The sequence below is a fragment of the Camelus dromedarius genome, chromosome 2, assembly GCF_036321535.1.
Source record: "Camelus dromedarius isolate mCamDro1 chromosome 2, mCamDro1.pat, whole genome shotgun sequence".
In the NCBI taxonomy this organism is placed as follows: Eukaryota; Metazoa; Chordata; class Mammalia; order Artiodactyla; family Camelidae; genus Camelus; species Camelus dromedarius.
Genome location: NC_087437.1, coordinates 53,763,648 through 53,907,826, shown reverse-complemented (window position 1 = coordinate 53,907,826; position 144,179 = coordinate 53,763,648). Strand labels below are relative to the sequence as shown.

The 144,179-nt window shown below is 42.9% G+C and overlaps 2 protein-coding genes across 4 annotated transcripts; one reads left to right on the top strand and one right to left on the bottom strand.

Annotated features, from left to right (window-relative positions):
• Positions 1-10,794: 10,794 nt before the first annotated feature.
• On the bottom strand, positions 10,795-19,812 carry RTP4 (receptor transporter protein 4). Its single transcript, XM_010976125.3, has 2 exons — positions 19,591-19,812; positions 10,795-15,956 (listed from the first exon to the last, which is right to left on the bottom strand). Exons 1-2 carry the CDS (start codon positions 19,770-19,772, stop codon positions 14,402-14,404), a joined length of 1,737 nt encoding a protein of 578 aa, XP_010974427.3. The 5' UTR covers positions 19,773-19,812; the 3' UTR covers positions 10,795-14,401.
• A 60,623-nt stretch (positions 19,813-80,435) lies between these two features.
• MASP1 (MBL associated serine protease 1) lies at positions 80,436-143,890 on the top strand. Of its 3 annotated transcripts, XM_064493675.1 has the most exons (16): positions 80,436-80,797; positions 88,337-88,568; positions 108,191-108,368; positions 110,003-110,134; positions 112,249-112,445; positions 113,882-114,029; positions 115,338-115,456; positions 116,394-116,472; positions 122,711-122,848; positions 123,639-123,713; positions 134,235-134,372; positions 137,528-137,641; positions 138,509-138,694; positions 140,421-140,488; positions 142,883-142,982; positions 143,431-143,890. In XM_064493675.1, the coding sequence occupies exons 1-16, from the start codon at positions 80,793-80,795 to the stop codon at positions 143,619-143,621; spliced, it is 2,100 nt and encodes a 699-aa protein (XP_064349745.1). In that variant the 5' UTR covers positions 80,436-80,792; the 3' UTR covers positions 143,622-143,890. The 3 variants fall into 3 exon arrangements, with proteins under 3 accessions (XP_064349745.1, XP_010974430.1, XP_010974432.1); XM_010976128.3 differs by lacking the exons at positions 134,235-134,372; positions 137,528-137,641; positions 138,509-138,694; ... (1 more) ...; positions 142,883-142,982; positions 143,431-143,890 and adding an exon at positions 127,749-130,211; XM_010976130.3 differs by lacking the exons at positions 122,711-122,848; positions 123,639-123,713; positions 134,235-134,372; ... (3 more) ...; positions 142,883-142,982; positions 143,431-143,890 and adding an exon at positions 118,960-119,449.
• Positions 143,891-144,179: the final 289 nt, after the last annotated feature.

The window sequence follows — 144,179 nt, the reverse complement described above, 5'->3', positions numbered from 1 at the left end:
CAGGAGCCTCTTACTTGACTCCTGTCTCTTTGCCAGCTTTCAGCACACAGAATGTCAATTTTGGCAGACTCAGGTTTGAACTCTGGCTCTGTCATTTATCATCAGTGTAACATCATGGGGCAAATAATTTGTCTTCTTTAAGCTTTAATTCTGTACACATAAATCGGGACTAATAATTCATATCTCCTTGGTCAGTGATGAGGATTATATGAGGCTGTTTCAATTATCTATTGATGCATAACAAATTACCCCAAACTTAATGGATAAAAACAACCATTATATTATGTCTAATGACCCTGTGGGTCAGAAATTCCAGAAGGTCTTATTTGGGTAGTCTGTGTCTGATCCACATAGTATCAGCAGGGCAACTGGGACTGGAGGATCTACGTCCAAGTGGCTTCTTCACTCCCAAGTCTGGTACCCCCATAATCCTTGTTTTCTCTTTCCACATGCCATCTTATCTGTAGGGACCTCTCCATGAGGTTTAAGCTTCTCACAACATAATGTTCTCAGGTAGTTTCTCTTCTTACATGTTGGCTGGCCTTCACAGGCAGGACATCAAAGCTGCCAAGCGAGTTGAGGCCCTACCTGGTATGGCACAGCATCACTCCCACTCTATGTTATTGGTCAAACAGACACGTGGCCCACCCACTCAGACACAAGTAGGCACCATCTCTCGGTGTCAGTGGAATAAGAAGGTCACATTTTTATCAGAACGTGTGGGTTGGGAAACACCCACATATTTATGGACTTATTTGGAAAATACAATCTACCACAGAGTCAGTGACCACATAGTGCAGACATTGGCACTTTTACTGTAGGGGCCAAATAGTAAATATTTTAGACTTTACAAACCATGTGGTCTGTCATGATTACTCAACTCTGCTGTGCAACTCTGCTGTGCAAAGATAGTCATAGATAATACCTAAGTGAAGAGTTGTAGCTGTTTTCTAATTAACATTTATTTACAAATCAGAAGGCCATCATTTGTGACCTTGGATGTAATGCATGATATGCAGTAAGTGCTCAGTAATAGTATAAACTATTATTGACATTGTTATTACAAGGCTTTGGAAATCACCCAATTTGCTTCTATTTACAAATGTAACCTGACTTAGCCAACATTCACAGTTTGGTGCTGCTGACTCCCTAGATGCTCCCTCTTTTCACTTTGCTCTGTAACTTGCACCTACACTTTAGTCAGTACCACCCATCAACCTCTCCCACTCTTACTGCTAGAGGACTGGAGGTTTGGTAGGGCCTGAAGCCTGTAAAATATAGTCAGGCCCTCTTTAAACAAAAGAAAACAAAATTAGGAGAGAAAGTATTTATTTAGAATGAAAAAAGAAATCATAACAAATAACAAATTTTAAAATAACAGAAACCACAAAATCCAGAAAAATGACATAACCTGATATCTCTATAATACTTTTCCTTAAAATTTGATCAGATTTTTACTTGATTTTGTTATATCATTTACCTTGAGAGAATTGAAAGATAATATAGTTTCCTCCTAATAACATGGTTAATCAAATTTTTCAAAAATTACTGATAGTTTAGGGTGTTCCTTTCTGCTTTATAATCTTTTATTAATAACACCATGAAGAATTTTAGAATTGTTGTCAAATAAGAGAAAACTTTTATCGAGTTTCTTTCCTGTAGGAGCAGGAAGTTTTCAGGGCATTTCAGGTTTCTTTATACAGTGACTCATCTTAAATGCTCTGCGTCAAGCCACTCATTAATGAGTTTGTAGCTGATGTCCTTGTTGTAGTGTATATCAGCAGTTTTATATTATCTTTCATTGATATTATCATTCCAGGTAAAGTCTACAGAATATTTTAAAATTTCCCAATGTGTTTATACGATTCACTTTACTTTGTTAATTGGATTGGCAAACAATACAAGAGCCTATTCACTAGTTTGATTGGAAAGTTATCTCTTCCTCTTAATGAATTACTTCCCTTGGTAATTTTTGTTTTTGTTACAATTTGCTTCCCAATATCAGAAAATTTCTGTCAGTTTCCTTGCTCGTCTTAATCACTGTTGATCTGTGTTCCATTAATTTTTTAAAGTCCCTGAATTTTTATTATGAAAACTTCCAAACAATCAAAAAAAGTTGAAAAAATAGTATGATAAACATCTACTAATTTTTATCTGAATTTTCCTTCAATTCTTCAATAAATAACTTTTTAAAGGATAAAACAAGGAATCCTTCATGTATGTTCAAATGCATAGTCAGTAAATTCTCACTCAATTTACTGAAATGTTCTAATTTTTTTTTCAGATTGCAATTAAAGTAGTGTATTTAAATGTTACCAATTCTCTGCATAAAAATTCAGAGATGTGAAATACATTGATGTGGTCCATTCAATACAGGCTAAATGTATCTCCAATTCACCTTCCTCATAGCTGGACTTCCAAAAAGCCTACAGCCTATCTGATGCCATCTGATAAACTAATAAACTCGAGATGAAGGCAGATTCAGAGTGGGGAAAGATTGTGCTCTTAACTCTGTGTAATTAAGATACTTTAATTAGAAAATTTGTTGAGAATAACTGAATACATTGCTATCTTCTATCACCATGCCCAGTTTGGGTTTTGGGTTTTTTTCTTTTTTTAAGAGAGAGAGCAGGAAAGACAGACAATGTAATACGGCAAAAATTGTGGGCTGCCGATCAGCAATCTCTTCCACTAACTGTACTGTGAGATCCACTGTAAATCTCTTTACCTCTCTGAGCGTGGCTCTGTGTCTCCAGCTCAGTAAGAATTTACCTTAGCTCAGTTAAGAGTGTAAAGATAACAAAGATTGAAGAGGAATACAATACTCATGCCAAAATTATGAGAAACATTTGATTGAAGTGGTTTCTTTGGGTTTTCATTCTTTGGGATTATTTTTCTCAAACTTCATCTTTCTTCAAACAAAGGACCAGAATATTTTTATGAAGTCTTCGTTTTCTATATCATAAATATAATCAAAACATAGTCTTTAGCTAGAAATATATTATCCCAGAGGCAAAAAAAAAAAAAAAAATTCAGTTTCCTACACAATGACTCCAGAGAACCTTTTGCAGAAGACAATTGATTTCCACCAGCATACTCATTAATTTTCATGACACCCTCCCTAAGTTTTAGAAACAAATGAACTTATTAATATTTGAAGACACTGGGCAGTATTTTCTGGGCCACCTCATTAAAAAGGCTCTACTGTCAACTAAAGACAAGGAAGGGGGAGTCTAGACCCAAAGTCTAACATTAGAGCAGGTCCAATGAGAAGCCAGGGGCTCTGCCACTGTGAAGGGAAATTGGAATTTAGAAACACTGAAGGCATCATACTGGTTTTCAAAATTGACGTTTCTCAATCCCTGATTGAAGGGTGGTTGGGATTTGGGCTGAGACAAGAAAGAGAATTCCAGGAGTCACAATAAGCCGATATCCAACAGATCAGTTACTCAACACACAGCACCAGAAATAATGCCCCAGATTCTCAGGAATCTCTTTAAGTTTTGCCTTAGACTCTCAATTCCCTGCCTCCTCCTGTGTGATGCTATCTTTGTTCCTCTCCCATTGCTCATTGCTTCACAGCATATTCTGCTACCTTATCTTTTAGATAATGTTTCCATTGGACTATCTTCCTGACTCAGTCTTCATCCCTGGATTCCATGTGGCTTAAACATATGGGAAATTTATTCACGTCTATAACAAGGCCAGCAGTAAGGTAAACCCTAGGGTTCACATAGGCCTGTGGCCCTGGCTCTGCCTTCCTCTGAGGTTTCATCTTCAGCCTACTAGCGAGACAGCTGTGGACTTTCCAGACTTCAAACTCAGGAATGGATTGTCCAGAGAATAGAGAAGGGTCACTTTTTGGAAATTCTGCTTGGAAAGTGAGAAAGGATTTCCCAGAAGCCCTCTGCAAACTCCTCTTTATATCCCATTGACCAACTTTGTGTCAGATGGTCATTTATGAATCAATCACTGGCAAGGGAATGTGATTTCTTTTGGATAAATCAGGCCTTTCTTTGGAGCTGGAGGTGAAACATGTGAGCTTTGTGAGAGAAAGGTAGATCCCTGAAAAAAATTGATGATTTTTAAGGGAACATGAAAAATGAACACTGAGCAGGCAACCCACAATGTCCAGGAAGTCAGATATTTAGGTCTCTCTTGGCTCTAAACTCAATGGCTTCATTCCCTTGCCTGTCTCAGATTTTCTGATCCCAGATTGGGTCCAATGAAAATGGCCCTCACTTGTCTAGAAGTGACATTAAGTCACCAGAGACGGAAGCAGAAAGAGGGAAGACATGATTTTGAGAAGATGGCATTGATTGTGGGATACTACAAAATTCAGTTCTGAAGAGCAGAGTTCAGGAGTAAGACTTACAGCTCTGTTGTCACCAGCTGTGGCATCTGGGGTATTCAATCTCAGTACCCAGTGAGCCTCAGTTTCCCTATTTATTAAATGAGGATAACAGTACTGGCCTCAGTGTTGTTGTGAAGATTAACTGAGGTATTAGAAATAGAGTGCTCTGACCTTGGCACTTCTAATGGATGTTCAATAAGAATGGTCATTTTTAAAATATGTCTGAGGAGAAGTGAGAAGACAGTCCATGGGGAAAATGTTGGGGAGTGTGGTTGGCAGGAATGATGGTAGGTCCTGGAAGCCTTGAGGGCAAAATCTTGGGAGTGAAGAGGGAAAGTTTTGATTTGAGAAGAAAAGAAATGGACTGAAATCACTCATTCCTGTCCCTGTTTGGTTTTATAGCTCAAGTTTCAGGGAAATAAGTCTCACAAGTGGGATAGTTCAGTAGACAGAGTGCTAGCTCTCAATTATTAGAGTTTTGTTCCTCCTACATTATCTTCAATAAATCACAAAAACATGCACCTCGACAGAGTTGTGTGAACTTGGGCAAATTATGTTCCTTCTCTGAGTCTTTATTTCTCAACCTATAAAATGCAGATCTCTCATATTCCCTGGGCCCTAACATACTGTGAGTTAAACAACAAAATTAGAATTTTGGCACAGCGCTTCCAGAAGGTTTCTATTTCCTTCTCAGACTTGTGGTGTAAGCAGTATATTATGATGGTTTTCAACTTGACTAGTGTTAAAAAACAAAATTGAACTGAGTAAATTTTGAAGATCTTATTGGCTTTATTCAATGAATCATTAATTGAGCAGATCCCATCTAGCAGATAGAAAGGAGCTCTGAAGACCTGTACAAAATGAAAAACTTTTAAAGACAGAAGGGAGCAGGACGTGGAAATTACACTAGCAAAGAATGGATTGGTTGTGGTAAGGTCACCTTCCTTTAGGGGACAGCAGGGGACTATCAGGCAGATTATGGCACTAGTGCTGACCAGGTAACTCCATATTGACTGATTTAAGATTCCATTCCTGGGAGAGGCTGAAACTGTAATTGTTAGGTATTAAGTCCTGGTTTTATGATATGGGGCTTAGCACAAGTGACTCTTTTCTAGGCTCCATTTCTCTCTCTCTCTCTCTCTCTCAACCCTAGCCACAAAGAAATTCCTCCTTCTTAGACATTTTCTCTTCTTTTTATCTAGAAGATAAAAAGAATGCAAACGCAAGCCTCAGAATCAGGGCCTGGGGCTAGACGATTCATTCCCATGCTGTTATCTTTTGAAGGGTTAATAGCTACCCCTGCACTATCCCCATTTCTTACCTACCTGAATTCTATTTCAGACAAACAAAGTGATTATGAAAAAGGCAATCTTCCAGAGACACTGGCAAGTCTGATTAACTCTGGTAATGAAATTATTCCAAGCTCTGCCACCCACAAAGATCTGGCAAGAACAAAAGGATGGGTGTTTGTACACATGCCTTGTCATACATAGTTAGTGAGCAACTCAGTGTCACTTGTCTCAGGCTTCCAAATCTCTTGGCAAATAGTAACTCGCTTATCCTCAGAGCCCTCCCAGAAGGAAGGTCATTAGTATTCACTCTAATGAAAAGCCAAGAAATTAGAGTTTTCCTAAAGCCAAAAAATCAATGCCAGCTTTGCAAATCCAGTTGAGGCTTCCTAGGTTCTACATGAAGTTCTTACTCCCATACTGGGGAGTAAACTATTACAGAATCCTTGAATTTAAGAAGTGGAAGAACCTTCATGGATACCTATGCCAACCAAGCACATCCAGTCTTAAACCCTTTAGTTAACATCTCCACCAAGATGTCTTCTAGCCTTACTGGAACACATCTAATGAAGGTTCCTATAGAGAATATGCAGGAAAGGAGCCTAGAGACTGTCAGTATGAGGACTGTGTTTGTGGGTAGGCGGGTGGGAGAGGGTGATTAAGGAATTCTGTAGAGCACTGGAGGGAAGGAGGAGAGAACTGAGATCATACCTGGGGTTTGGGAAATATGAGAACAAAAACCCAGTCTGGGCTTCCCCACTGGTCAGTGTTTCATAAGCAATACCTTAAGGGAGTGGATGGGCTGGGCAGACCAGAGTAGGGAATACACCACTTCCTTAAGCAGCCCTTACTTCCATTCATCATTTGGCTCTTGTACATCTTGATCTTTCTGAATTCTGTGGCAAGGACCATAATATTGGGCTGAGCATAATGAGACTTCAGTATCATCCTACATCTGCTAGCAATTACCAGTGTTATCTTGGACAAGTTTTTAAAAACTTGTCTGAAACTTAGAAATAGGCAAGATAAATTATTGGGTGTTCTTTTAGTGTGGATTTGACTTTCTATATATTGGATGATTTTACTTCACTATAAGGCAAAGGCTTATTTGGAAAATTTTGTCCAGTAAAGATGCAGATAATTTCTTCCCAGTGGAAACAGTAGTCTGAAAGTTTATGGTTTATGATCCTGTTAAACATGAACCAGTTTTTGTATAGCTTTGAACCCAGCAAGCCTTTAAATTGCCTATACATATCTAGCTTCTCAAATGTTCTTTGGGCTGGTTTTAAATCTTAATGCTTTTCTCATTAATTAATGAGCTCAATAAAATTTTTAAAACCTATTCATTTAACATCTGTATGAGAGACATTATTTGTACCTTTTTGAAAATTATGCTTTAACAGGCAATTCACTTCTGCCTCTGAAGATTTGGTTTTCTTGTCTGTTAAAAAATGCATTAGGACTAGAGGATCTCTAAGAGCTCATTCTAAGGTATCTGAGCCCCTAAGCCACCTGGGCCCCTATTTCCCAGCTTCCCAGGGTCTCTGGAGAAAGGGCCACTCTCCAGAGCTGAGAATTAGTGCCTGCCAGCACCATTCCCTGCCATCCAGTCCCAGAGAGAGGTGGTCATTTCACACCAGAACACTGCTTGTTTGGAAGTTCCCAGGAGCAAGACCATGTTGTTTCACCTGATTTATTCCCATTCCCCCACCTTTACCTCTCCCAACCATTCCCTACTTCCCAATATATAAACCTCAGAAATTCCTAGTTTCACACCCCAAGCTTTTAGGTTAATTCACCCCTGAGTGTTCACCTCTTTGACATCTTTAAATGGAAATTGGTGACATTTGGCCTCCACTGAGGCAGCAGGGGTCAGTTTCTCCCCTCACTCCCACTGCTGCAAAGGGCTGGGTCAGGATTCCTCTCTAAACCTGCTTCCAGCTCTGACAGCTGATGAATCTGTCCTTCCAAATCTCCAGAGTCTTCTCTTCCTCTGATTTACTGGCCTGAGGATGTTCAGACATCATACTTAAACTGAAAGTGCCTTGAGTTAGCCAGGGGTGAAGATGTAAAGGATAGATGGAAGCATGGAACAAGAAAGGCAGGTCAAGAAATGTCAGTGGATGCATTCAGCATTCCTTGAAATCCATAGCTCTTGGCCCTGGACTATAATTAATGACCAATATTTAGAAAAACTTTTCCATTTCTAGAGATGACTGATTTTGTTAACAGTTTTTTGCTGAGCCTTCCCGGGTCAGATCTCTGTTTGCTGAGAATTACATCAGTGCTTACAGTGTTCATAAAATAAATATTTTTCTGTTTCTGTTCCTGGCTTGGCTGCCTGGACTGTCTGATAGATAATACTTCCCCATGGCTTGATGAGCTGCTGCTGAATTTCTCTTCATTTCTTTCTTCCCTCCAGTAACATCCCAGTCGGTTATTCGTAATTTAATTACCCAGCATGGGGATGGAGTAATGTTTGCTAGGCTGCCTAGGGGTCAAAAGATTTTCCCTTCCTTCCTTCTAGGTTTTTTGTCTGGCCTAATAATTAAATTATAAGACAGATTAACAGGAGAAAGTCAAACAAAATTTAATAACATGTATACCTCCTGTATACATGGGAGAAACCCAGGGAAACTGAGTAACTCCCCAAGATGATCAGAGTCATCATGTTAAATACCATCTTCAGCTAAAGACAAAAGAAGATATTGAGGGTGGGGAATCAGTTATAGGAGGTGACCAAGAAAAGCACAGGAAATAGTGTAAGGTTGTCACGCAGACTTAAGTCCTTGCCTTCTCCATTGGTAAGAGTGTAAGAGTTTCTCGAGATTTAGAGTCACTCTTCTCTTCCTGGTACAGAGAAGGAGACATCCTCACACAGAGATTTCCCTTATAAATGTAAATATTGTTTACAAAAGGGTAACTTCTACTCAGTTCTCAGAGCTTTTCCGCTGTCTGCTGTTTCTTAAAAGTAATTGGCCTAAAATAATCCTTTTGCCAAAGAGGCATACGTTAGGATGACAGATTCTGCTCCCCTTCAGTCCTGCCTTTGAAACTTCCACCAAGAAGTTTCACAATCCAGAAGCTAAGCTGATAGATTGCTCCATATCTCATTAAATCTGTCTCAGTCTTGAGAATAGGTCAGTTCAGTTGAATAGTTGTGTCTCATTTCAGGAGGTGGTCTTGTATGTGGGCTCCCCAAATTAGACCTATATAATGTGAGAAATCAGGTATTTAATAAGGTTTCTGTGGAAACAAAAGAAAAACAAAGGTTAATGATTACAGCAGACTGAAAACCCAGTCTGAGTTCTGAGGACAGACTGTCGAGAAGATTTCTAGATGGGGTCAAAGCATCTTTTGTAGTTTGAATGTCTCTGATGATGTCATCACACGTTCGGGTAAACTTTCTGAGTGGCCCACACAACGACAAACACAAAAATTGTCTAAACATAAGCTGTTATGTTGATTGCTCTGAAGCTTGTATCAAGTCATTCACATTTAGGTTGCAGGGTTTCAGGGAAAGGGGCAGCTTATGTTCGTAGTGATTTCAAGTCAAAAGGGTAAAAGAATTGGAAATATTAGTTTGGAGAGGTATAGCCAGATATTGGAGGAAACTAGAAGAATTCAGGATTCAGTCCAGTTTACAGGTAAATAACAAAACCTCACTATATCTGGTTTTGTTTTTTGTTTTTTGTTTTTCCCGTAGCAGAGGCACTGGGTATTAAACCCAGGACCTCCTGCACGCCAAGCATGCACTCTACCACTGAGCTATACCCCTCACCCTTCGCACTGGAATCTCATATACACAAAAGTGTCTTACTGAAATACAATTTTTCTCTCTAAAATCACCCTCATTTCTACCAAAGACAGTCAAATTAAGTCTAATTTCTTTGCAAAATACATCTAGTTCCAAAAAAATTTGATTATTTATTCAAGTATAGCAAGAATAGCAATTGATCAGAGAGGCTCATTTAAATCTGTTTTGCTGAAACTTTGTTTTTTGTTTTTGGTGGGGAAGGTAATTAGGTTTATTTATTATTTAGTTATTCTTAGAGGACGTACTGGGGGTTGAACCCAGGACTCCATGTGTGCTAAGCATGCAGTCTACCACTTGAGCTATACCCTCCCCACTGGAACTTTTCTTAAAAAACAAACAAACCAAAAAAACAGGTTGAACTTTAAAACCTATTGAGGCCAGGAAACCAAGTTAAGGACTTGCCATCAGATATATCCTGCTATATTAATAGATTTCGATGAATTCCTCTTTTCAAGTCCTGAGCTTCCTGTACCTGCCAGGAAGTGACTTCCCTTATTCACTTGGTTAGGCTGCTAGGAATTCTGTAAACAAAGGCAAGCCAATATTTCCAAGGGATTTTATTGGCTTCATAAAGTCAGCCTTAGTTCCTTAAAGCTATCTGGTCATATCTGAGTCTATACACAGTCTCAAATCTGACATCTTAGTCAAAGCCTTGATAATATAGTCAGTGTTTCCAATAGTGTCCTCTTACAAGAACAGATTTTTATTGAACTTATGCAAATAAATATATGACTATGAAAGTAAGAATACTCATTGAGAGTTTCCAAATTCTGGGGGAACTGGGAAGGGAGAAAAAGATAAATGTGTCATCTTTGTTGGTAGCTTAAGATAAAAGGGGGAAAGTTTTCCTCAAATCTGGAAAAACTAAAACTTTTTTAAAAATTGGTGATGTTTCAAATAAAAAATCATAGCAATTGTAATCATCCTCATTGGTTTATTCTGTCCCACGTTATTAATTCTTATTCTGCTGGAATCCAGTTTGTCCCTTAGTTCTGGAAATCCCTACTCAGTTCAGTTTTATGACCTTGATATTATCAGAAATATGTGTTCTAGAGTACTTGTTTGAGTCCTTTCCATGAATCTCTCTGAAGATTACATGTATTTGCAAAAGCATCAAAGTAAAAGAGTAACTCTGTAAATGACCAAGGCTTTAAAATGGCCATGGCTAAAGATCTCATGAAACTTCATTATAATGCAGTTGACAAGGAAATTTTCTTATTTCTGTGACACTTCAAGGCAATAACCAGAATTAAAAGTGATAACATACCAGGACATATCAGATTGCATATAATTTCTGGAACACTTATATTAATAACAGCCACATAAATATAATCTAAGGAGGTTTAGTATCATTTATTTGGCAATGCTTCCTATGTAATCCAACATATCAAACAAACCTAATTAATTCAGCATCTCTCCTTGTAGAGGAGACATTCTTTTGAGACATTCCAGAGGCCCTCTGGGAAGTCCCAAAGTTAGTCTGAGGTCAAAAGACTACATTTAGATTTTAATTTTGGGAAATTTGTCAAAAATATCAACAGGTTTGGACTCGACTAAATAAGATTACAGATCATTATGAAACAATACTTAAATCATCTATTTGACAAAGTGATAAAGTATTTCAAAAGCAAATGCAGAAGGTTACATAGTTGTTAACAAAACTTTACTCTTAGCACTGAGAAGATTCAGTTATCAAAGATCTTATTGAGACTACATGAAGCACAGGAAATTATTTTGATAGAACATAGAACTTCTGTTTTTTAGCCAGATTACTTAATAGGTAAAGAAAAACTTTTCACAATCTCTTATCAGGAGCATACCAACAATCCAGTAAAACTTTGTCCTTTCAGTAGATTAAAAAAGAAATTCAAGATTTAGTTTTATTTTAAAAACCCTTTTAATAATTCAATTTTAGCCAACTTGATTAGACAAGATAAAATCCTTCTCTCTCTCTTTCTCTAATATATATATGTGTATATATACCCTTAATTTGTCCTCTGCTTCTCTATTTTCCTCATTTCATTCTAAAATAGCCAGTTTTACTTTAGGACAAATTTACTTTCTTTTCTGTTAACAAAAAAGCACCTCCATATCTCATACCTTTTCTTAGCCAAAATCACATCCTACTTTCCTTACGCACATAATTGTTCCCCTTATTATTTCTAATAGTTTATATATAGTTGACCCTTGAACAACATGGATTTGAACTGCATGAGTCCACTAACATGCAGATTTTTTCAATAAATATGTGCTACAGTACTACATGATCTGAGTTGGTAATTCCATTGGACAGACCCCCTTCCCCCATTTCAGTATGTGGGTTTTTTTTTTTTTTTCTGTTGAGCTGATCAGTTTTCCCAATGAGGAACTGTCCATTATCCGTGTATTTGAGGGGACGATGGGTAGGATATAATGCTGCCTTCTAAGTTTGGTAGCGGGCTAAGGGAGTGCATCTATTCAGTATGTAAACTTTCACTGTCTTTCTGATTGCTAGGTGGTACTCCCTCCCTTAACTATGCCTGAGTCCCTGAGCCCAGAGTCCCTTTGGGTCAATGTCTTCAGAGAATAAACCTCCACTGTTCATCCTGGAGTAAGTTAAGAGTAGTTACCAGGCTGCATAGGAGTGGGGAAAAGGAAATTTATATAGAGGCTTTCAACCAATCCTCCCACTTCAGGCTTCCTAATACCCACATTCAGAGCTACTTATTGCCTACAGTTTTTTAGTTTTTCTGAAATTGTACCACATCATTTGCCTTGCACCTCAGTTTTCCCTTGCCTAACTTCTATTCCAGATTTCTCTACTCTGCTAAGTCATTTCCCTATCACTAGTCCATCAGTTTTCTAGCTTCTAGCCATTCTCTTTGCCCTTGTGTATTGATGCCCTTTTCCCCCTTTTACATCACACAGTAGGATTGCAAGCGTGATCAGAAGGAAATGCATATGTTCAATCCACCATGTTTAATTAGAAGTTATTAACCTATTATAGAGATGGAGAAGCTGAGGCTCAGGGAAGGATGATGACTTACCCCAGGTCATATTACACAACCAAGCTAGAAATAAAATCTCTAGTCTCCAGGTGAATGTTCTTTGTGAAAGAACCAAAAAGGTATGAAAACAAGAGGAATGCACACATTTAGTAGCGTGCTTTGGGGATGTGGGAATATATAAAAGCAGAGTACTGATGAGAGTGGCCTGAGAGGAAATGAAAAGAGGTGGTTAGGAAAAAAGGAAAGGTTTTCATCCGTGGGTTTTCCTGCATCTTGTGTTTCACTGTCTTCAAATTCCTTCAAGATATTTATTATCTATAAGAACCTTTCTATGTGTTTACCACTCTTCTTTTTCAAGCCAGACTCCTCACTGTTTCTATCCTATACTCTATTATTTCCCAGAAATATATGGTGTTTTCAAAATATGATTCTACTCAGATTGCCCATAGTCTCAGATGTTTGCAATGACTCCCCATTACGTATGAGGTAAAATCCAAATCCCCTCATTATTTCAATAATTCAAATTCCTGAACTGTTTGAGGAGAAGGGTTTATAGGGGAACAGTGGATAAGGAATAACTTGACAGAAGAAGGGACAATAAGCACTGGTGACAAGGAGGAGACATTAAATATGACTGAGGTAAGCTTGGATGACTAGGGCAAATTAGAACAGGAAAGTCAGAGACGTTGATGAGCGTGGTTTTGAATGTGAGGATGTAGATACGGCGATATGAGAACCATGTGGAAATGTCTAGCAGACATATGGAAATAGGTAGTGAAAGGTGTAGCCATGTGTCACAAGATCTCAGGACTGGCAAGTTCTTACATGCTTCCCACTCCAGTGCTGGAAGGAGTGAAAGAATATGATAACTCCTATGGTCACCAAACTACTTAAGCCCACCCAAATATCTCCATCCTAAACAGGTTTCCTTTGATTTGATGACTCTTTAGAAAATCTCTTTAGGATTGGGATATTTGGGTGGGTTTAAGTAGGAGAGGAAAAAGAATAAGAGGGGATAGGTATATTAATATTTCTAATCAATAAAACACTCTTTTGTTGTTGTTAAAACTGAAGCATACCTAAAACATAATTGCCTGATATCTGCAGTGATATTGATAACTGTATTAGTTTCCTGTTGCTACTGTAACAAATTATCATAAATTCAGTGCCTTAAAGCAACACAAACTTACTATCTTATAGTTCTGGAGGTTAGAAATCTAAAATCAGTCTCACTGGGCTAACGTCATGTGTCAGCAGAGCTGGTTCCTTCTGAGGCTGTAGGGGAGAATCTATTTCTTTGCCTTTATGAGCTTCTAAATGCTGCCTGTATACCTTGACTCATGGCCTCTTCCTCTATCTTCAGAGCTCATCACTTCAATCTCTGATTGTATCCTTAAAATTTTTTTTCTGACTTTAACCCTCGTATAAGGACCCTTGTGATTACATTGGTCCATTTGGATAATCCAGGATAATCTCCTTGTTTCAAGATCCTTAAATTAATTACATCTGAAAAGTCCCTTTAGCCACGTAAAGTATTATATACTTTATATATTACAAACATATTACAGGTTCTGGAGATTAGGACATGGATATCTTCGGGGAACCATTATTCAGTCTACTACAATAACTTTCTGGTAACACTCAGAACCCTTAGTTCTTGTCAGCCTATGGTCTACATATATATTGATATCAATGAATGAGTGAATGAATGAGCCAAAACCTTCGAATGATTTAACAAATATTCATTATTGGGTCCATTATCTGATAGGTCATGTTTCGAACTATCTGCAAAGGAGGTCCAGAAACCAGTGCTTATTCTATAAACTTGATCCTGCATTGGTCTCAGAGCAAATTCTCTGTCAATATTAAAATGGCAGCCAATTCACTGATTACTATGGAATTAAGACAAGAGAAGAGAAGTCTTCATTTTTGGTTTCATCATAACGTTTCTTTGTTATAAGTATCTGGATACAAGAAAGGTAAACAGAGCAACAACACAGACATAGCCCAATCTGAACAACTGCTCTTGGCCAAGGGAATCATTTGGTAGCCTTGAGGGAGAGACTCTGCAAATGCTGTCTGAAGCAGCCCCTCTGGGTGAGCACCCCTCCTGCCTGCCCCAGGCAGCTTGGGTTCCGCTGTAGGTCCCAGGCCCACATTTGTGGCCTGCCTTCAGTGTCTGCTGTGAGTTTGACCCTAGTGTTGGGGTGCCTGCCCTCCCTGTAGCCTGAGTGCCTGATGCTGCTGTGGCCTTTGGGATTGCCCCCTGTGTGGGCTGTGAGTTTGACCCTGGTGTTGGGGTGCCTGCCCTCCCTGTAGCCTGAGTGCCTGATGCTGCTGTGGCCTGTGGGATTGCCCCCTGTGTGGGCTGTGAGTTTGACCCTGGTGTTGGGGTGCCTGCCCTCCCTGTAGCCTGACTGCCTAACCCTGCTGTGGCCTTTGGGATTGCCCCCTGTGTGGGCTGTGAGTTTGACCCTGGTGTTGGGGTGCCTGCCCTCCCTGTAACCTGAGTGCCTGACGCTGCTGTGGCCTTTGGGATTGCCCCCTGTGTGTGCTGTGGGTTTGACCCTAGTGTTGGGGTGCCTGCCTTCCCTGTAGCCTGAGTGTCTGATCCTGATGTGGCCCTTGGGATTGTCCCCTTCGTGGGCTGTGGGTGTGTCACCCTTGTGGCCTGAAGACCTGCCCCTTGTGTGGCTTGTTCCTCCTGTGCCGACTGTTGGCTTTTCATCCTTACAGCCTGAGAATATGTCTTCCATGGGGCCTTTGGTCCTGTCCCCAGTGTGGACTGTGAATGTCCCCACCCTGCAGGTAGTGGGCCTCCTTCTTGTATGGGCTGTGGGTCTGTCCACTCTGAGGGAAGTAATCTTGCTACTCGAATGGACTGGGGGCCTGTTCCCCGTGTGGCTTGCCGGTCTGCCCCTGGTGTGAGCAGTTGGCCTGTGTCCCCTTTGGGCTGAGGATCTGCCCCAGGCACTTGGGTCCTTGCAGCAGCATGGCTAGGCCTTGAGCCCTTATGAGCACAGGAATACCCACTCCCCTGAGTCTCCTTTGCCTCTGCTGACCGGTTCCTGGGTAGGTTTTGGCCACACACATCACCAATGCAATCAGAGGAACTCCTAATCTCCATGTGGGATAGAGGGGATTTGGATGGCTCTGTCATGCAGTTTTGTAAGTTCTTCATACAGAAGCCCAGGGTGCATGCCTCACAATTGGCTGTGTCATGGGACCCATCCAAAGGCACCTCCAGTTTCACTGGTATCTCTGAAACCTTGACGCCATTTCTGTAGAATTTTTCTAGAATATGCTGTACCAGGTTGTTCAGAATCCTCTGGGTGCTATCCAGGGAGAACTCAGGCTTCTCAAATTGAGACCGGGAACACTTCCGGCACCTCTGAGCAAAAGTCCTCATAAGCACCTGCCCCTGGGACTTCCGGGGCTCCAATTTCATGTGACATAGAATCTGCACTTGGGCAGAAGCCCACCTTCGTTGGCATGAGGAACACTGGAACCTGCAAACAGAAGGAAGAAGATTATTGTTCCCTCAACTGATTGTTGACCTGAGGGAAATGGGCCAGGCTTCAGTCTCTAAGAACCCTTTCAATTTGAGAAAGTGCATGTGATAATTGACAATTGGACGAGAATGAGAGGGATTGCATTTCTAATCAAGCTTTTTCCTGTGACCCACTGAACTTCCACCCATATGTGGCCCCATGTCTACTTCTTTGCCAGTAAAACATCTCTGCATGTCTTAGAGAGAAAAACATTTCTGTCATTTTTCCAGTGAAATTTGGTCTTCACAAGGTCATAGAAAACTCTTATAAAGTACCCATTTTGAGGCAAGCACTGCACTTGGTGCTTTACAGTGTTGCCCCATTTCATCTTTAAAGCACCCCCTGAGGTTGGCATTATTGAGCCCAATATCCACATAAGGAAACTGAGTCATAAATGATATACAACTTGCCTAAGGACACACAAAGTAAGTAGAGCCATATTTCCAATCCCAAAGCCATTTGAAACCAACCTGGTTTTATCTACCTACTATAGCACATAACCTCTATTGAAGAACATGGCTAGTTTTGCACCTGACTTGGGACCTGAAGCCATAAACCCAAGTCCATAGTTTACATCAGGAGGAACTTTGGGAAAAGCACTTCCCTTCTCTAAGCCTCAATTTTTACATCCATAAAAAGAAAAATATTCAAGTGTTATACTGTCCACATTAAATGAGATATTATAAGTGAAAACATTTTGTAAACTACAAAGTGCTTTTCAAAAGCTGGTCAATAGTTTTCTAAAACTTTGCTGGTAGGTTGCTTTTTCTTCATTTCAGAATGACTGTCAGGTCAATTTATCTGAACAAGAGAAGCACCTTCCCATTTTGGGGAGTGCATAACTGATAAAAGATATCATGAGTCCCTCAAAGAGCGCTGGCTGGTGCGGAGAGAGACTCTTACCCAGTTCACTGGGTTCCAGGCATAACAAAATGACTGCTATGCAGGCTCTGGTGAATGGCTTGAAAACTGTGTTCTGCAGGACCCCAGGAGACTTCATGTAAACAATGGGTTCCACAGCAAAAACAATTATATATAAATATATATGTTCTATGATATGTAATATATGAATATATGTTATTTATAAATGTACTATATGGAGAAAAGACAGCCTCTTCAGCAAGTGGTGTTGGGATAACTGGTCAGCTACATGTAACTCAATGAAGTTAGAACCCTCCCTCACACCACACACAAAAATAAACTCAAAATGGCTTATAGAGTTAAATATAAGACACTAAAAACCTCCTAGAAGAAAACATAGGCAAAACATTCTCTGACAGAAATCTTAGCAATGTTCTCCTAGGACAGTCTATCAAGGCAATAGAAATAAAAGCAAAAAAACCCAAATGGGACCTAATTAAACTTACAAGTTTTTGCACAGCAAAGCAAGCTATAAATAAAATGAAAACCAACCTACAGAATGGGAGAAAATGTTTGCAAATGAGGCAACTGACAAGGGCTTAATTTCCAGAACATACAAACAGATCATACAACTCAATAACAAGTAAGTAAATAAATAAATAACCCAATCAAAAAATGGGCAGAAGATCTAAACAAACATTTCTCCAATGAAGACATACAAATGCCCAATAGGTATGTGAAAAAACAGTCAATATCATTAATTATCAGAGAAATGGGAATCAAAATTACCATGAGGTATCACCTCACATCAGCCAGAGTGGCCATCATTAGAAAGTCCACAAACAATAAATGCTGGAGAGGGTGTGGAGAAAAGGGAACCCTTCTACACCGTTGGGAATGTAGTTTGGTGCAGCCATTATGGAAAATAGTATGGAGATTCCTTTAAAAACTAAAAATAGACTTACCATATGATCATCAATCCTACTCCTAGACATATATCTCGAGGAAACTCTAATTTGAAAAAATACATGCACCCCAGTGTTCATAGCAGCACTGTTTACAATAGCCAAGACTTGGAAGCAACCTAAATGTCCATTGACAGATGACTTGATAAAGAAGTTGTGGTATATATACATGTGTATACACACACACACACACACACACACACACACACACACACACACACACACACACACACAATGGAATACTATTCAGCCATAAAAAGAATAAAATAATGCCATTTACAGCAACATGGATAGACCTTGGAGATTGTCATACTAAGTGAAGTAAGCCAGAAAGATAAAGAAAAATACCATATGATATTACTTATATATGGAATCTAAAAAAAAATGATACAAATGAACTCGTCTACAAAACAGAAACAGACTCACAGACATAGAAGACAAACTTATGGTTACCAGAGGGGAATGGGGAGTAGAGGGATAAATTGGGTGTTTGGGATTTGCAGATACTAACTACTATATATAAAATAGATGAACAACAAGGTCCTGCTGTATAGCACAGGGAACTATATTCAATACCTTGTAATGGCCTATAGTGAAAAAGAATTGAAAATGAATATATATATATGTGTACACACACACACACACACACACACACACACGAATCACTATGCTGTGTACCAGAAATTAACACAACCTTGTAAACTGACCATACTTCAATTTAAAAAAAAGAAAAACATTTTTAATAGCTACTAAAAATAAATGAACAAATGTATTATAAATAAATGACAGAGATCATACATATATATATATATATATAGAGAGAGAGAGAGAGAGAGAGAGAGAGAGAGAGAGAGAGAGAGAGATTGAATTAACTTATGGGACTGGAGAAGGAACACTTACTCTGCCTAGGGAGATCAGGACACTTGAGTTGGTCCTTGAGGGATGAGTAGGGAGGGAGGGAGATAAGGGCCTGCTGAACAGGCAGAACTTCATGGACAAGGGTACAGAAGTCTAAAAATGTATGGCATGGCTAATAATCCATAATGAATGGAACAGAGGGAGGCAGGTAACAGGTGAAGTGGAAAGTGAAGGTCCCTTTGTGCCATATAAAAAGAGAAGACTTGATTGTCCAGATGAGCAGTTCTCACCTTCCTGATATTGGCAAGGAAGCTGGCTCCTGCAGCTGGAGGCTTACTGGAAGTTAAAGAGGAAGATAGTCAATAAGGAAGGGGCACTACTTAGGGACTCCAAGAACTAGGTTTTAATTTCTTTCTTATAGCATCATTCCCTCCTGTTATCCTCAGGTCTTTGGTAAAGTGATGTTCAAAGCCATTGCTTGGCCTTAGTCAATTCTTGAGGCTTTAAAGGAAGGTCCCAGTCCTAGGCTGGTACTGAACAGGACTAGGGCTCAGAGGGCTGTGGCAGCCTGGGGAAGCCAGCAGGACTGATGAGGGAGACAGCAGAAGTCTGTAGAAAGAGGCAGTCTGCAACAAGTGAGGTGGTGAGAGAACAGGAGAACAGATTCATGGCATTCCCTAGGATTTCCAGAAATATTTAGGGAGGAAACCTAAAAAAGAAGAAACTTCCTGCTGTTAAGAAAAATGGAAGGTTAGAATCTTACCTTTTCCATCCTAAAGAAGTGTGATTACAAAAGGATGAAGAGCCTGGTGACACTTATTCTTTTAACAAGCTCTGAAAAGAACTGATCAATGCTCAGCTGAGCCTCTTGGCCCAGAAAGGCCCATGGCGGACAGACTCTCACCTACCTGCCAAATCCTCTCTGCCGATATTGCTTCCACCCTGGGGCCACACAGTCTGGCTTCAGGTTCCCATCCAACTTCAGCGTCCATCTGGCCCGGGGTTTCTCCTGCCAGATCAGTTCTTGAAATATCTGCTCCCACGTCCTGACATCCAAAGCCATTGTCTTGCTCTGAGGCTTGGAGTCCATGTTTATTGAGTAACTTTCAGTTTCCAGCAAGAGGCAAAAACAGTTTCGGTTTCCTAGCTTACACATGTTAGCTGCTGTTTTGACTTTCATTTCAGACTGAGTACACAGAGCAAACCTTCGTTCCAAAGACAGAGGGCAGCAGGGATTTGCTAATTTGTGAGCAGGCTTTACTAAGGGACGTATGAGTACAAAACTCTGGTCTGGATTCTGGGGCACCTATAAGTTAGCTTTTATTTTATTTTTCTTATATTTTTACACTGGGCAAAGCACTATGCTTGGCACTGGGACAGGTAACATCGACTAAGTAAAGCAGTTTCTACCCTCAGAGAAGCTCATGTTCTCATATAGCCACTGGAGGGTGGATGTAGGGGAGCATGTGTCCCACACTCCTTTTATGCACCTGATGTCCTCACCACAGTCCTCTGAGGGGGATTATTCCTGGTATTTTTCAGGTGAGTGGCACAGAGAGCTGGGGTACCTTGTTCAAAGCTGATAAGCAGTATAAGTGAGACTTGAACCTAGTCCTCTGTGACTCTAAAACCTGCGACATCTCCAACCACCTCCCTCCCCGAGGAGAAGCTCAGGACGGAGTTTTGGGTTTTATGTTGGCACTCTGGAGTCCGTGGGAGGAACCATCTTGAAACCCTGACCTAGTGATTTGTTCTGGTGAGATTTCCTAAGTTGTGAGGCAGGACACTAAGCCACATGAAAGGACTATTTCACTCCACCTTTCACTGTGTAAATTATGCAGAGCAGTATACAAGCAGGTGTGGAGGCCACCTTTGGAAGGCAGGATAGAGAGAGTTCCCATTCCTGGGACGAGGAGTTGGGACGAGATGACCTTAAAAGCCACTTCTAACTCAAAGAGTCAGAGATTCTAGAAAGTAAGCTCTGTCCCTCTAGGGTTTAAATTCAAGACAAGCAGGACACTTATGTGATAAGGATTGAGGGGGTGGGACTGAAAGAGGAGGTGGAGGCCCTGTTTATGGCAATAATCCACTTGATAATTTATTTCAATAATTCCTCTAGCTTGGGAGTGGATGAGGATGGAGGGATTGGCTTAGTTAAAGGAGAGAAACAAGAAATGTGGTCCTTATGGAGCAATAATTTTACTCACATTTTAAACATCTCTTTAACTTGTTAGCATAAACACTGTAGGTATACACAGAACAGATGCAAAAAAAATTTATGGTGATTGATCTGGGGAACACTGAGGCTGGATGATTCCTAACCTAAATCCATTTCTCCTACCTCAGAGCTTCAGAGAATGGAGAAGAGACTTCTGGACTAGGAGTCCCTGCTGTGTTGGTGATGCCATACAAATATCACCTCCTGGACCCTGGGATGACCTGCCCAATAAGTGGCAGAGCCAGGACTCAGATTTCTCTGATGCCACACTAATTCTCATGAAAGGATGGGCATATCTAAAGAAAGAATGGGTTGCAATAGTAGAAGAACAGATAGAAGGCACGGGGAGCTGTTTTGGGGCATCTGAGTGGGGGTCTTCGTGCTGCTCCACTAAGGACTGTGCTCACTGAGCTGAGGCCCCTGGGCATGTGCTAGTTAGGACAACTTCTCAGCAAAAGGTCAGCCTGGAGAGGGAGGGAGGTGTTGAACTCACATCATCCTAGAATGTAATGGAAGGAGCTGGTTCTCCTCCTCATTACTGACCCCACTGCACATTACAGATAGTCACAAACACAACAGGGAACAAGTGAAGTTAAGGAAAAGCAGAATTGGACAGCCGCCTTAAAAAGATTCATTAACACATTTATCAAATATGTATAACCTGCTAGTCCTTATTCTCAGGCAGGATGCAGCCCAGCAGGAAGAGCCAAGTATATAAAAGAGCATCTAGTTTTCCTTCGCCATGTCTCATTTTTCTCAACTTATCGTTTTGGTTAAGAGCATAGATCTGGAGCCAGCGGGCCTGGATTGAATCCTAGTTTCACTGTTTACACCTTGGTGGCCTTGGACAAGTCCCTTTAACTTCTCTGTGCCTCAGGTTCTCCATCAAAAAAGTAAGGATAATTACATTATCTACTTTGCCAGTCTGTTGTGAGGATTCAATGAGCTTGAAAATAGTTATTGGCACTTAGTAAGCAAATAAAAGTGTTTGCTGTTTTTCTGCTGTTGCTATGTTGCATGTTTCTTTGTAAGTTTCCATACAGTCTTTCTTAAACATATTGGGGATACAACAAAATAAAATTAAATATAAGTAATTGTATATAATTTATTTTAAAAATTATGATACATATATGTGTATATAAATATTAATTTATATATATATGTAATAGTACAAGGTGAAAAAACTACAAATAAGCACGTATATAAGGACTCCGAGAGCACAGTAGTCACTTAGGAATCCAGACGGACCGCTAAATATTCCTATCACGCCTTGTTATCTGTCCCCAAGCCACTCTGTTCTGTGCACCTCCCTGGCGAGGCCAGCGCTCCCCTAGGACTCACATCCAGCGCCTGTCTGGACAGTCCGCTCCTCTGTAGAAGGTGAAGTAAGACGTGAAAGGAGCAGGCAGTCCACAGCAGCTGCCGCTCAGGCCCAGCGCTAGGCCTCCTGAGAACACCACTCCAGACAGCAAAAATCACACTCAAAGGACAATAAAATAAACCTTTTAGAAAGAACCAGAAGAAATATGTAAAATCAAAAGAACTAAAACAAAAACTCACAAGTTTTCAAAGGAGCAATTTTTTTCACAGTTTCTGTGAAAACCTGTTTAGTGTCAGGCCTCTCACAGTTCATCTGGGAGGCTGGGGTCTGCCTTGATAGACAACCATTTGGATATTTGGGGATAGAAAGACCTTCTGTGAGCTTGAAGAAAGCTGGGCCTCAGAGAGGAAGGCGGCCAATCCCAGGCTGCCCAGTCTACAAACAGAGCCTCCACTCCCGTTCCTGACAGCCACCTTCTCTTTTTTACATAGGTGGTTTTAAAACCAGAGCCAGAGCTATCTGGGCTCTGATCCAAGGCTGTGGTGAAGACGTGATAAAGCAGAGTCTTTAGGCAACCCTCTCCACCCACCGCAGGCCAAGCCAGGAAACCAGCAGGTGGAAGCTACACCTGTTCCTTGGCTTTTCTTTCGTCCCTGATTCACTTTACCCAGTTCCTCACTCCTGCCCCCAGGGATGTCCTGCATATTAACAACCTGCACCAAGTTTTTGTCTCAGGCTGTGCTTCTAGAAGAACTCCAGCCAAGACAAAGAGCAACTGAATTTTTCTTCACTTCCTGCCCATGTGTAAAAAAGCATCTTCCAGTTTGACATGGATGGAGCCTAGAGGTCATCACTCCCTCACAACAAGAAAAAAGCCAAACAAACTCAAAATCAACAACTAGCTTAGATTCCTGGGAGAATTAGGGTCACAGGGGAAACTGCTGCCCTGACAACTGGAAGGACAGATGCGGGAGAGAGAGGATCCAGCTTACCATAGTCAAATGCTCTGGTGCAGAAGCCGCTGGGGGAACCAGTACCAGCAGGAACACTTTATACTGTCATTGGCCACTTGCTGGAAGGTCAGTGGACAGCCTGAGAGTTTAAAAATCCAGGGGGTCCATTCTTGGGGGGGGGGTTCCCACCCTTTCATGAAAAACTCAGGAAAAACTCACTGCGAACATGGGGAAAAATCTTCCTGTGCTTCTGGCAGAAGGAAGAGAAAAATAACCATTTTTTAAAACACCCAGAACTCTCCGTTCTTAAAGTCTACCTTTAAGGAAACGATTTCACTGGAGCATGACACATTTGGGTTTTACAAAAGCCTAACTGACCCAGGGGAAGGGAGATAACCAAGGCTAGTCTCTTCTGGCCTTCAACGTGGAGGATGGGAATGACCCCACTCCTTCCCGTGTATGATTTCTTCTCTGCCCAGTAATGAGGACAAAGCCCACCAAACCTGAAGTAACGAGAGTGCAAAGTTGGGCATATGCTCAAGGGGGCAGGTCTACCCTTGTCCTGCTTTCTGGGAGAGGAACCAGGTCCCACACAGGTCAAACTAATTCTCTACTCATCTTATAACATCTGGAGGAGAAATAAAGAATTCAGCTATCAAGATTTCTAAATATACAACTAGAATCATTAAACCACCAAGCCATGGAAAACATTTGAAAGGCCCTCTAAGTCCCATTCTTTACTTGCTTGCTTTGTAATGGTTAGCATTTGAATTAGTAAAATTTGGATACTATTTCTAGAGTGACTTAGGGAGAAAAGCATTAGACTTAAAACTAGAGGACGAGGGTATCTGTTCCCCGTACCACACTGAGTTATCTAAGCTCTTTGAACCTTAATGTCCTTATCCATCGAACTGAAATAATAATATTAGATCCCATCCCATTAGATTTAATGATATATGTACTGATATGATATAGACATGAACCATAACTACAAAATATCAGATAGGATTATTTCAAGAAAGAATATGTAGAGGCTTGAAACAGTAGCACTTGGGTGGAATAGAGCACTTAAACTGATCATTTAACTGGTAAAGTAGAGATAAAGACCCACATATGGAAAGGAGAGAGAGATTTAAGACCTAGAACCCACTGTCTGTGTCTGTATGTTGTGAAGAGGGAAAGCAGAAAGTAAAATAAATAACTAAATTTTAGGGCTCTTTATCTCTGAGTTACATTAATCCCCATATCTGTGTTGTCCCTACAATAGCCCAGTGGCTTATGACTCTTAAGGGATGTTTCAGAACAGATGCCTCTAAGGGAGCTTTGTAAAATACAGATGTCCAGTCTCTCCTCCAGAAATTTTGATTCCGCATGTCTAGGGTTGGGGAGGCCATGTATTTTTTGAAAGCTCCAAGAATGATACCAAAATACTCTCCTGCGTAAAAATCACTATAAATTAAAAATCTGAGGCTGAGAAAGCTTGAGCAAATTGCTAAGATACAACATTTGAGTGGCAGAGATAGATGGTGAATCCAGGTTCTTTAAATCCCACTTGTGTGTTTTTCTCCGTCATGCAGTTCTGGAAGGCAAGGTCAGCCTTCATTAGTCTAGTCATTATGGCTGAGTTGAGCTGGCACCAGAAAGCAGCTTGCTCTCTGATGGATGGAGGCCAGGAGACAGCCACAGTCATAATGTACGAATTTAATTACCAGCAGTGCACACTGAAATCCATGGAGGAGAGCAATGAGAAATGAAGGCAGATTATCCAGGGCCACGACACTGCAAAGCTGGGAGACGCTGCACAGCCTGCTGCTGCTCATACCAACAAGCTGAACTTGGCTCTTTACCTCTGTAGCTTCAGTGTAGCCATAAGGGTGCAGCTCAGGCCTCGGTGAGATTGCCTGGGCCCCCTCTGACATCAATGAGAATTTTAAACCTGTGCAAAGAGCAGCCATGACCCCAAGCCAGTAGCAGGAAACAGCCTCAAAGCCACAGGCCCACCAGGGGTGGTTTGGTGAGTGCATTAAAAGACTCCTGATCTTGACCTCAAGTAGGTGTTTTGCAAAGATTCAGGATTGCCCCCCTAAAGTATAGTTCACAATCAAACTCGAGTTTCTCACTGAAGTTACTGATTTCTCCCAACATCACTCTGACAGGACATTGTGACAGCCTGTTTTGTGTCTCTCTGTTGGGTACTCTTCCTTCTCAGTCACAAGATTGAAAATTAGGCTTTCCATTGTTGTGGAAAGAGGTCAATTCTATCTCTCTCCCTGCCAACTCTTTAGAGATTTTTTTCCCATTTCATTTTAAAAAATCCAAATACATTATAACCCTGATTCAATGAGAAGGAGCCTGTCTGGCCCTGGGATCACCTTTAATTACTAGGTATCAGTTTGCATGTGTCAGGTCTGCAAAGGAGAGATTGGTGAGGGCTACTGCTTCAGAACAGAACCTGCTGTGCACAGGACCTGCTCGTAAGACAGAGAGGCTGTGAGATTATAGGTGATGAATGTTGCCTGAGGCACCAGCGCTACTGCATGATTTTCTCTCCTTGTTCTTCCCTTACAGCCCCACGATTTATAATGCTCTGTCGTGTCCAATTTTGGTCACAGCCTGATGGATGTCATAAGGCTGTAAAAACCCTGAGGTTTTGCTTTTTTGTGTGTTTTCTCCCACTTTGTATTTGTTATAATCCATGTCACCCAATAACGGATTAATTTTTTGATCCATTTTTTTGTTCTTGTTAAGCCTCTGAGGTTTGGGAAATGAATATTCAGAGTGCTAGTGTGTGGGACTGAGCTGAAAAATTATTCTGGCATAGGTATTTAGGAAGAAGAAAATGAGGTACTGTTCCAGGGAATTTGATATACATAAAGAGGGTCAGATTAGGGATGAGAGGCTCTGGATTTGAATCCAGGCTGTGCCACTAGCTGATTGCCATGATCTGGACACGTTGCCTCGCCTCCCTGCCTCAGTTTCCCTTTCTGCCTAAAAAAGCACTGGACTAGATGGTGTCTGGGTTCAGTCCCAGTTCTGGCACTCTGTGGATAGATCAGGACTCTGGTCTATGTTAGGAATGCAGAAGAGTCCTTCCACGTCCCACGTTAGTGCTCTTGATACCATCAAGTGGTCTAAGTGTTTCCAGTGCATAGTAAAGTAGTGAACTTCAGTGCTGTTCCCCAGAAAATCGTACCTCCTGATAGACTTTTCCCTCAGAGAAACTGGAGAGTATGTGAGCTAAGGAGGAGACCTAGAAAGCACTTGTTGGAAGAGGAGAAAGATGGTGCATATGTGTAAGTCTGTGTCTGAGAAGAGGGAAGAGTAGGGAAGTAAGTGGGGCTACTTACCTTGAGGAAGGGAAGATGCACTAGACAGATAGATGGCTACCTGGACCTACAGAGGTGTTTCATGTACAAGGGGAAGCAACCCTCAAGTCAATGAGCACATCATGGTCCATAATCATTTGTAGGTCTGTTTCCGTTCTTCTCTGCATGATTTCCTTAAGTGCAAGTACCAGAGAGATTTGAAGTCTAACAGGTACTATTGAGTCTAGATTTATAGATAAAACCCAAATGAGAATCAAAAGCAAAACAAGACATTACTTAGAATCTGCACTTACCCTGAGAGGCCTGTCTACTTTTATTCTGTGAAGACAAGTCAGCTTCAATGAAGAAATTCCATCTTAAATTCCCGACCCCATTCATTTTCAATGACTTTCACCTCCATTTATTTAAGTCACCCAGTCCCACGGTCACATACATGACCTTGTCATGTTCAAATCTGCTTTCTTCTCTTCCACTCTGCTATACCCATTTCAGGCTGTGTCCACTCTCTACAGAATTCTAACCCTGCTATTTCACTAGGTCATGCTCAGGAGATGGCCATCCCGGGGAAATCTGAAATCTTTAAATGAGAATTTCCTCAATTTTCTGCCACAAAAATTGTAAATTCTTTTTTGTCTGCACCCATTCTTCTGTCCTTCACTACTGCTTTGACAGCAGAGATATCCTTCAACCTAAGTTAAACAATGACTTCAGTCTTTCCCCAAAACCTTGACAATTTCCTCTTTTCTGTATCTCTAATCTTCTTTTTGTCCACTGGCCCCTTCCACTCAGCATTTAAATGTATAGAAATCTTTCTTGTCTCAAAAAGCCTCCATCTGGACCCACATCCCCTTCCAGCTACCACTGATCTCTTTCCTCCCTGTCATAGACACATTCTCATGAGTCAGTCACTGCCTCCACTTTCGTACCTCCCACTTACTCCTCAACTCCCTACATCTGACTTCTGTCCCCAACACACCACTGAAACTGATCTCACCCTGGTCTCCTTCAAACTCCTTGCTGCAAAATCCATTGGGTAATTCTCAGTTTCATATTATTTGATCTCTGTGCAGAAATGTATACTACTGACCTCTTTGAAACAATCTTCCTTTGACTTCTAAGATACACAGTCCTGGTTTGTGTTATTTTGTTTTTGTCCTCAACTTTCTGGCTACTCTCTTAGTCTCCTTTGCAAATTCTCTTTTCTATGCTTTTAGTGTCCCTCAGAGTAGTTATCTTCTCATCTCAAGCCACACTCTCCTTAGGTTATCCCAGGAATTCCCATATAGAGCTGTCTTATATATGATGATGCCCATTTAGTTTCAGTCTCTCCTGAGTTTCATAATTTTATCTTCAGTTATCCCCTGAATGTCTCCACTTTGACCTCCATAGGACTTCCAATGCATCTAGAATATAATTTATTATTTTCTTTCCCAAACCAACTCCTCTACCTTTGTTTCTTATTTCAGTCAATGGCATTACCACCATCCAGCTGCTAGCACAAGTTGGAAGTCTAGATGCCAACCTGCCCTTCATTCTCCATCTCTTCCTGAGCTCTGAATCAAACAAATCACCATACCCTGCCAATTCTTCCTTCTAAGTTAGCATCTCTCAAAACTCTCCATTTCTTCTCCTATCATCCTAACTGGACTATCATTATCTCTGTCTTCCCTATCTCTCCAATCCATTTTCACCAAAAGTGATCTATTGAAAACTCAGATCTCACCATGCCAACCTCCCACCAAATACTATGTTTCCATACTACTTTTAAGAGGAGCCTTCCTCTTGATTTGACCCCATAACCCTTATGACCTTAACACTGCTTGCCTCTTTAGGCTAGGATTTCCCAACCTCAGCACTGTTGACATTTGGAGATAAATAATTCTTTGTTGAGGGAAGTTATCCTATGAATTCTAGAATATTTCACAGCATTCCTGGTCTCTACTCACTAGATGTTAGTCATACCACCTCCCCAGTTGTGATGACCAGAAGTGCCTCCTGACAAAGCTGAATGTCCCTTAGAGGGCAAAATCAACCCTGGTGGAGAACCACTGCTTGAGACTAATCTCTCAGTATACTTTGTGCCCTCTATGTTTGAATTTCTAGCCATATTAGCTTTTTTAAATTCCTCTAATGAACCATCTTAAATTTATTTTATATTTGTAGCAGCTTTATTGAGATATAATTCACATGGCACACAATTTACCCAAAGTGTACCAATTGAAAGGTTTTTAGTGTATTTACAGAGATGTGTAACTATCACCACAATCAATTTCAGGACATTTTCATCACCTAAAATAAACTTATATTCCTAGGTAGTCAATTCCCATTTTCTCCCAACCCACCAAGCCCTAGGCAGTCACCAGTCCACTTTCTGTCTCTATAGAGTTGCTTTTATGTACATTTCACATTAATGGAGTCATGCAATTTTATGGTCTTTTACGACTTAGCATGATATTTTCACTTAGCATAATGTTTTCAAGGTTTATCCATGTTGTAGCTTATATCAGTACTTCATTCCTTTTTATTGCTGAATAGTATTCTATATGATTATATTTCTGAGGTTTGTTCATATTTTATGGATACTCTGCATTTTTCTGTCTCTTTCAGACACTATCCTTAACTTCATTACAAGATTCTGTCCATGCACAGTCCAACTCGTGGTCTCTACCCTAAGTTCTAGGAATTGTCATGTTATGGTGTGGACTGACAGGCCACTCTGGACGTCATCTTGCTCTGACCTTATATTAATAATTGAGTTTCTCTTCAGTGAAGACTTTCTTAATCCTTTTTCTCTGTCCTGCCCCCTTCCTTTGCCTCTCCCCTCATCCTTACAACTGGGCTTGGTAAGGTCAGAACTTCGGTATTGTTATCATAGTGCCCTGAGCATGTTTTTTCAAAGTGCTACATTATTTACTGTCTACTCTCTCACCATTCTCACTAATTTAAACCTTTTGAAGGCAAAGACAATATATTATTATTAATACTTCCAGCACCTGGCATGTTGTCTGGCACATGTTAAGCATTTTAATATTTTGTTGTTGTTGAATGAATGAAAGAATGAATCACTACTTTGATAACCTGCCTGGCATTGTGGTTTCTCTGGATCTGGGCCTGGCTTAGTCCTGGATGGGCTTCCCAGAGATAGAGTCTTGCCTCTGCATGGGGTCTGGAAGCATTGACAAGCACCTGCTGTCAGTCTCTCAGACAGTCTTCCTGGATGGCTGACTGTGCTTTGCCCCATCTTCCCCTTCCCAGTACACAACCATTTCTCCTGTATCCCTTGTTGACCCTCTTCACCTTGACTTGCTGACCTAGCTGCCATCTCCTGCTTTCACTGTTCTCTTGTGATCTTGTGCTGTAACCTGATTCTTGAGTGCGCCAAGGGTTTCGTCCAGGGAAGGACTGAGCCAACAGCCTTGTTCAGGCAGTTGGACCCGCTACTGTGGAGCTTAGAGAATAAGCATGGCTCTCTTAAACAGGAGACACCAAAAAGCAACTTCTTTCTTACTCATTGTTGCCTGATGCAGAGCGGAAAGATGTGTTTTATGGTTTGTGTAAGATTTGTGTTGTCTCTTGTGTAACAAATGAAGCACTGTTCTAAATGCTTTACAAATATTAACCTGCTCAGTCTTCATAATGTTAAGAGATAGCTCCCATTCTCAGCCATTTCACAGATGGAAACACAAAGAACTTAACCTGTCCACTGTCACATGGATGCTGAGTGGCAGAGCCCGGAATCAAAACCAGGTACTCCAGCTCTAGAACTGCTCTGCTGCATCTCTACGTCCTGCCCCTCTGGCTAGAAGGCTCCTTTATCACCTCTTCACCTGTCCAGGTGCTACCCATCTGTTAGTTTTTAGCTCAGATGGCTTTTCCCCATAATAAGTAAGCTTTGACTGCTTCTCCAAACCTGGATTTGGCACTTGCCCTGTATGCTCCCAGAGGAGCTCCCTGGTGTTTCTCCTTTTATTTCATACTTATAAACCTATTGACTTTGCTATCTTCTCTTCTATGACTTGAGCTCTTTAAGAGCAGGAATATTTCCTAGCTGGTATACCGCTGTACTCCCACATTTAAGAATGAAATACCTGGCAAGTAGTAAGTGCTCAAAAATATTTCTTACATAAATAAATGAATCCAAATGTCTCTATCTAATGTCAAAATTTAGTGTTATTTTATGAGATTCTGCTAGTCCGTCTTCCTTGCTCCTCTTCTCATTGATTTTTGGATTGACAGAGTATCAAAATGAAATGAAATGAAATAACAGCTAATAGGCTTTCCCAAACTCTCACTCTCAAAAGTGGATTACATGATTTTAATACAGTAGGTAATTAATATAATAGGCTCACATAGCTAATAAATCTGCATTGTTTAGACCACTTCTAGAATTTATCTCCAACTCTGAGAACACACTAAACACACTAAAAGGAATATTAACAATCTTAATATATTATGGAAGACTCCTCACCACCCATTTCACAGAGAAGGGAAGGCAAAAGAAACTCAGCCCTTGACAACATCACTGAGCTGTGGAAAGCAGAACAAAACAAAACCTTGTAGAGTTCACCTTATCTCAGTTAACTGAGCACAACGTTCCCCTTTACTATCTGGAGCTATTTGAATTAGATTTTCTGGTCCTTGTGACATAAAGGTATCCTGGTACTTGGAGCACGTCCAAGGACCTGTTAGCCGTGTGCCATGGGGCCCCAAATGTGGGCAGATGAGGCCACTGCCCCAGCTAACTCCCAGATCACGCAAAACTAAAGAAAGGGAAGGAGCCTTCAGGAATGCAAAGATCCTGACCATCACTGCCCCTGGAACTCTGTCTCCATTCCCCAGGCTTCAGGAATTCAGAACTACGTTCTGTGAATCTAACCTTCTCCAGTCTCTCCTTTGTTGACAGATCCAGGCTCAACATCTGATGTTGAGTAAGCACAGACTTCTGGAACCAGAGCATCATCTTTCTATTAAATAAAATTGCTAGGGAAAGAAAGAGAGGATATTTAATTTGTATTATGAGAACATTTAACTAAATATATATTTCTTCCAACAATGTCTTACAGTTTTATAAAGGAAGGACTGACACAAAGAATAACACCAATAAAATACAAACAACAGGGGATTGGATACCAAGGAAAACTAAAGCAGGAGAGAGAACGTTTTCAAAAATGTCTCCACAAATCCTAGGAAAGGGGAACAATTGAAGAAAAATAAAGACATAGGGAACAACTTTAAAAGATCCCATTTAGGTATATAAAACCTGGAGGAGAAAAGTGCAAATTGAGGAGAAATAATAAAAGAAATTTCTTAAGTCAAAGAAAGACTTAATGTTTTAGTTTGAAATGATTTCATAAAGAGCAATCTAATTAATTAAGAGTCCTAAATTGACATATTGTAACTGACTGTACTTCAATTAAAAAAAAGGAGTCCTACAGGACTCTTTTAATTAATTAAGAGTGGGAGGAAATGGCTTACCTACAAAGAAACAAAAATGAGGCTGGCGTCAGATAATTTCTCATTAACATTAAATTTCAAAAGAAAAGAAGCAACATTTGCAGAGTTTAAAGGGAAAATATTCAAGACTGAAAAATCTATCTAGTCAAGTTATTTTCACTTGCAGGGGATTGGGGGAAGATACTCTTGACAAGTAAGAACCTAGTATAGACATCTGCTCTTTCCAGATCTTATTAAAATTGTGTCCTGAAAAGTGAATAAAAATCCTAGGATGGGAATGTCTTTAATGCTTCAATATTTAATATAAATTTTGCTGTTAGTATCTAACAGATACTTTTTAACATATTTAGGATAGGCTCATATTCTTACTATTTTGCATGGAGTTTTAGTAACTAATATGTAACTTCTGCAAGGCATGAAGTCATGCCCATTTTTTTTCACTCCTCTATCCAATGACTAGAAAAGTGTTTAGCACATAGTTGGTGTTTAAGAAATACTTGTTGGAGAAATGACTCAATTAACCAGAAATAGATGCTGTATCAAGTCCAGTGCCTTTCCCTCACATGGTTTTTCTTTTTTAATAATTAATGTTCTGGTTTGCATTCATGGACTTCTTAATACTGAACCATCCTTACACTCCTGGAATAAATTCTTCTTACTGACTATATACTATTCCTTTAATATACAGCTGCATTTGATTTGCTAAGATTTTTACAAGTAATCTTACATTAGATATTGTTGTTTTATATTTTTTGTTTGTTATGTATGTGTTTGTCTTTTTTTTTTTTTTTTTCCTATCCTGAATCCATTCTCCCTTCTCTTAGTAAGAGGTTCAGTTTTCCTTTGGAGAATTACTGCTTTCTCCCTCACAGCCCATGAGGATCAGATCAGGCTAACTCTACCTCTGCTCTAGGAGTGGACACATAATCCACTTTTGGCCAGCTGGAGCACCAGATCTCCTGGCCACAATGGACAGTTTGGTGATGGGCACTGGAGCCAAGCCAGACCAATGATACCTCTTCTCAGGACTTGTACTGTAATTGTCAGTAGAGATGCTCTTATCCTGCTGGAGTTCCAAGCTGGTAGAATGTCAGCTTGTACCTGCTGGTAAATACCTTGCCGCAGCCAGGTGGAAGTATGCTTGGAGAGTGAAACCAGCACAAAGGGAAACTTTAAGTACTTGTTCCAGCATGCCAAAGAACATACTTCCATATTTTTGGGTAACATGAACATAAACATAAGCTCCTCTTTCCTCTTAAGTCAGTTGACAAAATTAATATAACATTCATAAGTTAGAATTGTCTATATTTTTATTTTTTATGCTCTCTTTATGTTTTGGTATCAGGTCTATGTTGGCCTCATAAAAAGATATGGGAAAATTTTATTTCATTTACACTCTAAAATATCTTGGAAAGCTAATTATTATACCTCCTTCTGTTCATATTCAGAATGAAAAATAAACACTGGGCTTTAGAGAGGATGAAATACAGTATACCCTGTATTACTGGGAAGGCTGGACTGAAGAACATAGTGAGCTGTGTTGTCCAGATAAGGTCCCCCTGGACTGAACTTCCCAGTCAGTTCCCAGTACTGGAAGGTACTAGGGAGCAAAGGCCTCTTCCGCTGATGTCCCTGTGCCCACATGTACAAGGTGGGGAGGGCCAGAGTGCCCTGTTGGAAGTCAATTTTAATTATTTCAACTTTCTTAAAGAATTCTGTGTTTCACTGTGCTTCTTTATGTGGTTATACTTTTCTCATTCCTAATGCTTTATATTTTTACTTTCTTCATTTCTTTAAAGCCCACATTCCTAGGGACTTACTTTATTTTATTTGTCTTGAAGGGAAAGCTTGGTTGTTATTTTTGGCCTTTTTTGATTAATAGTAAAAGCACTTAAATCTATGAGTAGTCCTGTAAGTACTGGTTAGCACCGGCCCACAGTTTTTCTATGTACCATTCATTTTTGTTGATTTTTAGCTGATCTCAGAGTATAGTTTTGATTTCTTTTACAGTTTCTTAAAGAAAATTGTGGGATATTTTCTGTTTGGTTTCTGGCTTTGTTTTGATCTGCCTTTTATGTGGATCTAGTTCAATTGTGTGATAGTCCCAGGTTGTAGTCAGTAAGATTTTTACATTTTGAAGTGTATTATTCAAGATTTTCTTTGTGACTAAATACATCATGAATTTCTTCAACTCTGGAGGCATGTAAGAATATATATTCTCTATAAGGTATCAAGTACCAGATTATCTAGTAAGTTTATCCTACTAATTATGTGATTAAAGTCATTTATATCCTTTTCATATTTTTTGCCTATTTGGTCAATCAAATGCTAAGACAGATATGTTTAAAAAACTCTTTAATTATGTTTTTATTAAATTTTATTTTCTGAAAGTTGTGCTTTGTATATTTTGCTATGTATTGTTTAGGGTACATGAAAGTTTGTGACATATGTATAGTCCTGATGTTTTTAATCAAGTGGAAAATATTCTCTTTTCTCCAGTTTTACACTTGGTCTCAGATTTTACTTTATCTGATATTAACACTGCCAGTTTTGGGTGGTCTTTTTTTGCATTTTAAGGATATACATTAAATTTTCATTATGAAATATACAGAAAAAGATGCAGAGAACATAAATTATGACAAAGAATCACTCATCTGACCACTACCCAGTTCAAGTATCCAAATGTAGAATATTGACAGAAACCTAAAAGCCAACATTTCTGCCCAATCGTCCCCTTGAATGTTACCATTATCCTGATTTGTAGGAATTGCCTCCTTTCTCTTCATATTTTAACCACTGAAGTGTATATTCAGTACTCTATCACTTGGATTTGCCTATTTCTGAAATGTACATAAATAAAATTATTCATACACTCTTATGTCTTACTTCTTTTGCTCAATATTATATTTTAAAGATTCATTCACCTTGTTCTATGTAGTTACAGCTTTTGGTTGCTGTTGATGATGCTGTGTAGTATTTCATTGTATAAATACAGAGTGATTTATTTTTCTCTTCCACTGTTGTCTGACATTTGGGTTATTTCTAGTTTGGGCTGTTTTATAATGCTTCTATGAACATTCTTGAGCAAGTTTCTTGCACACACATTTCCATTGGCTATATAACAATAAGTAGAATCGTTGGGTCATGGTGAGTTCAAATTTAGTAGGGATTGCCGAACTTATACAAAGGGATTGTGCCTATTTATAACTCCCACACATATGAGTTTCTATTGCTTCATATTCTCACTGTTAAAAGATATAATTAGTCTTTTTAATTATAATCATTCTGGTGAATGTATAGTGATATCTTCCGGTGGTTTTAATTTTGTAACTCTGAGGTTACTATTGAAAGTGGGTGCTTTTTCATATGTTAATTTTCTACAGGCTTTCATCTTTTGTGACTGCCTGTTCAAGACTCTTGCTAATTCTTGGATTATCTGCCATTTTCTTATTGATTTGTTTTTTAGTTTTATTTTGGATATGAACCCCTTGAAAAAATATTCTTCCACTCTATAGCTTGCATTTTTACTCTCTCAACGGTGTCTTTTGATGAATGTAATTCCTTCATTTTAATATCAGATTTTTCATGTTTTTTTTATAATTTGTACTTCATATCTTTTTAAAAAAGAAAAAGATAAAGAAATTGTTGTATAAAGAAATTTGTTGTATAAAGAAATTTGTGTAATTTGTATAAAGAAATTTGCCTATTTTATCTTGTAAAATATTTGTCTTTCAAATTTAGATCTCAGATCTTCTTGGAATTAATTTTTGCATATTTTGTGAGATATGGGTCAAGCTAATACCATTTACTGAAAAAACTGTTCTTTCTCTACTGCTCTTCATTATCACCTATATCACATATCAAGCATCCGTGTATGTTGGAGTCTGCCTCTGGACTCTCTGTTCTAGTCCATTGGGCCATATGCTTGTGCTAACATTACACTGTTTTAATTACTGTAACCTTATAATAAGTCTTTACATTTTGTATAACATGTCTTCCTACCTTGGTTTCTTTTTCAAAAGAAGTACCTTGGCTATGCTTGACTTCATATTTCCATATATATTTTATAATCAGCATATCAAGACAAGCATTAAGATTATCATAATCAGAAACACAATCTTAATCCTTTAAGATTTTGACTGGAACTGTATTGAATATTTAGATCAACTTAGAAAAAATGTCATATTTACAAAATGCCTTCTATTCTAGTCCATGAGTATATTATAACTCTCTGTTTAGTTTGGTCTTCCTAAATGTCTCAACAATTCTACACTTGCCTTAAACATCTGTTGCTAAATTCTATCCTAGATATTTCATATTGTTATGCCCTTATAAATGATATACTTTGAGAATTTTATGTTTTAATGGCTTATTGCAGGTATATATGAATACTTTTGATTTTTGTACGTTGTATATGCTTATAGTTCCTGAAGAAGAGACTCTTAGAATGCTTTCCCTCACTCTATCCTCTTTCTGCCTGTTAAAATAACCAGGATTTTTACTTTGAGTTTTTAAAATATTTATTCAGTATTCTATTTTAAGAAACTTGATTTATACTTGAAGATGAGATTTACTGGAGTCATTGAAAAATCAGTATTTTTCTTATATATTTTATCTTCCCCAATCTGATTTTTTTCCTAATTACATTTTAATGTTGAAGGCATATTTCTTCAAGTCTTTTGTAAGAAGTCCATAGCCACATACTTTTTGAGTCCTTGCAGTTTTTGGTTGGAAAACCAAGGAATCACATCCTTTTCCATTGATATTCTTTGAATATTTCTCAACATCTTCTAGCTTCCAGTGTTGCAAATAAGAACTCTAATGTTAAAATAATTCTCTTGTCCTTGTAAGTAACCTGTTGTCTCTTCTTAAAAACTTGTAATATGTGCTTGTTCCTGGAAGTTAACATTTTTCACCAGAAAATGTCTATTTGTATTATTTTTGTTAATTGTGTGTATAATTCTGTGACTTTTAACCCGAAAATGTAGGTCTTTTTTTTCAACTCCAGATAGTTTTTATTTTCTATTTTTTATTATTGTTTCTTCATTCTTTCCTTTTTTCCTCCAGAGCCGCTTGTCTTTGTCAATTATATATCCTGCATTTCTGCACCATTTTTCTCTTATTTTCACTAGTAATTTTCATTGATTTGTCTTTTTTGCTCTATATTCTGGAGTGTATTTTTAAGTCTGTTTTTTGGAGCATTAATTCAGTTTTCAGTCCCTCCATATATTTTCACTCCTATGTATATAGTCTTTTAATTTCAGAAATTGTTTTTAAAATTGTTTTTCCTGACTTTTGAGTTTTCTTATTATCAGCTTTCTCGTTTGTAAAATCTTCTTGAATCTCATTGAAAATTTGTATCAGAGTGTTCTCCTTCTTGCTCTCTTGCCTCTATTCTATTTAAACAGGCTCTATTTTGATTTGTCAATGTTATAGCTCTCCCTTTAGGCTTCTCATTCTCTCAAATTTCCAGTATTTATTTCTTCTCCTCCTTTTCCTCCTCTTTCTCCTCCTTCTTCTTCTTTTGTTATGTGTGTATTTTTATTTCTTACAAAGACAGGCCTAGACCTACCAGCACTATCAGCGAGTGTAGATTCTTTCAACACTGTTAAATCAGGCTGTTGAGGACTTGAAGGCATTGACTGGAACCTTTCCAGATAGATCAACAGCAAAGGGTAGATAGGTTAGGAGTCCTGAATTCAAGAAGGAGAAAGGCCATCAGGTTCATGAACTTGATCAGGTTCATGAGAAGAAAAAGGGGGGCACTGAAAAAGAGAGTGACCCTCAGCAGGACTAGCCCACCCAGGAAAGCTGGTGCCTACAGGGCCTACTCCCCCTGGGGCTGTGAAGAGCATACTAATTGGAAAGCTGGCTGTTCCTGGGCTTTGCTCCATGCCCTCTGAGGTGAAAGCCATCGCTCACTGCAAGCGAAACCCGGGAGGTTGCCTGAATCACCTCCTTGGAAACTGAGGCTGCAGTCAGGCAGGTGAGACCTCCACCAGGCTTCTTTGCTTCCCCAAACTTTGGCCACAGGGTGACACCATCTCAAAGGAGTACTGAGACAGGGAGGAAGTTCAAAACACAGTTAGAGTGTTTCTTTTTCCCTCTACATTTTCAGAAAATATACTCCATTGTTTAAAAGTTGAAGGTAAAAATAACTGTTATGTTATTAAAAGGGAACTCATGGCACAGTGGAATCACCTCATGTGTGGAGTCAGAGGCCCTGCACAAGACCCAGGGCCAGGCTCTCTTCCTCATCAGTGAAGGAAGGGCAAGGGAACGAACGCACTCAAGCCTCTTCTCAACAACTTCGTGGAAATCAAACATTATGAATGTAAAGATACTTTCTTGGAAGTTGGTTACCACGAAAATGCAAGCTGATGTTACTATTAACATCAGTAAGAATTTGAGTTATAATAAACAAGAAATGGGCTGTCTCATACAGCAGTAAAACTCCCTGTCACTGGAGGCATTCACAGGAAGTTGCACAGCTCTCACATAGAGACATTTGGGGAGATGGATGCATTGGACATTAGAATCGTTAATCTACAAGACCCTTTTCAATTTTCTAAAAGTCCGTGATTCATCCAGTACTTGGAAATATCATAGGCCTGGGAACCACAATTTCCCTGAAGTTAAACTTAACTTTATAAATATGAAATCAAGTAAAATCAAATACGCATTCCAAATTGGGATAAAGTATGGCCTCGATATGTGGCTAATGCACACAGACTTCTCTCTCACTTATAATAACAGAAAAAAATTACAATGGGAATTCTCTGGTAAAATGACTAGCTGCAGTCCATTGTCATCATCCTGGCAGGCTGAGGGAGAGATGGATCCCAGGCTTAATTAACAAAAGTTGACAAATTCTCTCTTGAGCCCTAGGCTCCAAGCCCACCTGCTCCTGCTGCCTCCTAGGCATAGAATTTCAAGTCTCCAGTCTGTGCCTCTATGTGGTATAAATGGATGAGTTCGTAGGATGCAAGCCATCAAGAAAAACCATCCACTTATACTCAAATGAAACCTGACCAAGTCGCATCTCTGTCAGTTATCCTATCTAGTGTATTCTGGAAGCTAATGAGCCTTGTTCAGCTTCCACTGGAAAGTGACAGCAGAGCCCCATCCCCATGAAACCGAGTATCACAATGCAAAGTGAAAGGGAAAATCAAACCTGGCTGTTGAGGCTCTTCTTGATTTACTGAATTCGGTAATTCAACCAACACTCACCAAGATTCCTTTATGCGCTGAGACACTTGTCTCAGCATCATGGAGGGAATCCAGAAAAGAACTGGTGACATGTTCTGTCCCTAAAATATTTGTAATATTAGATGCCAACAAACTATGACAAAGTAGGAAATAACCCTGATAAGCAGAAGTAGAGAAAAGTTAAAGGGTGAGTGGGACATAGAAGGTTATTTCTTACCAAGAGGCTCAGGGAATTCTTCCTGGACAATCAGTATTTGAACCCAATCATGAGGAACAGGAAGAATACAAATGGACAAGGATGAAGTGAGCCAAGGCCCAGAGGCAGGAAGTATGAGGAATGTTCATGGGCAAGGAACTAATAATGGGATTTATCAAGTGTGTACTGTATGCCAGGTGCTACACAAAACTCTTTAAAACACATTATTTCATTAGATGGAGAAAACTGAGCCACAGAGAGGTTGAGTAGCTTCTTTAAAGTCACACAGCTTAAAAATGATAGAATTGATACAATGTCTGATGGTGGTTATTGAGGATATGTAAAAGCCACTGATGCTAGATCAAGAGAATGCTGGATGCCAAGCTTAGGAGACCAATGTGTCCAGCTCTTGATATATTCTTCTCAGATGTTGTTATTGAATACATTCAACACATCTGTTATTGACTTAATTTTCCACTCATTGTAATGATTTGGGAAATCTCAAAAAACCTAGACTTCTTTGACAGAGTGAAAATGGTCAACTCCTATTACCTCCTTCGCCATATGGTTCTTAGCCCTGAGTTCAGCAGAACTCTGAGATACTCTAAGGACAGGCTTACAGTGAGTTGGAACCACTTGTCTCTGGCCGAGGAGGAGTTAGGAGCGTTGGGAAAGTCTCTTCATGAGATAGGCAACTGAGTAGTATAGAATGGAGTCCCATCACTCCCTTCAGACTGAATTAAAAAGTCCTATTATGTGGAGAATAGACAGAATAGACTGAAACAAGAGTCCACAACCTGGGATCAGCAAACCAAACTCAGCTTGCCACCTGTTCTTGTAAATAAGGTCTTACTGAAACAAAGCTGCTCGTTCATTCAAGTATTGCTACTGTCATGCAACAGTGGCAGTGCCGAGTAGCTGCAACAGAGACTGTGTGCTGTGCAGGCCCCAAAATATCTTACCTTTTACATAAAAAGTTTGCTGACCTCTAAAATAGAAATTCTATCACATTCATGTTGGAAGGAAGAATAGAGATCATTTAATCCATTCTCTTCTCCCCTGCCCACTGTTCCCCACACTCCTCCCCAAACACACAGATAAAGATGCTAAGCCCCACAGAGAGAAAGAGATTTACCTAAAATCACAGAAGTGGTAAGGGACCATAGTTGGGTCACTAACCATTAGACTCATGTTTCTTCTACCACACCAATCCTGAAAGACTAAAGTAACTTGTTTTCTAGACAGCCACTCAATAACTAGGTGCCCAGCACCATGCTTTCTTGGAGTTCTCTGGGGGATGAGAGTGGGAGAAGGTCTGGGGCCTTTCCATCCTGTGGTCCTCACTAGCAGTGGTGATAGACCCTGTAGAGGGGAGTTGTACTTCAACACCCTCTAAAATTGGTATATGAGGGAATATCAAACAGCACCAGAATTTCTCTTTAAAACTTCCTCGTGAGGGCCCCACAACAGAAAATGACTTACTGTCTCTCATTAGGTCCAATGCCACCAGTCAGGCTTTTAGAGCTAGAACTGATTTCTAGTTTCTGGTGATGCCTCAGCTGCAGTAACTGGCTTGTGTTCAACAGCCGTATAATTCCAGATGCCTTACAAGTCTGAGCAGCACACAGGGAATGAGACACGGTGAGGATGTGGCAGGCCCTCACCTCCCACTGCGCCTCAGCTTGGCCGGGGGCCTCTGCTTATTGAGTGGAAGACCAGGAGGCATCCCCATGTTATTCAAGTTATTTTCCCGCTCTCCTCCCTCTCCAGCTTTTATAGTTGAGTAAGTGTAAAATGTGCCTTCAGCACATTTTGAAGCAATTTGAGGCAGTGCATGGTCAAGTGTCTAGTAGAGATTGTCCATGTCAGGGGTGTATATGGAGAGTGTGTGTATGTGCATGTAGAGGATTCGGACACAAATGTGCAGAGAGGTGAGAGATTTTCCCAAACAGGAAAGTCTGTGGAAATAGCAAAGCTTAATGTGGTTTTTGTATCAGAGATTTACAGAATCTTAGAATTAGAGTATCATTTGAGAGCTAAAAACTCCCATACTGTGCCCAGTACAGGAATTGCCCCTGTGGCATCTTGGACAGACAGCCTCTGCCAGAATCCTTTAGGTGACATATTATTTCCTGGGGGAGCCCACCTTGTATCCAAACAACTTCAACTGTCGATTATCTATTCTGAATATTAAAATGAACTGAATGGTTTCTAGTCCTATCTTCCAAGCCACATAGAACGAGTCTCTTCTCCTTTTCCTCATCATGGTTCTTAGGGTGCTTGCCCAAGGCAATCAGATCCGCTTCCTGCCATGGTTTCTGTCCTCCTGATCATGGAGCAGCATGGATGGATGGAGTGTGTGTGTGTGTTGGGATGTGTAAAGGAGGGAGGAGAGAAGAAAATTACAGCAGTTCTCAATTTAAAACCATGTGAAAGACGAGGTTGAAAAATAGGCAGGTCATACTGCACAGGGCACAATGTGCCAAACAAAAAATGTTGGGAGAGTCACACAGCCTGATTGGCAATTTAGAAAGATTCCTATATTGCAGCAGAGACATTTGCAGGACCAGGACAGGAAGGCCCATTAAGAAAATACTGTAGGATCCAAATGAAAGATGATGAGGTCTGATCAAATCAGAGGCACAAAGATGGAAAGACAAAGACATTCAAGAAATGTTCTGGAGAGAACTGAAGACTTGGTAAGGGATGTAGACTTTAAGGTGGGAGGGAACAGGGATGATGCCAAGGGGTGATGGGACAGGAAGCAGCTGGAACATCTCCAAAGGCCTGCCACTACCAGAAATGTTCATTCTGGGGCCTCGGAGCCCTCCCAGAGGAGTCTGCAGAGAGAGAAACGATACATTAACTGTGGGAGTTGGCAAGAAGCAAGGAATAGGAAACACTAATTACAGGCCAAGATAATTAACCAGCAAGTCTGAGATCAGCTGCATGTAACCTCAGCTCATCTGCTCCTGAAAATGGCCACGGGAGGATGTGAGGGAAAGAGTATGGGCAGGACATTTTGCAAATACTAAGGGAGCAGCTGAGCGCAGACCTTGGTGACATGAGTTTGATGTGCTTGGCACTTTGGCGCCGGTTTCTGGAGCCCTTGGGGTGCCAAATGCACTGCAGCCAGCTGGCCAGTTGTCCAAACGTCACTTCTGCCTCAAGGCCTCTAATTACCAGGCTCCCCTTTGGCCTTATAGCTTTACTCCATTAGGGGCCTGCTGGCCACACACACAGGAAATGGATTAGAGGCCATTAGACCATCCAGGTTGAGAAAGGTCAGGTCTTGCCTCCTGGGAGAAAAGCCTAAACTCCAGCTTCATATTAGGGTGCTTGGAGCAGGACAAAGATCTGGAGACTAGGAAAGGGAAATATGTTCCTGGCCCAGCCCAGCTATATGGCCTTGAGCAAGCAAATTGTTTCACTTCGCACAGCGTCTCTTTGCTTTTCTGTAACCCGGAGCATAAATAATCCCTCCCTGAGAAGATCGGGTGATATGAGAGGCAGGGGTGTCTGCATTTCTAGAGCTGTGGCTCCTGCTGTTGGTGTTAATTGCTCACCTGAACCTATGAGTTGTGGACTGGGAGTGAAGAAGCCAAGGTTTTAGCCTGTTTCTACTAGTGTGTTGTAGGACCTTGGGCAAGTCACCTCTCTATAGGCCTCAGTTTCTTCATCTGAAAACTAAAGGCTTTAGTCTAGCTCAGCGATTCTTAACCAGAAATATAGACTAGAGTTGCCTGCAGAGCTTCTTAAAAATACAGGTGCTCTCACCCAACCCTGATAAGTTGAAGTAGATTCTCAGGGGGTATTAGAATCTCACGTCCACTGAGAACCACTGGAACAGACAGTCAGGCCCTGCCTGCTTCCTGTCTCTGCGTACCTGCTCCTCCCACACCTGGAACTACTTGGTTCTCACCCTCAGAATAAGCCTGCCCACAGCCTCCAACACTGATACTGTCCTCAAGCCAAAGCTCTGGACCTCAGCATGAAGTCCCCCTGGTACTGTACTGGCTCCAACCTCCTGTTTCAGTCTCACCTCTGAGCCCCGAGCTATTGAGATGTGGCATCGCCTTGTTCTCTGAGGGAGCTGCATTGCTGAGCTCATCCAGCACTGACTGGCAGGGCATTGTGTTACTTTTCTCATGATCTGGGTGCCATCCCCGAACTCCAGGCTAACAGGAGAAGACCTGCTATTGGCTGAAAGATTGCCTTGCTCTCCACCATCTGCTGGGATCATCGAAATATCCCTTGCTGTTGGACCCCTCCTACGGTCATGCCACACCACGTCTCCAACTGCCTCACAAAGAGTCCCACTCTCATCCAAGATTCGTGTTGGACACTGGGATGTGGCTTCCTTCCCAGGACCACAGGTGGCCTGTTGCCCAACCAAGCAGGTGGCGTTTTCTGCCTGTAGCCTGCCTTAGACCTATGGCTTCATTCCTTTCCTGCTTCAGCCTGATTTGTGCTCTGTCCAGCTGCAGCCACAATTATTTCATCAAGTTCTGTCCCATCATGTGATTTCAGTGGTTTCTGATATCCCTCCTGGCAGAAAAGTCAGAACCAGGATGGTTGCTTTGGACCTGAGGAAAAGCACTGGTCCTTCTGGGACTGGGTTCGCTCATCTGTGAAATAGGAGTGCCAGCATCTGCCTTGTAGAAACACCATCTCTTACTCGAATGCTTCTCCCCATCAATTAACTGAACTAAGTCCTATTTGTCCTTGGATCTTAGACATTGCTTCGTAAAGAAGGCCTCCCTTACCAGCGTTGCCCTGCCACTGTTAACATGCTCTGATTGCAACCTGTACTTTTCCTTTTCAACTCATGTAATTGGTTTTTGGGTTTTGGGGGTGTTTTTGTTTTTGTTTTTAGTGAGACTAACTTGTAACATTCCTTTTTTTAATTGAAGTTTTTTTAAAATTGAATGATAGTCAATTTACAATGTTGTGTTAGTTTCTGACATATCATAGTGATTCAGTTATATATATATATACACACACACATATATGTATTCCTTTTCATATGCTTTTTCATTATAGGTTATTACAAGAAATTGAATATAGCTCCCTGTGCTATACAGTAGGACCTTGTTGTTTACCTATTTTGTATATAGTAGTGCTCATGTAATTGTTAATTACTAGCTTAAAGTCTGTCTCTCCTACTAGATCATAAGATCTGTGAGGGCAGAAACTGCCTTGCTCACCAACATTAAACCCCCTATGCCTGGCGCACAGAAAGCAGGAGACGTGTCTAATGACTGACAGATAAGACGTTGGTTGTGTCTGTCACAGAGCACATTATTCCCTCTTCTCTGAGCCTAGAGAATACCACTGAGCCAGTCCCAAGGTGAAAGCCCCCACCCAGTACAGGGGAGCACCAGGGCAGGGCTGAGCTGGTTCTTGAGGTCCATGCTGGTCTTTCCTTCTAACCCCTGTGCAACCTGCCATGCTGTCAGGAGCCACAAGCAACAAAAACTCTGGTGAAAATAATGCCCATATCACCAGTTACCAAGCTGAAATTCTCATCATTGAAAGAATCCCACTTGAAGATCTTTTTAAAAATACCTGTGCCCACACCCAACCATAAAGACTTTTGTTTTAATTCATCTGGAATGTGGCCTGGGCTTTGGTATTGCTCAGTAATTCCCTTGGGTGGCCCCTGTGTGCAGACATGGATGAGAATGATTGATCAGGTCCCTTCACCATTTTTCAGAGCTGAAGGTGAACACAGGAGGGAAAGGAATTAGCCCAAGAACACACAGTAGCCATGGCAGAGCTGGAGGGAGCTAGAACTCAGAAGACCTAACTTGCCACCCACGGCTCCTCCCGCACCGAGTAACAAATTGAAATCCCCTTTATCAATCGCAGAGGCGGGTTTCCTGGCATCAGACAAGGCTGGGGGCAGAGAGCTTGTTTTTTCTACCCCGGAAAATCTGTTATTAAAAGCCTGTTTATGCAAGAAGGATATAATTAAACGTGAATGAGTGTAATTCCTTTATCACAATGAATATTAATTAGAGGTAAACACAGCATCAATATTCATTTAGAGGAAGAAGGAGGCTGAAAAGCAGACTGCTCATACCAAGGTTGTCAGTCACATCAGAAAGTAGCAGGATGACAGGACCACAATAGCAAAATGGTGCTCTCTTTTCCTCAGATCCTCTCGGATTTAGAAGTTAGCCAAAATGCAAATCTGTTGTCAGGTTGGGCTCCATGGCCAGGCACATCTTCATGAGCACAAGTCTGCCCTGCTCAGGGCATAGCCCTCAGAAAGTTTTAAGCTATAAAGACTCCTCATGTAGGGTCAGCATCCTGGAGGGGTAACTGGCCTCTTCAGCCCTCTGGGAGAGGGAGGAGCCAAACTGACCCATGCCCAGCCATGTTGTTCTGGACTGTGAGCACTGGGAGAATGGCAAAAGCACATCATTTCCCAAGGAAGAACTCCCAAAGCCACAGCAGTTTCCTAGATCTTACAAATCAGACTCAACTGAGGAGGTTTATTGGGAATGCAGATTGTCAGGTCTCACCCTGGTCCTACTGAATCAAAATCATTTTGGAACGAAGCTTGAGAATCAGCATTTTAACAAACTTTAGTGTTAATTCTGATTTCTAGCCAAGCTGAAGATCTTTCTTTTGCCAGGTCAGTTAGGATCTTAAATCATTTCATTCCTTGATTCATCCATTCATCTGATCAATATTTATTAATCTCTAGGCACTGTGCTAGCCATGGGCAAAGACTGAGACCAGTACTCTGTTTTCTAGTTCCTTCTGGTCTAGCAAGAAAAACTACACATTAGAAATGTAATTATAACACACAGACTGAATATAGGGGCATAGACACAGGTGAACTCAGCTCTGAATGAGGAATCCAGGAACACTTCACAGATAACATTAGTGGAGAACTCATGTGAGTAGCACATTCTTACAGCAGTGGTGGTGTGGAGCCTTGGAGACACGGTTGGAGAATGGATTTAAGTGGAAGGCAGAGAGTGTGGGTGTTTCATGAGGTGGACAAGTACTAGGTCATGAAGAGTGTGAATGCCAGACAAAGACGTTTGGATTTCAGGGGGAAAGAGATTCAGAAGACTGAGCTACCCATTGGTGGGTAATGGTGGGAATGCACTCAGACACTGCAGACTTAAATGCCTCTTCATTGAATTGGACTTAGGATCAAACAAGCATTTGGAGGATTTTAAGAAGAAATGCCAAATAGGAGGTTAACATCAACTTAGGAGCCAAGACAGTGAGTGTTTGCCACGAGTTGAGAGAAAGAAGCCATATGTCCCTAGAGATGCCGGGTGTGTCCTGAATAGAATGGGAGGAGAGAGAAGGTATTTCAGGCTGGTCAAGACTTGGCACTGGGATCAGCAGCAGTGCTCAGCAAGGACCCTGACCACTGCAATAGATTTTGATAGACTTTTTCACCTGTGGCTGTGGGCAAGCTCCCAACAAGCAGGGGGTCATGTTTGGCCACAGCAGTGCAAACAGAGTGATAATGTGGATGCCAACTCTGATGACCAGGGGTAGGGGAGCAGTGAGCTCTGTACTCACCCTGGTCCCATGGGGTACATTTTAGAAGGGAGTAAGCTCATTCTCTTCTCTCTGAGACAGGTTTTATAGAATCAGAGGTCCTCAGCTCTAGCAGGGCCCACAGAACTGCTGTGTACCAACTCTTACAGCTCCGAGAATGTCTGAGGGGACAAGGACCCTCCCCCAGTCACTCTGCCATCTAATCCCACCTGAAGTGTGACGTTTTCCTTAGAAGTACCCTCCTCTACCCTGGTTAGAAAACTAACTGCATATTGGAATAAACTAGGAATTTTAAAAATGATTGATGCTTGGTTCCCACCCCAAGAGATTCTGACTTAATTAGTGTAGAGCAGGGCCTGGGTGTTGAGAGTCATAAACACTACCCAGGAGATTCTTATGTGCAGCAAAACTTGAGAGTCACAGCTCCATTCTCACTCTTAGTTAAACATTCAACCAATAGGTATTAGAAGGAAATAAGGAGTTACTCAGTAATGGAGGTGTTAGCTTAGAATGCTGTTCTCATTTTGATGAAGAATTCTTTTTTCCCTTTTATACATATCCTGCTGATTTTCCTTTAAAACTCTGAAAGCAAGCCACATTTATTGCTTCAGTCCAAACAATACAATAAGTATATTTTTCTGTAATCTAAGACTAAACCATATTTATATTTCCCCCTGTTTGTAACAACAAAAATGGTAACCTCCTCCTCCACCACATTATATATAGGGATCATTTTGGATTTGGAATCAGGCGTAATATTGTTTTTTTTTTATAGTCAACAATTATTAAGATTTAATTAAAATTGTCTTTGTTTCTGCAATGATTTTTCTTTTGTATTCCTTTTTCATTTTGCTGGACTGTAGCTTTTAGAAATTCTTAGAGTGAGAGTTGTTGTACAGACTTTATATGACTTAAATGCTTTTATTTTGACCTTGCTTTTTTAAAAAAACTTTTTAATTGAAGTATAGTCAGTTTACAATGTGTTAATTTCTGGTGTACAGCAGTGATTCAGTTATATATATATATATACACACACACATATATATTCCTCTTCATATTCTTTTTCATTAAAAACTGGCAGAATTGCTCAGCTCCATCTTAACAACACACTCATTTTCTCTTCAGTTACGTCCAGTGTGCTCTACACCTTATTTATTCACTTTTTCTCTCAAACAAGCATTTTTTTTCATTTCTGAAATCTCTAATCAATACTATTTCATAACATCTTGTTCCATAAATGTAGATATTAATTACATTTTTTCATTTTTATTGATTATACTTTCTCTTTCCTAAGATACTAATTTTTCTGTTTCTTTTTCCTTTCTTGTACAATGTTTGCTTTCCTTAAATCTTTAGCAATTCTTAGTAACATGCTCAACTTTTATTAGAGATTGTCTTTAAGGCCACCTGAGAATGCTTTTTATTTACCAAAATCTGACTCTAGCCCCATGATAGAGGGGTGGGATATGCTGTAGACAATGAGTTGTGCCGGTGGCCAGACTTCTGTGTCGGGGAGCTCGCAGTTACTCCTGGATGCCGCAGGCACCACCTTTCCTTGCAACCCCTGCACTCAGACACACCGTCCTGATCTAAAGGCACTCACCCATGTAGCTTGCTGTTGGCTCACTGAAGGGAGGAGGTGAGGACGGACAGCAGGTGTGTCTTGAAAACAACTGGACCTGGAAAGTATACTGCTGATGCTCATATAAAATAGAGTGTGTCTCTCTTTGAATTTTATTAAAACTGGGCTCAGAGACAGATGAGGAATATATAGACACAGCCAGAACTCAACTCCAAGTCAAAATGACCTTAAACACTTCACTATATTGCTTCTCCTTATTCTAAGAATTATCTATATCTGTATATAGATAGATATCTATCTAGAGACATATAGATATAGATAGATATATAGGTATATGCTATGTCTACAAACTCATAGATGTCTATATGTACTATATATAAATCGAGATATATATTTAAATACATAAAGTGTTTTTACATAAGACTTTACCCTCAATAAATGAGAGTTACTATAAAGAAACACCATTGGCACATTGTATTACTGCCACCAAAAGTCATACACTCTTGCTTAGTTTCTGTCTCCACTTTTTCTTTAAAATCAGATTTGAAGTTGGAATTGGTCTCAGAAGCCACTTACTTCAACCCCTTCATTTTTACTTTTTTAAAGGTTAATAAATACATTAACATTTTAAGTTTCGTTAAAACCCTTAATGTAGAAAATATGGAAAGTATAGAAAGAGTTAGGTAATTTAAAGAAAAAAAAATTATCCATAAGCCCATCATAATTAACAACATCAGCTACATAATTCATGAACTGTGACCCAGGGAGGAGAAATGGTCAGCCTACAATCAGTCAACAGGCCACTGGCCAAGTGTCCACCATACCAGTCCTCCGTCCTTCACTCTGAAACAGGAAGACTGGGCTTTATTCTGTTGGCTAGAGGAACACACGACTGACTACAAGATTGGTTAGAGTTCCTGTCTCGTACAAGAAGCCCAGATGAGCCCTCAGTTCTGCCTGCGATCACGTTGGTCACAGCAATGTCTGTCTCTTGAATTCCGTGATCTCTCGGAGCTGAAAAAAGTCATTTTGTTCTTCGCTTGTCTTAAACTATTAGTGCAGCATGTGTTTTGTCATTACAGGTGTGGGGGTCATGCTAAGACCAGTCTGAGGGAGAGGAGTGGAGAGAGCTGGGGTGAGGAGGGGTGTGCAATTATTCCCCTGCACTGCCTGGAAAACTTCTCTAAGAAGCTTCAGTGTCACCTCCGACTTGAAGTCTTCCTTCCTCTGCCCAAGCAATTGGTCAGTCCCAGCTCTCTGCTCCTTAGCAGTTAATACATTTCTCCCAACAGCAGTTATAGGGTATTTATTTATTTATTTATAGGTCTGTATCCTTTGATAGATTATGAATTTCCTAAAGACAAGGGTCTAACATCTAACACAATTTCAGACTCATAGCAAGGGCTCAGTAAAAGTTTGATGAATGAATGACTGAATGTTTGAGTGAATAAACTTTACTGAGGAGCTTTACCAAATATTTCAGAAGCAGTTTTGTTGATATACAGAGAATGCCCCAAGAACAAATAAAACAGCTTCACCTACCATACTAAACGTATTAACAATAGTGCACCATAACCAAACTATTTAACTAGCCTTTCTTCTATTAACATGGACATTTATTCCCTGACTCACCCCAGAGTCAAATGTAGAAATTGTGAGTGATCATGTACTTTAACACCACAGTTATTGCTTGAATTTATTCTACAGAATCTCAGAGGAGTGCTAATCTAAGTTCCTAAACTTCTCCAGTGTCAGGAATACACCTGCCTTCCAGTTGACCCTATTTATAAATCAGAAAAATAATAGTTTTTAAAGAAAGTATCTTAGGAAATAGGAAGAGAATTGAATTTAAAATGGAAGCCCGGGTTCTACTATTAACTGGCTGTTTGTTGCATACATCTCTTTGCTGTTCCAAGCGTCGTTCCCTTATGTTGAAAATAAGAATAATAAAAACTGCCAGAGTGGGGTGGCTGTGGCCACAAAGTGTGAAAACCAATATAAAAGTATTTTGTGAACAGTAAGACAGTGTATATATTTAAGGGAGGAGAGGAAGGGAGGGTGGGGGCGGGGTGAATAGGAGACAGATATCTGTCTTAAATAAAAGAGACTGTCTGTCGGAACAAGAGAATAGATACTTCTCCAAAGAGGAGGAAATGTTTGGAATCGGGGTTTGTTGTGTGACAAGGGAAAGAAATACCACGCTTACAGTTGTGTGGAGGCAGTGGAGAGAGTGACTGCTGATGCCTCGTCCTTCCTGCCTCCTTCCTCCCATTTTCTAGTCTTGTCTCTAAGAACCCAGGCTCTGAGCCACACTGCCTGGGTTTGGGCTCTGATTCTGCCACTGACTGAACTCCCAAAAGTACTTCACTCCTCTATCCATCACTTCCTTCATCTGTGAAATCGGAGTAATCATATACTCTATCTCCATGTAAAGTCCTCTGTTCCCTGTTATCCAGTTTTATTTCCAGTCTGTCATTACAGCTTCCTTGTACTCACTCTCAGCTCCCTTGCTGCTCCTTGTCTTCTGGGTGCTGTGGTCACTTTGCAAAAATCACACCCTAGTGAATCATAACTCCCCACACTCTCTAGTTGCTGCTTGTGCAGCTGAGTTGACTCAGAGAAATTCAGTGCCACTCCCACTGCCCTGCTTTAGACACAGGACCGAGGACGACAGGTGTGCCCTCAAGACTAAGCCAGCTGCCACACTGGATTCCCTTAGAACACGCACTCTCCCACCCTGGAAGAAACAGCCTCACAACGCCCCCCTCCTCAGTCTGCCTTCCCCGCACTCTCAGCTAATGGCCTCGTTTTCCCATCACTGAGAAAATACAAGCAATCAGAAGAGCGTGTCCATGGACTCCCACAAATCTATCTGCAAACCTGCCAGCATTTCCAAACAGGTGTTCTACCCTCCTTCTGTTACTAAAGATAAATTGTCCACCTCCTATCAAAAGCTATTGTGGTTGAATTGTGCCGTCCAAAAGTTTATATTGAAATCTTAACCCTCAGCACCTCGGAATGTGACCTTATTTAGAAATAGGGTCATTGCAGATATAATTAGTTCAGATGAGGTCATGCAGAAGTTGAGTGAGCCTCTAACTCAATACCACTGGTGTCCTTCTACAAAGGAGAAATTTGTTCACAGACACATACAGGAAGAATCCAGGTGAACAAGAAGGTAAGACCAGGGTGATGTGCCTACAAGCCAAGAAGTGACAAAGATTTCCAGCAAACCACCAAAAGCTAGGGGAGAGATCAGGGACAGATTCTCCCCCACAGATCTCAGAAGGAACCAACCCTGCCGACACCCTAACCTTGGGCTTCTAGCCTCCAGGACTGTGAGACAATTAATTTCAGGTGTTGAAGCCACTCAGCTTGTAATGCTTTGTTATGGCGGCCCTAGAAAACTGCCAACCCTTTGGACACTGAAAATGACTAGATTCTACCCTGCTGAGGCTACCCAGAGACACTGGTCCAGCACCATTAGTTTTTTCCTCTCTACTGTATCATTCTCATCAGCTCCACACAGGCTGTTATTTGTCCCATCTTACAAAAACATGTAACTTTTCAGTTTTTTTTTAAGTATAGTCAGTTTACAATGTTGTGTTAATTTCTGATCTACAGCACAGTGATTCAGTTATATGTATACATGTATATATTCTTTTTCATTATAGGTTATTACATAGTTCCCTGTGCTGTACAGTGGGGACTTGTTGATTTATTTTATATGTAGTGGTTAGTAACTGCAAATCCCAAACTCCCAATTTATCCCTTCACCCTCGCTCCCCACCCCAGAAATCGTAAGTTTGTCTTCTATGTCTGTGAGTCTGTTTCTGTTTTGTAAATAAGTTCATTTGTGTCACTTAATTTTTAACTTCCCTTGAGCCTGCTTTCCCTGCCTTCTGCCTCCTCTCTTTGCAGCAGAAATTCTTATGCTCATGTATTCACTGTCTCCGATTCCTTTCCTTCTGTTTTTTTTTCTAACACTGAAACTAGTCTTTCATGCCCTTTCCTGCACAAATAGTGTTCTTGTCAAGGTCACCAAGGACTTCCACACTGCGCTGCCCAATTCTCAGTCCTGCTCCTCTCTGAGCCACCAGTGACATCTGACACAGAAGATCAGTGCTGCCCCCTCGAGACACTTCCTTCCCTTGGTTTCTGGGAGGACCCTGTCTGGGCTCTGTCCTTCCTTTTTGAGTGTTCCTGCTCAATCTCCCTGGATGGTTCCTCATCTTCTCCCAGACTCAGGATGTGGGAGACCCCAGGGCCCTGTCCTTGGTCCTCCTCTCTGTTCATACATCCTTTCAAGGAGCTCATCCAAGTTCAAGGTTTAATTACCATCTATGTGCCAAAGACTTCCAAATTTATACTTCCAGCCAAGCTACTCCCCTGAACTCCAGCCTTACATATCCATCTGCTCACTCCCATAGATAACACAAATGTAACATGTCCCAAACTGAACTCCTGACCTTCTTGCAAAAGCCTGTTCACAGCGTTCTTCTCCATCTCAGCTGAGGGTAACTCCATGCTTCCAGGTGCTCAGGCCAAAACCTGGTATTCATTTTTAACTCCTCACTTTCTCTCATGCCACAGATTCAAGTAGTCCTACTGAATCTGTGTCCCTCTTTTTTGGGGAGAGGGGAGAGAGGTAGTTAGGTTTATCTGTTATTTTTAGAGGAGGTACTGGGGATTGAACCACGGACCTCCTGCATGTTAAGCATGTGTTCTACTACTTGAGCTATTTCCTCTTTTCCCTACTGAGTCTACATTTAAAATATATCTGGAATCTAAACTATTCTCATCCCCTCTACTGAGCTTTTGTCATCTCTTACCAAGTTTATTGCAATAGCCACCTAACTGGTCTCCCTACTTCTTCCCTGGTACCCTGTATGCTATTCTCAACTCAGCAGTCAGAGAGATCTTGTAAAACATGTCACCACAGGTCAGTCCTCCAGTGACTTCCCACTTGGTTAAAGAGAAAGCTGGGCCCTTACAGTGCCTCCTAGTTCCTTCATGGCCTCTGCCCACCCTTATGTCTCTAACATCACCCGCCTCCCTCAACTCCAGCCACAGGGATCCTTGCTGGTCCTAGAGCATCCAGGTTGCTCTCACTGCAGGGTCTTTGCACTGGAACACTGGTCCCGCTCACATGGATAACTTCATTACCACCTCCACCTCCATGCGAATGTCACTTCCTCAATGAGGCTTACCTGGACCAACTATAAAATCATGATCCCTGCTCTCAAATACGCCCTTTCCCTTCAGCTGCCCCATTATTCTGTATAAACAATATAACCTTTTCATTCCGGTTATCATACATTTCCTGGCTCCCTGTGCCAAAATGTAAGCTCTGGAGGGCAGGGATTTATTTTTCTGTTTTGTTAATTTATATATGGATTAAGTGCCCAATAAAGTATTTGTTGAATGAGTGAATAAATGAATGGATGAACGTGAAGTGTTTAGAATAGTGTCTGGCACAAAAGAAGTGCGTAATAATGATTAGCCATCATCAATATTACCTCCCATTATTCAAATCAGATTTTGCAGCAGGGAGATCTAGGAACTTGGCTGGCAGAGTGCCCCTCAAAGGAAAGGCGTTGGGTGAGGGGGGAAACTCGCCAGTTAATGAGGCTTATCCCAGGTTCCTTTATTTCCAGTTGACTTTGCATGGGCTCTGTCAGTTTTCCTCCAACTGCTCTCCTGTGCCAGCCTTGCATGGGTCCCTTGGATCTTACCCTGGCAGGGCCCTGCTAAAATCACCGCTCTGTGCTTCTCAGGAGATCTTAGGCCCAATTTAGCTAGCGGGGAACAAAAATTAATAACCTCAAAGAAATCGCAGCCTATTTCTGCTGTTACCTCATTTCCAGGATTTTTCAGTCTTTAAGAGGCTGTGGGAGAATTAGATCCAAACCCAAGAGCTGGTGGTACTTAATGCTATCCAACAAAGGCCATGCAGATTCTGCACAGCCTGTCAGACATTCCAAAAATCAGTAGAGAATACAAATGGTTTATAATTTTTTTCTGATGGAAAGTTTGCAAGGGAACTGATTGAATGTGACTTTGGTGTTACAGGACCTCCCTGGCTGTAATTTTTTTTAAACAGAGGGTAGAGAGCAAAGGGGAAAGTAGGGAGAGTGATTAGGAGGCTGTTGGAATAACCCTGCTGAGAGCTCAGGTCACAGCAGTAGCAGTAGGAGAAGCAAGAAATGGCTGGATTCTAGATACGTTTGAGAGTAAAGAAAATAGGATTTCCTGACTGTTTGGATCTGTGGCACAAGAGAGAGGAGTCAACGAGACAGCACAGTTTTGGGGCTGAGCACCTGGAAAAACTGGAGCCTTCACAGCACCTCACATGCCTGCAGGACACTCTTGGTATTCTGAAAATGTGTGTGGGTGGGTCAGAGAGGCAGAAGAAGGGTTGCATTAACTAAATTGTTTTGTACACAAACATTGCACATATGTCTTTAAAGTAGACAGACAAATGTTCTTCAATTTTTCTTAGAAACAACATAGTTTGTCCTTATCCTCAGAATTCGTAATAATAAGTTTCTCCTTTCTTCGTTTTTTTTTAAACTCTGTCCAGGAAAATTTGTTTTCTGAATAATTTGCACAGAACAGAATAGCTCAAGCCTAACATATTGTTTAATAAAAATGCAACTTTAATGATGTGCACACACTCACATCGCTTCCTGAGTGAACTCAGACCCTCCACATGCAGGTCTGTCTGAAAGCCTCAGCATTGATTTTTTTTTTTCCTTGAACTTTCAAAATTTATTTTAAGGGCCCACTTTTAATTATTATTATTTTTTAATTGAAGTATAGTCAGTTACAATGTGTCAATTTCTGGTGTACAGCATGTTTCAATCATACATATACATACATATATTCATTTTCATATTCTTTTTCATTATAGGTTACTACAAGATACTGAATACAGTTTCCTATGCTATACAGAAGAAATTTATTTTTTATCTATTTTTATATATGGTAGTTAATATTTGCAAATCTCAAACTCTCAGTTTATCCCTTCCCACCCCCCCAGTAACCATAAGATTGTTTACTATGTTTGTGAATCTGTTTCCGTTTTGTAGGTGCGTTCATTAGTGTCTTTCTTTATTTTTTCTTTTTTTAGATTCCACATATGAGTGATATGATATGGTATTTTTCTTTCTCTTTCTGGCTTACTTCACTTAGAATGAAAATCTCCAGGTCCATCCATGTTGCTGCAAATGATATTATTTTATTATTTTTTATGGCTGAGTAATATTCCATTGTATAAATATACCACAGCTTCTTTATCCCATCATCTGTCAATAGACATTTAGGTTGTTTCTACGTCCTGGCTATTGTATATAACACTACTATGAACACTGGGGTGCATATATCTTTTCAAAGTAGAATTCCCTCCGGATATAGGCCCAGGAGTGGTATTGCTGGATCATAAGTCTATTTTTAGTTTTTAAGGAATTTCCATACTGTTTTCCATAATGGCTTCACCAAACTGCACTCCCAACAATAGTGTAGGGTTCCCTTTTCTCCACACCCTCTCCAGCATTTATCATTTGTGTATTTCTTAATGATGGCCATTCTGACTGGTGTGAGGTGATACCTCATTGCCAGTGTTGATTTAAAGCCCACCCAGTAAGAGTGGTGGGTATTCAAATGACTGTGGGGGCTACTAGGGAGAGAGAGGGGCTGTGCTTTACATTTCTAAGCACTGGGGGTGAGGAGGAGCCCCATTTTCTGGTCCAGAGTCCTCTGGGCTGTCAAACTGACAGCATCTCACCTAGATGGAGACTGACCTGGAGGAAGGGCATTGTTGGAGATACGAAGGGTATCAGAGTGGGAAATGGGGATCAAGGGTCTCCCAGCTCCCCCTTATTAATATTAAATTATTTTGTATACGTAGCCTATGGTTTGGGAATTGGGAACCACATGAAGCAGTAAGACCAAACAGAAACCTTCAACTGGCTGTTTTAGGAATCAATTTGCCTGGAGGCTCAGGGAACCATGGGGAAGAACCCGTATGATGTAAAAGCATGGCTGTTGCCAGTCCCCATGGCACCCAAAATGGTTTAGTTATGACCAGGAGGGAGCCTGGGGCTCTACCCTGTGACCCTGAGAGAGCCTACACGTGTCCACGGGTCTCAGGTGCAGTGCTGTGGCTGTGCTCAGAAGCAGCTGCATTGAAGACTTTTCCAGTGATTCACTGCTGTCTAAATCAAGGTGCAGTTGAGGCTGTTCCTTTCATAATGTCACCCTCATCCTCGTCCCACTTGCCTTCTTAACGGAGCAAAAGAAGTAGAATCCCAGCTTGCAGCTGGGAGTTTTTGTAACCCTGGGGAGGTCCACAGGGACAAAGCTAGCAAGTGGGCCTCATAGGTCATCTGTGTGGAATCTTTATAAAGGTTAGGAGCAGCTGTGTCTGGATGTAGGGACTGGCCTCTCAGACCAGGAAGAGCCTGGTTTATCTCCAAGCAGAGCCAGGAGATGCAGAGGAAGGGTAAACTGAGTGCTGCGGAAGCTGCTGTTTTCTTGGAGGGGTCCCTGGAACTGGACCATCACACACCAGTCACCTTTGACATCTGGGGAGAGACTTACGAACTTTCGAAATGCTTCTCAGTGAAAGCAGAGAATAGACATTTGTTACCAGAAAATCTAGTGGGAGATGGACACTTTAGAATGTGAGATGGGAATGAGTTACTCTGACCAGGTAGCAGATTTCCAGTGTAGGGCAAGAGCCTCAAACACAAAGTGTAAAGATTTTGTTTCCAGTCTTGGGGCTGAGTGGGGCTGCCACTGAGTCTTTGGATGAGGACAAGTCACTTTCTATCTCTAGGCCTCAATTTCCTTATCTGTGAAATGGACAAGATAATCCTTATGGCCTCTTCAGGTAATAATCCTGTTCAGTCCAATAATAACATGAGATCACTCTGCCGACAGGGTATCCCCTGGAGGCCAGGAGATGAGTTACCATTGAGGTGCCGATGAATTACCATTACCATAACCTAAGAAAGACATGAAGATGGTCTGAGCAGCACAATTGTATCAACTAGGTACTGCTGAGTAACAAGTCACACTAACATTTACCATCTACTATTTTTCAGAAATCTACAGCTCACTTGGAGGTTCTGCTGATCTGAGCCAACTCATGTGTCTGTGGTTGGTCAGTTGGCAGGTTGCCTGGGGACTCTCTGGTTGGCTCTCCTCCATGTGTCTGTGACACTTCACCAGCAGCCTGGCTCAAGCATATTCTCATGGCAGTGACAGAGGTCCAAGAGAGAAATCAAGAACTTTTTAAAAAGCCTCTGCTTGCATCAAGTTTGCCACTATTCCATTTTCCAAAGTAAGTGTCTCAGCTGAGCCAAAATTCCATTTAAGAGACACACCCAGAGGGCACAGATAGAGGGAGACATAGAAATTGATGCTGTCAATCTTCTATAGTGGTGGGCTAAGGAAAAAGGACAGACACAAGAAATACCTGGGGAAAAGGCAGAAGGTGGCTTTAATCAGCTGTGACCTCAATGCATCTCAAATACTTGGGGTTTGAGCGAAGGAAAGGCTTAGTGTCAGGTCATTTGGAGTTTGTCCTTGGATAGGGTCGGGGTTACCGCAAGCCTGAGTGACCAGGAAACAAGATGGCACCTGGAAACCACGTGGTACAGAGTCAGTACAGGGACTCGTGTGGAAGACGCTAGGCCAGCTGGGGCCCCACAGAAGGAGACGGGTGCTGAGGAGCAAATATTCCTGAAGAAGAGAATTCACAGCTCCCTGCTACAGCCTCTCCTGTGCAAAACCCTGTCCTCCAATAACATGTCTCATTTTGTACATCTTACCATTTTCTTTTTTCATTTCCTCTCATTTTTAAACAGATTCTTTCGCAATGCCATATTGAATCAATTATTCTAAAAATAATAATAATAAAAAATAAAAACAAGAGGCAAAGGTTTGGGATGGGGGAGGGCATGAAGCCGGGCACCCAGCACCAGATACGGGGATGGGGGAGCAGAATCAGACAGAGAAACCCGGGAGGGGTGTGAGACTTGGAGGTGTCCTGGGCGCTGCCCTGGCTAGCAACATCCCGCCCACATTCTCTCCAAGATCAAGCTTCTCTGCCCAAAGCTCAGAGGAGGACTTTGTGTTTTGTTTGAATAATAGAGGCCCCAGTCCCATCCACTTACCTTCCAAGAGGAAGCCTACCACGAAGGAACGAGGACAGACACAGCCAGCCCCTCTGCACTTTCCCACCGAGCAGGACTGAGGTCTGTCGACTCTGCTTGGAGGTAACTTCCCTATGTTTGTGATGCTCGTAACCTTGAGTCTGTGTCTCCTGCCACAACAGGCCGCAAAACCATTCAAAAACAGTGGGATGACTGCACGTCAGCAGAGCACTTTGTAGTTAAAGGGAGGTGTTCAGATATATTTTCTGATTTGATTCGCAAACTAGCCTAGACTGTCAGCTTCATCAGGACGGAGAAACCATATCTGTCTCACTCTTTGTATCCACAGTGTTAGGAGCTGCGAGTAGCACATAACAAGCTCTCCGTGCATATTTGTCAAATAAATGAACCCTGAGAGGCAAGAAAAGGAGTCATTATCCCCATTATATATTTGAGGCCCAGAGACTCACAGTTAATAAATGGCAGAGCCAGGACCAGGTAGAGACTCCCACCTCAAATTCATTGGCGGTTATGTAGTCCTATGATGCTTCTAGGTCACTAGCCTCAGGAAGCAAAGAACCCCAAAGTCATGAGTGTATGGGGCAGCTGTGTAGTGCACAGAAAGGCAGGTAGCATCCCTGGAGTTTTCTAGCACAAAGACATACAGGGAAAACCCAAGACTGAGATGTGGACACATAGCTGGCCAAAATTCCACGTCCTCCCTGTGCAGCAGAGGTGCGTTCCCAGCAGGCTGGCCCTGGCTGGAAACGTGCAGATCTTCAGCCTCCCCTGGAGCAAAGCTTCAGAATGCAGCCTTTCTGCAGGGCTGAAGTGCTAACAGGAAAACCCAGATCCAAACACATCACAGTGACATCTAACTGACCCTTCGTGGTCCGATGTTTAGATATTAGCCATGCTAAGACTCAGGACTCATCACTCCTGCTGCTGCTTCTCTAGGGAAAATAACCAAGTTTAGTCTTACCACAAATTAGAAAGCTAATGTGTATAGCTGGCCACCCAGAGTAAATACATGGCATTAAGTTCTTAAGGCTGAAAGGAACTCTGAGTAGCCCATTGCCTGGGGTCCCTAGGCACAAGGCCTGCGAAGCTGCTGAAATAACGTGTATATCGTGAATCTCCCAAAGGACAGGATTCATGTCTTCCATCAGATCCTCACGGGGCTCTCTGATTCAGATATGGCCACATGAATATCTGGAATTACCTCCTCAGCCTTTTAACTGCCCATTGTTGCTCAAAGCCCCAGGGATGGGACATAGGTCCCTTGCAAGGCAGGCAGCCATTTCCTGTGATCAATGCTGCCTAATTACAGCATTGAGGGGTGGGCAGGTTGTCCCACTAGGACCCAAACAGAACACCTCCCCTCTATGTGTCCAGCACATGGGATCAGAACCAGAGCTGTAGCATACCAATGCCAGGAAGTCCTCCAAAGTGTATCAGCAGGCATCAAAGGGGCTGCTCTTCAAATGTGTATATTTGAAGACAACTAATGATTAGTTCCCCTAAAGGTTTTTCTTTTTTTTAATGAGAATTGCTGTTCATGTATCTCAGAAGAGCCTCTTATATACACGCCAGCTGTGGAGATGGTGGCGTCCATCAGCCCCTAATTCAGTGGGCCACCCACAGGATGAGGCTTCAGTGATGGAGGCAAAGTCCTATTTATTCTGAAAGAGATCCTCTACTGCCATCTGGTGGCTAAAACTATTAATGCATGTTTCACAGCATGAATTTGTACCCAGTTCTTATCGGTGATCTTTCCAAGGATTTCAGAACTGAACTCAGTTCAAACTTCTCTCTTTACTTACATAACATTCTGGCTCAGCGATTGTATAAGCAATGCATCATGCAGCTTATCAGTGGCAGAACCAAGATTGAGGCTTAGGCCTTCACATTCTCCTCCCAGAATGCTTTCCCATCAGTGTTCCACACTTAACCTTTCCTACTGCTTTGCCCTTTTCCTAGGACAGAAACTTCCCATCTGGAACCAATGTCTGGGCTGACTGTCCTCCTCCATGCTCCCACAGCTCCCCACACTCCCCTCTGTAACAGTATTCTCTACCCAAGTTATTCCCCATGCCTGTTCTGTGTCTTTCACTCAACGAGAGACCCTTGAGAGCAGAGATCATTCACGCTCTGAACCCAGGGCCCAGCCTGGAGCCAGGCACACGTGAATGGATGAGAACAGTCACCCACTACCCAGCTGAGCAACACAGCCTGCGTCTGGGCCTGAGTGGATGATTGTTGGGACAACTTAGTCTATACTCTGCTTTCTACATCTTTTTGAAGTCACTCATTTGCACATCTTGATATTTTAGCTATAATTGGAAACCAGTTTTTTGTGTTCTAGCTAAGTATTCAGACCCATTGGACTGTGCCTTTGGTGAATATTGACGCTATGGCTAATTATGGTCTGCTAATGGCATTTGTTGGGATTGCATATGAAAATACTGGAAGACTTGCTTAGATTTCTAAACTCCTTTTCTTAAAAAAAGTTTAGTTTTCAATATAAATCTTATCACTATGTGTCTATTCTTTCTAGTCTTTTCAAATGACTAGTATTTATGAGTGATATTCTATGTGCAATGATGCCATGGATGTTATGAGAGAGACTAATGAAGCAGTAAGAGGTGGTTTGGAACTAACTCATCATGCTCAAAGAACACAACACAAATGAGTACGTCATTTATCATCTTTATCCTTTAGCTTTAATTTTATTAGTTGCCATGTCTCTTTGAGTTATAATTTGCATCCCATAAAATTCATCCATTATAAGTGTATAAGTTTGATGATTTGCAGCGAATTTATATGGCTGTGCAACCATCACCACAGTTTCAGAACACTGCTGTCATCCCACAAAGCTCCCCCACACTGGTTAGCAGCCCTGTATCCCAAGTAAACCTCTGATCTGCTTTGTGTCTTGAATATTTTGCCTTTTCTAGAAATTTCATGTAAATGGAAACACAAAATATTTAGTCTCTCATGTTTGTCTTCTTTCACTCGACATAATGTTTGTGAGGACCACCCTTGTTGTTAACAAGGTCGTATAGTTGACTCCTTACTTTTAGCTCTTACGTGCCAATCTACGATCCTTTTTTTGTTGTTGTTCATTTGTGTGTATCATGTGACATAAGAGTGTAAAGGTATGTATGCATGTAAGTGTGTGTTTTTGCATACGGATATCCATGTGTGCCATTATTATCCAGAAGGGCTCTCTTTCCCCATTAAACTGCCTTGGCACCTTGGTTGGAACTCACTTGACCATAAAGGTGTAGGTTTGTTTCTGGATTCTCTGCTGTTTCATTGATCTGCATGTCTATCCTCGTAGGAAGGGAAAGAACTGATTTGTGAAAACTTTGTTTCAATTATATATACTAGGTTCTTTGTGTAAAAGGTATTTCTTACTGAGGATTGTGGTAAAAACATTTTATTGAAAAATATTTACCTAGGCATTGCCAGATAATCTTCACAATAAGACACCCAAAAGAACAGTCCTAGAATAGTCTGTGGGGACCCATAAGGATGGTGGAGCAGAGTGCAGCCTGATATTACACAGAAGGGGAAACTGAGGCGGGGAGGTGGGGAGGAAGTAACTTGCCCCAGGTTATGCTGGAAGGCAAACCCAGGCCCTTCCTGGATGCCCCTGCCCCCACCCCTCTTCCCGATGCACCAGCTATCTGTTCCTCCCTGTTCTTTGCCAACTCCTTGAGCTGTTTCCACCTCCCTCCTCCGCTGAGGCCGTGCTGGTAGCAGCTGGCAGAGCCCACGTGGGCACACAGCTGGGCCAGAGTCCGGGGGCAGCAGTCCCTGTGCTCTGTCTCCCTAATTCCTTGGCCTCCCCTCTGAGACTCACTGAAAACAGTCTCCCCAGACACCGTGTTGCCAGTGGGACAGCCCCAGATGACCATTCCCTGTGCTCCAGCCCCTCTCTCTTCAGGGACAGTGGAGTTGGGTTTTTTCAGGGACTCTTTTCAGAATGGAAAAAAGAAAGCCACACCATCGACGTCAAAAGGTTCTTACACAACAGCAGCATCTTGCTGGGAATCGTGTAAATAACTCGGGAACATATGAATCGAATTTCCCTTGACTTGCCCAGGAATGTAATAAGTCATGACCATGGAGGAAGGCTGCCACTTGGCCCTGGCACTCAGGACACTTCAAAGAAGCATCTCCCCTCCCCAGGGACCTCTCAGCCTGGAGCTCTCCCATCCATCTGAGTTCCAAGGGCTCCTGCCCTCAGCGAGGCTCAGAGGGGGCTGGGTCATGGTGGCAGTGTCCCTGCAAGTCCCCGCAAGTCCCCGCCACCTTCCTTCAGAGGGAGACTGTGCTCTAACCATGCAAACTGGGCAGAGTGTCTGCTCACTAGTTCATTCATCCATCCCTCCATTCAACTGGTATTTATTGAGCACTGTGTTGGGAGTGAGGGCAGGGCAAGGAAGGGGGGAGTAGGAATAGCACAGTGAGCAAGAAAGCACAGCCCTGCTCTCATGTCCAGTGAAAGAACTTTCTAGCACTCCAAGGTAGCAAAGCTTGGGAATAGGGGTGAGTTCCCAGCGGAGGTTGGTAGAGACTCAAGCACCAGATGAAGGATTGGCTGGCTGACCTTCAAGATTCCTCCCAAGTGCAAGGTTTTGTGAGGTGCTAAGCTCCCGGCACACTGCCACTGCTCCTTGCTGCCTGCTGCCTGCTGCCTGTGCAGGTCCCCTTGGCTGGCACTGCAGCTGCTTAGACCCGCAGGCTTTTGTTGGAAGGCATGGGCACTCCCTCGAGAAGCAACCGCAGGTCCAGGAAGAGCAGATGCCCATCTTTCCTGCTAAGAAAACCCTTTCCACTCTTACTTCTTTTTCATTTGTTCTGCCTTCTCCGTCTCCTTGAACCTGAAGAGTAAATCAAAAACACACAAACCTGAAAGTTCTAGGTCAGTTTTTTCTGTTGGGGAAAACTCCATAAAGGATGTATAGGAATGCTCTGTATTATTTTTTATAATTGAATGGAAATCGACAATTACCTCAAAATTTGAAGTTTAAGTAACACCCCCCCCACACAAAAGTTCCTGATAACTATACTATGACAATGTAAGATGTCACCTTTAGGGGGAAGCACAGTGAGGGATGTAAAGAAATCTTCACTTTTTCTCCAACTTTTCTGTACATCCAAAATTACTTCAAATTAAAAGTTTAAAAACAGTTTTAAATTTGTAAGAAAAAGTTAAAATGCTCATTGATAGGGTGGAGAACAGAGCCCCTGGGTTAGGAATTAGTCAACACTGACTTTCTGTGTGATCTTTCAAGTCCTTTCTCCGGGCCCTCAGTTCCCGTCTATACATAGTTCCCAGGTGTCCCTCCAGATGTCCTACCCATCTATAGGCCTATATTTGTGGTCCTATATCTGTATCACTCTCACCTTATTCTCTTCGCACTTTTCCCAGCCTGACCTCTCAGAGTCCCCATCTGTAACACAGTAGTAAATAACATTTACTTTTTTAAAAAATGTTAAATTGAAAATGAAAGGAAACAGTGGATGCCAAGTACCTGCCCAGTAGCAAGTACTCAGTAAATGTGGGATTCCTGCCCCTTTGCCCCTTCCTTTCCCACAGAGCAGGGCTCAGCCTCTGAGCTCCTCCTGCCCTCCTCCCCTCTCCCTAGCTGAGTCTCCCTCCCTCTCCTCACCCTTTCTCCATCCTCCTCCCCACCACCTGTTCCTATAGAGAGCACAGAGCTTTTAACAACTTGAGAGGTTCTCAGCTTGCAGAATGCTCAGGCCCTCAGCTTCCTTTTGCATTGTTTCCCTAGGACAGTGATTTTCACACTTTAGTTGCATCCGGAATTCCCTGGGAAGTTTCTTAAAACACAGACTGCTGGGCTCCACCCGGAGTTCTTGTTCAGTAGGCCTGGTGCAGGAATGTCTCCAGCAAGTTCTCAGGTGATGCTGCTGCTAGCATGGGTTCTCTGCAAACCCAGAGGCCAGCTACAGGCCCCATGTTCCAGAGGAAAAGTGCACTTGCCAGGGAGCTTGGCCCCGAGGGCTGGAGCTAAGGAGGAGAAGGAGGTGTAGGCCTCTGGGAAGGGGTCAGATGGGACATCAGAGCAGGGCCAAACCCCCAAGAGAAGAGTTACTCCGGCTTTTCCTCTTTCTTCTCCCTTCCCACCTGAAATGCAGCCCTCACTCCCATTCTTGGGAAAGCTGCAGAGCCAGGTGAGAATGGGCCCAGGCTGACGGGCCAACTGCCAGGGCAGAGGAAGGGAAAGGGAGCAGGTAAAAATCTCCAAAACCCAGGACACACAAGCTGCGAGGTGGGTGAAACTGAGTCCATTGAGACTGGTTTATTGCAGGCATGTTCCTGCTGTTTGGAGTATTGTGTAAAAGTGGGAGCTCGCCTGTGACAAATGCTGAGCCCTGAGCTAAGCACATTTCGTCTCCATGAACGTAGGCATTGTCCCCATTCTCACATAGTAACTGTCCCCGAATTATGCAGCAGGTACCCACCCGGGCTGACGCTGACTTCAGACCGTGCTCTCAGCACTGGTTCGTACTGCCTCATGACCTCCCGAGCCTTGCACCCCCTACAAGCAGTGAGACTTTGACCAAATCAATCTTTCTGAGCTTCAGTGTCTCTGCCAGTAAAAAAAAAAAAAAAAAAATCAATATTTCGTCCCTGAGTGTTCCCAAAAGGATTTTGAAACACAGATAAAACAGTAAAACGGCCAGGTGAAACTATGAGGTAAATGCAGGTAGCTGTGCCGTGTGTGTCGCAGACATCCACCTAAGGTTTAATGGCAATGACCTTGGCCTCTGCCATTCACAGGGGGAGCCACTTAGAGGTCTAACATTTGGTCCTGGGCATCACAGGGTTAACATTTCATCCTGTTTTAAATAAAATCGTTACTCAACCAGTGTAACTAATGTTTTATTATTACTAATTCCAAAACCATTGCACCACGGAGCTAGAGTTTAAAAAGAGTTTAACTGAAGACCAAAACATGCCTAGTAGCAATACTTGTTTTATAAATAATTTCTGTTCCAAAATCTAACTTGGTGCAGCTTTTTTGGTATATGTCATGTGTGTGATATACAATGTTTTCATTGTATCCCTGAGTCCTGAAACATTCAGAAAAATAACAAGAACAATAATAATCCTCATTTTTACAGCACCAAATGGTAGACTGAATGATCACTCGCGTCCTTGCATTATAGATGAGGCCCAAGCAGTTTACATGGGATGCTCAAGTTGTTAGAGCTGTGGCCATCCACCCAGGTAGCATGGGGGCAGACCCAGTGCTCTTTGCTTCGTCCATACTGTTCCCACAGAGCACTTCAGAAAAGAGCATGCCACCCCACCCAGCGCCATCACTGCAGCGTGTGTAGCCATCCACTGGGAGATGCCCCCTGAGAACCAAGACCCATCCCAACCCCCAGCAGCTGATTTTTACAGAGTCCTTTCTGCGTTGTGGTGCTTCTTTGGTTGGATTCTCTGTTAGCATGTCTCTGAGGAGCTGTTTGGTTTCACAGGGCTCCAGGAGTTTCCTGTTAATACCATTGTCCTGGAAAGAGTCTGGAATGACTCTAAAGTGACTTAATTTTTTTTTCTCAAAAATATTAGCATGAGGCATTTCCTGGAGTGTGTACTCACATGTCCTCTATTTTCTTGACAGCAGAATGTTGTGGTTTAGATTAGAGACTCTTAGAGTCATGTGAATGTCACTTTGTCACTTACTGGGTGTATGACATTGGACAAATTACTTAATTTTTCTGGGCCTCAGTCTCCAAATCTGTGTAATGCAAATAATAATAATGCTTAATTCAGAAGATTGTTGAGATATAGTAAGTGCTTGATATATGTGAACTGTCATTTTAATTATGTCTTTCTTCACACTTAAAATAATACAGACTCTTTTGCTTCTGTGAAAATATCTTTTAGGCAAAGTAAAGACTTTTCCAGATATATCAAGTTTCAAAGAATTCATCACCAGCAGACCCACACAAAAAGAAATTTTAAAGGAAGTCCTTCAGACAGGAGGAAAATAATACCAAATGGAAAAATGGATCTACACAAAGAAATGAAGAGGACCAGATGTGGAAACTACCTGGGTAGATACAGAATATTTTTTTCTAATTGTTTAATTCTATTTTAGAGATAATTGTCTGTTTAAATAATACCAGTGTACCAAGGGGTTTAAAACATAGTTATAAGGAGAATTAATGACAGCAATCATATGGTGACATGAAGGGGAAGGTGGAAGTATGTTATTTAAGGTTCTTACAATACACATGAAGTTGTATAATATCATTGGAAAGTAGACTGTGAAAAATTAAACCCTCAAGCAATGGTAAAATAACAAAACAAAGAATTATAGCTAGTAAGACAACAAAGTAGATAAAATAAAATACTAACAAATACACTAATTCTAGTCTAACTGAATCTGAAAGGGAAAACAAAGAACAGATGGGACAAACAGAATACAAAGACCTATATGATATATTCAAACTTAACCATATAATATTCACATTAAATGTAAATAATCTAAACACAAAATTGAAAGGCAGAGATTGTCAGATTAAATAAAGAAGCAAGACCCAACTATATGCTGCTTACAAGAAATGCATTTTAAATATAAGGATACAAATAGGTTAAAAGTTAAAAGGTAGAAAAACATATACCATGCTAACTCTAATTAAAAGAAAACTGGAGAGGCTATATTAATGTCAGACAAGTACATTTCAGAACAAAGAATATTACCAGGGATAAAGAACATCATAGTGGTAAACAGAAGTGTTAATCCATAAAGAGAGTATAACAATCCTAAATTTATACATCTCATTACAAAGCTTCAAAATGTATGAACACACAGAACCTGACAGAACTGGAAGGAGAAACAGAAAAATTGACAATATAGAGATTTTAACATTCCTCCCTAAACAGTTGATGGAAGAAGCAGACGTAAAAATCAGTAAGAGTATTGACCACTTAAATAACATGATCAATGAGTTGATATTTAAAGATAACTCCACCCAACCACAACAGAATATACATTCCTTTCAAGTGCATGTGAAATGTTTACCAAGATATAGATCATATTTCAGGCCTATAGCTAATCTCAACTTTTTTTACTGTGATAGACACCTGGATTAAGCAAAGGTTTCCTTGATACAACACCAAAAGCATGATCTATAGAAAAAAAAATGATAAACTGTACTTCATCAAAATTAAAAACTTTTCCTCTGCAAAAGACATTAAGATAATGAAAAGACAAGCCACGGATTAGGGGAAAATATTTGCAAATCATGTATCTGATAATGGATTTGTATGTATAATGGACTCGTGTATAAAGAACACAATAGTTAGAAAAAATAACATAGTTTTAAAATAGGTAAAATATCTGAACACTTTACCAAAAATGATACATAGATAACAAATAAACACTTAAAAATACTAAAAAATTATTCATCATTAGGGGAATGTAAATAAAATCCAATGAGGTACCTCTACATACATATAAGAATGGCTAAATTTTTTTAAAAATTGACCTTACATGTATTGGCAAAGATGAGGCACAACTGGAATGTTAATTCACTATTGGTGGGAATGTAAAATGGTATAACCACTTTGGGCAAATGTTTGGCAGTGTCTTAAAACATGAGACATGTACCTACCATATGATCCAGCCATTCCACCCCTAGAGATGGATGCAAGAAAAATTAAAGCATATTTCTGAACAAAGACATATACATGAATGCTCATAGCAGCTTTCTTTGTAATAGCTGAAACCTGGGAACAGCCCACATGTCCATTAACAGATGAATGGATAAACAATTGTGGCATATGAACTAATGGTACATGCAACAACGTGGGCAAGTCACAAAATAATTACACTGAGTGAAAGAAGCCAGACAAAAATGAGTACTACTGTATGACTCCATTCACGTAAAGTTCTAGAAAGTGCAAACAAATCTGTACTGACAGAAAGCAGACCAGTTCTTCCCTAGAGAAGCAGGGGCAAGTTTGACAGGGAAGGAGAGGTCACAAAGGGACACTAGGAAACTTTTGGGAAGGATGGATATGGTCATTAGTCTGGTTGCAGCAGTGGTTTCACAAGTGTGTAGATATCAGACTGCATACTTTAAATTTGTGTAGCATATTGGATGTCAATTATACCTTACAAATCTATCTTTAAAATAACACGAGCTAATTGAGAAAGTAGTAGGAATATGAACAGGTGAAAGAAAAATATTCATTGAATGATGAATAAGAATAATTTTTCTTTAAAAGAATTGCAGATTCTAAGAGCTAGAAGACTGCTTGGAGATCATTCTAGACTAATGCCCTGCTTTTACAGATGGAAATACTGAAACTCGGAAAGACAAGCAAAATTGTACAGGTAGTGTTCTTCCCATTAAGCCATCCTGTGGTATAAAAATTGCAGGCAGTGGGAGACTTTAAATGCTTTATTATGGAAATTTTCAAGCATACACAAAATTAAAGAGAACTGTATAAAGAACTGAAACAGAAACTTTAAAGCCCCTGCCTCTACTCTCGCCTCACGCTTTACCTCCCTAATTCTCTTATCTCTAAAGTGGGACTAAGAATACCTCACTTGTGAATACTGGATATGATGCCTGGCACATGGCAAGGGCTCAGCAGATGGTCCACACTGATTTCTCACCCTGCGTAATTCCGCCATCACTGATTCTCACCTCCCTTTTTGCCATTGCTGTAGTTCTTGTTCTTCCTTCAGCCTGTGGAAATCTTGCTCATCTTTTTAGTCCCACGCTGAACGCCACTTTCTACATATACCTTTCATGACCTTCCTCCCCTTACTTTCTAGTTATATTAAGTATAATTACTATTGGTTGAGTCTCCACGAAGGGCCAGCAGCTTTGCAGGTGTTTTATAAACATTACCAAGGATTAATCACCAGCCCTAAAAATACCAGATACATGAAAATTGTATACTTTTCTCCAGAGAAAGTCGACCAACTTTCATTAGATTCTCAAAGGTATTATGCACTTAAAAGACTTAAAGAATAACTGTGTCCTTGAAACAATATATAAGGGGAGTGCTATGGTTACTCATATCTTATGGGGAAAAAAAAGCAAAATAAGTCAGGCCTAAAGAGCTATCATAGTTTATCCCAATACCCCCGTCGTCCTGATGTTTATAGCAGTTAGCATCATGTTCTAGATGCTCAGCTATCAGGGTCTGCTGGTACACCTTCAGAAGAGCCGCCTTTTTCACAGTCAGGTACAGGTAAAGACAGATGGTTCTCAGAGTTGTATGCCCATTCATCATCAGCCCTTCATCTGGAGACTGAAAATATTTTGAGGCCCACCCTTTTAAAACAATTGCCTGAGGGGTAGCCAGCTTTCCTGAGATGCTTTTCTGTGAAGTATTTTTGGTTTTAAAATTCTGCATTTAAAAAGTCATTGTCGTCAGGTTTGCTATGTTGTGACAACTTAAGTGTTTAAATTAGCCCTGTGGTTTGGCCAGAGGATGCTGATGGCCCCAAGGCCCATGTGCTCCACATACCCCTGGGCTGCAGCCAAGCTGTGCTGTGGGCTGGGTCTGGCCAGGAGGTCTTTCCAGCTCTTTTCCAAACTACTTTAGTTCCGTTAAATTTTTCCTGTCCTGGGAGTGGCCTGGGTACATTAGGTACTGTAGTTCCTGGTTATCCTCCAGTCTCTCCGCAACTTGTGTCCAGCTCCCATGCTGCTACCAAACATGAATTTTCTTAAAACGCTATCTGATCAGTCGTTTTCTGTTTAAAAATCATTTCTGTCTCCCTGTGGCCTAAAAATTCAGCAGTCCTTAACCCTTTCAAGACTCTGGATCTGGGATCTGGTCTTGGGGCTGTGGCAGAAATTTGAATTTTTTAAACTCCGCACATAACTCTGTGGTCCATCCATAGTTGAAAGTCCCTGGCCTGTGGGGTAGATTTTCCACATCTAATCTGGCACGCAGGCTTCTTACACGCTGACCCCTGCTGACCTTCCACTCTCTTCCCCATCTCCTGACATGGCACCAACACCATCTTGAGTCAGAATTCTGAGAGTTTTCTTGCTGTCTCCCTCTCCCTCAATTTCTCACTCTCAATTCATGACCGAGGTCAAGCATTTCTTCTTACAAAATATATTTTGCCTTTGCCCTTGGCTCCATGTTCACTACCACCGGTTCCATTCATCCAAGCATTATCTCTCTTACTCTGGGCTTTATTCATAAATAAATATATAAAATTATATTCTAATGCTGCATTGCTATAAAGGTAAATGTAATCCAGGCTGGATTCTTTCTTATATATTCATTATTTTTTTTTAATTCTGATTTTAAAAGAAATAAAAATTAAAACATTTTCATGGGCCCCAGTCTCTGTGCCCACTGTACCTAATGGTCTTAACTACTACAACAGCCTCCTAACTGGACTCCCTGACTCCTAGCCTCCAAATCCATTTTCCCCACAATTACCCAAAGTTACCTTTCATCATTAAAATCCCCTGCCTAAGCAACCCTGACCAGGTAATTAGGTTTTGCTTCTTATAAATATGAATAAAGCCGCTCATCACATCCTCCACACAAGTTACTAGCTGTGTTGGTACATTTCCTTCCACATTTTCTTCAATGATACATGGAAAATATATGCAAAGTAGCTATAATATGTACAAAATAGGTATTGCTTGTTGAGCCTATTGCTTTTTTATTAAATAAATGGTATCCTAACATACATAATCATTCTTCAACCTGTCCTTTTCACTCAATAGTAAGTCTTGAAGATAAATCCAGGTTGATGCATATAGATCTTTCTCATCCCTTCTAACTGGTGCTCCATGTTCCATAGTTTGATGTTATTATATTTAGCCATTACTTTACTGAGGTCCACTTTTCACCTTAACAAATAATGTTACAATAAGCATGTTTGCACATGAATATTTCTCTAAGACAGATATATTAAGGTAAGATTGTTGATTTGTAGGACATGCACGTTTTTATTTTGTTAATACTCCCAAATTACACACCAAGTGGCTGGGCTGCTTTACATTCCTCCATGCATGGTACTTATTTCTCCACAATGTCACCAACACTAACTGGCTCCTACATCCTCCAGTAATTCTTTCTAAAAGGGCATGCCAATGACAGGCTTTTTAGAGTCCGTAAATGTCTTTATTTCAGCTTCACTTACATAATCCTTCAGCTAGTATAGAATGATGGGTTTGAAGATACTTCCCGGTGCACATTTGGATATTCTCTATTTCCCTTTTTTTTCCAGGCAGCTTCTGTGAATGTCTGAATGATACTCTAATTTCATTCTTTCTCTTTGGTAATTTTTAAGATTTTAATTTTATCCTTAATATGCTGAAATTTCACTATGAGGAATCTAGGTCTAATTTTATAGTAAATCTTTTCAGTCTAAGAATTCATGTCTTTTCTCAATTCTGAGAAAACTGAGGCAAATATTTCTTCAAAGATTACTTCCCTTTCCTCCTATTTTGTTTTTAACAAAAATTCTATTAAACATTTGTAGGACCTTCTGAATCTGTACTTTACTTTTCTCATACTTCTGATCTCTTTATTTGGGGGAATTCCTCAGCTTGATTTTCCAAATCATTAACTAATTTTTCATTTGTGGCCATTCAGCTATTTATATTTACAATTGCATTTTATCTTTAATATCAATAATTATATTTAATAAATTCAAATGTTTTGTTAGAATTTTGTTAATTATCTAATTGCTTCTTTTTGTGTTTCAACCTGTTCTTGTTTCAAGCCTTTCTCCTCTTCTTAATCCATAGATAATATTCCCTCTTTTAGCTTTCTGGAGACAGTTTATTTCAAAATTCCATTCTTATGATTCTGTTATCTCCATTTCCTTCCATGACATTCTTTTCTTGCTGTGTTTATTATCCCTTTTCCATATACAGGCTTTGAAAAATATTTATAGATTCCTGTTTGGCAACTTTTCTGTGGTGAGGATTCTCACTCCTTCCCCAGTGATGTCATGCCACAGCCTTGTCAGCCCCCAGCTTCCCAGTGGGACTGTGAAGACTTCCCACATAGTCAGGATGGGTTCCCACTGTGGGAACCTCACTGCTGTAGCTTCTCATCTACCATCCTCCTTTTACAAAACTTCCCATTTCCTCATCTACAGATAATTTTTTTTTTATTCTGAGTGCAGCTGTTCATTTATTAATCTCATTTCTACATCTTCATTATTTCTATGAACTGGGTATAGAAATGGGGGAATTTCCACACATGTAGACATCCAGATAGTGTAGTCCATCATTGTGAAATCACTAATTCTTCATTAGCTAGCTTGTACTCATTCTAGTCAGCTTAGATACCACATCACCATGGCTTCGCTGACCACTTTGTATAAATTAGGCCCTACTCTTAGCTTCGCTCATAAACCTCTGTTCTCTTCCAATGTAACATTCATCACAATTTATAATTATAGATTCAGTTGTATGTTTACCTGTCTTGATCCCATTTTTAAAAATTATTTCAACATCTATGTATTCAATAAGCATTTATTGAACAAAGAGTACAAAAGATACTGTTCAGGCCCCCAAATTATTGTAATGAAAGAATAATTTGCCACATGCAATTTAAAGTGTAAGGAACAAAGGTAGTGTTTACTTAGCTGTTAGGTGATCAGGGAAGATTTCCCAGAGAAGCTGAGATTTAAACACGATTTCAAGGGATAAATAAGAGGAAGTTCTATAGACAAATGGGAAAGAAACTAGCATTAAAGACCAAAAGAACCAAGTATATACGTTCATGCAGACATAAGAGATCATGGTGGAATCTGGAATATGTGACTAGTTTGGTACCAGTTCTAGACATTACACAGAGAGAGAGAGATTTTGTGTGTGTGTGTGTGTGTGTGTGTGTGTCTAAGTATGCTGGTTGTGGGCAAGAATATAGAGGTGAAAGAGAAATCCTATATAAGAGTACTGTGTCAGTCAGGGTAGGCTAGATTATCTGCAGTAAGAAACAATGCCAGAAGCTCAGTGGCGTCACAGAAGAGTTTCTTTCTCACTCATGCAAAGTCTGCTGTGTTGGCTGCACACAGCAGGCTACTTCAATCTTATGGCACCTCCTGTCAACATTAGACTTCAGGGTTTAAATGCTATTCTAAGACACTTTATTTTATTCTGTAAGCAAAGGAGGGCTCTGAAAGATTTGACAAAGGGAGAGAATTAATGAGACTTGTATTTTTATAAGAGTGGTAGTAAGGGCAGAGAAACCAATGAGAAGTTGTTGAAATTGTTCAGTGAAAACTAATGAAGCCCTCCACTAATGCAGGGACAGTGGGGAACAGAGTTTATGCATGATGGATTTGAAAGATACTTACATGTAAACAGTAGGAGTTATTGGCTGATGGCCTATGAGGAGGAAAAGAAAAAATAAATCAGAGATGACACTCAAATATCTGGATTGAATATCTGAGTTGTTGGTAGTTCTTCATGGACATCATTGATATGAGAAAATTAGAAAGCTGGGAATAGAAAAATAATGACCTCTGTCCAATGGAAATGGAGGTGAGAATAGACGTTTGATTTGAGGGGGAGGAACTATGGGGAGACATTTAGGCTAAAGAAATAGATTTGTAAGTGGTCAGTGTGTAATGGTATTAGGAATGTAGAAGAAGTATTCAGGAAGAATAGTTAAAATTGAGCTTCTGAGCTTCATGGCCTCAGGAGAGCCATCAAACTCCTGAAATCATATGCCAAATTTTAAGGATATTTTATATTTAAATGTTTCTTGGAAGAAGGCTCATTCCACAAATGTTTATTAAGGTCTTTGTGCACGTCAAAGGCATTATTATTGGTCCTGGGAACAGAGCAGTAAACAGAAAATACAAAAATATTTGTTCACTTGGAGATTGTGTTATTCTAATGGTGTGGGGCTCAAGCAACAAACCAACAAATAATTAAAATAAATAACATCTTAGCTGGTGGTTAGTGCCATGAAGACAAATGAAATAGGACACGAGGAAAGCAAGTGTGGGTGGGAATAGAAGTTGTAGAATAAAGTGGTCAGGAAGGACCTCACTGAGAAGGTGACCTTTAGAAAGAACTGAAGGAGTGAGAGAGTGAGTTGTATGGCTTTACAGGGGGTATTCCAGACAGGGGGCATCTAGCTTTCATTAGATTCTCAGTGATTCACCATAAAGATGAAAAATCATTCCTCTGAAGTAAGAGAGCTGAGACAGGTAGAGAAAGAAGAGTCTGCAGAGGAGCGCTTAGTGATTGGCTGTGGAATTCAGAAATGATATAAAGCCAAGAGGATCTGATGGGCTGGAAATGGAGTGGTGTCAAAGGACTGGATAACTTGATGAGGTTGAAGGCCAGGGTTACTGAAGGAGTAAAAGACTTAGAAAAATAGTATAAGTTTAAGATTTCAGAGGTGGATGTGGCTGTAAGTATAGTAGAAGGCTATGGTGAAATGGAAGAAGTCATCGCTGAAGTGAGAACATCAAGGAATGAGACCCCAGTGTCACACAGGATGTCAGGAGGAACTGAGGAGGAGAGGTAAGCAATGGCCCCACATGCCTAAGTTCTTAATAAAAGGAACAAAGAATGGGACCAAGAGGCTGTAAGGTGACAGTAATAAAAATGAGTAGGGCGTGCCAGAAGAAGAGCAGGGGAATTTGGAAGGAGGGAGAAAAGTAAAGTTCATGAAGCAGCAGTAGGGAGTTAGGGAAGTTATAACTCCGACTCCTCCATGATCTGAATCCTGCCTTTCGCGTGGTCTGACCCCAACCGTCGATTTGCTGCTTATGGCCTAATGAGTCTTGTCCTGTGGTTGTAACTGCTTGGTCCATGCAGTCTTAGCATCTCCTTCTGGGGGAGGGGAGACCTAATACGAGTGAATAGCAACTATAGTCAGTATCAAATGGGTTTAGGTGAGCAAAGGTTAGGGAGGTGTGAACGTGGATTAGCTTCCATTAGCTTCCTGGAGCTGCCATAACAAAATACCCCAGACTGGCCCACTTAAGTAGTAGAAATTTATTTCCTCACAGTTCTGAGGCTAGAAGTATAAGATTGAGGTGTTGGCAGGTTTGGTTTCCTTTGAGACCCCTCTCCTGAGCTTGCAGATGGCTGCCTTCTTACTGTGTCCCCACGATGTCTTCCCTCTGTCTCTGTTGTCTGTGTTCTAAGCTCTTCTTCCTATAATTAGATTAGGGCCACTCTGACAGCCCCATTTTAACTTAATCACCTCTTTAAAGCTCCTGTCTTCAAATACAGTCATATTTTGAGATACTGGGAATTAAGACTTCAACATATAAATTTGAGGGGGATTAATTCAGCCCATAACATATGGCCTATGTCTCAAATACTTAAAAACCCCAGGATTTTTTTCCTTACACATTGCCCCTCTTAAGACTGGCAAAACAGGAAAAAAAAGGAAAATGTCCCCAGACCTGCCTACTACCTCACCTCTTGGTATGAAAATAAAGTCTGTTTCAGCATTAGTCAAGGTTTCTCTTATTACCTACCAAACAGAACCTTAACTGACCCAGTATTTGTTAATTCTGTGCATATGGTGCCTGAAGTCAGCTTGACACCACCCTTGGTATGTGCAGATGCTTTGGGAGAACGTCAGTAAGAGAGCCTATATTCATTTGTAGGGCCACCATAGCAGAGCGCCACAGACCAGGTAGCTTAAACAGCAGAAATGGATTTTCTCAGTCTGGGAGACTAGATGTTCAGGATCAAGGTGTTGGCAGGTGTTTTAAGGAAGTACAAGGTCAAGGTTGTTCTTTTGAGGCCTCTCTCTTTGGCTCACAGGTGACCACCTTCTTGCTGTCTCCTCATACAGTCTTTCCTCTGTGTTGTCTGTATCTTAATCTCCTCCTCTTACAAGGACAGCAGTCATAATGGATTAGGGCCCACCCTAATAACTTCCTTTTAACTTAATCACCCCTTTAAAGGTCCTGTCTCCAAATAGTCACATTCTGAGGTACTGGGGATGAGGGCTTCAATATATGAAGGTTGGAGGGACACAATTCAGCCCGTAATAGAGGCTAATAATTTACTTTTCTTTTTTTAATTTTTTTTTTATTGAGGTATAGTCAGTTTACAATGTTGTGTCAATTCCTGGTGTACAGCACAGTGATTCAGTCATACAAGAATATGCATATATTCATTTTCATATTCTGTTTCACCATAAGCTACTACAAGATATTGAATATATTTCCCTATGCTTATACAGTATAAACTTGTTTATCTATTTTATATATACCAGTCAATATCTGCATATCTCGAACCCCCAGTTTATCCCTTCCCACCCAATTTATTTTTTTAAATGTAACTTATTTCTCCCTTCCTTGAAATCTTTTAGTCACATTATAGCATGGCTCATGGATGCTCAAAGTCCACAGGCAGGATCAGGAGTCTGCAAATGAGGGGGAGAGTCCTGGATTTAGGGTCAGGAGGCCTGGACTCTGGATGTAAGTCATCCTTGTGCTGGCACACTTGTCTCTCTGGACTTCAGAGTCCTCATCTGTAAAGAGACACAAATATTACTTGGAAATAATGTATATGAAAGTATATCTGGCGGTTATTAAGAATAGTTCTGAGATGCCATCAACTATAAGATATACCATTATGTTATATATACCCAAAATTTCAAAATTGTGCCATGGGATATTTTAAAGTTACAGGTTTAGGAGCTCCACCCCAGATTCATTCAATTTGAATCTTCTGAGATGAAGCTCAGGGATTGGTTTTTTTGTTTTTTTTTTTTTTTTAATTTCCCGTATTATTCTGTTGACCTGATAGTTTCTGAAGCCAAGGTTTTAAGCATGCAGTCAAAGTGTTGAATAACCCAAAATTTAATTCTAAGGTGTGATCTTTGGGGTTTATCAGTTTATTATATATTCTATAGGAAGCCTTGATTTCTAACTTTGCCAACAAAAACTCATTGCCCAAATATTTTACATTTTCTAACACATTCATGGAATTCCAGAAAGTCTCAGCTCAGGAGTTGCATATAATAAATACTTTGGTAGAACATGTAAACCAAACTCAGTTCTAGTCGTAGGAATGCTGTAATATTTACTCTCTTAGTAGTAGCTTTCTCTTCCCTTTCCCTGATTATAAACTGGAGATATTGAGCCCACATCTGTCATTTTACACTTTTATGAATCTAACTGACATACTATTAGCTCTTTATAGGCGTATGTCAGTTAACCTTTTTGTCAACATTTTTAAAAACTAATTGAATCTTCTTAAAAATTATTTTTCTAAATACCCGTGATTGTATCCTGAGTAGTGTAATGCTATTACGACCACAGATAAAGCAAGTGTCAAGATTAGAAGGCTACTCTGGACTCCTTGACTCTCTTTTTAGGTCAGTAACAGTTCACCTAACCATCTCCACTGCAGTGTCATTCCACAGCCCTCACAACCCACTTTATATGTGCTGCATGATCTCAGTGGAGTCCATGCTCCTGATTTCACAGTGGAGCAAGCTGATGCCCCTCCTCCAGCAGAGAAAGTAAATGACTTGCCCAACGTCGCATATGAGTTGGCCTACCGATGCTGAGTCTACTCCTAGACTACTGTCCCTTCCATTCCTCCCACTCCCTATGATCTATTCATGACACATTACGAAGTTTTTATCAAAAGGTCAGGACAAAATCAGCAGTGTAGCCCAACACAATGGGAAACTGCCCTGAATCCCACTCAGATCAGTCCTGAGCCACGTAGCTCCCATTTTCTTGTAGATTCCATCTGAGCCTTGGCTAAATCCCAGGAAAACACATATCAGATCTGCTGTATATTGGCAGACTTCTGGCTTAGAACATATTGCAAATGCCTCCCATTGAGCATTGGCAGCCTTAAAAAAAAACATGGCCAGGAAATTATTCTGGGAGGCTCAGTTGCTCTATGTCACTTTACAAGGAGAAGCTGATGGTTTTCCCTCCCAAGCTCTGCCCTCTGTGCCCAGAACAAATAACTCCATTTCCCTGGATGTGCCCTAGATTAGGAGAGGGCCAGCTCAGCTGCAGCATTAGTGAAGGATATGTCTTTAGTGGGCAGGGTCCTCTGCACAGTGCGGGGTTCTTCGTGCCAAGTTCTTTCTCCCTTGGTTTTAAAACTCATGTATATTCCAAGAGAAATGTAGTCCATGTGTTTCTGATTCATTTGCACTTAAATCATTGAAATGTTGTTGTTTGGGAGTTATTTGATGGCTGAGGAGCCTGAAAGTCTTCTTAATGGGACTTTTAAAGGGATTTTTTTCTATTCTGCCTAAAACAGAATGCAATATTTTGCTCAAACAGTACCTAGGTTCAAACATACTCTCTCCTCTCATAGACTTACACCGACATTGTCAATCACAGCCTCTTAATAATGCCCAGCTTAGCACAGCTGATCTTTAAAAGTGTTGAAATAGGAGAAACTAGAGAAAACTACGGAACAAGGAGAATTTTAACGAGATTCAAGCCACTGTTCCCCCAAATGTGCCAAAGCAGTGTTAGCAGAAGGTGGAGAGTGCATGTGTTTGCCACTTTGGTTAGAAAGGGTGGGAGCCCTCTCTTAGATACACTGAACAGCTAAAAAAGCACAAAGATAATCTCAATTAGGTCTTATAGAAACCCTGATTTTCCAGATGAAGAAACAAGATCAGATATGTTAACTATTGGACTCAAAGTACACAGCCTGCTTGGATAGAAAGGAAAGATTACACCTAAATTCTGACTCTGAGTCTAGTACTCTTTTCAAATTGAGTCTCTCTCTGAATGTGGTGTGTGTTTGAAATACCATATGCACTATAATATGTTAGTGAGAAGCAGTACAATATATTGGTTTAAGAACTCAGATTCTTCCCCCTTCACTTTCTAGCAGTGTGATCTTAGGTAACTTACTTAAACTCTCTGGGCAGTTTCTTCATCTGGAAAATAGGGATAATATTACTACCCAGCTACACAAAATGTAAAGATGATTGAAAGGAATTAATACCTTACTAGAACAGTACGTGACACAGAGTGCTCAGTGAATGTTAACTGTTAGCCATAGTAGCAGTAAGGAGTAATAAAGGGCTGGATAATCTTGGCGAATTGGGTAACCTCTGAGCCTCAGTTTTCTCATTTGTAAAGTGAGTATGGCGCTCCCAAATTTGTGGGAGTAATTGAGTTGACGTTTGCACCTAGAACTGTGCCTAACACAGAAAAAGTTCTCAGATGTATTTTTTACACCTAGACGTCTCTCTCCCTATTCGGGACTGGCGGTCATTGTTGTGGGGAAAGGAATTTTCTTCTTATTTAGCTCGGTTTAGATCAGGTGCTGCGTTTCTCCACAAACCCTGGGTGTAGGCATGTGTACTGGCCGAGGTCCCTCCACAGCCATGGGGTGCGGGGCTTTCTGGCTGCGGTGGGTCCTCTCCAGGCTGTATCAGGCCTCTGCACACTCTGAGTTGGTAAACAGCACAAGCCTGGCTTTTAAGTGGCAAAGAATAACTAGCCAACTGCAGGGCTGGCTGCCTCTCACATGCCGGGCCAGCCGCTCTGTTCACAGGAAAACCTGTAGTTGTCTGCAGACAGACAAGCTTTGGGATTTGGATCTTTTTCCTTTCCTAGTGTAGTGCAGATGTTAGAATTGCCTTTTTAGTTGGTTGTCCCCATTTAATTGGTGTCCTTTTGCCAGGGTCCCGAAGAAAAGCAGAGAACTATAGCCATCTGGCAAGGGAAACCAAAGAGAAATCAGACTTTGTCCCTCTCCACCCTCCACACACACGCCCGCACGCGCACACACACACACACACCATGATGATACAAATACCTTATTTGAGACGCTCAGTTATTCTCTCTCAGGGGCTGGAAGCAGCCACAAGGGGTGAAGGAGGGAGCTGGAGGAACGTATCTTTTAAGGAAGAAGACAGATTCTGTTCTGTCAGGTTCCTCCGAGTGTGTGTAAGAGCAAGTCAGAGGAGAGAGAGAGAGAGGAAAAGGCAGAGGGAGAGAGGGGGAGAGGGGATCTGTTGCAGGCAGAGGAAGGCGTGACCTGAATGGAGAATGCCAGCCAATTCCAGAGACACACAGGGACCTCAGAACAAAGATAAGGCATCGCTGACACCACACCGGGGACGAGCTCGCAGACAAGTCAGGCCGGGGGGACCAGGCAGCCAGGAGCACCCAAGACAGGAAAATGAGGTGAGTGCCAGGGCAGAGTGGGCACGGGGGTCCCTTCAGGGACCAGGTGTCAAGTTGCCCTGGAGGGTCTGACCTTGTCTACAGGCAGACTCACCTGCGAGTCCTGTGGGTGGTGCAAGGGCTTCTCATCAATCCGGGACTCTGAGAAGGGAGACTCGGGCTGGGGCCTTCCCTGGGACTCCGGAGACATGCAACTTGAAACGGGAGGCTGTGTGTAAATACCACCAGACGCCGCCGGAGCTCAGATTTCTCTCTCTGGCAGCACAGGGTGCTGCCTGCTGGCCAATGTGACTTTCCTCCTGTTGCCCACACGGCTGAGTTTTTGTTCTCCTGTGCAAAAAGCATTGGTTTAGCTCTTCCAACACTTTCTGAGTTAGATATGTGTTTGTGTGTTTATTTGTTCTGACCGGAAGAAACCAGCTTCCCACAGCTCAGCTCTGTGGTTTCTTAAACCTTCTGAAGTTTGCTATTTAAAAGCTCAATTTAGAAAACTAAAAACCTGTCCCCATTTTATAATCCCCTACAAATATCTACATTCCTCACTGAAATCAGAGGCTGCTGGTGGCATGAATCAGGCTATGAATTGCACCAAGTGGCTCTTAAAGGGGTATTACAAATTGGAGAAAAAAATCTTTGGAGTTCTCAACCTAGGACCTTAAATTCTAATTGTTTCCAAGCTCTTCAGCATTTTGTATTCCTCAGCCTATACTTAGAATTACTTGATCCTTGTTACCAGACATTCCTTATAAGTTTTCCTCTACAAGTCTCAAAATCCAACCACCGTAATTATTTTGGCTACTTAAAAGTGCTAATGATATTAAAAATACAAAAAACAAAAACACTCTGCAGATATGTTAAGTCCCTTAACACCTCTTTTCCCATTTATTTTCTTCTCAGTTGGAAAAGGGTTTCTATTTGTTTCTCTTCTGCAAAGTCACTTTGCAACTTTTCTGGGTCTGGGGGCAATGAGGGGCTTCAGCCTGTGATAACTCTGAACTCAGATTACCTGTGGTTCAATGAGATAATCGGGTCTTTAAAGTTAATCCAATCATTCTGTTCTTTTTAAATCCACTGTAATTTTAAACCTGCCATCTAACTCCATTTTCCTTTCTCCTAAAAGAGATGAGATTTATGCCCATCTACATTAAATGACAAATTTGATTAATCCGTCCACCATTCGAATCCCACCCTGACACCCAGTGCCCCAGCCATACCATACTACAGGGCTAGTGATCACTTCTGTGTCCTTGTGTTTGCTCATCCTTTAACCCAGAATAGCTCTCCCTCTTACTTCCACCTAGAGGACCCGATTGTTCAAGCCAGCTCAGACATCTTCTAAGCATCTTCTTTGTGCTGTCTCTGTGCTTGGGAGCTACACCTCTTCTTATCTTTGTAATATCTCCTTGTTAAAAATGTCCACCTCCTCTTCCAGGACTGGATGTTCCTTAAGGAACAGGACCTATGTCTTGTTCATCTTTGTATGCCCAGCACCTAACATAATGTCTGTTTTCCTGTTAGGTATTCAATAAACATTGGCTGAATTGAATTCAGTTGTTCAATAGCAAAACTTCTACTGGAAAAGTGCTCCACTAGAAGCCTCTAAAAAGTCTTGCCTCACATGGACACAGGACTTCAGATTTGGAGTTTTTTGTTGTTATTGTTTTTTGTTAATGGAGGTACTGGGGATTGAACCCAGGACTCCATGCATGCTATGCACGAGTTTCATCTGGGCTTGAAATTTCGAATGAGGTAAGTATTTATGGAGAAATGAGAATAAAAGAGTTAAACAAATTGCCCAGAGCCACACCAATGATCTCGAAAAAGCCCAGACCCATACTTAGATCTTTGGGCTCCAAGTTCAGGGTTTTTTCTACTGTTTTCTGCCAGACCCTCAGCCAAGGATGTTATTCTACACCAGTGGCTCTCGATCCTAGCTACACATTAGAACCACCTATGGTGCTTTAAAAAATTACAATGACCAGGCCTCACTCCAAACCAATTAAACTAAAATCTGTTTGGGAGGAGCTTTGGTATTAGTTTGGGGGTTTTTTGTTTGTTTTTTTGTTTTTAATTTCCACATAAAGCCATGGGTTTTTGAATTATTTTTCACAAGATTAATTGCTTTGGCCAGATGCCTGGGCATGATATGGGCATGGACCCAGCTTCCTCTGTGAGCTTTTGTTATTCCCTTCTTCTGCTGAAGCTAATTCACCATATGGCACTGGACATGACACATCACCTCTTGGGGTATCCTTTTCGTCATCTGTCCAATAAGGGTGTTGTCAAAGGGATCTGTACAGTCCTTTTCAACTCTTCTACCCCTTAACAGCCTTGACGTAGTGTAGGTTGAAGTGAGGAGTGAGTGGAAAGAAATAGAAATTGTGAAAAGTGAAATAGAAATTGCTGCTCATTCCACAACCGTTGATATAGGCCAGCATTTTTATGCATTCCTAAGATTCTGCTCCTACAGTAGAATGCATGAAATCCTAGCTTTATAGGTTACTTCTGACATTTCAAGCAAATGTAACTTAACTTTCTGATTAGTTGGAGAATAGATAGCAGGTGTCAGAATTTGTACAGCCGGTGCCTGGTGGATAAGAAGCCAAAAACATTCAAAAAGTGTGATGGGAAATGAAAGCCGCCACTTACATCCTTTGATTTGCAGCCCCGAAAGCAAGCAAGCAAACATATGCTCAGGCTTATTATGTGAAAGGAGAGATTCATTTCATATGTTCGAAACTGTTTTGAGATGCAAACAAAATAGAACAGAAAGCTTCACAGGCCTTCCTCCCACGCTGACCAGTTGCCTACTACACATGGTCCTAGGCCTCAGAGGATAGACGGGGCCATCAGCTGGGGCCAGCACCTGATGGAACCAGCATGAGGAAGCTCAGCATCTCCTCCATGTGGTCTGGAAAAAGCAGACATGGAGAAAGCTGACCTTACATAAGCTGGGTGTCGCTATTGCAGGGAAGTCCTGTTAGGGAGCCAAAGCTCATTCCTAACCCCTGCTTTTCGGGAAGTAGCCGGATGGAGTAATCAGAACTAATGTTTGTGCCTAGAGCTGGACAGTTAACAAAGTACTTACTTTCCAATCCTCCTTTACTCTGATGGCAGCCCTGGGGGTGTCATTATTATCACCAGTTAGTGGATGAAGAAACTGAGACAGAGACCTCACATGACTTCCCAAATGGGTTGGATAAATAAAGTCAAAGCTTGGACTTGAATCCAGCTCTTCCAACCTAAGATCAGTGCTCTCCCCTCCTGAAGCGAAACTGAACCAGAATCCCCAGATATACCCTTGGTATATCTCCTCACTTGAAAATGGGGCTGCCCTGGGTCCCACAAGGCAAAATTTCTAGACCCAGCTTTCCTACTAGTTCATGGGAGAGCTTGGACCTATGCCTTCCCTTCTCTCTGCCTTGGAGGCCCTCCCTCCACAGATTGGTTTAAAAAAATATTGACCCTGGCAATTGGATTAAAACATTTTGTTTCCTTAGTTGCATCTCACAAGTTGCTATTGTAGGGACCTTGGAAATTTTTTAAATAACTTTTTTTTTATTGAAAAAATAGCACGAAGTCCTTCTAGACACATTTAAACAATTTATATACACAAAAATAAAGTTAAAAACCCTCATATTACCATGTCAGAGATAAACACTGTTAATACCCCACTGATATCCTTCGAGGCCTTTTGCACTTATGTCTTTAACTGTTATGAAAATATTATATGACAGCCAGGTAATTTATCTATGTAATTATCTCATTGTGTTTACACACTCAAAAAATCACCTGTGTGCATATATACATATACATTGCATCTGTTTACTGGGAGGGGTGGAGCAGGTTGGGGAGAAAAAACTTCCTGATTGGCCAAACTATAACTATTAATCTGAAGATGCTAGTATAATTTCCCAGAGGTTACTTTTTAGGCTGTATAAGAGTCTGGCCCCACTTCCGTGGTTTGTTCATTTATTCATCATCTATTATATACTCTCTGTGTAGGCTCTATATTAGGTCTTCTACATACATCATCTCTAATGTTCATGAGAGGCCTGTAAATTAAAGATTATTATCTTCATTTTACATACAAGGAAATGGGAGCTCAGAGACTAATTACTAAGATTTCACAGCCAGTAAGTAGAAGAATTGGGATTTGAACCCAAATACATCTAACTTCAGGGGCTGTGCCTAGAGCAATGCAGTGTGATACGTGCTCTGACTGGAAGCATGCACGGGGGCTGGGATCTGGAGGAGTGAAGGATACCCCAGATATCCTGGAAATCTTTGAGCTGGATGGTGGAGGATAATTAAGACAACCAGGTGAGGAACGAGCAGGGCATGTGTAATGGGACCAAGGCCTGGACAGGCATGACGTTCTCCCAGAATGATATGCCAGAGTGTGGCTGCACGGAGATGAAGCTGGATGGGCAGGTCCTCACTAGATCAAAAAGAGCTCCTCAGCCTTCCCTGCAGCAGATGCTTTACCCTGCACGTGCGGTGGAGTGGTGTGGGCACATCTGTGTTTTAAAAAATCAACCTTGGCAGAAGATGGCTGAATGGTATGGGGCCAGGGAGATCAATCAGGATGCAATAGCAATAGTTCAGATAAGAAAATTTAAATGAATGGACTGGAGAGGAGCAGTGGATTTCCAAAACATAAGAAGCAGAACAAATAGGATTTAGGGAAGAAGCTGATGAGCCAAGTTTGGGACATTTGAGTTCAAAGTCCTTGGGTCTTGCTGTGGGAGCAATCTATTTGATGCCTGGTATGGTGTATATTGATCATTAGGGTTTTGACAAGCCTTGGACATTCTGCCTCATTATTGCATCAGCCACTTTGGGTGTGTTCTGTAAGTTTTATTGAATTTTCCTTGCCCCTTATGCAACTCTCAACAGCCCATTATCTCTGATTCCTACAGCTGGAAATAAACTATAGGGTTTTGATCCTTTTATAAGATCACCTATCTTTTTTACCAAGAGAAAAAACAAAAAACTTGTTTTGCTCATTCCTTCTTAATTCAAAAGTTTACATATCTGGATTGTTTTTGTTAATCCATACTACAGATGGGTGATGGGTACTACAGATCCCATCACCAAGTGTAAGTCTCATCTCTACAGTATCGTGTTACTATGGCTTACTTTTTAGAAAACTGAATCAAGAGTTTATGATTCTTAAATGAAGCTGAGATGAAGAAATGATACCAACTTTCACCTAATTATGAAATTTACATTTTTCAACAGGAAAGTGATATGCATTAGAGTCCCAAGTATGGTATTTTCTCGGAAAGTTTAATACTATTATGAAATCTTTAAAAGAGCACAACTGGAAGAAACTTCAGAAATTGAGTTAGCACACACTGTCAGTCAGATATAAAATATTTCCATCATCATAGAAAGTTTTGTTGGACAATGCTGATTTAGATGCTGTCACATAAGACAAGGTTTAAAGAACTGAGATGAAAAGTTTTAAGCAGGGAAACACAACAGGTCATTTCAAAAATTTAAATAATCTATTTTAGGAGGTGAGGAATAGACTATGATATTTCAAAAAACAAAACCAGAATATAGCTACCATTTGAGTGCCTGATGTTCAGTGCTATGTTAGGTCAACTTACATATATTATGTTACATAATACCAATCTTGAGTGTGGTTACTGATGAGGAAACTGAGGGCCAGAGAGATTAGTTAACTTTTAGGATTATACAGCTAAGAATAAAAGGCTCAGGTCTACATGATTCCAAAGAACTATACCATACTAGATGTAAGCTTCAAAGATAGAATTTACTTCAGTCTTATAATATAGTTTCCCAAGGATATAAATAAGGTAACTTTTTTTTTAATTCACTTGTTGATGGACATAGGTATTGTTTACTGTTTTGTTTTTTCATTACAGATAAAACATAAATATTCATGAACATGTATTTTTCCAGATTTACTGAGGCAAAATTGACAAAATTTGTAATATATTTCAAGTATACAACATGATAACACAATATATACATACATTATGAAGGAATTTCCATAATTAAATTAATTGATATATCCATCAACTCAGTTACTTTTTTTTTAACTTTTTTCCCCTTTTCCAGTTTTATTATGTAGCATTATTATAGTTCAACTGCACATACACATGATATTGCATGTAAATACATATACACAGTATACTGCACATTTTTTTAGTTTTCATGTATGTACTAATTATTGTTTCTAAGAACAGATTAGATCTTTAGCTTTTTAAACTTACATAGTTATCAAAGGAATAAAGCCAACTACAAAATAAGAATCAACAGAATGCGGTAATCCAATCATAAAGGACAGTCAAATGTGCTTACACATATTTAAGAAACCAAAATAATAATTAGTTCACTTGTGTCATTATTATTATTATTATTATTTAGATTCTTTATATAAATGATGTCATATGGCGTTTTTCTTTCTCTTTCTGGTTCACTTCACTTAGAATGACAGTCTTCAGGGCCATCCATATTGCTGCAATTGGCATTATTTTATTCTTTTTTATGGCTGAATAGTGTTTCATTGTATATATGTACCACATCTTCTTTATCCAGTCATCTGTTGATGGACATTAGTGTTGTTTCTATGTCTTGGCTATCATAAACAGTGCTGCTATGAATATCAGGGTGCATGTGTCTTTTTGAATTTTATTTATCTCTGGATATATGGCCAGGAGTGGGATTGCTGGATCATGTGGTAAGCCTATGTTCAGTTTTTTAAGGAACCTCTATGCTGTCCTCCATAGTAGCTGCACCAATCTACACTTCCACCAACAGTGTAGGAGGGTTCCCTTTTTTCCACACCCTCTTCAGCAGTTATCACTTGTAGACTTTTCAATGATGGCCATTCTGGCTGTTGTGAAGCGATACCTCATTGTAGTTTTGATCTGCGTTTCTCTGACAATTAGCGATGCTGAGCATTTTTCATGTGCCTATTGGTCATTTGTATGTCTTCATTGGAGAATTGCTTGTTTAGGTCTTCTGCCCATTTTTTGGATTGGGTTGCTTGTTTCTTTGATATTAAGGTGTATGAGTTGTTTGTTTATTTTGAAAATTAGTCTCTTGTCAGTCATATTTTGCAAATATTTTCTCCCATCCTGTAGATTGTCTTTTTGTTTTGTTGATGGTATCCTTAGCTGTGCAATAAATAAGGTAACTTTTGAAGTAGTTAACTATATCATTAGAACAGCTCAAGCTGAACCTGAATAATCATCTTATCAAGAATACTGGAATTGATCCCTCTGTGAGGAATGTTTTAAAATTGTTCTAAGACTCTGTGAATGGATAATAACTATGGAAACAATGAATTGAGAAAGTGAAATATAAAAAAAAAGAAAGAAAGAAATTGAGTTAGCACCTTCCTGTATTATAGCCTGGGTAAGCAAGGCCCAGCACAAGGGAAGTCCCTGCAGCAGGTCAGTGGCACAGATATGCTGGGAACTTGGTCTCTCAGCTGTTGATTTAGTTAAATGGCAAAGACCTGTGTCCATGAATGTGCGTTAATCTATGTATGTTTTTCAGGTGGCTCCTTCTCTGTCATGCTCTGTGCTTCTCCTTGTTGAAGGCTTCGGCCCACATCGTGGAGCTTAACAATATGTTTGGCCAGATCCAGTCGCCTGGCTATCCAGACTCCTATCCAAGTGATTCGGAGGTGACTTGGAATATCACTGTCCCAGAGGGATTTCGGATCAAGCTTTACTTCATGCACTTCAACTTGGAATCCTCCTACCTATGTGAATATGACTATGTGAAGGTGAGACCCCTGGTAGTCCCTAACTGGGCCAGGTTCTCTACTAGAGAATCTGCTGAGAGTTAGAGGAGCCTGGATGAATTAGATGCTGTTTTAACTTCCCAGGCTGGCAGTCTAGTGAGGGAGACATACAGTGTTACAACATGAGGAATGGAGGTTGGGGGTGGTATGCTAGGTGCAGGCTGAGTAGCTAGACCTAGAAAGTACCTTGAGGAAAACTGAGGCTGACAAAGTGTGACTCAGCCAGACACAACCTTCCCTTTTCCTTTCTGTTCTCGAAGTCTTTAATGTTTCCACTAACCACTGCTCCAATGTCATCTTTAATTCAACAGGCAGAAAAGGGCAGAGACCCCAGAATAAGCATTAATCAGAGTAAGCTATAATTATATCCAAAGCTGAAGCATTAGAAATCATTGCCCAGTTCTCTAGGTAATGATCAAGTGTCTGGAAAATACGGGGTATGCAGTAGGGGACAGTAGGAGGTGAAGTTGGAAGGTTGGATTGGGGTGAGATTCTGAAGGGTCTTGAAGATGCTAGAGTTTGGATTTTATCAGCAAAGGGTATGGGCAAGGGTGGGGGTCACTATCAGAGGTGGATGTGAAAAACAAATGAAAAAGGATCAAGAAATGATTACAACATCAAAACAACATGTTCTGGAATTTAGGGAGAACCCACAAACAATGCCATGGATGGGAAGCTATTCTCCTTTAAAAGTGGGGCTAGAAAACTTGGAGTCCTTCTGAGAGATCAAGTTTATTAAGGTTGTATCTGGTTCAAAAGGATGTGGAGACCTGAGAACCTACTCTCCAAATCCTCTCTGGCTTCCTGGAAGAGGCTTTCATCAAATCACTTTAGAGTAGATTTTCTGTATTTTTGGTATTAATATAGTCTCGTGTTTTTAAAGCCAGTAATTCAACAAGAGTTAATGTTATATTAACCAGAATGTTTGATTAACAACAATGTAGTGTGTTTGCAAGGTGCTTTTACACACGTAAGTTCATTCAATCTTTGAAACAATCCTATAAGGCAGGTATTACTATCCAATTTATAGGCAAAGAAACAAATCCAAGAAGGTGAAGCAGTGCACCCAAGATTGTACAGCTAGTAAATGATGGATTAAGACTCCAAACCCATGTCTTGTGACTTTCAAACCTGTGCTTTTCTGGCTCTACCAAGCTGTTCAAAACTATTCCACCAGCCCCAGAATACTGCAGGGGCTTACAAGACCACTGCAGGATGGAGGACGGGGAGAGGCCAAATGAGTGGAAATGTGAACCCCTACCCTGATTAAACTCATTTTAAATGTTGAGTGTTACTGATTATAGATGTTGAGTATGCATCAAGTATCCCATTTACAGCAGTTTCGGACCTAAAAACTTTCTAAAATTGGTGCTCCATGGCAGTTTCTCAGTTTCAGCACTATTAACATTTTGAGTCAGATAATTCTTTGCTGAAGAAAGCTGTTTTGAGAATTAGAGGATTTTTAGCAGTGTTCTGGTTTCTACTCACTAGATCCCAATGGCACCTCCCCTCCAGTTGTGACAACCAAAAATGTCTCCAGCAGTTACCAATATCCCTGAAAGGTGCAAAAATCTCCCCATTTGAGAACAATTGCTCTATGGAATGCTACCCTTCTTTGAATGTCCTGTGCTAGGAACTGTGAGAACTTCAGGACACTAAAGATCTAGTCCCTTAAAAAGAGAGATGAGCCTAGAAAAATAGCCATTGCACAAGGTGGAAAATAGTAATGACAATAAAAGACTTGACAGATAAAGAATGAGAAGAGGTAGAGTTGGTAACTCTAAGAAATGATGAGGGTTGGTCATCTAGACTGATGTATAGTTTCTGTAAATTCATTAAAAATGGAGCCAACATCTCAGTCGCAAGGATCAAGCAGGGAGTGTTCACTGGGACCCCAAGTGTTCATCACCTTAAATGGAGATATTTTTCAAACAGGTGAGTTATGTCTTCCAAACCCCAGGAGAAGATACATTCTGAGTAAGGGGCATTAGATTAGCAGAATCCCCCAGCCCATTCCCCTAGCTAATGCTGGCCATAAAAACATGATATTCTCAAATATTTGGGTTGGAAAGTGAACTTAGTAGAAGGAAAATGACCAAACATTGGCTTAATACAGCAGTAAGTTCCATAGATTTAAACAAGACTAGATGAACTTCCTAATTGCTTTTTTCTCTACTTTTAAACATGTCAACCATCTAGAAATTTTGTCAGTGGAAACACTTTCCTTTATTGGTAGCTGAGACTCAAGACCACAAAAATTACAATTAATTTTCTTTAGCTGTGACAATGACTTATTTTCTTTTTAATTTTTTTTAATTGAAGTATAATTGATTTACAATGTTGTTAGTTTTTGGTGTACAGCATAGTGATTTGGTTACACATACACATATATTCTTATTCATATTCTTTTTCATTATATGTTGTTACAAGATATTGAATGTAGTTCCCTGTGCTATACAGTAGGACCTTGTTGTTTATCTATTTTGTATATAGTAGTTAGTATCTGCTAGTCCCAAACTCCTAATTTATCCCTCTCACCCCTTTCCCCTTTGGTAACCATAAGTTTGTTTTCTGTCTGTGAGTCTCTTTCTGTCTTGTAAATAAGTTCCTTCATGTCATTTTTTTAGATTCCACATAGAAATAATATCATATTATGTTTGTCTTTCTCTGTCTGACTTATTTCACTTAGTTTAATAATCTCCAGGTCCATCCATGTTTCTGCAAATGGCATTATTTCATTCTTTTTATGGCTGAGTAATATTCCATTATGTATATACACTACATCTTCTTTATCCAGTCATCTGTCAATGGATGTTTAGGTTGCTTCCATGTCTTGGCTATTATGAATAGTGCTACTATGCATATTGGGGTGCATGTATCTTTTCTAATTAGAATTTCTTCTGGATACATGCCCAGGAGTGGGATTGCTGGATCAACAGTGACTTATTTTCATTATCCCCTCCTACCTCCACCTCAAGAATTGATTTCAATTCATATGCAATCATTTCTTGCAAGTTCTCCTCTTTTCAGACAGATGCCAAGTCTGACTTGTTAGGACTCCTTTATCAAGATAATAAACACACAATAGAGGATTTAACTAATTCCTTTGCCCTAAATAAATTGCATCCCCCTGGCAAGGCAAATTAAGGAGTTGACATCAGCTACATTTTGTAGTGAAAAAAATGATACTTTTCAAGGAAAACAATAGAATCTGAAGACATCTTCTGACCCTCAATTAAGGACACTGCAATACATTTCTACCCAAAGCTTGGCCTTTCTGGCTGGAGGATATTTTGGAAACTGATCGATGGTTTCAATCCAGGGTGGTGAGACACCTTCCTGAAAGCCCAGGGAGATGGAACTAGGCCCTCTGGAAGGGCAGCATGATCTTGGGTTCTTCCCTGGGATTCAGGAAATGCCTGTTCTAGTCCCAGATCTGACACTAACTTTCAAATGATCTGGAGTAGACAGTACAATTTTTGAGCACTCTCTCTGCTCCAAAATTAGACTTGTGACCTCTGGGCATAGTAAAGAAGCAGTCTGCATGAGGCTGAGCTGCCTGCCTGAAGGGACCTCCAGTTCTTGTATCTCTGATTTAAACACATTTTTCAATTCCTTTAGAAGAAAGGATTAACATACTGGGCAGGGAGGGCATGAGATATTTCTTTGCTTGGGCCTGCACGGCCCAATTCCTTCCAGAATGTCATCTCAGCACTGGCACTGGCCTCCCCACAGAGGTTCCAGCAGCCGTGGGTCTGAGCAGTCCATCGCTGGCAGGACACTGCACTCTGTCGGCTGACAACCAGTGCCCCTGTGGAGACAGGCTCTGTGCCTTCCCCATACATGCCAGGCAGAGTTCCCCTACTGGACTCAAGATCTCACAGAATGTCAAGCCGCAGGGGCCCTCTGGAGACCCCCCTAGTCCCATGTTGTTGTTATTGTTTTTCAAATATTTTCTCCCCAGTGAACATTTCCTTCTAACAAATCTTCTAGCAGGCTTGATATAGAAAACAGAAGTGGGGCTGAAGGTAGCTCAGAAGCTCACTAGCTCACTCATTCTCCTTGGTTCACCTGAAGATCACACCTTGCAGGAATTATAGCTTGAATATTGCCTAAGTTCCCCAGTTCAGGGACAAGATTAGTGCTCTCACCTGTGAGAAGCCTTCCAGTCAAAACCCACTGACTTTTTCTAATTGCATTCTTCCCCCTAAGCCTCCACTAGTAGAATGAGTGGCTTTCCTGGCTATAAATGAGAAGGTGGCTCTTCCCTTTTTGCCTGAGTAAAGCATGAGCATGCCATGTCATCTTTGGGTAAGTCAGCACCTCTTTCCAAAAGTCTGTTTTTTCATATGTTCCATGAGAGGGTGAGATGAGATGATCCCTGAAGTCCCTTAAATTGCAGAATTTTAATCCTAATTCTCCTTGCCAGAGCTTGCCAGATTACCCCACTAAGCCCTCATTATCCTAGTTAGGGTGATGCCAGGAAATGGTAATAATTTGTTACAATGGTGACTTCTCAAAGTTCCGTGGTCATAAGCACTCCATTAAGAGATGACAGTCTGGTGGGGATGCCTTAGTGACACATCATTTAAAGAAAACTTGTAAATGTATCATGCTAGCACTGTCCTTTTCCAAGGAACTTTAAATATCACTCATTTCCGTTTGATGGGATAATATCCTCTGTTTTAAGGCTTTTTCACTCTTTGACTGAATCCCCCTGGCAGGCCTAGGAGTGGGTTTAAAGGACCCTCCAGCTCACAGGAATCCTTTCCGACCCAGCCCCAGTCCACAGACTGCCCTTCCCATCCTGGCCCATCAGATTGATGATGACAGAACTGCTGACACAGCACATCGGTAGCTTGAAGAAGAGCAGGACCCTAAGGCTGTGGTCCAGATGCTCTCATTTGATGAAAATTCCTCTCCAGCCTGATTTCCCGCAGTCATTGGTCTTCAAGGCACATGCACATCTGCACAACAGCATCTGCTTCCTTGGAATGTGGCTGCAGTGTGTGGATTCCTGCAGCGCACAGATGAGACAAAGGAATCACAGCTGGTTAACACTGTAGGCAAGGGGCAGAGCACAGATGCTGGCCAGGCAGTTGGGAGGCCTGGATTCTTTGTCATTCTCTAAGTAACCCTGGGCGAGTGACTAGTTTTAGAGAGGACTCTGTTTCCTCGTCTCTCAGATATGGAGGGTTGAACATGCTGCTCCCTAAGGCCCACCTAGTGTTGATAGTGTATGCAGCTAAGACCTCAGGAATCGTGTTCAACCCCACGATCATCATGACAAGCCCAAGTCACACTGGGACCAGAATTTATATCTCAAAACTTTCAGTCTTTTCTTCTTTTAAAAATGTTATGCGACAGTGGAGTCCCATTTATGGATGCTTAGGTTTTTAAGTGTAATGTAATGTAAGTTAAGTGGAATGTAAGGCAAACATTGCCTATAGGCAAACTTATTCAGTCTCTTAAATATGGCAGAGCACGGTCTTTTAGAATGTCCAGAAGAGACTTTTTTCCCCCAGAAATGCAACAAGTTACAGTCCTTTTGGTTGAGTATCAGATGCAGTGGTCGACTTTTGCTGAGAAAGGAGCCCTGGAGCTATAGTTACTGAAAATTGTACTCAGAAACCAGAACCACCAAGGGAACAGCAGGTTCACATGTCCTATTTTCAAGTTCGCTTCATGGCATCTGTTCATTGGAAAAGGAGATAATAAAAACCTGCGTTTGGTAAATGCAGTAAAACACAGATTTTTATTGTCTCTCCCTTTTTCTCCTTCTCTGATTGAGTGCGTGTAGCTCAACTGGCACCTGTTAAATGCTCATGTGATGCAATGCCACTTTTCTCCCCTTAACCCCATAATCTAAATATATTCAACATTTCTTCCATTCTTTCCACCGTTAACCCCTTGTTCCAATTCTTATTCCTCTCACCTAATTTATTGCAATAGCTTCCTAAATGTCTACCAGCTGTCAGTCTTTCCCCAGCCAGTCCCCCCTCTACATGTACCCGGGGAGATCTTCTTAAACATTGCTTTTATTGTGCCACTCTCAAAACCTTTCGATGGTTCCCTGCTGTCTTTGGAATGAAGTCCAAGAATCCTATTGAAAACCCACCATAAGCTGGACACTGCATCAAAGACAGGGCTCATGAAGATGAGTGAGACAGTACCTGCCCTCCAGGAATTTACAGATTTCATCATGTGTTATGAGACAAGTATATAATTAATAAGTTAAAGCTGGGCAAAGCAACACAAGGGTATGTGTGTAAGTTGTGGTGTGGTCATTTCTGGGTGTTGAAGAAAGGCTTTGGAAATAGTTGATATTTGAGATAAATCTCGAAGGGTAAATAGGAATTTAACAGTGCAATTTCCTAAGCTTTCCAATCTCCCTAAACATTGATTTTGTCATTGTTACCAAAAAAAGACGTTCTTTTGGGGGTTTTTTTGTTGGTTTTTTTTTTTTTTTTACTTTTTTTTTTTTTTTTACTGCAGTGTAGTTGGTTTACAATGTTGCATTAGTTTCAGGTGTACAACAAAGTGATTCAATTTTATATATATTATTTTTCAGATTCTTTTCCATTATAGGTTACTACAAGATACTGAATATAGTTCCCTGTGCTATACAGTAGGTCCTTGTTATTTTTCTGTTGTATATATAGTAGTGTGTATATGTTAATCCCAAACTCCTAATTTATTCCTAAAAAAGATGTTCTTGACGATGTAGTATCTTTCTCATGGGTTATAGAGGGTTTAAATGAAATGACAGTGATGAGTGGAATCAGTACTGCAAAAGGCAATCATGCCTAATGTTTCAGAGATCAGGCTCTAGAGCCAGTGAGACCTGGAGTCAGGTCCTGCTTCCACTTCTTCCAGTAAATAAGGATAGTAATAATGCCTATCTCCTGGGCCTATTGTGAACCCAAGTAGGTAAATGCTTTATTGACAGATGTCTAACACCTGTGGAATTAGCTCAGTGAGTAGTACTATAGTGGCAATGATGGCAAGGGTGTGAGCACTAATGAGCCTGCTGGTGTGATGGATGCTCAGTGAGTGTCAGTCTTCTCATCGGCTCTGACTCTACCACTAACTGGCTGTCTATGACCTTGCTCATGTCACTCAGTTTTTTCAGGCAATTTATGGAAAAAGTACTTTGAAAGGACAATCAAATGCAGGCAGTTGCTTATTTCTCCTGTGTGTTCACCTTGCGGTAACACACGTTTATGGCACTTTCTGATCTATTGCCTCCTGTGATTCTCATGGACTAGGGAGAGCAGGGATTATTACACATAATTTATAGGAAAGGACGATGAGCATCAAGAGCTTGAGCAGATTTGTCCAAGTCTTTATAGCCAAGCCGGGTCTCCATTTCTGGTCTTCCTACTCCCAAGTCATGATCTTGTCTCTCCACTGGGCCCTTCTCAGAGCAGCTTTTATCCTGGTAGGGATTTTGATGTGCTTCCTGGCTATAAGGGAAATTTAGTAAAAGTTCATAAAACTGAAGGAACTTGAGGGTCCTTTTGTAGTCTAGAGAACTTTATTTTATTAAATAAAGAACTTTCTTTTTTATCCTGACTTAGAGAGAAAAAAATATTTTACAAAAATAATAGGAAATGGAGTCTGAGCTCTGAAGGATGGGAAAGTACTCTATTTATAATCTGTTTGTGGTCCGCAAGTTCTAATGGCGAACTCAAGGTCATTGCACTAGACTGTCAGCCCCATGAGTTCAGGGCCTATGTCTGTGTTTATTTCTGGTAGTGAGCACAGTCCCGGGGATAGATCAGGAAAAAGCATGTATCTCCTGGCGGTGAGCATAAAGGAAAGGCCTCTGGTCTAGAAATTAGCCACTGACTCCTGCTGAGACAATGAGCAAGTCAATTTTCTGCTCTGGGCCTCCATTTCTCCATCTGCCCAACGAGGAAATTGGACTGGCTGGCCTCTCCAAGACCTTCCAGATGCTCCCTTCCCAGGCTTCATTGGGTCAGTCTGCATCCTGCTGTGTAACTGAGAGATAAGTCCCTCCCATGGCCCTGCTCCAAGACTGACTCCTCTGACCCCCGCTCCTAATTTCTGTGCAATGCTCTGTTTTTACTCAGAGCATGCCCTCGACCTTCAGCTGCTGCCACAGCTCTGCTCGTTTTCTGGGAGTAGACAGGAGGGCTTACCCCTGAAGAAAAAGAGAATTGGGTAAATGTTTCTCATGAATTTCAATTGTATTCCCTAGTGGAGTTGTTCCACTCCAGAGACACCAGGTCCCAAAACCAATTCTAGCTGATTCAGAAGAATCAGGAAGTGAAAATGAGCTTCAGAAAAGTGTAACGGAAGCTTATTTTAGGTAGCAAGTGCCAACAGCACAGGCTCTGTAGTGATAGAAAACAGAAGGAAGGTCCCAGCCCTGGGGCAGAACATGGGGACAGGTGTAACCTGGTGTGCAAATCTGTGTGCTTATGTGTACACAGGTTGCTCTCAGACAAACCTTGATAAAAAGCAGGGCTTGAGTTTACTTTGGCGTGCTCATAGAAGAAAAAGTAGGGAAGGGGAGATATTTATTTATTCAACAAATATTCATTGAATGCCTATCATTCACTAGAGCTTGGGGTGTGGGGGTAATTAAGACAGAAACCCCTGTCGGCAGGGTATTTACATTACACTGGGGGGAACAGACAATAAACGCTAAATATAATTTACAAGTTAATTATACAGTGGTAGTAAGGTGATTCACAAAGAAATGAAATAGAGCAGGGTAAAGAGGCTCACATGAGTTGGGATGAGAGTTACCACTGCAATATGTTGATCAAGGCGGTCCTTGTGAAAAGGGTGACATTTGAGGCGAAAATTAAAGAAATAGAGGAAGTCAGCCACTCTTCCTGGGAGCAGAAAGAGCCAGTGCGAAGGCCCTAAGGGGGGAAGTTCCTGGTGTGTTTGATGAACAGCAAGGACAGCAGTGTGGCTGGAGCAGGAGGACATGGATGGGAGGTGAAGACAGAGAGGCAGAGCTGGGAGCAGGAAGAGCCAGCCTGCTAGCTAGGGCATCTGGGAAAGGGTCCCTGCTGAATGCTGATAGGCAATGGCAGACTTTACAGGCTGCTTTCACGCCCTGGTGTTATTTGACCTCCTGACTCTTAGAGAATAGAATTAACGTCCACCTAGTACTAGTACTAGTCTGTGAAAATTGAGGCCTGAACATGTGCTTTAAATGATCAGCGAGGGGATCTGGACTGGGGGGTGGGTGGAGGAGAAGGTACTGCAATAGCACACTATTCACCATTCAGATATTCTAGACATTAGTAACCTCAGAACAGAAATCATAGTTAAATGATAGAACAGTTGCACAGTGATGAGTTTTTGTATAATTTATTTCTTTTAATATAATTTAATTGTAAGTTTATGAAACTGAATTTTTCACGATGGCTATGTTTAACCACAGCATCGCAAAAATCTCTTGTAAGCTGATACGAGCCAGTTCCAGGGCACCATTGCCTGGTGAGGCTAAAGTGACACATATGAATGGCAGAGCGGTGACCAGAATCCAAGTCATCTGGTCCCTATTCCAGCTCTGTTGAAAATTTTCCACGGGAAGATTTGAGGATGTACACTAGGGCGAGGCAAGGGGCGGGGCAGGGTCCTGAGCAGTGGCTAACAGGCCAGCTCGCACATTCCTGGAAACTGCCTGGCGACACTGGCTCCTGGCGGGTCTGGGTCCCTTCTCTTCGCTCAGCACTTACTTAATCAGTGCTTTCACCCCAGTCCTGACTGTGACATACTGCTGGCCAGGCTGCCTCTGCGGCAGAGGGATACAACAAGGCTTTGTTTTTGCCTGTCCCCAGGCTAGTTTCCAGTCCTGAACAGTTTGGAATTTAGCCTCCCAGTCCCAGAGGGGATTTGCATGTGAATGGGCCTAGCTCTGAAGTCACAGAACGGGTGAGGTGGGGAGGCCAAGCCATTCCCGGGCAAATGAGAGTGAAGTCCTTCATGGCCCTCCTTCCCAACCGTGATTCCCAGACTCATCCCGCCCACAGCCCCCAGCCCTGCCCCACTGAAATGGTAGGCACTGCCAGTTTCCCACCTGCGGGATGCCTGCCTCCCAAGCTTGGGGCCACCCCTCCCCAGCCAGCTCTTTCTTCTCCCCACACTCTGCTGCCTGGAGACCATGTCCTTTTCTGCCCAGAGCCCTCCTAGCAAATGGGCAATCCCTCCTGGTAACAGTGGGATTCTTGGACTCTAAGGAGCTGCCAGCTGTGTCTCAGGCCTTACTCTGTTCAGGGAGTCTAGCATTTGCATGTACACAATACATACCTTCTTAGGGCCTCACCCAGCTCTATTAGCTCTGATTTTTACTATGATTAACAAACACACTGTATTGGGACTATCAGTATAACTGGGCCCTAATCCTGGCTCTGCCATTATCTGGCCATGTGACTTTCAGCCAGTTACTCCACTTCTCTGAGCCTGTTTCCCCACCTCAGAAAGGAAAGAGATGCTCTTGATAGCCTTTAATGGCCTTTCTATCTCTGAACTCCCATGGTCGGTCCTCTGATTCCAATTACTGAGCCAGGGCTGGAAGTCAGGACATCTGGATTTTGTCTCATCTGCTACTCCTAGGCTATGAAACCTTGGGGTCTCGTGTCACCTCTCTGGTCCTGGAATCACAATGTCTGCCTAAAGTGCATTCAATGCAGGACTGCCGTAAGAAGCAAAGAAAAGAAAGAAGGTGAAAATATCCAGTCAACTGGAAAGTTCCACACAGCGGCAGGGGTTTGGGGGGAAGGACTCTACTATTACTACTGCTAATACAATATTATTATTGTTGTTGTTGTTATTATTATTATTTTATGGCCAAATGACTTGAGCCTGCAGCCCCTCTCAAATGTGGCCAGCTTGAATCTTGACCCCACTAGCTGTGCTATTTTTACTTAAATGGCTTTCAAGAGCTTCCAAAATGCAGTACACACATGCACACACACGCACATCTCTATTTTCCACTAGTCTCAGGTTCTTGTCTGGCATCTGGTACTTTTAATTTGCTCCTTCTCAAGATCTTTAACTCCAGTTTCGGCAGCTGGATAACGTAGCAAGATTGGCTGTTAACCCCTGGCCCAGTCCCTGTAGGGGACTCACTTGTGCTGAGGGCAACTAGAAGAGCAATGGAGCACTCACTTGTGAGTCAGGAGTCCTGGGCCCAGTGCTGTCACTGAATCACTGGCCTAAATTTGCACATCTAGAGAAATCCTTTAAAACAGAGGAAAGTGTAAGGATTCCTAGATTTACCACTATTCCTTTATGGATGAAAGCTTTTAGAGATCCCTTACTCTAATCCTCTCAAAATTAGGGTAACATCCTTTCGATGTGACCCACCTCCCAGGATTGTTAGGAGGCTTTTAAAGTGCACAGAGCCAAAGGGACCTAAGATGCCACCTGCTAAATGAGCCCGGCTGTGAGGACTCCCTAGGTTTCCTTCCTGCTCCGTCAGCCTAGGACCTCAGGACCTCATAAAAAGGGATGTCTGTGCTGGTGGCTCCAGTGAGATTAGGAATGAAGGTGTGGAAACCTGGAAACAAGAGGGTATCCAGGGATAGTTTCAGTCTCCTATTCTTCTCCAAACATGTGAAATTACCCATGTCCCACTTAGCTAGGAGTCCAGAAAAGTGTCACCTCAGTTGGCTAAATCTCAGTTGTCTAAAATGGTCCTGTTTTTCTTACTAATCTACACAATGCTGACTATATTTCAGGTCCCTTTCTAAATATTTTACATATATTAACTTGTGTCATGTTCACAAAGTCCTATGGTTTTTTTTTACACTTTTTTATTGAGTTATAGTCATTTTACAATGTTGTGTGAAATTCCAATGTAGAGCACAATTTTTTAGTTATACATGAACGTATATATATATTCATTGTCACATTTTTTTCTCTGTGAGTTACCATAAGATCTTGTATATATTTCCCTGTGCTATACAGTATAATCTTATTTATCTATTCTACATTTTGAAATCCCAGTCTGTCCCTTCCCACCCCCCACCCCCTTGGCAGCCACAAGTTTATATTCTATGTCTATGAGTCTGTTTCTGTTTTGTATTTATGTTTTGGTTTTTTTAGATTCCACATATAAGTGATCTCATATGGTATTTTTCTTTCTCTTTCTGGCTTGCTTCACTTAGAATGACATTCTCCAGGAACATCCATGGAGATGGCATTATGTTGTCGGTTTTTATGGCTGAATAGTATTCCAATGTATAAATATACCACATCTTCTTTATCCAGTCATCTGTTAATGGACATTTAGGCTGTTTCCATGCTTATGGTTTATAAATACTGTTATTTTCACTGTTTTACAAATGAAAGATCTTTTCTACAGAGTGTACTCATTCCCTAGGGTTGCCATAAAACTTACCATAAATTTGGTTGTTTATTACAGTTCTGGAGGGCAGATGACTGAAATCAAAGTGTTGGCAGGGCCATGTCTCCTCCAAAGGCTGTAGGGAAGAATCCTTACTTGCCTCTTCTAGCTGCCTGGGAGTTGTTGGCAATCCTTGGCACGTCTGGCTGCGGCAACATATCTCCAATCTCTGCCTCTGTCTTCACACTTCCCTCTGTGTGTGTCTCTGTATCCAAGCTTCCCTCTTCTTATAAGAACACCAGTCATTGGGTTAGGGTCTGCCCTAATCCAGCATCTTAACCTAACTGCATGGGCAAAAACCTATTTGGTCCTAGAAGGTCCTGAAGGTCAAGTCAGGTCCAAAAAGTTCAGACTTCAACACATCATTTTGGGGAATACAATTGAGCCTGCAACACAGAGAGTTTAAATAATTTTCCCAACATCTACTAATCAGTGAAAACTCATGTGCAATTTATAGAAACATGAGATCCCACATGATCCAGTCTCAGTAAAGGGTTACATCCAAAACACAGATACATAAACAATTGAAGTCAATTCACAATTTGACTCACTGTCTTGAGAACCGAAAAAAAGGCGGAGATGTTCTTATCACAAACATTCTTTTTTTTTTTTTTTGAAGTATAGTCTAGACATGGAAACAACTTAAATGTCCATCGACAGAAGACTGGGTAAAGAAGTTATGGTATATTTATACAATGGAATACTACTCAGCCATAAAAAATAATGAAATAATCCCATTTGCAGCAACATGGATGGACCTAGAAATCACAAATATTCTTAAATGTTCCATCCCTCTCCTACATCTCCCTCTTCCTCTCCCTGCCCACCTCACTCACTCCCTCCTCCCTCTCTTGTTCCTTCCCCCAAAGTCTTCATGAACTTAACACCAAGGATCTCTTCTGTTTCCCCTCATTCGTTCACTTACAGCCTATCCACTGGCTCCCTCTTGGACCTGACAACCACAAAAAAACATTCCCTGACATGAGACCCACCCTGCCATGCACTGCCATATGTGAATTTTAGTTGTTCTGAGTTTCTAGCTTTTTCAGAATTTTATTTTTCAATGTATTGTTTGTGTGGAGTTAAAGCAAAGATTTTCATCTCTTTTTGAGCTTTGTTGGGACCCAAAGGCTAGAAAACAATGAGAGAAGGTGAGAGAGTGATGAAGAGTCCTCATACCTGACCATGAGGGAGGGAGGAGACTCAGGTGGTTATGAGAGTTGGAGGTACTAGAAACCCACCCTGAACTTCCAAGCTGGTTCAGTTGTCCTGTATGAGTGCTCTCTTTGTTTGTTGACTGGAACTGATTGATTGTATGCCATTGGGTAGAAGCAAAAGGGAAGGAGCTGTGGACCCAAATTTCTTTTTAAAATACTTTTAAAACATAAAAACAGGAAAAAGAAAAATTAAAATACTTACTGTTCCACTAGCCATTGTTAAGTTTGCTCTACTTCCTTCTACTTTTTATTTTCTATGTATACTTTCAACAGTTATAATTACACTAAATATACAATTTGTTCTGCTTTTTCACTTAATATAACCAACTAAGAACATTTCCAGATCATTGAAAATTCTCCATTAATGAGATTATCAATGGCTGCTTAACTAAGTAATACTAGTGTAACTGTGTAACTGTCCCCCTAGAATTGTGTATTTACTATTGTTTCCAGTTTTCTGTTATTATATGTAACTGCCATAAATATCATTGTTCATAAAAGATTTTTCCACAATTAGAATGTCTTCCTCTACGTTATATTCCCAGATATGGGGCCAAGGAAGAGCTTTCTAAGCCAAGAATAATCCAAAATTGCCTGATCTATCTTAGAAGGTGGTGAGTTTCTCATCTCTGCAACTTATTATAAAAAACTTATTGGAAAAATAAACTTACTTTCATAAAGTTGTGGTAGAAAGATAAGAAGTTACATCAGGTAACTTTCAAGGCCCCAAGAACCTATGAGATGGTAACTCTTAAAATTTCAGTTCACCAATGTCAGTCTCACTCTTTGTCCCAAGTTACTCCTTACTTCCCATGACATATCTAGAGTGCTGTGTAACAAACCACTCCAAAATTTAGTAGCCAAAACAACATCGATTTTATTTGTTCATGATGAACAGGTCAGGAGTTTAGGCTAGGCTTGGCAGGATGGTCCCTTTGCTGGATTTGCTTGAGGTCAGTCGTGTGGCTCTAGTCTGTATTAAACAGAGTCTAGTCAGGAAGACAGAGCCTCTGCGAGTATTGTGACATAATGGCTATTTATGGGAAGGGAACTCATGCCATTATAGGAGAAGCTAGGAAAGTAAAGGCCCCAGATTCTCATAGACAGAGAGTTGGAGGACCACAGAAATTTCACTGATCTGTTCTCCTGAAGCTGTGGCATGAGTGGAAATGTTGGCATTGGCAGGAGAATCTGAGAACTCAAGCCCATCGAAGAAGCCAAAGTGGGACAATGAAGGGGGAGCTCAAGGAGAGAAGTCTATGAAAAGCTGTTGGCTCTAAGCAGCTACTGTCTCTATGGGTTCCCCTGCAAGCCTCTGGTGGGCCGGGGCCACTGTAGGTCATCAGAGCCAGTAGCTGGAAGGAAGAGCTGGATGCAGAATGGAGGAGAGTGAAGACAAAGTAGAACCTACTGGCACATCTCCACCTGTTCCTCCCTGTATCTGATCATAAAACAGCCTTCAGAGAGTAAGGACTGTTGCCTTCCAAACTCACACACGTTTCTTTTTTGACCAACTCTAACCTGGAACTATACAGGGAAGGCAATTTGGGGGAATGTAGTTTCCAGCCTAACTAAATGGCCAGCAGGGCAATCCAGACACTCTCTGAATATCTCTAAATTATATCTGAAAAGCTTTTCAAGGTTCCAGAGAAGATGTCAGAGGGGCTCCAGGATGTAGCTTGGGAACATTGACAAGCAAAGCCCTGAGGCATTTGGGCTTATATGACAGCCTTTTCTTGTTTGCCTCATGTCTTAAAGTAGTATGAGCATTACTGGCTAGGGAATCAGAATGCTGCATTGTGGACCTGAAGCCACTACTCACTAGGTAATGACCTTGCTTGATCCGTTTAAATCATCTTGGCTTCTAGTTTTTCATTGAGCAGCTGCCAATGTATTTGTAGGCTCTGTTGAGATGACTTTATGGACATGTGGAGAGCAGCCATAGCTGTCTTCCCACAGAAATTTGGCCAACTTTTCTGCTGCCTAGCCTTAGCTTTGCCTCAGAGCTTTGTGCTGTTTCTACTAAGGCAGAAAATTCATAGGAAACAGGCTCTGGCTTCTCCTCCTCAGAGCTTTCTTCCCTGCCTCTTGTCCCCAACCGAACCCCTTTCCTACATCAGGTGGTCGTGACAGGGGAGGGGCAATTGAGACTCTACATGCCCCAGGACTTCCCAGTTCTCTCTGCCTAGTTGTTCTCTCTACTTCCCGCCAGCCCTCCACCTACTATTTCTACCTGCCTAAATCGTACTCACCTTTCAGTCCTCAGCTCAAAGAACATTCTCTCCTTCCTAAGTATTTTCTGATTCCCCTCAGCTGGATGCAATATTTTCACTTTTTAAATCCCTGGGGCTTCCTAGCTTTCACTGCAGTACCTATACTCTGGCGATTCCCTAACACATGCACATTTGAGTTCTTATCTTACTCTCCTACTAAATTTTAACATTCCCAGAGGCAGGGGATTTGTACATTAAGCACATGCAACATATAAGTAATTTTTGGCATCCTTCTCATTATAATGCAGACAGAATGTGGTATCTAAGTATTTGTTGAGTTGAGAAAAATATATAAATATTTGTTGAGAACATGCATCCATGTTTTGGTGCACTAAGTCACAGTAGTCTAAAAGGACACGGCTGTCCATAATAAGAAATAGAAAAATGAAGTCTGTGATCCCCAGCCAGATGGTTCTCTATTATTATGAATTTTGTGTTTTCATTTGATAAGGAATTTCCCTTCATCGTGTTAATATGGTGACCTCTAAATGGGACCCTGAAATGGGACAGTCCAAGCAGAAGCCAGGGCTCAGTCCTTGCCTGGACTCAGAAGTCAATGATTTTGTAGAATTTTACAATCGTAGCAGGGGCCGCATTTATTAAGCAGGGCCAGTGACCCCTCTGTTTAGGTTATGGCTGGAGCTGTCACTGAGCTACATCCTCTCTGGGAGACAGTCCATGCACCCAAGATAAAGTTTCAAGAGGCCCTTGAGCCAGGAAAGTTGTTTGGCAAAGCGCCTATGTCTTTGGTCATATGCTCTGTGGATTGAGGGGTTCCTTTCTCCGGGGTCAGGACAGTTCCAAAGCAAAATTGGTATCAGGAAATGCTCCTGGTTATCTCTCTACTCTTGAGCAAGTCACTGCCCCTCTCTGGACCTCAGTTTCCTCTAGAAGGAAGGGGATTGAAATAGTTCTTAAAGGTCCGTCCCTCCCAGCTTGAATATTTGAGAACTCTATTCTGAGCTGCAGGCTGAATTCCCATGGCCCTGAGGCCCTCTCTCCCCTGCTTCTAAAGGTGTATTTGGCTGAGAGTTTTCCACAGGTCGTAGCTGGGGCATGCTTACCCATTCTCTGAAATACCCTGGCTCTGCAGGTGATGATCATTTATCTGCCATTATAAAAAGTCCTTAAACCTGAAAGTTACAAAGAGGGAGGTTGTTTATCACAGCCCTTCATTAGGTCTCTCCCTAATCCAAATTACTTCTGGTTGGTTTCACTTGAAAGTGCCCCTGCTATAGGTACTATGGAACCCAAGAGACCTTGGGGATACCGAATTACAGGAAGGAGGCTGCTGTCTCTGAAAGTGTTAATGCTCAAGGCATGACTCTTCATTAGTAATTGATTCTGTATTACTTGGTTATAGACCACAAACAAGTTCAAGTTCATCAAGTTCTCCAGCAGGAAACAGTCTGAGCATTGAAACTCCTCACCATCCTCTGGTTGGTTTATTTACTATATGAACATGGTGACTTGTTAGAATACTAGGATGTCAGAACTGAGAACATAAAGCTCAGCTGGTTCAGACTCCCGTGGGTAGCTGAGAGCTACCGGAGTCAGCCCTGTAACAGTTCATGGTGGAGTCAGGAATAGGGCTCAGGACCTACTGCCGGGTCCACACACTTCACTCCAAAGCAGAGATTACCAAGAGAGTGCACTCCAGTTCATGCAGTTATTCATGCAAGAAGCCTTCTCCCAGGCCCTAACTCTAAATCTATTCAGTCTTATTTTTATTAAGTTCTAACCATAGCAGCTAAATTGGTTTCTATTTAACAACATATTTCCACTAATAAACTGGTTTAAAAAAAAAAACAGGACATAAAACACTACATAAAGAAGACATAAGAATTGCAAAGGCACTGTAGTCTGGGGACCTTCAGTACAGGGCAAGCAACATTATGCAACTCAATATCCCCGAGATAGTTGATGTTCATAATAATGTCCCTGGATCACTAAGAAGGGTTAACATGTTTTTACCTAAGAAAGCAGGGATTTGTATAAAGGACTTTAAAAAGCATTACACCCCCCAAAATTTTTTTAAATTATAGTTAGGTAAAACTTCAGCTACGTGGAAAACAGATAGTCCAAATAGCAAACCAGCTGTGATGTTCAAGAAAGTGACATTTCAGCTGTGCAGATAGGTACATTCTGCAGTAGTAAGACTGGTGTGAGTTTGGCTAGTATCTGCAGAGAAGAGGAAAAAACAGCAAAGCCATGATCTCATCTTCTGTTTACACTTCAGTTCCCAAAGTTAGTGATTAATTGTCCTTGTGTTTTGTTGCCAGGGAAAATTGTTTTTCTTTAAAACTCCCACTTATTTTAAATAAATAAATCATTAGTTTCAAAACAGAAGTGTCAAATGTCAAGATACTTCTGACATACTAAGCTAATGAACAAAACGATGAATTTACTAGAAGCTACTCGAGATGAGCAGTCTTTGAGAATGTTCCTTTGATGACTTTGAAAGGCAGCAGAAATCATTTTTGATAAGAGATTTTCCCATGAATCTTAGTTAAAACATCAATCTAGAGGTTGCAAACACAACCTTAAAAGAATAGGGTAAGTATAAATGATAGAGGTAGGCCAAGTGTTGGTTATCAAATAAATATACCAACCAGCTACTACACTGTGCTTCCCAAACCGAACTCACACAAAATCAGCTTTAGGCAACCAGTTTAGAATCTCTCCTTGGGTCTCTGAATTTACCTAGGGCCTCTGGTTCCTCCAAAGTAGGGAATTATTCATTTTAGTAAATAGACAATTTTTGCATCTGAGTTTTAACACAAATGCAACTATTTCTGGGTGATTCCAGTAGTTTCTGAATTATTAAGAGTACCTATTAAGTAGAGTTCCAATTACATGTTTTCCCTTTACACACAGGATTGAGTCACTTCTTGTTATTATGGCATTCAAGGTCAACCATAATCTAGTTTTAACCTGTCCTTCCAAATATATTTCCTCCTACATCCCCACAGACTGCCTGGCTTTCGTCTCGTTCTTAGAATAGGTCTGGCACTTTCAGCTCTTGATGACCAATATTTATTGGGTAACTACTATGTGCTGGGTCCTGTTCCATTCACTGAAGACATATCTGTAAAGAAAACACAGTCTCACTCTCCTGCAACTTACATTTCAGTGGAGATGTTTCATCTCCTTCTGAGTGCATTCCCAATGCCAACACTTCTCCCACTGTATAATAGCTCTGTCTCTGCCTGTTTTCCTCCATCTGAACTCTGCCTCCTTCTGCACAGCTCAGTGTCTGACTCATCTCCTATCACCCCCATACTATGCTTTGTTCAGTGGAAGGCACACACTGAATGCTCAGTGAATGACTTACATTGTGTATAAAGTTTCTTTCCCTGGCTACCTAAGTTCCTGTTGCATATAGAATCCATCTGTGAGATTGCCTAACTCTGGATTTTAACATTGAGTTGTTTTTAACAAATAGGCCTTTTTGTTGTCAACAGAAATGACAAATGTCAAGCTACTTCTGATGGACCTAAACAAAATGAATGAACTAGTGACTGGATGGCCACATTGACTTAAGCTGTTATGTGTCTTTCCTCAAATCCCAGAATCCCTAAACCCCTTTCTTTCTTTGGGCTTCCCAGGCTTCCTGGTCTACTCGTGGGCAGCCCCTCCCTCTTTCCTCCTGGAGACCAGCAGGGAAGCTAACTTGAGAAGCTGTTCATCTTGTTCCCTTTCTCTTTGACCCCAAAGGTAGAAACTGAAGACCAGGTGCTGGCAACCTTTTGTGGCAGGGAGACCACAGACACGGAACAGACCCCTGGCCAGGAAGTGGTCCTCTCCCCTGGCTCCTTCATGTCCATCACTTTCCGGTCAGATTTCTCCAATGAAGAGCGATTCACAGGCTTTGAGGCCCACTACATGGCTGTGGGTAAGTTGGAGAAATGGGTGGTTCATCCCCAGGTCTCCCTTTCTCTCTCAATATTAAAAGTTCCTTGTGCTGTCTTCTTTACAATGGACACTGGTGTACTCACCACATAGATTCTACCATTAATGTCTTACAGCATTTGCTCTGTCACATATCTATTTATCTGTCTATTTTTTGTCTGTATATCATTTTTTTTGATGCATTTCAAAATAAATTGCAGATATCAGTATAGCACTTCCTAAATACTTTGGCATGCATATTGTTTATCAAAGGTTCAATATCCACATTTTTTTCTCTTAATGTAAAACTTACATTCAATGAAATGCACAAATCTTAAGCACATTTGTTGAGTTTTTAAAGATTTATATTTGTATGTAACCCAAACCCCTAACAAGATGATGAACTTCATGGTCAACCCAGAAAGTTCCCTCATGCTCCTTCCCAGTCGCACCTGTCCCATCTCCTTTAGAGGCCACATCGTCCTGATTTTTTCCCCACCCACCATAGATTAGTTTTGCCTCTTCTAAAACTTCATGTAAATGATCACACAGAGAATATATTTTGGGAGTGAGGATTCTTTTACTCAGAATGAAGTTTTTGATATATATTCCTATTGTTGCGGTGTATCAGTAATTGCTTCTTTGCTTGCTGGAATAATTTTCTATTGTATAAATATACTGTAGTCTGTTTATCCATTCCCCTATTGACAGACATCTGAGTTCTATCCATGTTTTGGCTCTCAGGGATAAAACTTTTATGAACCTTTTTGTACAAGCCTTTTTGTGAACATACGTTTTCACTTCTGTTGGGTAAATATCTCGGAGCAGAATTGCGGAGTCATTAGGTAGGTATATGTTTAGTTCTCTAAGAAATTGTCAGACTTTTTCCAAAGTATTTGCACCATTTTGTATCCCTCCACCAATACATGAGCATTTTGGTTGCTCTAAATCCTCACCAACATTTGATGTTATCAATTTTAAAAATTTTAACTGTTCTGGAGAGTATATGGTAGTACTTCATTATGGTTGTACTTGACATTTCCCTAGTGCCTAGTGATGTTGAGAATCTTGTCATGTGCTTCTTGGCCATTCCTGTACCTTTTGGAGGAAAAATATATGTTCAAATTTTTAATTGGGTTGAGAACATACATCTTTTTATCTTTATATTTCCAGTGCCTAGGATACGGCTTGACTCATAGTAGAGACTTAGAGAGAGGCAGCATGGAGGAGAGGTTAAGAGCCCAGGTTCTAGAGCCAGCCCATCTGGATTTGAATGCTGACTCCACCATTTACTATCTGTATGACTTGGAGTAAGTTTTTTAACGGCTCTTAGTCTCAGTTTCATCATCTATAGAAAAGGGATCGTAACAGCCCTGCTTGCTATTATCACAACTGTTAGAGAACTGTGGCACAACCAGGAATCCAGTTTCCTGGATTTGAACCTGGCTCTCTTTGATCTTGGGTAAGTTTCCTCATTTATATATGGATGTAGTGGCTACTTATGGGCTTTAGGTGAGGCTTCAAGGGGGGAATACAGGTACCTCCCAACACAGTGAGTGCCCCACACTGAGTGCTCTGTAAATGTTGGCTGTTGTCTTCACCGTTACGCATGACTGAGAGGCTCTCCTTGCCCTGCAGATGTGGACGAGTGCACGGAGCGGGAGGACGAGGAGCTGTCCTGTGACCACTACTGCCACAACTACATCGGCGGCTACTACTGCTCCTGTCGCTTCGGCTACATCCTCCACACCGACAACAGGACGTGCCGAGGTGGGGCCCAGAAATGACTCTGTGCATCTCTGTACATGCCCTGTTTTCCAATAAGATTAGGGGAGGCTCAGAGGGAGGACAGATACGCAGTAGAAACAATTAAGTCAAATCAGAGAGCTGTGCCTCAGATACCACATGGGTTAAGATACCAAAATGCCAACCAGCCTGGAAGTGGGGTGCAGGTTCTCAGAAGACCGCATTTGAGAAGCCCTAGCATCTAGGCCATCCTTCTTCCTGGCAGGAATTTCTCCTTCTTAATCCCTGTTTCCTCTCCTACTGTAGGTAATTGGCGTGGCCAAGTGAAGGGAGAACCCAGGTTTCCCAGTCCTCTTTCTCTGAGCCATGAGCCAGGCCTCACCCAGCAGATCCTTTCTCTCTGCATTTCCATGGCCCCTCAAGTTCCTCTGTGATAGAGAGAACATCAGGGCAAGGGGCAGAAGAGGGAGGAGAGAGGCAAAGACAGAGCAAGAAAACGTCCCATTCCTTTCAGCTCCCTTTGCTTTCACCTCTCAATATGTTTCCTCTCTACCGTAGCCTCCGGGCTAGGGCAGGGATGGAGAGATGGCAGGGCTCAGCCACTTTCCAGGGGGACCTCCTGGTTAGCAGAGTAATAGCCACATAAGCCAATGGTCAAATGTAGTAAGTGCTGTAAAAGAAGTGTGGACTCGGCACCGTCAGACCTGAGTCTGCACGGAGAAGTCACAAGCACTTCCAGAGACGGTGCCCTTGACGGAGATGAGAGAACAAAGAAAAGGAGGGCACTCCAGCAGAGAGAAGAGCTTCTGCAAACATTCAGAAGCGTGACAGAATTTGGAACATTTGGGGAACTGCCAGCGGATTAGTATGGCTGCAGGATAAGGATCTGTGTTTTAGAAAGGTCCTTTGGAAGCAGAGTGAGGGATCATTGGAGGAGGGCAAGGCTGGAAACAAGAATTCTCTTCTCTCTCCTTCAAACCTTTTATTTGCTTCTGAATAAAACCCTATAGGACCCATCAGTATAAAGCAGGTGCATACAGGAGTTTTCTTGAAGGGGGTTATATATTCCACAGTTTTCATTCAGTATTGAGTATATACTTTGTGCTGAGTACATAGGGACTAAGAATGAGCAATGTTTCTCCCCTCTAGCCCCAGGAGTCTTTTTAAACATTCTCTTCCTAATTACCTCACCCATGAAATTTCAATACCACAGATATACTGCATATATGTGTGTCTGTCTGTGTATTATGCCTAAAAAGAGTAACAGCTCCCCTTTCCTAAGAACCAGTTTTGGTCCCTCTGGGCATGATTTTCACCCCTCTTCCCCGTGAGAGGGCTTAGGGTAGAAAATGAAACCATGGGGGTTCAAGAGACCACTCTGAACCTTGTTCTGCAGCTCACAGCTATGGGACTTTGGCTTGGTCATGTCCCCTTTTGAGGCCACAGTTTTCTCATTTAAAAGGGGCAGGATAAACAAGAGCTTAGGAAGAGCTGACGTGCCAGATCCAGGATGGGTCAGCCCAAGGATGGTGGTTCAGTGGCAATAAAGGGGCTTTGGTGGGCTAAGCCATGGCCAGGATCCAGGGCACCGGGTTCTTGGTCGCAGCTGGTGGGGAACAGAGCAGAATCCCTGAGCCCAGGGGACTTACAGTCTAGTGGGGGCGGGAGAGTTCACTAACAAATATATTTCATAATGGCAAGTAGTAGTAAGCAGCATGAAGAGAAAGAAAGCAAGGCCAGGGGCCAGAGAGTGAGGGGTTGTGCAAGGGTCCTGTGTTAGAATGAGGGATCAGGGAGCCTTTGAGTAGAGACCTAATTGAGTCCTGGGCTGAGAAAACCAGACATTCCCCCTGACCACTCCATCTCAAAACCTCGCATCTCAGACCCCTCCTGCTCCCAACCAGTAGGAGAATCGGATGGGAAGGCTTATCACACTCACTGCCTTTGAGTCTTGACTCTGCAGATTACTGAGTGTGCGACCTCGCGTAAGTCACCTCCCCATCTATAGGATGGGGATAATGATTCCTTCCCCGCTTGCCTCTCAGGACCACTGGGAAAATCGTACCGTAGCAGATAAGAAAGGGGCTGCTTTGGCCACGGGTGTGGTGTGCCACTTTGCTCCGGTGTGTTTCCCACAGTGGAGTGCAGTGACAACCTCTTCACCCAGAGGACCGGCGTGATCACCAGCCCCGACTTCCCTGGCCCTTACCCTAAGAGCTCCGAATGCCTCTACACCATCGAGCTGGAGGAGGGTTTCATGGTCAGCCTGCAGTTTGAGGACATTTTTGACATTGAGGACCATCCTGAGGTGTCCTGCCCCTATGACTACATCAAGGTAAGACCGCAGTGGACATTGATCCTGAGTAGGCTGGAAAATCTTGGCTGAATTGAGAAAATTGATATTCTTGGCCCTCTACCTTCTCCCAGGATAGGGGGCTGAGCAGTTTGCTTCCCAACATGTAATTACTTAAAATAACATATACCAGCTTAATCAGATCCAGTCTAGGGCGATTCCCCAATCCAAAACTAGCCCTGTGCCCACTTGCAAAATCCTTTCTGCCATGAAACATAATATTCTCTGAAGTAACAGCAAGGTGAGGGTCATACATCTTAGAACTCAGCCCATCACCCATCTTATCCCGGGAGCTATGCTGTGAGACTTATCCAAGCACGTAACCTCTCAGGGCTTCACTTTTCCCTCTCACTACATAAGAATGACAAGAAGATGCACCCAGGATTGTAGACATCACCAGATGAGGGTTAAGGAGTGCTAGTCCTCAGAGGCGGAAGGAGAAAGAGTTAAAGACACAGGCAGGACCCCAGCCTGGTAGCTGGGAAATTCAGATCCACTGAGTGCTTCTTCCTGTCTCTCCATCCCAAACCCCACTCTCTCCTGGCAACTGCAAAACTTCCAGCAGGTTTTCTGACTTCTACCCTTGCTCCACACAGCCTGGTCTCTCACACAACATCGAGGGTGAATTTTATAAAAGCCAGGATAGATCAAGATTGTGCTTGGAATAAGCATAAACTCCACACAACGTGGCCTTTCCAACCTCAAGCCACAGCACTCCTGCTGCTGCAGCCCCACTGGCTTCCTTCTTGTGCTTGATACTTGCCAGGCTCCTTCTCACCTTTGACCTTGACCTTTAATGTGGTGTTTTCTCTGCCTGGAAAGATTTCTCCCCTCTTCTTCAAATGACAAGCTCCTACTCATCCTATATGTTTCAAATTCAATGTTGCCCCCTCAAAGAGGCCTTCCCTGACTACCTGTTTAAAGTTATTAGCTATTACATTAATGATGAGTTATAAGACTACATAGATTTTACTACATAAATCATAAACATGTAGCATATATTTATACTATGTATGTATGTCATCCTAATTATTTTTATAATGCTTATCACAGCCTATAATTATTTTGTTTATTATTTATAAGTCCCCCCACCCCTGACTAGACTAAGGGTCTTTGAGAACAGAGGCCTTTTCTATCCTGTGCACCTGGACAGGGCTCTGCCCCTTTCCAAGCCGTAATATGTTCATCTCTGATCAGAGGATTATTAATCTGCCTTGTCCAGGACCATTGTAAATTGTAAATGGGAGAGTGGAGATGGAAACCTTTGGTGAGTAGTAATGCCTACTAAAAATGTGAGTGAATACCAGGGGCTCACGTAGAAGCTTCCAGAAAGTCCCGATGCAGTGTAGAGGCAAACCCTGCAACAGCCACTGCCACTCAGATGTGACCCTGCTTTTTTTCTGTTTTTCTTCTCACAGATTAAAACTGGTCCAAAAGTGCTGGGGCCCTTCTGTGGAGAGAAAGCCCCAGAACCCATCAATACCCAGAGCCACAGCGTCCAGATCCTGTTCCGCAGTGACAACTCGGGCGAGAACCGGGGCTGGAGGCTGTCATACAGGGCGACAGGTACTGCGGCCCCTCCCTGCCTGGGTCACACTGGGTCCCCATGCTCGGCCCTCATGGGGAAGTGGCTGGGGGTGAGGGGCTGCAGGCCTGGGGCTCCTCTGGGGATGTGGCAGGATTCCCAACTCTGCCACCAAGTGGTTTGGGACCAAGGCACATTCTCTCTCCCGACTCCATTTCCCATCTGAAAAATGGGGGCAAGGGAAGCAGTGATGGTGGGTTTGGACTAGACATGGTTTTCAAAACTGGCCTAACTTCAGAATCTCATGGGGAGATTAGGAAAAGAAAAAACTGTTTCCTGAACTTTACCCCTTTACACTGTGGTTCATTGGGCCTGGAAAGGAACCTTCCAGCTCCAGCCTTCCCCAAGTCTGGGGCAAGAATTTGGATGTGAGTCTGTAGCTCAAAATGTTTCAGTATGGCCATTTGCCTCCTTGGGCCCCAAGACTGACAAAGCCCACAGGCCTTACTCCCTAATACCTCAAGGCAGCCAGTCCTGGTCTAAACCCTGCTGGAGCCATTTGACACAAGGGGCCTGCAGTAACTCGAGGAAGAAAGGGGTGGACATTGTGGCAGGACCACAGCTGGGTGTGACTAATCCATCTCATAGACTCCGATGTCCTGGTCTTGCCTGCATTATCATAACATTCAGTGCCTGCTTCTCAGGAGAGGTGTGGAGAGGATATTAACAAAGGAGAGTTTGTCTAGGAAAAATGTCAGGGATGAGTCCTATCCAATTCAGTCTTTTGAAGGGAGGGCTCAGGGGCATATAATCACAGTCTAACACATTGAAGAATGGTCTTGAGAAGAAGGAGTGATCAGGGTCATCCTGAGTGGCATAAAAGAGATAACTATGCTCAATGAGTAAAAATTACAAGGGCATACATTTCAGTTGAACATGAAAATTCTGTTCCTTTAATCAGAGGAGTCTAGTACGAAAGGTCCAGGTGTTGAGCTCCCTGTCACTGTAGGAATGTCAATAGATGTCTGAGCTCTACTACAGAAGATGTGAAGGAAACATCAGACAGGAGTTGTACTCAGTGACATTTAGTATCTTTTCCAACCCTAAGTTTTGATGAAATAATCTGGCTAACCAACTCATTTTATAAATGAGGAAACAGAGGTCCATGCTGGGAAGTGACCTGTTCAAGCTTCCAGAGGAAGCCTTTTCAGGGCCTGGTAGGTCCAGGCCCTCACACCCCAGTTGTGTGGTTTTTTCATGTCCATCAGGCCTTGCATTCTAGAGACTGGCCTCTCTTGACCAGACGTTTCTTTGTTTTCTCACCTACTCCTGTTGTTGCCCCCGACCAGGGAATGAATGCCCCAAGCTGCAGCCTCCTGTCCATGGGAAACTCGAGCCCACGCAAGCCAAGTACTCCTTCAAGGACCAGATGCTCATCAGCTGTGACACAGGCTACAAAGTGCTGAAGGTAAAAGGTCCTGCCGGGGGAGGGAGAACCTCCAGGCCAGAGAAGTTCCCCAGAGCCTCCCAGGGCAGATGGGCTTCCACAGTTTGTGATGGTCCCACCACAGGATTTCCTAACTTCCCTGTAAACCTCCCAAATGTGCCAGAAATTCCAGTCTTCTGAAAATTCAGAGCGTGTGTCCCAGACTCTAACTTCTGAAAAGTAGCACAAAAATCAGAATCAGAATCAACAACCTTTACAAAGCTCATCAGGCTTATTGGGGGAACCTGGACAGAAGCAGAGCTTTTAAAAGGTGGCAGATGGGCCTTGCTCACTGTCTGAGACACAGTGGCTCTCCTAGGAATCACCTGATTAACTTAAAAACAAAAGCACCTCCCAGGCCCCACCTGAGATCAATTAAAGCAGAATCTCTGGGGCGGGGCCCAGTGACTTTTCCTGTTAAGTTGCCCAAGTGAGTCGGATGTGAACCAAGCTAGCGGGCCACTGCCCTCAAGGAACGGTCATCCAAGTAGGGCCCCCATCACAGCAGCCCATCACTTATTAGAAATGCAAAGTCTTGGTCCCTAGGCTAGACCCACTGATTCAGAAACTCTGGGGATGAGGCCCGGTGATCTCTGCAAAAAGTCCTCAGGGACTCAGGGATGCTGATGCTTAACTTGGGTTTGAGAGCTGCTGCTCTGAAAAAAGGAGTCGGGGGACAGGATTCTCCTCTTAGACGTTGCCCAAACCCCGTCTTGCACATCGTCCTGACGTCCCTGCAGAGTAGGAATGGAGAATATGAATTCAGCATCTATATTCGCCTTATCCTCAAGCCTTTGGAGGCCTATGGTTGGAAAAGCTCAGTCAAGGACAGCCAGATGTAGAGTCTGAACCAGCGTCCCTGGGAAACAACCACCAACCCCAGCCCTCCTCCCCACTCCTTCTTCGTGTTTCTTCCTAGGATAATGTGGAGATGGACACATTCCAGATCGAGTGTCTGAAGGACGGGACGTGGAGTAACAGGATTCCCACCTGTAAAAGTAAGAAAACACAGTTGGTTGATTACAAGGATAATGAGCTTCCAGTGCCGGGGGGATCGGAGCAGAGACCACATAAGGGGGGAGGAACCTGGTAGTTGCACCCTGAGAAGGATGGGGTGGGAATCCCACAGACACACTGAGGCTGGACGAAAAGCTAGTAATGTTTCTTTGAGCAACAAGATATTGGGATTCCAAAAGAAACTTCTTGCGGGTCCCAGTCTACTTTCTGAATACTAATTTTACCTCTGCCTCCAGACAAGCTGCCAAATTTGCAAAAGGAATGGCTTGTCTCCAGGTTTGAAACTAGCTCTAGCAATTCCTAATTCAGGAAACTATTTTAGCACCAGTGCCCGGAGCTGAGTGACCTTGCCAGTCTTGACGTGGTCGTGAGCCATGTCCACTAAGTCTTCTGTGCAGCTCATGAGTTAGGGCTGTTGGGTCAGCACGGTGGACCCGTGTGAGGTAGGGGGTGCAGCTCTGCACTGGTTCTTGGGACCCAGAGTTCTTGCCTTGTCTCTGCCCCTAACCCACCCAGTGACCATGGACAAGATCTTTCACCTTGGCTGTCATGTAAAGAGTTTGGACTAGCTTTAATATTCTAGAATATATCCCAGTGGTTCTGAAATAATGCAATCCATATAAATCACCTAGTGGACTTTGTAAAAAATACAAATCACCAGCCACCCCACCCCCCACCCCAGTGATTTCAATGCAAGACTTATAGGGACCACAATTTTAGCAAACTGATCTGTGGCAACAGCGATGAGAGGAGGTATGGTGATAGAGAAGAAGAAGAGAGGGAGGGAGGGAGGGAGGGAAGGAGGATTTACTTAAGAATGGAGAGGTGAGAAGTCAAGATTTAGGGTTGGACCCACCCAGCCCCATTTCATGACCTCATATGAACTTTGGAGTGCTGTCCTCTTCCTTTCTCCTAAATGGCTCAGGTCGTGTAGGCAGAAGGATCCACTCCTACTGCCCTGTGGGGACACTGTCAGGGTGGGGCTCCCTTGAGGCAAATCCCAGGCATAATTTTGGAGCAGAAAGTATTTGTTTCTAATTTCCTTTTTTATGTGATGATGTGGCTGGAGTCAGAGCCCAGTGTGGGAAAGGGTGGGTTGGTGGGTGGCATTTTATGGCTTCAACAAAAAGTTTCAACATTTACTGGATGCCTGTGCAGAGGTCTACAGAGAATCAGATGGAAAAGACAAGGTCCAGACATTGAGGAACTCAAATACCAGCAGACACATCCGCCTCCTCCTCCAACACATAGTGCATGTGCCGTGCTGGGACTGAGTTCTAGGAGAGGCACTCTGCAGGACCCCACAAGGGAGCGTTCTGAAGAGGAGGCAGAGGATGGGGGCTAGAGAGGGCAGGATGTGCTTTGGAGACAGGATGTTCTGGATTCAGATCCAGACTCTACCAGTTGAGTGTCCTGGAACAATGGACTCAGACTCCTTTGGCCTCAGTTTCCTGCATTCCTGATTGTTCTGAGGACTGAATTAATGTATACATCACATCTGTGGAGCACCAGAAATAAGTAAAAGCCCAATAAAATCTTGTTTCTTTCCTCCACTCAACCCCCTTGTTAGGAAGAGATTTGGTTTCTCTTATTCATGCTTTTGGAAAGTAGGAAACTTTAGTAATAATTTTTCCCCCTAATCAAACACACATACTTTTTATTGGAACAGAAGTGTTGATATAAAGCACGAATGATATTTGATGGTACCATTTTATGTGATGTATGTTAGTATACAAGAGAATGCCTATCATTTTGTACTAAAGAAAAGAGGAATTTTTTTCTCCCTAACGTGACCTAGTTCTCCCAGCATAGCCTGGATCAGGACTACGAGAATCCCCACTCAGACACAGCGGGCATCTCTGCTCATTCACTGAGTAGATATTTATTGAGTATATCTATTCCAGGCATGTGTTGGATCCTGGGGGGGATGCAAAGAGGAACAGGCCTGAGAAGTTGAGAGTCCCCAGCGACTGTGGAGGAAGGGGTTAGGAACAGACATGAAGTGTGCGTGTGCAGTGAAGAAACTTGCCCTGGGACAGGAAGTGAGGATTATGGGTTGTGGTCCTGGTCCTGCCTCCACCTTGCTGTGGTGACCCCTGACAAGTCCCACTCCACTCCGATGCCACCTATCACATTAGGTGGACCTAATTAATTATCTAGGTGGACCTAGATAAATGCAAAGCTCACTCCAGGGGCAGGATGGTATCTTCCTCGTGAGCCAGGATTTGTGACTGTGCAGATTCTCAGAATGGTACACATTCCACAATCCCAGACTGTCCTTCACACTGGCTGTATCTCAACTGTGCATTCTTAATCAATTCTGGTGGAGTGATTTCTGTTTCCTGCATGAACTGTTTCTGCTTTGCTTGCTAATTTTTCTCTTTCTCTTCTTTTTCTCTCTCCCTTCTTCTGTCTGCTTCCTTTCTCTGTACCTCCTGACCCCTCCCTGATCTTCACCACGGTGGCAGACATGGAAATGGATGTGGAGAGCGACCCTGAGTCAGAGCCAGTGACAGAGTGAATGACAAGACCCCACACAGTGCAGACATCCAGGAACGGACCACTCACGAGACCCCTGGGTCCCAGAGCTACTCCATCCCTCCCCATCCTGCCAACACTCCATTTCCTATTTCAGTGCGGATTAGAATGGATGCTGAACAAGGCAACACAGGCTCAAGCAGTTGAAACTGCTGCATGTATGAGAGCAATCTTCCTTTGAGGGGTCACCCATCATTCAAACATTATGCTGGAAAGTAATGAAAAAACAATGTGGGTTTTTTTTTTTTTAGGACTTCTATGTGGACTTTACTCTTCTCAAAGGGAAAATGGCTTTGGTTCCAGAGGCGCATGATTTAATATAAAATCACATGGTCTTAGGCGGACCAGGTCAAAGTAGGCCCTGGTTTCTAATCCACTTTACACTTTAAGCTTAAATGGACCAGAATGCCTGTGACTTTATGACTTTAGTGTTTGTACCCATGCTACTTTCTTAAGAACCAAAAGAAGGTGAAACTAACAATAACTCGTGTAGCGTGGATTTTTAGGAAAGCCAGACATAGTCTCATGTTCCTTTTCCACTTATACCTAACACAGGGCTGAAATTCCATCATCAGAAGTTCTTTCCTCTGGGGCTGACAAATTTTGCGTTTCCAAAATTTCCCTGATTAAAGTTTTTCAAAAGATAGGCATCACACCTGAAAGCAGTGGTCCTCGGCTCTGGTGCCATGGGACATCACTGGGTCATAAATACTGGTGAGGAGAGGGCTGTGGAGGTGGGAATCTCTGCTTCAGCCTGAAAAGAATCTGGGTAGACTTAGCAGAGAACCCCTGCATAACATCGTGACTGCTCAGTCTGTTTGGTAATTAAATGGTCTCTTGATGAAGGAAAAATCCTGCCAAGTTGGACAATGAAAGGTCCAGAGACGGCAGGACCATCCTGGGGATGGAGTGCCCTTGAGAGAGGAGATGGGGCAATCACTAAAGATAGCATCAGTTGAGTCAATATTTTTAAGACCACGAATTGTAACAGGTCTTGTTCTCAGTGTGACAGAGGGGATCGTAATTTAAGCAAAAGATTTGATATGAGCCCGAATAATTGCAACACCAGGCAATGTAAGATACATGCATCCAAGAGAGATGAATAAAAGGCCTTGCAAGTAGAAATGAGGAAGCAGCCCTGTCCAATTAGAAGAATGAGAAAAGGCTTTCAAGAAGCAGCAGTGTTTGATCAAGGCCTGGAGGGCGGCCAGAGCATGAACCACAGGGTTTCCCGTGTGCAGAAAGCTGCAGCACAGGGAGAGGTCTGTGATGCTGGCGCACAAGCACCCCAGAGGGAGGGACAAAGATGAGGCTGGGGTCGGGGGCATCCCTGGGACCTGAGGGCCAAGTGAGCCAATTGTGCGTGGTTCCCTAGGCAGCCCAGGACTGTGCCAAAGCATCCTCAGGATGGCAGGTCAAGAAAGATGTGTCTGAAGGAAGATATATGGCAGCAAGTGGTGACAGCAGAGACAGGGTGTGGGTGGCACCTCCCATCCAAGAGAAGAGGAGAAAGAAAGGCCAAGGGAACGGGTAAAGGAAGAGGAGTTTGGTGCAGTGTGGAAGTGGTCAGAGGCACTTTAGAGAAAAGGATGGGGCCCTTTCTCAAGCTGAGAAGATAGACTAGTTGAGGAAGCAGGGTCCGGATCTAGCATCTTGGATTGTGTCAGGCAGAGCTCAAAGGCCTCTTGCAAAGGGAAGTTGTCCCTAGGCCCCGGAGAGACATGGCTCTTTGCCTGCCACTGTAGACTTGGGGAGAAGTTGCCCCTTCCCCACTCACTATACCCAAGCTGGAGTGACACTGTTTCCCATCATCTGTCACCCCTCTGTCTGGTTGTAAGACCAGCTTTATCCACAGGCAAAGTTACTTCTCTAGAGTGATGTGAAAGCAGGCCCTCAGTCCAGACAGTCCCTCTCCAGCAGTGCTGGCCACTCACAGGCTCCCAACAGCCTGACCACCTGGCCATGTCTAAGACTGAGCCTGGCTGGAATTCCTCCACCTAGAACTAGGTATTAGGTCCTGAGGATAATTTGGGTAAAACAGACCAAAGTGAAGGGAGACAAGAGTAATACAAAGATCTCGGCAGCAATCAATGGTGTTTCCTAAAAAAGGAAGAAAAATTTGCTTTGGGACTCAGCAGGAAAATACATTTAAAATTGTTTATAGCTTTAGATAGTATTATTACCTCTTGTTATTGGAGTGCTGACCCTTCCAGGCTTCCCCCCAGAGTAGAAGAGTGTCTCTACTTTTGGGTAATCAAAGCCAAAAGGAACAATTTGTCCAAGAGGATTGGGGGCCAGGAAACATCACTAACCAGTTCTCTTGGCTTTGGCCTTCCTTGTGGATAGGAGGTGCCTGCACTGATTCCCATCTGTCACCCCTCTCTTCCCCCCTGAAGGGCCTTGGAGTCATCTATAGTTTAAGTTAGGTAACTCTCTATTCAGTCAAAAAGATGAATTTGGAGTCCTAAAATTAGAAATCACAATTTATGAGTAGAATCTCAGGGGTGAGTTGTCTCTTCTGTTTCCCAAGGTGAGCAAGTAAAATTCAGGAGGAGAGAATCTCTGACTTTAGAATGCCATCCTCGGAAATTATCAATACTGACCACTAATGTTCACCCTTACACAGCTAATGTTGATTCTAGGCCATTTTCACTAGAGAACAGATCCTTAAGAATTGTCAGTCTGGTTTACTTACAAGAACACTGAGTTTAAAGTCAGATCTGGTTCTCTGACTGTAACTAACTGGGTGACCTTAGACAGTCAAGTCTCCTCCCTGAGCCCATCTATAAGTAAAGATGATGTTCTAGATTGCCTGACTTCAGGCTCCTTTCCAACTGTGAAGTTCTGTGATTCTTCAGTTCTGGCAGAGGTTTTGATCTAAGATTAGGATTTCCTTAGAAATGAGCACCATCCTCTGATGAAGGCCCCTAAAGAGATACTGACAAACTGGGTCCTCAGCCACTGACCTGACTCCCGGCAGACTGGTGCCGGCAACTCCCCTAAGACCTGGCTGGATGGGAAGGCTCTCTAAGACCACCTCTGAGGAGCAGGCATCTTTGGTCTTGCCCTACAGTCTGCTCCAATGTCCAGCCACCAACAACTGGAGAAAATGAGCAGGTGAAGACTAAAAGTTGGTCCAACCTGCCCCTCCTCCTGCCTTCTGTGCCTGCCGAGAACCAGCAGGGTGGGGCTACATACTTATGCAGGAGCTGGGTTTCTTTTTGTTTGTTTTGGGATTTTTTAATGCCAAGCTCCAGTGTGAGAACAATGACTGCTCTAACTCAGCATGTGGTTGGGGCTGGAAGAACTGAAGATTCTTTGGTTCATGTGAGCCAGAATTTTATCACTACGCCATGGGCTTCATGCTTGGGCAGAAGAGGATAAGAGGATTGCACAATAGAACTGGAAGTCAAGGAAAGGGGCCTGGTGGGGATCTGCTTGAATCTCAGCAGAACTGCCCCTGCCCTGGAATTGACAGCAGGCCAGGTGAGTTGACCACACAGTAGTACCATAATAGATAGGAGAGGCCCCAGATGCAGGGCCACTGTTTGCATGGACTATGACATTGCTCTCTGGAGTTGTGTGCGGTGTACAACCTGCACATCTGTATGGGACAGGCCCACCAGATGGCCCCAAGACGAGGAAAGGGTAATTGAGAGGCCTCACTCTCTTCTCTCTCAGTTGCAGACTGTGGAGCCCCGGCAGAGCTGGAAAATGGGCTGGTCACCTTTTCCACCAGGAACAACCTTACCACATACAAATCTGAGATCAGGTACTCCTGCCAGCAGCCCTACTACAAAATGCTGAACAGTATCACAGGTGAGCCCTCTGTGTTGAACCAGCCCCCTCCCACCTCACACACACTGGATCTCTGGGTTAGTCTGGGGGCGGAAACAGCCAGTTAATTGGCCACAGTTTGAGAGGAATTAGGAAGAGGAATACTTGGAGACATGCCTCCCCATTCCCTGCCTGAGGCCTGTATCCCAAGAGTTAGATTAGACTGCATGACACCCCAGTACCCACACAGACACACAGCCTCCAGCAGGGAAGGAACCCTCAAGGCCGATCAGTTCTGCCTCCACTGCAGAATAGCGCTAAGAAAATTCTCCTAATTTCTCAAAGCCTCGAAGTCCTCCCTTCTGAAGGGAAATAGTGATGTAGCTCACAGAGCTGCTGTAAGCCTCATGAGATGGAGGACACGAGTGTGGTTTATAAAAGGTTTGTTAAGTGGAGAGACGGAGGCAGAGCAAGTGAACCAAGGGCCGCATGACTCATGATGAGAACTGCCTTCCAGGGGCTGGGCCGTGCCCCAACAGGCAGGAGTCAGATGGCTCAGAGCCTTGGAACCATACTGAAGAGAGTGCTGTTTATTTGTGAGGCGAATGGGGAGATGTTGGTGATTTTGAGCAGAGAAGAGACAAGGTCAGATTCCCATTTTAGAAAGATGCTTCAAGTTGCTGACACGACTGGCTTGGAGTGAACGGCATCAGAAAGGCTCTTTGAAGGACTTGCCATGACCCACAACAGAAGAGTTAAGAACCGAGATCACTCTTCCATGTGCTATAAATTAACTATATTTTCCTTCTTCAATCTTTTCCCACTCTCCCAGGTGTATATACCTGTTCTGCCCAAGGAGTCTGGATGAATGAAGTCCTAGGGAGAAGCCAGCCCACCTGCCTACCAGGTACCTCACCCTCAAGTTCTCTGCCTCAAGGTCTCCTATGCAAGGACCTCAGGCCACAGGTGCTCTGGCTGTTAATGGATGGAGGGATGGGGGCATGATGCTTCAATTGTTCTTTAAGAGAGATTTTCAGATGGTCAAGGGTCAGAAAAGCCCAGCCTCACACCTTCTCAAAACAACCAGCCTCTATATTCAGCCTATTCTATCACACCAGCAGCCTTCCTGCCTCCTCTCTCTGCAGTCGGCTTCCTTCCCACCAGATTTTTCATCCCACACAGCTGGTGTTTGCACCTGCTGTGTGCCAGGAAAAGGGAGAAGTAGGCACACTGTCCTTAAGCACTCACTGTGTTGTAATGGAGATGGACATCAGACAAATACCAAATGGCTATAGAACAGAGCAACAGGTTCTTCCACAGAGCAATGTGTTCAAGCCTTGGTGACTGCTGCCTCCCCGACCTTGCCTACTGACCCCCATCTTAAAATGAGAAAAGAGTTTTGTGGTAATAGGAAGTGTCCCTATGCGTGCAGACTTGGGGGATATTTTATGGACATTTGTGTTAGCATTAAAAGTCTGGATAACTTGCATCACAGTCATACTGTACACACATATTCAAATTGACTTAGAGAAGTTTAGCCCCAAGTGCATACTATAGGGTTAAATAGATACCTAACAATAAATTAAATTTAATATTCACAACACAGAAATTTACACTTAAAAAAGTAAGAATAGCACTGATTGACAGGTACAGTCATTCAAGATGGCACTGAGGAGCAGCACTGATCTGCCATTTGCTTGAACAGCAGGAGCTTTGCAGTATGATTAGGTGTTGGGTGACATTCGTATTTTACTGAATTAGAGTGTTGGGTAAACTGAGATAGTGTATTATTTGAATGCACATTTTAGTACCCTCAATATTCACTCAGTAGGCTTCCAGATGTTAGACATTAAAATGGAAAGGTTAGGGAGCCGTCTACTATTGTCCTTGAGAACTGAAGTAAGTGTTAGCATTTGGGCATCAGTTTCGGCCATCACAGGTACTAGGAGATCCCAGAGAAGGAAGAAGTCACTGCACATGGTTGTCTGGGAGTAGAGAGACGGGGGCTGGTTAGGAAGATTTTGCTTAGGAGGGCTTTATGCCTAAGAAAGAACTAAAAGAACTCATGAGGAGCTGGAGCAGGGAACAGGTCAACCCATCCATGCTCTGCTGATCCCCAGCCTCTCATTTGGGCTTAGCCAGGAGCATACCCTAGGGCCACAGCTGGGGAAGCCTCAGAGAAGATAGGAATGGTGGAACTGAGGCAAACTGGAGATCAAATCCCCATTTTGCTAAAATACTATGTGGACCATAGAAGACAGCACTGCAGGTAGATTCCGTCTTGGGCAGCCATGTTGTGACCTCTGGAAGGGGGTGAGGCACTGAGCTGGGAGTCAGGAGCCTGGGTCCTAGTCCTGGTGTTGTCTTTCCTAATTGTGATCTTTGGTAAGTAAGCTCACCTCTCTGGGGCTAGGGTTTCATACCTCAGAAGTGAGGGAGCAGGACCAGGTGATCCATGACATTCCGGGACTCTTTGGTCATCATCATGTAGATTCATACAAAGCATCTCGTATGCAAGGAGCCGTGAAACTATTTTAACACCTGGTGGTCAGCAGAACATGGTGCATCATTGGACTAGGCCAGAGAATTCTAAATTCCCTCCCCCTAAAACACTGAGATTGAACCCAGAAGCAAGCCAAAATGGAGAAAGCCATTTCATCTAGCATAATAATGTCCACCTTACCAAGGAAACTGTTAAGCGTATATTATTTGCCCCTTATTTTACACATGAGAAAACTAAGGATCAGGGAAGTATAATAATTTGTCCAGAGTTACCTACAGAAAGTTAGAGGTGGAACTGGAAGGTGAACTCAAGGCTTTTGATGTCAACAAAAGCAATGCCGAGCCATTCTTGACTCTGCCATCCTTATGAACCCAGTATTCTAAAATGTCACATTTTTGCTTGTAGAGCCCTCCCTCAGTGCCTCCAGTCTTCTAGGGCCCGAATCTGACTTCAGCACAGCTGAAGCTAGTATTTCAGGGAGATTCCTTTGTCCCAGGAAAGACGGGATGGAGAATGGTAGCAGCCAAAAAGAATGGCCCCACTTCAGTGGGCTCTCTCAAAGTCTTGCTGCATCATTCAACTTCTTGAAAAGAGTGTATCAAGAAGAAAAACAGACTTTAGTGGGAAAAAATGAAGCTAGAGTCAGAAGAAATGGGCTCCATTGCTGGCTCTGCCACTAATAATTTTGAGTTTGTCATGTGCCTTCTCTGAACCTCAGTTTCTCCATCTGTAAATCGGCTGTTCTTCAAGTTTCCCCAGCTCTGACATTCTGTGACCTGGGGTACGCTCTGGCATCTTGGTTGGAAAAAGGCATCATTCAGCTCTGGCTTTCTTGTGTCCATGGACTGAGCCACAGGCATACTGCTTACCAGATGACGGCCTTTCATCACTAAATGAGTTTACATGCAGGGCTAGTCACAGACTTGCCTTGAGATGTCTTTGTAGGCTGCTACTTATTATTGGGAGTCTGGCCTTCAACTCTTAAAGGCCAGGCCACAAACTGTTAGCAACAATGAGCTCACATCTGGCCTGGGGTGAACAGCAGGGTGCTTCAGGATCACGAAAGAAGCATTTGGCATCAGGAAGAAGAGGATCTGAAAAGCATTAGGTTGCTAAAAGCCTGACCTCTCAAAGTTGCCAAGAAAACTCAAATGCTCCTTGGCCTTTAAAGGATCTTTGAAAATATCCAGGGCCAAGGAGTGTAGCCTGGCAATTTGCAACCTAATGCGTGGTTAGGAGGAGGTCCACACTCACACGAGGCTTACATACCAGACATAAGCACTCTGCTGGGAGGAATCCATGTGAGCTTGTTCCTAGCAGTGGGGGGGCTGGTACTGAAGACCCTCTGCCCATGGGCCAAAGGCGTTTGGCTGCAGGAGGCTGGTGGTACATGTGCATGCTCGGGGTACAACTCGGTGGAACGAAGTTTGATCAGACCCTTCTTCTTCTCTTGAAGGTACTACTGGGTTCCTGGGTGCAATGATGAGTGGCTCAGAACAGAGCCCATGCATCATTGCTTGTAGATTATGCCACCCCACCTTTCCCTAACATTGGATGCCCAGGGCATCCCTTCACAGCATGAGTTCTTTAGGCTGGAGAAGAAAAGGTTAGTGGGCCCATGACCATGGTCTTCATATGTAATGAGGCACTGTTGGGTACAGGATAAGACGTTGATCTTAGAATCTAGCTAAGTCCCTACTACTCAACTTAACAGTCACGTGACCTTGGGCTAATCATTTAACCTCTGGGAGAGTTTTACTCGCCTATAAAATGGGGGTAGTCAGGGCAAATGAAATAAAAATCAAAGGAATTTGAAATTTGAAGGATCCTTGGAGATCGTCTTGACCAGCTGTCTCGTTTAGCAAATCAAAAATTGAGATCCAGAAAAGGAAATTTGCTTACCCAGAATCACACAGGACAGAGGAGAGCAGTCAAGTCAAGGCCCCAGGTGTCTTAGGCCGAGTCCAGAGTTTGTTGTAACCTGCTAGACAGTCTTTTCATTTCCTTCCATCTCTCAAAGCTGATAGCCTATGGTTTTCAGAAGTTTTCTAAGTGCCCACAGTGTGGACCACTTCTGGGTTCTGAGATGTCTTTCTAGGGAAGATAGGCAAAGTGACCACTGCTAGATATAGGTCTGGCTAAAGATGGTCCATGCACAAGTGATCTTGGCTGCAATGGTTCAGGATGGTGAAGGCCCACATATAAAATGATCTGGTCCATAGATGTCCTTGGCTACAGATCTACAGATGGGCCAGACTAGAAAGACTTAGGCCAAAGATGACCCCTCAGAGCTTTCCCAGGCTAGCATGGCCCCGTGGTGTAGAGTAGGGTCTGTGGTGGCATAATCTACAGTGGATGGATGTGAATTACTTTCAGTGGCTCTTTTCACCTGGCTGAGCTGACCAGTCTCTGTCTCCTATTCCCACTCCCTCCTTACAGTGTGTGGTCAGCCCTCCCGCTCCCTGCCAAATCTGGTCAAGCGGATCATCGGAGGTCGGAACGCCGAGCCCGGCCTCTTCCCCTGGCAGGCCCTGATCGTGGTGGAGGACACCTCAAGGGTACCAAACGACAAGTGGTTTGGGAGCGGGGCCCTGCTCTCTGAGTCCTGGATCCTCACAGCAGCCCACGTGCTGCGCTCCCAGCGCAGAGACAACACGGTGACACCAGTCTCCAAGGACCACGTCACTGTCTACCTGGGCCTGCATGACGTGCGGGACAAATCGGGGGCTGTCAACAGCTCAGCTGCCCGAGTGGTGCTCCACCCAGACTTCGACATCCAGAACTACAACCACGACATTGCTCTGGTGCAGCTGCGGGAGCCTGTGCCCCTGGGGCCCCACGTCATGCCCATCTGCCTGCCACGACCCGAGCCCGAAGGCCCGGCGCCCCATGTACTGGGCCTGGTAGCTGGCTGGGGCATCTCCAATCCTAACGTGACGGTGGACGAGATCATCAGCAGCGGCACGCGGACCTTGTCGGACGTGCTACAGTACGTCAAGTTGCCCGTGGTGCCGCACGCCGAGTGCAAGACCAGCTATGAGTCCCGGTCAGGCAACTACAGTGTCACAGAGAACATGTTCTGCGCCGGCTACTACGAGGGCGGCAAGGACACATGTCTGGGGGACAGCGGTGGGGCCTTTGTCATCCTCGACGACTCTAGCAAGCACTGGGTGGCCCAAGGCCTGGTGTCCTGGGGGGGCCCCGAAGAATGTGGCAGCAAGCAGGTGTATGGGGTCTACACTAAGGTCTCCAACTACGTGGACTGGGTGTGGGAGCAGATGGGCACCCCGCAGGGTGTCGGGGAGCTCCAGGTGGAACGGTGAGCTGCCTGACTTCCTCAGGGCCGCCTGTCCTGCCCAACCCAAGCAAGGCTGCACCACACAATCCCGAAAGCACCCTCCTTGTTACTCAGCAGACCAAATGGGACAGAACACACTGCTCCCACCTTCCCAAGGCAGCCCCCAGGACTCCAAGAGGCAGCAGTGTGATACAGGAAAAAGGTTCTACACAGGAGACCTAGGTCCCGGTCCTGGGCGAGTCCCTTCCCCTCTCCCAGCCTCACTCTCCCTGTAGAACAGCGAGGAGCTAGGCTGGGGGCAGTCCCACCACTCCTCTCTAGAGTGCTTACCCCAGGGACCTCGTTCACTCCATTCACTTGTCAGACTCCTTGGCCCCACGGTGGGTGTAACTGAGCTTGGACCTGACTGTTAGAGAATGTCTCCTTGCCTTGAGCTGAAGTCCGAGACCATGTATTTTCCCAGCTCTGGCTTCTGGGCACAGTCTAATCCCTTTTCTGGCAGAGAGCCGCTCAGGTCTGGGGAGACAGGGGTTGCACCCCCAGAAGCCTTGCAGGACTTTCATCCCTGGGGTTCTTCTCCCCACGGCTCCTTGCAGTCCAAGCCTTATCTCTTATATTCCCTGTTAAAGGAATTTCAAAGGACAAGGAGAAAGCTGGGAAGCCCTGTGGTGACTGTAGGGAGAAGAGCAGTGGGAGGCTCCCCCACCCCGTTAAATTCCTGCCGTCAACTCAGAACCACCTTTTGGGCACATACGTCACTCTCAAATACCAGCTGACAAAATGGGGCGTCCACACCTGACACTCCAGACAAGCACAGAGCAACCTTCCAGCCATGAAATGTAGCATCTGAAAGACCACCTCAGCCCCAGCCCCAGGCATGGAGACTGAACCGGATCACTTGGAGAAAGAGAAGGCCCATGCTGTGCCCCGCCGTGCTTCTGGGCAGGGAAACAGAACAAAGGCGGGCTCCGGATGTAGGAGTGGCCCAATCCCACCGCACTGCCCAGCGTGCCTGAATCTGGGCTTTCCAGAGAGTGCACCCAGGATGGACGTGCAGAGGGATCCACTTCTCCGGTTTCCAGGGGCCAGAGTCAAGGGAAGCAGAGACTTGCCCATGAAAGGCAATGAGAAGACACAGAGATACAAGAGTCCTGGGTTCTAGCCACAGCTCTTTCCCCAGCTGGCTGTGTAACCTTTGACAAATCAGTTTCCCTCTCTGGGCTTCAGTTTCCCCATCTGTCAAAGGATCCCCTCAGGATCCTTCCAGCTCCAGTGTTCAGCTCTTCCGTTGCCAGCAGCCTCTCCCTGGACCTCAGACAGGGCTAATCGTCCTCCTCCCGGAGCTCTCTCTTCAGGGGACTCTCCATCAGAGAAAGGCAGCCAGAGAAAGCCCTGAGAGGAATTCCAAGAGAACAATTGGGAAGCATCCACTTTTCCAACCGGGTCCTGAAAGCACACTCCTATGTCTATGAACAGTGCATGTAGATGATGCTATATTTTGTATGTTTTATATCACAAGCTTCACTCCTCTGTAAGGTGCCTCTGCACTCCGGTTCTCCTGTCCAGGGGACTAAAGTGGAAATAAACCTTCAGTGGATAACCAACAGCCTGTGTTTTGGTGTCTGGTTATTTTTGATGTTTGTTTGCTTTGACCTTTTGAAGAAAATCTGGACCCTCATTAAGCCCAAATCTCTCCCATTGCAGAAATAGTACAATTTTTGTCACCTGGACATCATCCAAGAAAGGGTGATGAGGAGTGGAGTGGTTATGGGCGTGTGTCCTCTCCGAGGCTGCCCATTCCGTCATGGAAGTGCCAGCCATTTAAGCCCTTGACTCCAGAGAGCTCAAACTAGCATGCAATGCAAGGTCATGGGCATCTAGGTCTCACACAGGCAAAGAGAGCTCAACGTCGTCAGAGTGGAGATGGCAGTATGATGGGACCTTGAGGACAGAGAGGTTCATACAGATGAAGGGGATCTGGGTAGCTCTGCAGAGAGGTTGCAAAGAACGCCCCGGGAGATGGGAGGGGAGGGGCAGAGGGGACAGCGATCAAGCAGGAAAGTGTACCCTGAGTAGAGTGGGAGCAGTGGGGATGAGGGAGAGTGGGCAGTCTTGAAGGTCATCCTCTATTTGTGCTCCTTCCTATAAGCAGTAATTCTCTAATTTGGGGCATATCGGAATCACCTGGGGTGTTTAAAAATGCAGATTCCTGGGTCTCACCCATGGGAAATTCTGAATCAGCAGGCCTGAGGGTGGGCAGCTTACTGTGGAAAGTGAAGGGCTTAGAGGGACGGAACTGAGCTAGAGAGAGCGGCCAGGAAATTACTGCAACCATTCTGGACAGAGGTGGTGAAGACCCACCAGACCTAGGACATGACAGTGCAGATGTGGGGGTGGGGAAGTTTGAAAACATGTAAGTGTATTCAGCAGGGTTTGATGTAGTGGCATCGTGTGAAATAGTGCAGACACAGAGGTGTGGGGTGACACAAACTAATGTGTTAGTGACGGCTCCCCATGGGATGTGCTCTTGGTTTGCCTTTGTTTGAGGTTTTTATTGAAATGAAAATGTCATGGTTTTTACACTCTTGAGAACTAAGGAAATCCTGCATTATGCTTTATACTTCATATGTAGCTGGTTTCAAAGATTATCATGTCTTGTGTTCTGTTACATTTCAGATTTTTACTTTCTTCTAGATATTTGGATTTTATGTTGTGACATACTGAGACACTGAGGCGTCATGAGGTTGCATGGAGAGCACATTATGACATGGAGGGGAGGAGACACATTACTTTCTGCTGCTTCTGGTGATTTTTTACCAGTTTAGTGGCTGATTGGATATGGGAGTTGAAGAAAGAGGAGGCAATAAGGATGCGTTCTGTACAGACATTAACAGACATCTGGAATAATGAAGGGAAGAAGGTTGGTGGAGGGTGGAGACCAGGGCTTGGTTTTGCTGTCTTTGAAGAGTTCACGAGTAATCCAGCTGGAGGCGGAAGGAAGGACTGCTTCAGAGGAGAGAACAAGTCAGAAACACTAATCTGAAATTCATCAGGGTCTAAGTGTATGATGGCACAGGAGGAGATGGCATTTTGCAGAAAAGGAAAGGGAGCTGAGGACTGAACAAGGGGAACACCAACATGGAAAGCATGGAGAGAAGAAGAGAAACCCCAAGAAAGAGATAAAAAAGAGGAATCAGAAACACAGGAAGGGAAGCGCTTCAGAAGCCAAGGAGGGAAAGTGTCAAGAGGGATGAAGTTGTCAGCAGTGCAAATGACCCAAGATGGTCCAGAGGACACCTCCAGCCTGGACTTCCTTGGGCGCAGGGACTCGGTCTCTACTGTCAACTTTGAGATAAGATCCAAAGAGTAGGCCTGCGTTCATGTTGAAGTCCCTAACCCCCTCTCCCTCTTCCTTCATACTCCTTGTCCTTAATCTTCCTCCTCCTCCAGCTTTTCCTCCTCCTTTACCTCTTCCTACTGCTCCTCCTTTATTTTTCCCACTTCTCTCTCTCTCCCCCTCCCTGTCTCTCTCTCTTCCCCACCACCTGCCCCCCACTCTCCCTCACCCTCCCTTCTTTTCTCTGTTCCTCTCTCTACCCTTCTCCTAGGTTTTATGTCTTTCCTGAGGCAGCACACTGCTCTTACAGCCTCCTTTCTCTATGGCTTATATGCTCAGCTCCCTGGGTTTTGCTTCCTTGAAACCTACAAATCTTTTCTTCTTACCATAGAGCCTGACTCTTCCAATGAAAAGTGTATTTCCAGACTTTGTCTTCTGCTTTGCTCTTTCAAAAGTCAAAGCTGTATCTAGCCTCATCTGAAACAATGGATGCTCCAGCTTTAATAGTGGGTGACCACAAGGCAAGGAGAATTCCTAGAGATGAAGAATGTATGAGATGAGATTTCAGAACTGGTATCTTCCTGTACATGTAAATATAACCATCGAAGTTCCATTTATGGGCCCAGAGCCATCCTATCTCCATCTGTGATTATGGCTCTATTAAATATTCAAGCGGCCACGTTATTTCCAAGTCTGTGCAGCGCATGGCACTTTCTTCTTTTGAATCCATCTCCAAAGGACAGGGAATAATGTGGGTATTGATTGTCAACTTCTCTTTCCAAAATCTTGACTATGGAAGAGAGGAGAGGGAAAGATTGTGGAGTGAATGAGAAGCAGGGAAAGTGGAGATTTGATTTTAAGGATGAGAAGTCTTGACCATGTTTTGGAGGCATAAACAAAGGAGAGTTGCAATATGGAGGAGAGGGTAAGAATCTCCAAAGGCAGATCCCCATGAATTTGGAAATGAGGAGATCGATAACCCAGAATTAGTTCTGAAGAGAAGAAAGTTCACAGAAGGAGCAAATGGAGAGGAGGATGGGTGGGGGAGTTCCCACCCCATGGGCTCTGAGTATCTGAGGGAATGGGGACAGGATATTAACTTGAGGCAGCTGGCTGAGGGCACTGGAATGATGATGCTGGAGATTCAGTCAAGGTTGCAAACCATTCATCTATGATTTTCCCCAGCCCCATTCAGCAGCCTGGTGATAGCCCCAAAGAAGGCAAATGACTGCCTGGATCCAGGAGCTTGGGGTATGAGTGCTCTGGGAGTCATGTAGCGAGAGTTAGTGGTGCTGGCCAGAGTTGGGAAAGCCCAGAGTAGAAATCAGGAGTCCTAGAGTTAAGAGTGTTGCCACTAACTTATGGAGTAACTTTTGGGAAGTCAGTTCTCTTCTCTAGGCCTCAGCTTCTTTAACTGCTTGATGAGAGAGACAGACTAGATGGTCCCCAAGGGCTGTTTACCTGTAAGGTCCTATGTGTCTGTGTCTACGAATCCAAGCCAGTGGAAGCAGAGTATGGAGCAGTCAGACACTTGTTGTGGGGATCTTCAATCTCCCCCACCCCCAGGTCATGAGGAAGAGCTTCTCCAGGGAGGAAAGATCCCTGTGGATAGAGAATGAAAATTCTTTATTAGTCAGGACTCTTCCATTTATCTGTCAGAAACCCAACATAAACAGCTTAAGGGGAAAAAAAGAGAGAATTACAGATTCACATAGCTGAAAAGTCCATACCAAAAGGCTTCAGGTGTGGTTAGATCAAGGGGCTCAAAAATCAGGATACAGCTCAAAAATCAGGATGCAGTCTATCTCTTGCTTCACTCCTTATCTTCTATTTCCACTTTTTTTTTTTCTGTTAGTAGTATTTTTCTCAGCAAACTTTCCATGAAGTGATCATTGGCAGATCTGGGCATATAGCCAGCAGTTTGACTCCTCCAGAAGAGAAAGACCTTCTAGCAAAATTCCCAAGGCAGACTTTCACTGGCCTGGCAGGGTTACATTCCCATCTCTGTGCAATCACTGTGACCAGAGTAAAAGAGGCTTTCATTAGGTCTGGGTCACATTCCTACCCCTAGAACCAGAGGTAAGATCACTGCAACTCAGGCTATATGGACTAGAAATGGGGGAAGAGCAGACCCCAGAGGAAAATTGGGGTGCTGCTACTAAAAGGGGCAATGGGTGCTGGGAGATCAAAAATGACAGATGTTCCTAACAGAGGGTGATGACCTGGCAGCTCTGGCAAAGGGCAAGATGGAGCCCAGAGTGTGATCTGTCCCTCCCTCCCTTGGCTACAGTATGTGGGATTCCCAAGTTCTCCCGGAATCTGATGGCCAGGATCTTCAGTGGACGCCCAGCCCAGAAGGGCACCAACCCCTGGATTGCTATGCTGTCACACCTGGATGGGCAGCCCTTCTGCGGGGGCGCCCTTGTAGGTAAGGAGAAGGTGGAAGGGGTGGGGGACCCAGGGTTAGAGGGAGAGAGTAGGGTGGAAAGAAAGGGACTCTACCCACTTCCTGGAGACTGACAAGGTTTCTTCACTGAGAATCTTGCACACTAGTAGCAGGGTCCAGAGGTACAATGTGGTAGAAAGAGCCCTTAACTGGAGCCAGGGGATGTGTGTTCTGATCTGGCCGGCTCCTTCTGTCAGCAGCACCTTCTGAGCCCTGGGCAGTCTCTGGCACTGAAAGGGGTTAGGGAATCCGACCCTCAAACATGGATCCCAACACAAGGCACCTACATGTGACTCACAGTCAAGGTGTGCCAGTGCTGTGGGACCAGAAAGAACCAGAAAACCCACCCTCCAAGAGTCGGAGAAGGGAGTTTACAAAGGCCTTGAATGCCATGCTTGGGAATTTAGATTTTATCCTGAACATTGCTGCAGGTTTTATAAGCATCTTCTGGGAAGTTCTCACCTGAGACAGCAGGGATTGAAAAAAGGGTGACTCTGGAAGCCAAGAGTCCTGTGAGGTGTCTATGGCAATAGTAGGGAGGGAAGGCATTAACTTCAGAATAAGGACAGAGGATAAGGGATAGACACGAGGCAGATTGAAAACCACCGGGAAATAGTCTTGTCAGAATTTTGTGATGGACTGAATGTGGTTGGGAGTGGGAATGAAAGCAAGAAAGAAATGGTTTATGGCTTTTCCTGCCACAGTTTGGTCCAGATGATCTAAGGTCCATCCCAGCTCTGACATAATAAAAATTAATAACAATCTCGAGGCTCTCTGACCCCATCACAAGAGGAAGAAGGCAAGGATGGGTCCACCTCTGCCGGGGCAGCTCCAGGGCTGCCAGCCTCGCCTCACCCTGACCCACCGTCCTCCTGGGTGCATTCAGGTCAGGACAGCTCCCCGGCAGGGATCCCTGAGAAGGGGTACCAGGCCTGCTGAGGGCTGCAGTCCAGACATCCCAGGACATGTGAAATGGTAACCCAGCAGAGGGATTGATCCTTTTATTTCCACAACCACAAAGATGAGCTGTCTCACTCTATGGAACCGCACAGAGAGTGAGGACAAGTTAAAGGGGAGCCTGTGGGGAGCAGGCAGGGGAGAGGACCACAACAAGAAGGGAGGAAGAGGCAGAGACAGGGTCAGAAGGATGAAGATAGAGAGACAGAAAGGACAGAGAGAAAACTAGAGAAGTGAAGAGAGATTAAGGGGAAAATAAAAGGAAACAAATACAAGAGGAAGAGAGGCTGGTAGGTCACAGACACCAGAGAGAGAGAGAGAGAGAAAGAGAGAGAGAGAGAGAATCAGGAAAGGTAAAGAATCAGGGAGGACCCAGAAAAGAATAAAGTGTCAAAAGAAAAGCAGAGAGGCAACGGGGAGGAGCAGACAGGGAGAGTGCAAGAGAGCGAAGACATTTCCAATTTTGTTAGAATGTGAGAAAAGAGATGGAATTAATTAAGAATTAGTTTTCTGAAGACTTTGAGTGTTTAAGTTCAATAAGCTTCAGTGCTTCATTGTATCTCCTACATGTTTATTCCCTGTACGTACGTTTTGAAAGGTGTCTGAAGTCTACTTCTCTACCCTCAGCCAAAGGTTTCACCCCACCTCACCTCCCCACCCCTCAATATAGCTCTCCTCATCTAGAATCTCTCTCCTCCTCCAGTCATTCAGTTTTGTAGATGGAGGGAAGTGGGAAGAGGGCAGAGGAAGCTGGGAAGGAGCTTAGGGACAGACAGTGAAAGTGCCCATTCAGTGCTCACCCTGAAGCCTGGGCAGGGGTTTCCCGGCTCAGGGACTCAGAGTTTGCAGAGCTGGGAAGCAAAGCCAGGTCTTCAGACTCACCATTGCACACCCTAGTTTCATCTCAATGGCCCAGAGCCCTGATCTGAGGTAGGCTTCCTAATCTGGGGATCTCGTCCCACTTTATTCACTTGGAAAATTTGGCCAACAGCCCCTGAGTATGAACAGAGATCAAAATACCACCAGGGAAAGAAGGTGGCGTGTGTGGAGCTCTATCCAGAACCCAGTAACCGGAGTTCACAGCTGCTCCTGAGAGGGCCAAGTGAAACCTGGAACTTGCAACAGAAAGGGACCTCTACCCTGGACTCTGAACCTGCCCCGATACCCCCACCCCAAAGCCCTGGTGCCCTTCTTTCTGCTTTGCTCATCCCAGTATATCTCTGGGCTCAGCTATTTATGGGTTTGTCATCTGCTCCACCATGAAGATGAATTGAGGCCTGACTGTATATTAAGCAAAAGGCAGGAACCTGTCCATCAAGGGAAAGAGATAGCCAGGACACAAGAGATGTGCTAGGGTGACTGAGCATCAGGAGACCCAGGGTCTAGCCCTGGCTCAGCCACCAACCGGCAGATTGGCCCTAGACATCCCTGCTCTCCTCCAGGCCTCAGAATCCATATCAGTGAAATGAGAGTTTTGGCTCAGAACAGTGGTTCTCAGCCCTGGTGACAGTAGAATCATCTGGGGGAAACTTCTAAAATGTATTTGTACCTGGGCCCCACCCCCATGATTTAGATGATCTGGATTTAGGCTCAGGCACTGTTTTTTGGGTTTGTTTGTTTGTTTTTCATTCCCCAAGTGATTCTAAATGTGTACCCAAAGTTGAGAAGCACCACGCAGAACAGTGCTTTTCAAACTTTAATATGCACAGGAATTACTTGGGGATCCATTAAAATCCTCAGATGTTACTACTGAATGCAGATTCTGATTCAGTAGATCTGAGGTGGGACCTGAGAGTCTGCATTTCTAAAATCTCCCAGGTGAGGCTGACGCTGCTGGCTGAGGGACCACACCTTGAGTAGCAAGGCCTGAGGGGCAACTAGTGAGCACAAGGTTTTCTGTGGATACCCTGGGCCATTTGGAGTTCACCAACCCCATGGGTTTAAGGAGCCCTGAAATCATCATTGAAACACTCAGGCTTGGCCTGGGTTGGAATAGGCAAATGAGATCATAGAATAAACTCTTCAATTCAGATTAGGATCATGAGTTTCTGACCTGGGGCTGTGAAATGCAAGGGAGGCGGTGTCAATGGAGAGGAGTGGTCTGAAGGCCCTCAGCATGAGGCAGTGGAAGGCAGGGCAGGGCCAGGCAGGACAGTGTGTGTGTGCAATTCTGTTCTCAGGCTCCAAGTGGATTGTGACCGCAGCTCACTGCCTTCACCAGCCACTGGATCCAGAAGACCCAATCCTACATGACTCAGACTTGTTCAGCCCCTCTGCCTTCAAAATCATCATGGGTGAGTGAGGAGCAAGCTGATTCCTGAAGCCACCTGTGGTTTGGGGTATGGGGCATGTCTACTCAGTCATCAGGGATGGTGACTAGTAGGATGAAAAATGAGCCAAGACTGGAGTCCAGGGACCTGAGTCCAAGTCCAAGGCTGCGATTCTCAGGCGGTGGGACCATGAGAAAGGCCTCTTTGAAGTCGAGGCCTCAGCTTTTATAATAGACCCCCATCAAGATAATTTCCAAAGATGCTTCAGACTTCTATGAATCTGTGGTTTCAAGTGAATCATACACAAACAATCCAAGCTTCCCCTCTCCTTTGTAAAATCAGGACCACCAGTGGATTCAGTTCTATTCATCACATACTTAACATCCTGACACTATGCCAGAATCTGAAGATGCAAGTTCCTGCCCACTAGGAGCCTACAGTCTAATAGAGGAATAAAATATGAGCACAGAGACCTCTCATATAAAACAGGAAGCAGTGAGCTATAGGAGAGGAACAGATAAAGTGCTAGGAGTTCACAGAGAAGAGACTTGTGACTGAAGAATCTAACTCAAGGATCTAAGAGGTTTCATGGCAGAATAACACATGACCCAGGCAAGGAAGGGTGACTGTATGGTTTGGACAAGTGGCAGAGGGCATTGAGTGAGTATTATAAGGGAATTGGATCAGATCATGAAGAAAGACAGAGTTCAGAGCCCAGGAGAATATGTGGGGAAGGGCAGGTAAGGTGGGATGACTTGGAAAAGGTAGAGGAAGGGCAGTATAAGGCTAGAAGCATGGGCTGGATGGAACAGGGGCTGGCGGGGAACAAGGCATGACCTTGTCCTCACGGTCCCATTGCTCTCATGCCTCATGTGCCTTCTTCTTGCCCAGGCAAGCACTGGAGGCGCAAATCAGATGAAAATGAACAGAGACTCAGCGTCAAAAACATCTTCCTCCATCCTCTGTATAACTCCGGCACGTTTGAGAATGATGTGGCTCTGGTGGAACTGTCAAAGAGCCCGGTGCTGAATGACTTCGTAATGCCCATCTGTCTTCCCTGGGGGCCACCGCAGGAAGGTACCCCTCCCCACCCATGATCCCCCTTCTGCAGAGCCCCTGGTGTCTCCACTGGACTTCTCCAGCATTGGTCTGGCTCTATTGCCAACTGAGTCAGCTGACAATGTTGGCGTGATTCCTCAGCTCCCTCCCCTAAAACAGCTAAGTCAGAACTGGTTCCAAGGCAGCACAAGTAAACAGGCAGGCTTGTTCAGTACTGTAAGAATTTTGTCAGCCAGGGTCCGGGTGGGAAAACAGAAACAGACTAGTTATTGTAACAGAGAGAATTTGACATAGGGTATTGGAGGACTGAAGAAGTAAAAGAGGAATGCTGAGACAGCAGAGATAGCACCTGCAGGAAGAAACCACCACTCCTGGGGCTGGGGGAACAAAGGGAAGAGGCTGGAGTTACAGAACCTGGGAAGTTTGGACACCACTGTTGGGGTGAGGATCCCCTGCTAGGGTGATGCCAACAGTAACTGTAAGTCTTCCTGGAAGCACCCCCTATTTTCAGGAGGCCTCCTGACAAAGCAGATCTGCCATTTCAGGGTCTCATCCACAGCATCACAAAGCAGAGGATAGAAGGGTAAGTTTGGAGCTGAGGGACAACAGCTTAATCCCCAGCACAGGCTCCAGTCCCTGGGCTGCCTTCTCCTAGTTGGGTGACCTGGAGGAAGCTGCTGAACCTCAAGCCCCTTACCGCTACACTGGGGATACCTGGGGGTGGTTGTGATGCTTAAAGGAAATAATACATAAACATACCCAACATAGTGTGAGAGTCCAACCCAGGCCAGCTGGCTTTCATTTTATCCTGTTCTGAATTCCATGTCACAGCTAACCTCCTTTAGTGCAAAGAAGTTACTTTTTAAAATGGCTGAATGTATTCAGGGGAAGTGAGCCAACACGAAAGGCACAGATATGGCTCTGATTCATCAGATGCCCTGTGCCTACCATGTATCACTCAGTTTACATCAATTAACTTATTTAGTACTTATAAAAGCCTGGTGGGGTGGTACTGTAGTCTCATTTTCCAGATGAGGAAACTGAGGCTCAGCAAGGTGAAATGACTTACCCAAGATACAGCTTATAAGAAGCAGATCCGGGGCTAGACTCCCAGGTTTCCAATTTAAAGCCCAGTGCTGTGTTCAGTATCTGGGCTCTTTTTCAAACGAAGAAATAAGTGCTCTATCAGTGCTCAACCATTTCCACAGTCCCTCGAGATCTGCCAACTTTATAGACTTCTAGGCTATTATAGCTGGGAGGGGTTTGGGAGAATACCAAATCCAGCCTCTTCACTTTATGGATGGGGAAACTGAGGTTCAGGAAGGGAGAGGGGGTGAGGGCTAATGGCAGCATATCCTATTGTGGACTAGGCTGGAATTTTTATTTATTCACAATCATTGATTGAGCACCTACTATGTGCCAGCACTGTGCAGGCATGGGGATACAGCCCTGAATAAGATAGGTAGGATTACTGCTCTCGTGGGGCCTAGGTTCCAAGCTAGTTGGGAGTGGGAGAGAACAGACAATGAGACAAACCAGCTAACATCTCTTAGAAACCAATGCCTAAACCTCTGTGGCAGGTAACCTCCAACCCAGCATTCTTCCTCCCCACCATGCTGCCTTTCTCTGAGGGGGCAAACTCAGCCCTTCCTCCACAGGCAGAGGATGATGGGGCTGCAAGATGCCACCCTCTGAAGACCCCACAGACAGCCTCTCTGTTCTCACTGTGTCTTCTTTCCTCCAGGGACCATAGTCATCGTCAGTGGCTGGGGGAAGCAGTTCTTGCAGAGTTTCCCGGAGACCCTGATGGAGGTGAAGTTCAATTTATCCCCTTCAGAGGGTGACACCTCTGCCCTGCATTGGACCTTCCCACTCCATAGCACCCCTGAGAAATTTGGAGGCTTGGGCAGAGGGAGGGGGTAAGAGAGGTACTAGAGGCCCAGACTCACCTCTAAAGTTAAGTGGGACTTTGAATCCCAACAAGCCTGATCTGTTTGCTCTACATGTCATGGGGCTCTGATCTATAAACATTTTTCAATGTTTCTGTAGCATACTAAAGGCTCAATTCATGGAAATTCTTCCAGAAAATAGCAGGCTTGGACACCCCAAAAGGTGATCCATCTATACATCACAAAGACTGACATAACAGAGTAACCAAGATGGGCCAAAGAAGGGGCTTTGAGAGCTACAGTCCTTGCAGTAATGAAATTGACTCTTGCATTTAGAAGTTTACATTCTCCATGGATGCAGAACCCTTGAATATGAAGGGCCAACTGCATGAGTTACTCCATGTGCTTGTCTACACCTAGTATCGTCAGACCTTTTAATTTTAACCATTCTAGTAGTGTGTAGTAGTATTTCCTTGTAACTTTACTCTGCATTTCCCTAATGACTAATAGCGTTCAACATATTTTCATATGCTTATTGGCCATTTATGTATCTTCTTTAGTGAAGTGACTATTCAAATATTTGGGGGGGGGATTTGTCTTCTTACTATTGAGATGTAGGGGTTCTTTATTTTGGATATAAGTCTTTCGTCAGTGTATATATTATGAATATATTTTTCTCAGTGACTGAAAAAAAAAAAAGAGGAAGTTTACATTCTTGTCATTTCAGAAAAGAACACTGAACTAGGAGTAAGGAGCCATGGCATCAATTCCTGGCTCCTAATAACCTGCTGGGTGATCTTAAACAAGTCATCTTGCCTCTCTCTACTGCAGTGTAATATCTCAAGCTGCAAAGTCACAGGCAACACTAGATGTCCTCTAAGAGCTGCCTGGCTCGGACATTCCCAGGCTCTATGACTGCCACAGCTAGCTCCTAAATCCTTCAACGTATGTTATTTTAACATACTTTAACATTTTGGATTTGCAACAACTATTTATCCTTTTAATCATTAACTCCCCAGTGTTTATTTGGTGCCTCGCATGTACCAGACATTGTGCTAGTTACTTGGTGTGCTGGGGGGGGTAAAAGGACAGATCTGGCCCCTGGCCTCCTTGGGCTTACAGTCAAGTGGGAGAGAGAGAAAGCAGTTATCGATGTGATAGATGGAATGAAGAAGTGCAGGATGCTCCGGACTGTACAGCAGGGACTCTGACCTCACCCTAGGGGTTCAGAAGGGCTTCCCAGAGGAAACGACATTTAAATGATGCGTGAGCGATGGAGAGAGGTTAGTCGGGCCCTCGACAGTTTGCTGAGAATATGTGTTCATGACCTTTCCTTGCCCTGACTTCCTCTCCCCACTTTTCTGAGAAGGCCAAGGCCCCAGAGGGACCTAAATGCCTCTTGTCCCCTCCCAGCCAGGGTCGGCAGGAGTTGGGGTTTTGGGGGATGTAACCATTCAGTTCTTGGTTTGACTGAATGAGATTCATGTTTCCTCTTTTTATTCCAGACATCTACTCCAACTTTTACTCCCAAGCTGAGTCCAGGACAATAATAATGACAATACTTTTTACTTTTGTGTATCAATTTATCATCTCAATTCAAAATAATATTTCCTGAGTACCATCTATATTCCATGCTATGCAAGACATGTAAGATAAGATACTGGGACAGTATATACAGCCAGTGTCTGGAAGCTCCTACTCTAGTGGGGGAGAACGTAAGTGAATGCTTGCTGCAGTGTGCTAGCATGCAGTGCGTGCTGGCCCTACACCACCTACCAGTTATGCAGTGCTTGTCATTTATAGAGCATCTGCTCCTCATCTCCCCTTTGTACAACAGCTCCATGTGATTAGTATGTCAAATGTTCTGACTTCCATTTTTCAGATGAGGAAACAGTCTCAGAGGTCTGGAAAAGCAGTGACTAATTACATGCCCCAGGTCCCACAACCAGTAATGGGAGGGGTGGGGAAATGAAGATTGCCCAGAGGGTTTGTGTACATTGCCATATTTGAAATAATGCATGTGTTAGGCAAGTATTATTATCTCCATTTTACAGATGAGAAAAACTGAGGTCCAGAGAGGGCAAATTACATGCTCAAGGTCACACAGCAAATGCATGACTAAGACTGTACCAGAACATGGATCTGATTCTCCATTCAGTGTTCTTTCACCTGGACTGTAGGGCAGTTTCTGAGACCAGGTCTAAGGTAGACCCAGGCTCATCCAGGAAGGGGGATGGGAAAGAGTCAGCTCTACTGGTGTCAGAACAGCAGGGTTCCTCAGTCAAGAGTGGGGTCCAACAGTGTCCTTATGTTCCAGATCGAAATCCCAATTGTTGACCACCGCACCTGCCAGGAGGCCTATGCCCCACTGAAGAAGAATGTGACCAGAGATATGATCTGTGCAGGGGAGAAGGAAGGTAAGTCAAGAGGCTGGCATACATCAGGGCACTACCAGCCAGGGAGGGGCGCAGAGCCCAGGGATGGAAGGGCTGAAGACCTTGAGGCTGGTAGGCTGAGCAGCTGAGGCATGAGAGGAGCAAGGCAGAGGACGGGGAGGATGTCAGGAGAGGAAGGATTCCACTGGAGAAAATGCATCAGAAGGAAGAGAGCTAAATAAGGAATTTCCCTAATTCCCTTCTCCCAGCCCAACTTTTTCCCTGTGAAATTAAAGAGGCCTGCACCTGCGCTTTCTAAAATGAGGAGGCCTGACCTTCAACAGCTCAGAGCCCAAGTTTGTGTCAAATGGTCTGCTCCGCCCCCTGGTGCCCAATTCTCTGAACTACAAGTCAGTTGTGAGGAGAAAAGCTCCTCTGGATTTGGGGCTAGGGAAGGAGACAATTTAATCTGCATCTCTTCTTCCTCTAGGGGGGATGGACGCCTGTTCGGGTGACTCTGGAGGCCCCATGGTAACCCTGGATATAGAGAGAGGCCAGTGGTACCTGGTGGGCACGGTGTCCTGGGGCGTGGACTGTGGAAAGAAGGACCGCTACGGAGTGTATTCCTACATCTTCCACAACAAGGACTGGATCCAGAGGGTCACCAGGATGAAGAGTTGAATCCAGTCCTTCTTCCCCACCTCACCTGTCCGTGGTCAGTCAGCAACAGAGGATAATTATCTGATGCAAGACCCTCCTCGACCTACACCCACCTCATTCAGCCCATCTATTGCTGGCCACTGAAGGGGGCGTCTCAGCCCCCTTCTCACTCTCTTTAAAGAAGCAGAGTCGCAGAGTGGTCAGAATCCAGGTTGTATCATTCACTGGCTTTGCAACACTGGGCAGGTGACTTCACCTCTTTGACAGTCAGTTTCTTCGTCCATATTACGGAAATGGCATACCTTACCTACCTCATGAAAGTTTGATGAGGATCAAATGAATATATACATAGCATTTAGCACAGTGCAGGCGTAAACTAAGTGCTCAATAAACATGACTTTAAAAAAATTTAAACAAATAAACGTGACTTAGCAGAAGGCCAGCACATCCACCAGGCACATTAATTTCTCTTACAAACTCTGGCTGGGTCTTAGGGCTAATCAGTGTGTACGCTTCTCAACCTTCACCATTTCCTTCATCTGCCCCCATATGCTCTATGCTTCTTTGCTACCATGCCTT

Excerpts from the sequence above, each read along its gene's own strand:
- RTP4 (XM_010976125.3), bottom strand. The coding sequence starts at position 19,772 with ATGGACTCCAAGCCTCAGAGCAAGACAATGGCTTTGGATGTCAGGACG. Across the intron at positions 15,957-19,590 it reads CGGCAGAGAGGATTTGGCAG|GTTCCAGTGTTCCTCATGCC; the intron begins GTAGGTGAGAGT and ends TTCTGTTTGCAG.
- MASP1 (XM_010976128.3), top strand. Across the intron at positions 108,369-110,002 it reads GGCCCACTACATGGCTGTGG|ATGTGGACGAGTGCACGGAG; the intron begins GTAAGTTGGAGA and ends CTTGCCCTGCAG. Across the intron at positions 122,849-123,638 it reads AATGCTGAACAGTATCACAG|GTGTATATACCTGTTCTGCC; the intron begins GTGAGCCCTCTG and ends CCACTCTCCCAG.